Source organism: Passer montanus, unplaced genomic scaffold, assembly GCF_014805655.1.
Source record: "Passer montanus isolate IOZ18808 unplaced genomic scaffold, ASM1480565v1 scaffold183, whole genome shotgun sequence".
Classification (NCBI taxonomy): domain Eukaryota; kingdom Metazoa; phylum Chordata; class Aves; order Passeriformes; family Passeridae; genus Passer; species Passer montanus.
This window is the reverse complement of record NW_024365715.1, coordinates 171,867-310,778: the sequence shown is the minus strand read 5'-3', so window position 1 is coordinate 310,778 and position 138,912 is coordinate 171,867. Positions and strand designations below refer to the sequence as shown.

The 138,912-nt window shown below is 49.9% G+C and overlaps 8 protein-coding genes across 9 annotated transcripts in view; 7 read left to right on the top strand and 1 right to left on the bottom strand.

The window, feature by feature from the left end:
• Positions 1 to 5,546, top strand: part of LOC120500620 (keratin, type II cytoskeletal 8-like) — a 6,560-nt gene extending 1,014 nt beyond the window's left edge. Inside the window, exons 3-8 of the mRNA XM_039705754.1 lie at positions 744 to 961; positions 1,669 to 1,729; positions 2,335 to 2,430; positions 2,744 to 2,908; positions 3,520 to 3,740; positions 4,778 to 5,546. Of these exons, the coding sequence (XP_039561688.1) occupies positions 744 to 961; positions 1,669 to 1,729; positions 2,335 to 2,430; positions 2,744 to 2,908; positions 3,520 to 3,740; positions 4,778 to 5,546 (1,530 nt within the window). The remainder of the gene's footprint in view (positions 1 to 743; positions 962 to 1,668; positions 1,730 to 2,334; positions 2,431 to 2,743; positions 2,909 to 3,519; positions 3,741 to 4,777) is intronic.
• A 20,745-nt stretch (positions 5,547 to 26,291) lies between these two features.
• On the top strand, positions 26,292 to 31,757 carry LOC120500590 (keratin, type II cytoskeletal 4-like). The gene is made up of 9 exons (XM_039705709.1): positions 26,292 to 26,747; positions 27,752 to 27,966; positions 28,335 to 28,395; positions 29,040 to 29,135; positions 29,684 to 29,848; positions 29,928 to 30,053; positions 30,297 to 30,517; positions 30,774 to 30,802; positions 31,282 to 31,757. The coding sequence occupies exons 1-9, from the start codon at positions 26,292 to 26,294 to the stop codon at positions 31,755 to 31,757; spliced, it is 1,845 nt and encodes a 614-aa protein (XP_039561643.1).
• A 15,556-nt stretch (positions 31,758 to 47,313) lies between these two features.
• LOC120500612 (keratin, type II cytoskeletal 7-like) lies at positions 47,314 to 53,818 on the top strand. The gene is made up of 9 exons (XM_039705744.1): positions 47,314 to 47,859; positions 48,997 to 49,211; positions 50,241 to 50,301; positions 50,559 to 50,654; positions 51,381 to 51,545; positions 52,023 to 52,148; positions 52,674 to 52,894; positions 53,254 to 53,282; positions 53,397 to 53,818. Exons 1-9 carry the CDS (start codon positions 47,314 to 47,316, stop codon positions 53,816 to 53,818), a joined length of 1,881 nt encoding a protein of 626 aa, XP_039561678.1.
• A 4,818-nt stretch (positions 53,819 to 58,636) lies between these two features.
• On the top strand, positions 58,637 to 63,980 carry LOC120500619 (keratin, type II cytoskeletal cochleal-like). Its single transcript, XM_039705753.1, has 10 exons — positions 58,637 to 58,919; positions 59,178 to 59,347; positions 60,163 to 60,383; positions 61,189 to 61,249; positions 61,775 to 61,870; positions 61,977 to 62,141; positions 62,263 to 62,388; positions 62,688 to 62,908; positions 63,021 to 63,055; positions 63,502 to 63,980. Exons 1-10 carry the CDS (start codon positions 58,637 to 58,639, stop codon positions 63,978 to 63,980), a joined length of 1,857 nt encoding a protein of 618 aa, XP_039561687.1.
• Positions 63,981 to 69,828: 5,848 nt separating this feature from the next.
• Positions 69,829 to 76,030, top strand: LOC120500615 (keratin, type II cytoskeletal 6A-like). Its single transcript, XM_039705748.1, has 9 exons — positions 69,829 to 70,478; positions 71,034 to 71,248; positions 72,865 to 72,925; positions 73,535 to 73,630; positions 73,880 to 74,044; positions 74,423 to 74,548; positions 74,750 to 74,970; positions 75,241 to 75,275; positions 75,432 to 76,030. The coding sequence occupies exons 1-9, from the start codon at positions 69,909 to 69,911 to the stop codon at positions 75,743 to 75,745; spliced, it is 1,803 nt and encodes a 600-aa protein (XP_039561682.1). The 5' UTR covers positions 69,829 to 69,908; the 3' UTR covers positions 75,746 to 76,030.
• A 7,213-nt stretch (positions 76,031 to 83,243) lies between these two features.
• Positions 83,244 to 87,461, top strand: LOC120500593 (keratin, type II cytoskeletal 75-like). 2 transcript variants are annotated; one of them, XM_039705712.1, is made up of 10 exons: positions 83,244 to 83,511; positions 83,542 to 83,738; positions 84,671 to 84,885; positions 85,394 to 85,454; positions 85,648 to 85,743; positions 85,956 to 86,120; positions 86,293 to 86,418; positions 86,660 to 86,880; positions 87,127 to 87,158; positions 87,265 to 87,461. In XM_039705712.1, exons 1-10 carry the CDS (start codon positions 83,244 to 83,246, stop codon positions 87,459 to 87,461), a joined length of 1,578 nt encoding a protein of 525 aa, XP_039561646.1. The 2 variants fall into 2 exon arrangements, with proteins under 2 accessions (XP_039561646.1, XP_039561645.1); XM_039705711.1 differs by having other exon boundaries at positions 83,244 to 83,738.
• Positions 87,462 to 92,682: 5,221 nt separating this feature from the next.
• On the top strand, positions 92,683 to 104,858 carry LOC120500618 (keratin, type II cytoskeletal 75-like). Its single transcript, XM_039705752.1, is given in 9 exon segments — positions 92,683 to 92,977; positions 99,060 to 99,241; positions 99,624 to 99,832; positions 102,145 to 102,202; positions 103,468 to 103,728; positions 104,100 to 104,136; positions 104,139 to 104,209; positions 104,329 to 104,549; positions 104,819 to 104,858. Coding segments are annotated over 9 exon segments (1,374 nt in total).
• Positions 104,859 to 115,975: 11,117 nt separating this feature from the next.
• LOC120500594 (keratin, type II cytoskeletal cochleal) lies at positions 115,976 to 126,666 on the bottom strand. The gene is made up of 9 exons (XM_039705713.1): positions 125,871 to 126,666; positions 124,910 to 125,118; positions 122,306 to 122,366; positions 121,572 to 121,667; positions 120,746 to 120,910; positions 120,100 to 120,225; positions 118,545 to 118,765; positions 117,997 to 118,031; positions 115,976 to 117,150 (listed from the first exon to the last, which is right to left on the bottom strand). The coding sequence occupies exons 1-9, from the start codon at positions 126,255 to 126,257 to the stop codon at positions 116,963 to 116,965; spliced, it is 1,488 nt and encodes a 495-aa protein (XP_039561647.1). The 5' UTR covers positions 126,258 to 126,666; the 3' UTR covers positions 115,976 to 116,962.
• Between the last annotated feature and the right edge of the window lie 12,246 nt (positions 126,667 to 138,912).

The window sequence follows — 138,912 nt, the reverse complement described above, 5'->3', positions numbered from 1 at the left end:
CTTATTGGTTTGGAACCCCTGCCCTCTACTAGGTGGTCCATCTTCAGCTTTTTCATTACTTTCCATCTCTCCAGTTTTGTCTTCTCTCCTGCTTCTACTCAAACCAGCCATGAAAGCTTTTCCAACTCACTGGTATCTGGAAGGTGTCTCTGTCTCTGCTTCTCTCTTTTGCATGTGGGGACTTCAGGGTTTCCTATTTCACTGGACAGAAGGTGCTGGTTACACTGAGGAGGTTTAGGATTCCATAGTCCTGAAAAATTAGCATGTCTGTGACTCTTCTTTCCCTTCTAAACTTTTGGGTATCCAGCTTATCACCTGGTCAATATTATAAAATCGTGGAATGATTTGGGCTGGAAGGGGCCTTAAAGCTCATCCAGTTCCTGCCATGGGCAGGGACACCTTCCACTGTCCCAGGGAGCTCCAAGCCCTGTCCAACCTGGCCTTGGATACTTCCAGGAAAGGAGCATCCCCTGGGAAATCCATTCCAGGGCCTCACCACCCTGTCTGGGAGGAATTTCTTCCCAATATTGCACCTATCCCTGCCCTCTTGTCTTTTCTCTCCAGGCTCTTGTCCCCAGTCCCTCTCCAGGTCTCCTGGAGCCCCTTTAGGAACTGGAAGGGGCTCCAGGGTCTCTTTTCCCTTCTCCTCTCCAGGTGAGCACCCTCAGCTCTCCCAGCCCATCTCCATGGCAGAGATGCCAACTGGAGACATGCAGCCCCTCTGGATCTGCTTCCCCTTCCAGGTTCAATGTCTGGAGCGGCAGAATCAGGCACTCTTGGCCAAGTGGGAACTTCTGCAGCAGCAAAGCTCTGGCCCTGAGGAGAGAAGAAACATCAACAACTTCTTCCAGTCCTACATCACCAACCTGCAGCGGCAGCTCGAGACACTCCAGAGCCAGAAGGAGCAGCTGGATCCCGAAGCCTACAACATGCTCCAGCTTGTTGAGGATTACAAAAACAGGTGAATAGTCACAAATCTGGGAAAACAGGTGCTGGGATTTTCCCAGGTGATGCTCATATGCCCTTGGATTGCAAAGCTCAGCTTTGCATCTGCAGGAGTTTGAAGTTTCTTAGCTCTGCACTGCTGCAGGTGCATTATGGGGCTTGACTTTGATGCTGGAAGAGTTTGGTAAGGGTTGAAATCCCAAAAATGAGAGGAAAACCAAAGTTTGCAATGATCTCTCCCATCCTTTTTCCTTCCCAGACTCCCCCTTTTCTTTCTCCCCCCTAGCAGTGAGTGACCCAGGATTCCACTCACAGGGCCCTGGTGGGAAGGGACAGAGCTGAACTTGGGGTCAGGTTGGGAAGAGTTGTCACCTTTTCTGGTTTACATAATTTATGTCCACCCACAGCTCTGAAAAATGGAAAGTTTAGTTCAGAATTACTAAATTTTGAAGTGATCTGTATTGACCCGATTTTTTGGGCTGTTTAGTGCATCTTTTTGCAGAGGGTTTGCACTTGCCAGAAATTGCAATTAAAGTAAAATGAAAACTCAACGCATTCAGCCTTTGAGTGATTATGTTGTTTACTTGTCCACCTGACTTAACAACTAATATCAATAATTAAGGGTAATTGATATATTAATTAAATTTATTAATTAATAATAGATAACAGATAGATAATATATTATAGATAATAGATAATAATCTACCTCCTTTTGTCCTGCAGATTCGAGGATGAGATCAACAAACGCACGTCCAAGGAGGAGGAGTTTGTGGAGCTTAAAAAGGTGAATTGACCTGAGATCCCGAGTAAATCAAAGCCTTAGAAATAAAACAATATCTGGGTGGTTGCCAAGGTTCTCAAAAGCTGAAGTTTTTGCTGAGTTTGTCTAATTTTAACCAAACTAACTGAAAGCCACAACAAGACTGAGGAGGGATTATTTCCTCTAGAGAATGAATTGGTCCTTTGTAGGACAAATATCTAAAAAGTGCTGGTTTTCCCGTATTTACTCAATCCCAGTCCAGGTGGAATATTGTTATTAAGTTAAATAATGTCTGTAGATGGTTTAGAAAACTAAAACTATCTGTGAAGATAAAATTTAGGCAACTTTTTACTAGAAGTATGAATAAAAATTGTGTTTTCCCATTTCTCATGTTCTCCAGGAACAGATTTTTTGCTGTAGCTGTGGTACTCATTTCCCAGCCAATTTTTTAATCTTAAATGCTTTCCTTTTGTTCCCCTTGCTTTTCAAATGAAATCTGAGATCTCTAGGCCATTATTTGATTCCAGGAATGAAGGCTTTACGGAAATATCCCAAGAATTGCACTTCAGTGTAGCATTTGGGTCAACAAAATGCAAATATTACAATATTTTGGGGTTTTTTTTTTACAGGAACTGGATAGTGCCTACATGGGAAAAATGGAGTTTGATGTCCGAGTGGATATCCTGAGGCAGGAGCTGGAGTTCCTCCGGTGTTTATATGAAGCTGTGAGTGATTCAAATCTTACCCTCAGGTCTTGAAGGACACACCTTCTGGAGATTCCCAGAAATTTTGCTTGGGTGGGATTTTTTGGCTTTGAGAGTTAATTATCCTTGGCCTTTTGTGAGTGAAAAGGGGACTGGTGTGTCCTGAAGGCTAGAAGACCTTGCAAATTACAAGTGGTGGGGGTACAGTGGTACCTGAGGGCTGCAGGTGGAGAAATTCCAGTGGAAAATTGGCCACAAGGTCCCATTTTTTCCTCATAAAGACCTGGACTGACCACAAGGACTGTTAAAATCCCTAATCTGGTTTTCCCTGCAGGAGCTGTCCCAGCTGCAAACGGTTGCTGGGAACGTTGATGTTATTCTGTCCATGGACAACCACAGGGACCTGAACATGGATGGAATCATTGAGGAGGTCAGGCAGGAATACGAGGGGATAGCCCACAGGAGCACGGCTGAAGTGGATGCCATGTACCGGGGCAGGGTGAGTGCACGCCAGGGAAACAGGAACACAAATTTCCTCATTGGAAAAGAAACCAAAAATGTCTTGTGTCCTCTTCCCATCAGTACCAGGACCTGCAGAACATGTGGGTGAGTCAACGAGAGCAGCTGAGGAACAGTCACCAGGAAATCCAGGAACTTGCCAGGCAAATCCAAAGACTCCAACCAGAAATTGAAATCGCAAGGAAAAGGGTAAAGCTGATATTTTCCACCAGGACTAATGGTTTAAGCCCCTTTTCTGTGGGATCTCAGTGCAGTATATAGCAGCCAGTTGTTTGGAGGCAAACTTAGGGATGGAGTTTTCTCTTCCAATTGAAGCAGATTTATATTTTTTTATCTATATTGGGTTTTAGTTGTGTTAGTTTACCCAGTCCAATGTATTTTTGCTCTTCTGTCACTGAGGAAAGCATTTTGATTTCCAAGGAATGCCAGGAGGGTGTGAAAATTATGGGATTTGGGGGTTTTCCTGTGCTGGGATAGGAGTTGGATTTGATGATTCCTGTGGTTCCCTCCTGCAATGGATATTCCACGATTCTCTTATAAAATCCTCCCCACAGATGGGACATGGTCACATTCCCTTTGTTCCCTCTGCAGAATTCCAGCCTCCAGGACTCCATTAAAGATGCTGAGCACCGTGGGAGCTCGGCCGTCAGGGACGGCCAGGAAAAGCTAGAGGAGCTGGAAAATGCTCTCCAACAGGCCAAGGATGACCTTTCTCAGCTTGTCCACGATTACCAGGAGCTCCTGAATGTGAAGCTGGGCCTGGACATTGAGATTGCCATGTATCGATCACTCCTTGAGGAGGAGGAGAACAGGTGGGGGCAAAATCCACCCTGGGTGAAGCACCCAGACAAAGCAGCATGTCCATGGATCTGTCACTAGAATCTCTGGGATGCACTGGGCCTGGGACGAGTCACCTTTCTGCAGATCATTGATAAAGACCAACCTGAATTTTAATTCTGATTTTATTGGCTGCCTTACTTCAGTGTCACTTTTCCTCCACAGGATCCAGGAAGGATCACCAGCCACGATCTGTGAGTATCCCAATTTTCTCAGGTTTTTTTTACAGGAAACTGTTCCTACTTTGTGGTCTTGACACCATTGGAACAAACTGTCCCAGTTCCCATCCAAATTCAGGAAAGGTTGCAAAGGGGAGTTTGGGAACACACATTAATGTAACAAGTGGCTTTAGAATTATTGGCTAATTCCTAATAAATTTGGAGGAAATGGGAAACACCACATTTAACCCATAGGTCTATTTGATGCAGGGCCCAAGGGAAGGAAATAAAAACTAGTCCTAAAATTTGTGTGAAAGATAAGGAAGCTGAAGGAGAGAGAAACACAGGCTTGGCCTTTGTAAAGGATAGGCTGCACTGAGTGTTCATGGGTGAAATAAGACATAAATGATGTTAAAAAAAAAAAAGCTAAAACACCAGAAAAATGAGAAAATGTTCCATATATTAATGTCTACTAAGGGAGATTCTTGTTGGCCCCTTCAAAGATAAGTCCATGATCACCAGGGTAGGAAGGATGATGTTTAAATCAGCCCTGCTCAGAATTTTCTGAGGTAAAAAGGATAAATTGAATGTAATTTCCATTTCTTCCAGGTGTCATTGACCACAATGCCAGAATTTCTGGAGTTTTTGGAGGCATAAAGAATGTGAAGGGGAGAATGAGTTCTGATGGTACCAGTGGGAGCAGAACAAAGGGGCCAGTCACTGGAGGGGGAAAAGGTGGAAGCTCTGCAGGGGGTGGATCCAGCTTAGGTGGGGGTGGGTCTATCTCTGGCGGTGGAAAAGGCACAGGCTGTGGAGGAGGAGGAAGCTCAGGCAGTGGAGGCTCCATGTCCAAGGGTGGCAGCAGCTCTGGAGGGTGGGGGTCTAGCTCTGGTGGTGGTGGTTCCATTTCTGGAGGTGGAAAAGGCTCAGGATCTGGAGGAGGAGGAAGCTCAGGCAGTGGAGGCTCCATGTCCAAGGGTGGCAGCAGCTCTGGAGGGTGGGGGTCTAGCTCTGGTGGTGGTGGTTCCATTTCTGGAGGTGGGAAAGGCTCAGGATCTGGAGGAGGAGGAAGCTCAGGCAGTGGAGGCTCCATGTCCAAGGGCGGCAGCAGCTCTGGAGGGTGGGGGTCTTGCAGTGGTGGTGGTGGTTCCATTTCTGGAGGTGGGAAAGGCTCAGGATCAGGAGGAGGAGGAAGCTCAGGCAGTGGAGGCTCCATATGTGGAGGAGGAGGAAGCTCAGGTAGTGGAGGCTCCATGTCCAAGGGTGGCAGCAGCTCTGGAGGGTGGGGGTCTAGCTCTGGTGGTGGTAGTGGTTCCATTTCTGGAGGTGGGAAAGGCTCAGGATCTGGAGGAGGAGGAAGCTCAGGCAGTGGAGGCTCCATGTCCAAGGGTGGCAGCAGCTCTGGAGGGTGGGGGTCTAGCTCTGGTGGTGGTGGTTCAATTTCAGGAGGTGGGAAAGGCTCAGGATCTGGAGGAGGAGGAAGTTCAGGCAGTGGAGGTTCCATCTGTGGAGGAGGAGGAAGTTCAGGCAGTGGAGGATCCATGTCCCGAGGTGGCCAGAGCTCCGGTGGTTATGGATCAGGGTCTGGCAGTGGCAGATGCAGCCCCCAAAGTGGGGGCATGAGCTCTGGAGGTGGGAGTAGCTCTGGCAGAAGAGGATCTATATCTGGAGGTGGCCAGAGCTCTGGTGGTTATGGATCTGGCTCCAGTAGTGGAAGATGCAGCCCCCAAAGTGGGGGCATGAGCTCTGGAGGTGGGAGTAGCTCTGGCAGGAGAGGTTCCATGTCCGGAGGTGGTCAGAGTTCTGGTGCTTATGGATCAGGATCTGGGAGTGGCAGATGCAGCTCCCACGGTGGTGGGATGAGCTCTGGAGGTGGGAGTAGCTCTGGCAGGAGAGGTTCCATGTCCGGAGGTGGTCAGAGTTCTGGTGCTTATGGATCAGGATCTGGGAGTGGGAGATGCAGCTCCCACGGTGGTGGGATGAGCTCTGGAGGTGGGAGCAGCTGTGGCAGAAGAGGCTCCATGTCTGGAGGTGGCCAGAGCTCCGGTGGCTATGGATCTGGCTCTGGGAGCGGCAGATGCAGCTCCCACAGTGGGGGCATGAGTTCTGGAGGTGGGAGCAGCTGGAGAGGCTCCATCTCTGGTGGTGGGGAAGGAGGAGGAAGCTCAGTCAGTGGTGGATCCAGTTATGGCAGTGGTGGGTGCATTGGTGGAGGAGAAGGAGGTTCAGGGTACGGAGGGAGCTCAGGATATGGGGGAGTCTCTGGATATGATGGAGGCTCGGGGTATGGAGTAGAAAGCTCAGGCAGGAGAGGCTCAATCTCTGGAGGAGGAGGAAGCTCCACCTCTGGAGTTTGGGGATCGAGCTCTGCTGGCTCCTGCATGTCTGGGAGTGGGGGAGAAGGTGGTTGGGATTGCTCTGGAGGAGACGGTTGTTATGGTGGAGGGACCTGTGGAGATGGGACACCCAGCTGCAGAGATGAGATTGAGGAATGCAGGTCTGGAGGAGAGTGGTCTTCTCCAAGCCCAGGTTACTGGTCTGCCTATGGAAGTGGCTCAGGTTCCCCTGGAGATGCTGCCCACAAGTAAAATTTGGATGGAAATTCTCACCAGTGGAACGGGATGAAGCTGTCTCCCCTCATTGTCAGGGGAAATGGGACTTTCCTGCTGATACCACTGGTCTGGACGGGCTGTGCATCATCCTGAGCTCCCCCTGCACAACTGTCCCTGGACTGTCCAGGGATCTCACTCCTCTGCTGGATGCTGATATTGTGATGGTGTCCCTTCCTTGGGCTTTCTCAGAGCTTTTAATCTCAGTCTGTGTGGAACTTTTATCTTTGGCAACTAAAAGCTTGAAACCCTGTCTGGTGTGTTTGTTTTGGTCTGGGGAAGGGCAGGACTCTGATGTCTCTGATGAGATGTTTGATAGAACTTTCCATATAAATGAAGTCATGGAAATCTGATCCAACCACAGGAAAAAGCTCCTGGAAAAAGTGAAAAAGTGGAAGAAGGTGGCTGGAAAAGAATTACAAATGCAGATACTCTGCTGCAAAAATGGGGTTTAGGGCCAAGTCCTTTATGTCTGTTCTGACTAGTCAGCCAGGACACATGGCTATACCTCAGATCTATTGTTCCCTCCAGGAGTCACTCATTAAATATCTTGGGGGCAGATCCTCTGTATCTCTGTATAGCTTTTTTTTTTTTTTTTTTTTTTTTTTGGTCACTGCAGCTGCAGATAAAGAAAGGAGCAGAAAGTCTGGGAATAACAAAGTCTCATCTCACTTTTGGTTCAGTTTTCCCCTGGAGTCCCAAGTTAAGGTGAGATGGGATGTACCTGAGGAAACATTTCTTGGCCAACATCTGATTTTGGGGTTGTCCTGTACAGAGCCTTGAGTTGGACTTGATGATTGTTGTGTGCCTCTTCCAACTCAGGATATTCCATGATTCTGTGGTCTTATTCAGTGGTGATTTTTATCACAGGAAGCAAGATATTCCCTAAATTTCTCCCAGAATCTCCTTAAAGTTCAATCAAAAGTTCTAACAAAGCACAGACCAGCTGATTTTATGTCAAAAGTCTGTTCAAGAAGCTCAATTTAATAATGCCACCTTTGTTTAGCTACCTCCACTAAGATGACTGGAGTGTCCCAATCCCATTGGGAATATTTAATGTCTTTAGCTGGAGGGAAGGAGGATCCTCTCTTTTGGAAAGAATTCCAAATGTGAAGAGTCCTGGAAGGGGCAGGAGGGTAATGGGGAGAGACCCAGATTTCTGGGAAATCCACTGTAGAGACCTTTTTGAAAGGGCTGTAGAGTCACAAAAACAACCACAGAATATCAATGGAATTATGGAACTATTTTGATAGGAAGTGATCTTTAATGGTAACTTTCCTTCATTGAAAACTCCAAGAGAGCTGGAGAGGGACTTGGAAAGAAGTGATGGGACAAGGGGTGGGTTAGGAGACAGAAGAGGGGAGGGTTAGGCTGGACATTCTGAAGAAGTTCTTCCCTGTGAGGGGGGTGAGGCCTTGGAATGGATTTCCTGAAGGATCCCCCATCCTTGGAAGTGTCCAGAGCCAGGCTGGATGGGACTTGGAGCAGCCCAGGATAGTGGAAGATGTCCTTGCCCATGGCAGGGAGTGGAACAGGATGAGCTTTAAGGTCCCTTCCATCCCAGTTGTCTTGGTTTACAAGAAAGGTATCTACTAGCGAAGATAGAAAAGCCTCCCTTGGAATGGAGAATGTAAACCCCCTCCCTGTAAATTATCGGAATTTTGAAATTAAGGGGCTCTCAGGCAAAGATAAGGGAGTAGGAATAACAGTTCTTTACTGGTGTGTGTAATAAAGCAAAGAAACAGCAGCAAATGACTTCTTTTTCCCCTGGAAAATGGCCTCTCTTTGCGGCCACTCGCCCTGGCTGAGCCTGGCTACCCAAGCTAGAAATTTCCAAATTTTGCTGGATTTCTCCAAAACCAAAGTGGTCAGAAGCTAGATCCCAGCTAGGCCTTATAGCCCCAAACGCCAGCTTTCATCTGATGCCCAGAGCCTGGGCAAATGACTTCTTTTACCCCTGGAAAATGGCCTCTCTTTGTGGCCACTCGCCCTGGCTGAGCCTGGCCACCCAAGCTAGAAATTTCCAAATTTTGTTGGATTTCTCCAAAACTAAAGTGGTCAGAAACTAGGCCAATGCAAGTCCTTAGAGCCCCAAATGCCAGCTTTCATCTGATGCCCAGACCTTGGGGAAATGACTATTTTTGCCCCAGGAAAATGGCTTCTCTTTGCGGCCACTCGCCCTGGCTGAGCCTGGCCACCCAAGCTAGAAATTTGCAAATTTTGCTGGATTTCTCCAAAACTAAAGTGGTCAGAAACTAGGCCAATGCAAGTGCTCCAAACAGAGCCCGAGCCCAGTCCCAGCCCTCCGGCTGCGGCGCGCTCCGCTTGGCGCAGTTCCGGGCGCAGCCAGCAGGGGCACTGCTGGCTCCCGGCGGGCAGGGCAGGTGCGGTGATCTCCCCGTGGCTGCAGGGGGCGCTGCAGGGCAGGCTCGGGGAGCACGCGGCAATGGCGGCTTTGTCCAAAGGCGGGAAGGGATGGAGGAGAGGCTTTGCTTCTCCGGTCCCGGTGCCCCAGCAGGACCCTCAGGAGCAGCAGGACAGAACGGCAGGGATGAGCAGAAATCCTGGGGCAGTGGACAAGAATTTATCAAAACTCCAGGGCAAATAGCTGGAACCTGCGGGATGTCCTGGCAGGGCAGGGGATGTGGGGCCCAGCAGCAGAAGAAAGGTTCCCCGCTGGGTTATGGTGGTGGCAGCAAATTCCTTTCCAAGACGAAGGTCTGACTGTCCTCCCACGAATCCCAGCAGTGAGAGAGCAGCTGCCCCCAACCCCATCTCTTTTTACCTGCCCCTGTTCTCGCGGTGTCTCTGCTCTCTTTCCCCCGTCCCAGACAAAGTCCCAAAAAACCAGTGGGGTTCCTCCTCCCTATCTGAAGCATCCAGCCATTGGTGCTTCTTAGCAGCTTAACGTAAATAAATTCCACAGATAATAAGGAAAGAACAAGAAAAAAACCCAACTTCCAACACCAATGCATTCCATGATTCCATGTGGAGCCACAAAGGGCTAAACCAAACTCGCAGCAAAGTCTGGAGGCACTTTGGAATCTGCATGGAGGGAGCTCCAAATGTTGTAGCTCAAAACTGGGTCTCACCTGGGTTCAGCTTCATGGCTTTCAAGAGGCTTCATGATCCAGGTGAAACCTGGGATCCAAATGAAAGCCACTCTGCATCATCACAATTCTGCTTTTATCCAAGGGATTAGGCTTTAATTCAGGCAAAACCTCATCTTTCAGGATAAAAAGTGGAGTAATTCTGCATATTCTGGATGGTCACAGGACTTTGCTTTTACGGATAAATTAATTGTGCAGCCAGAGTGTTTCTCATCTCTAATCAGGAGAAATAAAATTTCATAGATAATAAAGCAATCAGATTATTAATAAAAAGTATTAATAATACAATAATATAATTAATTAAAAATTATCTGATTAATAACACAATGTTATATTGACAATAAAATAGCCTGGGGACTGCTGGCCCAGAAGAGCAGATTCCTTTAAAAATTATTATTAAAAACATTTTTATTAATAATAAAGATGTATGATAATAATAAAATATTGACTATGAAATATTGGACCAGTATAATTGTATTATCAATAATAAAGTTATCTGATTAATAATGTAAATACTTGATTATGGATTAAATATTTGATTAATATGAGACCAATAATAAATGTATCAGATTAATAATTAGAATATTGGATTACCAACAAAAAATATCTGCTTAGTAAAAAAATTTGGAATTATGATAGAAATATCTGATTAATAGTAAAAATATTTTATTAATAATAAAAATATGAGTGCCGTGATCAGACCTGAGTGTTTTTTACTGATCCTTTTTTAGTGTGAAAGGACAAAAAATGAAGAAAATTGGTAAGAAATGAGCTCTTTTGGAGTCAATTACAGCATCCCATTCATGCCTTTCCCTTGGAGGGGATGAGTCACCTGCTGGGGATCAGACCCAGCCTCTGCTCCAGGTGACGCCAGACTTTTGAGGTTCCAAGGAGAACTGAGAGCAGCAGCTGGGAACCCCCGAGGGGGTTCAGCGCTGTTTACACACTGGGAGTGTCCCAGGTACCGCAGGGGAGGCTTGGAAAGGAATATCCAAGCCTGTTCTGCTCATCAGCGGAGCCATCAAGGGCTGCCTAGTTTCTGGAGACGTGTTCCAGCACCTCCTTCCATATCCAATTATACCGGTTGGAGTAGGAGGGCAAAATCTCATCTGGTGTTTGAGTTGCCTAAAAATACCATATTTTTTAATATTTATAGTGGTTCCTTTCCTCTGTGAGCTTTTGATCATGCTGGTTCTGCAAGGAGAGTGTCTGGCCTAGTTTAAGGCTTTGGACCGCACGGTTTTAAGACCAAGACTGAATTTTAGGTCTTTGGACCACATGAATTTAAGACAAGACCAAATTTCTGGGGTTTAGACACAAGTTTATGTTCAAGATCAAGTTTTAGGTCTTGGCACCACAAAAACTTAAGACCAACACAAATATTCAGGTCTTTGGACCACACAAGTTTGAAATCAAGGTCAAATTTAAGGTGTTTGGACCACAAAAATTTAAGACCAAGGCTAAATCCCAGGGGTTTGGCTCACAGAGATCTAAGAGCAAGCACAAATTCAGGTTTTCAGACCACACAAATTTAAGACCAGCACCAACATTCAGTTCTATGGACCGCAGAAATTTACGATGAAGGCTGAGATTCAGTTCTTTGGACCATTCAGATTTTAGCTGGGGAGATCAAGAGGATAATTTTCTTTCCAGTGCCAAAGCATATTAAAAATATGTGGAAAAATAAAAAAAAAAAGCAATGTTGATGTTTCCATGGCCATGTCCACTGCTGGCTCCTCATTGGCTCATCCCTAAGTTCATAGAACAACAGAATATATCCTGAACTGTGTGGGACCCACAAGGATCAGGCAAGGCCAGCCTCTGTTTCAAATGCCAATTTGAGATCACCCATGAAAATGCCACGAGATTGACTCCATAAGGCTGCAGACATCTCAAGTTTTGGCATTCAGGGGCTGAGCTGAAGCTGTGAGAAGAAGAGGGAGCCCCGGCTGATGTCTTGGTGTGTGTTTTCCATCACCATGGGTGATGCCAAGAGAAGGAGTTTGCTGACACCCTGTGCCCAGGCAGAGCAGGAGCCTCTGGGAGTGCTGGTGGATGAGCAGGATCTCAGGAATGAGGGGAGGACAGGGAGAAGGGAGGAGCTGGAGGAAGGTCAGTTCTCTTGGAAGCTGCTGGTAACTCTGTCTCATTGCTGGTTTTATGCCAGAGGTTCACACATGTTGTACAGAACATGCCAGGCTGAGTCAGCCTCGGAGCATGAGTCCATGGAGAACGTCAGCTTCCATGGATTGAGGACCTCTTTGTCCAAATGCTGTCCTGAATATTATCTCCCACTGCTGTAACAACCCTTTGCTCGTGGCATCCTGGGAGATTCCTGAGTACTTCCAGGTGTGAACTGGCTCATCCCATGGAATCACAGAGCTATGGAATATCCTGAGCTGGAAGGGACTCACAAGGATCTTTGAGTCCAACTCCTGGCCCTGCACTGACACCCCCAAAATCCCATTAATTACAAAATCCCACCTCCTGAGATCATTGTCCAAATGTTCCTGGAGCTCTGGTAGCCTTGGGGCCATGATCATTCCCTGGGGAGCCTGGGCAGAGTTTGACCATTCCCCCAGGGAAGAACCTTTTCCTGATATCCAACCTAAACCTCCCTTGACACAGCTCCAGCCATTCCCTGGGTCCTGTCCCTGGTTCCCAGAGCAAAGATTGGAGCTGTCCCTTGGGATGAAGCTGCAGCCCACAATGAATCTCCCCTCAAACTCCTCCAGCCAGACAAATCAACCCTCAGCTGCTCCTCATGTGGCCCATCCAGACCCTTCCCCATCCTCACAGCGCTGCTTTGGGTGCTTCAGGATTCTCCAGGATGCTCCTGGCACCCCCAGGAACACAGCAGGGGCCCAAATGCACTAGATACCACCATCTAGTGGGAGGAAAAGGTTGTGCTGTGCTAGTGTGGAGCTGGTCTTTGCCCCACTTCTCCCAGTCTGACTAGTGGAGGTTTTTACATCTTTGCTGTGCAGATGTGACGAGAACAAGATGTTCCCTCCTGATTTACTTTGGCAAAAAGCCGTGAAATTAGTCATGGCTGTATTGTAGAACCATCAAAATTATGGGGCTCATTGCTGGGCCTCTTTCCAAAATTCCTGGTGATTAGAAGAGCGCTGGCGAGCTGTGATTACCCTGGTACACAGGCCACATCCAACCCTCCCTGTCCTGGGAGGGAGCTGCAGAAAGGTGACTGCTCTGATACAGATACACTGAGTTCCACCTGATGGGTGGGAGAAGTGGAGAAGGCTTGGTGTGCTTCAAATTTGGGGACCTTCGGCTGTCAAATGAGGCAATATTTGATCTCCTGCAGCAATTTGTGTGGGATGGTGTAGAACTGGGAGAGGGAGGCAGAGCTGATGTTGTGGCCCTGTAAGCTACAGCCTAAAGGTGACATCAGGTGGCCTCAGGTACCTTTTGGGGACCCGGGGTCATTAGGGGTCAAGTGGGCTGGGAGCCAGATAGGGTGATCCAATGGATGAATCTTTTGTGACATCCATGGCTGTGAAAACCCAAATTCAGAAGTTTGGCTTAGAAAAGTAGAAGAAAACTCAATTAAACCATCCACGACCTTTTGCAGTTTATTCTGGGAGGGCAGCCTGGACCCAGCCATGAACCTGTTGTCTCTGGCCACAGGAAGGAAATAAAGACTCACTATGTTCACTATGAAGGAAATAAAGCTCACTAAGTGAACTCTTTCTTTGCTTGAAAACCTCCAAAATTTCAAGGCAGGTGCTGTCAGAACCCTGCTCAGGTCCGTTGGGATACCAGGAGGGGGACTCAGCAGAGCCCAAGAAGAGACAAACTGGAGGCAAAAATGAAGCTGAATCAGAGCAGCTCCAGGCCAAAAGTCCTCCCCTGGGCTCCAATCCTGCTCTTCCAGCTGGGAATGCCATGGACGCTGCCTCTGTTTAAATGAACATCCAGACTTCAATTGCTGCCCTGTGTGGGTGTAATTGATAGCGCTGTCAAGAACCCTTAATTAAGCTGCTTGTCTTTCCAGCTGCCTCATCCTATCAATTATCTCCCTTGCTGGGCTGAGGGCAAAGTGTTCCAGAACAGAACATTTGCAAATAATGAGGTACAGGGAAACCTTCGGCACCAGCTGATTTTGGAAACAGAATCCCAGCAAGGTTCCTTGTAACCAGATCGGTTTTTCATCAGCTTTCTTGTGAAAACCACTTTGACAAGCCCAGGAACTGAAAAAATAATTTAAAAATTTAAAAATTCCTGAAAAACCAAGGAGTGAAATGAGCAGGAGAAATATTATCCTTTTTTTTTTTTTTTTTTTTTTTTTTTGTGATTTGAAATGCTTAAATGCTTAATGGCCACAAAAACACTGAGGTCTGAGCCCATTGAAAAAGTTCAGGATTGATCTGGTGGAGTAGCAGAGGAAAATTGTTTCTTCTAAGTGATCTGAAATGAAACCTTCACCACATTTTGTTTTGAAAGAGACTTTGGCAGGAAGCCACGAGCAGAGAGATGGAATCTTGGCTCCACCTCTCGGGCTCTCAGCAACTCTGTGAAACTTCTCAGCCTTTTCTTCTCCACCTGTCAAGACACACCAATAAATCCTTTTTGTTTTGCCTTGAGCTATCCCAAGGGTTTTAATTACAAGCTCCCATATAAAGGATAGTGACAAGGAGTAGCAGATGGATTAATAAGGAATTTTGCAGGATACAGGTTGCTTTATGCTCTGCCCATCACAGCCAACTTACCACTGCTCTCAATTAAAAGATTAACCAGTGTCCAATTAACAGACTTGGGATAGAGCCTCCTAGTTTCATAGTTTTTATTGTCTTCTCCATGTGAGTTTTGTTTTCCAGGTGTTCTACACAAAGCCAAAGACTTAACAAGAAACACAGAACCATGGATTGGGTTGGAAGGAAACTTAAAATTTGTCCAGTTCCACCTCTGCCATGGGTGGGGAAAACTTTCACTTCCAGGGTGCTCCAAGCCCCATCCAACCTGGCCTGGGACACTTCCAGGGATGGGGCAGCCACAGCTCCTCTGGGAAATCCATTCCAGGGCCTCACCACCCTCACAGCCAGGAATTCCTTCCCAATATCCCATCCAAACGTATCCTCTGGCAGTGGGAGCCATTCGCTTTGTCCTGTCCCTCCATCCCTTCTCCCACATTCTCTCCAGCTCTTCTGGAGCCCCTTTAGGGACTGGAAGAGGCTCCAGGGTTTCCCTGGGGCCTTCTGTTCTCCAGGCTAACCCCCTCAGCTCTCCCACCCTGTCTTCATGGCAGAAGAAACTGTCCTTGGAAGAAAGAAACACTCTCCAAGCCATTTCCTAACCTGTATTTACTGTAAGGAAGGGGAACAAACTAACCCAATAGAAGAATCCAAGCTGACTGCATTTACACCTAGAGAAATTCCATTGGATTTCACAAATGTTCACTTGTATTGTATATTGAAACTTCCTAATTCCTACCCGGTACTGCAAACCCCAGGAAAAGCCCAAATTATTCCTTTTCATCAAGCAAGCTCCACTCCTGATATGTGTATAAAGGAGCACAGACATGTCAGGGCAAAGGGATCCTTCTGGGCTGTGTCCTCTCCTCCATGGTGTCTTCCAGCATGAGCCAGCAGCTGTCAGCTGGGTGCACTTCCCACGGGAGAAGATTCTTCTCACCATCCTCTGCTTCTAGTGGGTTGATCCTTGGCTGAACCAGCACTTCTGCCTGCTGGCATTGTTTGGGAGAGGATATGGAACCTGGAGCCATGGCCAGAGACTCCAAAACACAGAGGGATGGAAATGGGTTTGTTCTGGGCTCTGGGGAGTTCAGGGGTGCTGGGGCACCAGTGGGTTGGTCAGCAAATGTGGAGGTGCTCACCTCATGCAGGTAAACAGGGACCTCCTGCAGCCCCTGGATATGAAGGTCAACCCTGAAATCCAGTGGATCTGAAAGCAGGAGAGGGAGCAGCTGAAGGGCCTCCACAGCCAATGTTGCCTCTTTGATTGACAAAGTGAAAGTTGAGAGAAGACTTTGGCGTCCCAGACTTCGGTTTCTCTTCTTCTCCACTGCAGTTCATGAGCCTTGAGCTGGTTTTGGTATGTGTTACCCCGGTGCCATGAATGCAGGTCAAGCACATTCTGTTTTTTTAATCTGATTTATACTTTTAAATACTTTGATAAACTGCATCGGGTTTTATTATTAATAGTGGGAGGGGGCTGTTCCTCCAAAGTGTTCAGCGGGGCTTTGGCACTGTTGGCTTCTTTCTGCAGCCAGATTTTTTTCCATGGTCTCCTCTCCATGAATGAGGATTTCCACTTTCAGCCCATTGATGCAGATATATTTAAAAGTTTGGTGTTTCATTAGCTGCCACAAAGGCTGTGCTGTCCAGGACTTCCTTGGAGAAGGGATGAGCAGCAGGCTCACCTTGCTCTAGGATTCATGGAATCATGGAACTACAGAATATGCTAAGTTGGAAGGCTCAGCCCACCAGGATCTTTGATTGGCACTGTTGGCTTCTTTCTGCAGCCAGATTTTTTTCCATGGTCTCCTCTCCATGAATGAGGATTTCCACTTTCAGCCCATTGATGCAGATATATTTAAAAGTTTGGTGTTTCATTAGCTGCCACAAAGGCTGTGCTGTCCAGGACTTCCTTGGAGAAGGGATGAGCAGCAGGCTCACCTTGCTCTAGGATTCATGGAATCATGGAACTACAGAATATGCTAAGTTGGAAGGCTCAGCCCACCAGGATCATTGAGTCCAACTCCTGGCCCCACGCAGGACACCCCAACAATCCCACTATGAATAGCTTGGGTTGGGATGGACCCCAAGGATCATCCAGTTCCAACCCCTTTCCATGGCAGAGACTCCTCCCACTTGATTGTAGGTTTGGGAAGGTCATGTTGACCCCCTTTTTCCTCTCATCTGATTCAACGAGCCTGGGGACTGCTGGCCCAGAAGAGCAGATTCCTTGTGTCCCCCCACTCCTGTGGTCCCAGTAGGAGTCATCCCAACACGCACCTGAACAGGTGGCTTTGCTCTCTGGGTGCAGGTGAAGCTTCTGGAGCAGCAGAACAGGGCGTTGGTTGCCTAATGGGATGTCCTCTGGAAGCAGGAGCTGCCAGCCCAGAGGGACATCAAAGATGTCTTGGGCAGCTTTGCCTGCTGCTGGTGGCAGTGGCTGGACTCACTGCAGTGGGAACAGGACCAGGTGGAGCCTGAGCTGAGCCACTCAAAGGAGTTTGTGCAGGAGTTCAGGCGCCAGTGAGTGAGGAGAAACTACCCTCGGGGCAGGGGCTCCAAGAGCTGCACTAAGGGGACTCTTGGCTTGGGCCGTATCAATAGACTTCCAAAAAACTGAGATAATGAAGGCTGCGAGTCAAAGGGCTAAGACTTAAAGAGCTGAGATCCAAAAGGGTGATGTGCAAAAATCTGGGATCCAAAAACCTGAGACCCAAAAAAAGGACACCCGAAATGTTGAGATCCAAGAGCCTGAGATCCAAAAGTTTGATATTCAAAAGCTGACATCCAAAAGGTTGAGATCCAAAAGGATGGGATCTGAAGCACTTGTCTGCCAAATATCCACTCAAACGAGATCTCCACTCTTGGCATGACCCCTTCACTGGTCTCCTCTTTTCCCCACCAGATATGAGCAGGAAGTGAACAGATGTGCCACTGCTGAGACTGACTTGGTGTTGCTGAAGAAGGTAAAAAATTGGGATCAATGGAAGGTTTGGGTGCAGAGACCCAAGGGGTTTCCTCTGATCCACTCCTTGCAAGGCAAGGGGCAGGTCTAGAGAATCTTAGAAGTCCTTGGACAGGTGTGGGGTGTGGAAAAACCTGCCACGGAGAGAATACTTTATTTTAAACTGGTGGTTTTTTTGCTCCTCATGCTTGAATTATGATGGTTTTTCAGCAAGAACTCTTCAATATTGGATATATTCTTGGGAACCCCTTAGCTGTTGCTGATCAGGAGATAACTGAGTTTCTCAAACAAAATTTCTTACTCCAAAAATATAATGGAATTGCCTTAGATCCTTGCGTAGGTATAATTTTGTCTCCTAAATGTCTGGAAGCTCTTTTAGGATGTGCAGTGTGTCCATCTGACCAAGACAGAGTGGAAGCAAAGGTGGAAACCCTAAAGCAGGAGATGGAGTTCTTGAAATGTATTTCTGCTCAGGTAGGGATGTTCCTCTCCCAACCGTTCCTCGTGGCAGCTCTTCCTCCCACCCACTCATTGTCTATATAAATGTGGGCCAGATTAACCAATCAGGCTCTTTTTGAGAATCCCAGTCAGGAAGATTTTGAGATCTGAAAAAAATAAACCAAACCCACTTTCAACTCCTGGGCTGTGGCTCAGGTCAGATTCTCCATGGTGGTGTTACTTCCACTGGGATGTGAGATAAGAAATCCAGACAGGGATGCTCTGGTGACTTATGGCTGCCCAGCACGGCTTCTAGAAAAAAGTGTGAGCTGGAGAGAAGTCCCTGTGATCCCTCTGTCACTGTGAAAATGAACAACAGCTGAGCCCTGGACAGGGGGTATCCTTGGGGGCATGGAGTGCAGGTGTGAGGGTACAGCTTGGAAAAGCAAATCCCAGCTGGAAGCCTTGTGCTGAGCCACGGTGGGTCTGGTGACAGCTTCTTAAGCCTTTCACTGTCAGAAATAACAGTGCAAAAGTGGTGGGATTTGTTTCCTGTCTTCAGTAAGTGATTTCTGGATCTAAATTTCCCTTCTGATAAACTCTGTGAGTCTCAAAGCTGGGAGAACACCCCTGGAACAAAGGTGATGGCATGTGCTGGGAATAGGGAGTTGTAGGTGAATTGACCATTTTCTGCTAGCACTCTCAGGATCCACAAATCTTTTTTTCAAAACTGAGTTTAATTCACTCTGGAAAGAGACACAAGGCTCCTATGTAAGCCACAAATATCAACTCCCAGCTCTCTCCTTCCTTACTAACAGTTCTAAGAGCTTGAGGAGGAAAAGTGGAAGCCCTTCAAGAAACTGAAGTCCCACCAGCAAGAGATGAAAGAGCTGAGTTTTGTGATCCAGAGGAGGCAATATGACCTGGTAAACATGAAGGAACAGGTGGGAAGGATAGGATTTAATATCTGCATCCTATGTGTCATATCCCAAGTTGTGTTTTCTATACCTCTGTGGCATCTATAAAAAAATGGGAACAAATCTTTTAGCAGGGCCTGTGGCAACAGGACAAGGGGTGATAGTTTTAAACTAGAGGCAACAGGACAAGGGGTGATAATTTTAAACTAGAGGTGGATTTAGATTAGATTTGAGGAAGAAATTCTTCCCTGTGAGGGTGATGAGGCCCTGGAATGGATATCCCAGAGCAGCTGTGGCTGCCCCACCCCTGGAAGTGTCTAAGGCCATGTTGGATGGGGCTTGGAGCAGCCTGGGATAGTGGGAGGTGTCCCTGCCCATGGCAGGGGTGGGACTGGATCAGCTTTAGTGCCCTTTCCTGCCCAAACAATTCCATGATGCCACAATTTCTTTCATCTTTATCAAAGTGAGTTGCCTCACACTGGTTCCATCAGTCTACGGAAACTCTTCCCAGAGCTGAGCAGGGAAGAAGGATTATCTCCCTGCCTATTTTCTCTTGGATCCTTTTGATTATTGCAAAGAACTAATTGCACCAAATTAGATCATGGGATTAGCTACAGCTCTCAGAAAATTGCTGAAATTGCTTCAGCAGGAATTCTGCCTTCTGACATAGGTTCAAAGCATCCAACGAATGGGTAGAATTATGACTCACCAGTAATTCAGCACCTGTAGAAACTGGTATAATTTCCAGACCATCTAATTCATTATATAGTTTATAACGGGAAGCAATGGGAAACCTTAATTATTAGTTCCAGTTAGGGCAGAGTATTGGTATCCTCCAAACAAAACTCAAACCCAGTCTGGCAGCACAGGGACATGTTCAGACTTCTTAGAGTATTTTATAATTGATTATTGATTTTGGGAATGTTTGGCTTTCCTAAAAAAAGCCCCAATATCCCCCCCAGTTTAAGACTCTCAAAATAAGCAGGATTTTTTCGTTTAGAGGTGGGAATGATAAGAAAGAAGACACAAAAAGGCAGGATGCCTCATGACCCCCAGAAGGTGTCTTTGCAAACATCACCTGGTGACATTGAGCAGCATAGGAGTCATGCTCTCAGAGATGCTTGGGGGAGGCACAGTGAGCTGCACAATGAGCTCCAGAAGGCCAAGGATGAGCTGACATGGATGCTGCAGGATTCCCAGGAGCTGTGGAATGGCAAGATGGCCCTGGATATTGAGATTACAACCTACAAGACTCTGCTGGAGGGGGAGGAGAGCAGGTAGGATCCACCACAGCCATGTGTGGGCAAAACTCGGTCCTTGGGGCTCCTCCACAGCCCCAGGAGGGTGAAAAGTGCTAGAAATGCTCATTGAATCATGGATAACCTTGTGACCTCGTTCTCCTCTGGGATCTGCCTCAGGAATCCTGTTGGAGTGTGAAAGATAAAGGTTTTTAAATTTCCTTACAAAATTAAACCATCTCACTGTGGCTTGGAGAGGGAGAAGAAGGAGGAGGAAGAGGAGGAGGAGGAAGTCTGCATCCTCTCCATGAGCAACTCCTGTTATGTTTTCCCACAACAGTGATTTCCATCAGCTATGGGACTGACCTGGGATGTGGGTCTGGACAGCCCAGAAGATTCCAGTCCTCCCGCAGTGCTGCATCCCAACCCCACGACATTTGTGCCTCTCATGGACGATTCACCTCCAGAAGTGTAGCTGGCTCCAAAGTGAGGAAATTTATTCTATTCCTGGTTGCATCCCCAGGAGAGAGGAATTTAGGGCTAGAGCTGGGGCTCAGCCTTTCCAGACACTGGGGCACTTGGGAGGTGTGGGAAGAGCTGCAGGGCTGCCAAGAGCATGGGCAGCTCTGCTCAGCCATGGGGGATGTGTGGACCAGGGGTGAGGATTTCAAGTGGACGTCCTTGTCCCAGGAACAGTCAGATCTGAACTTCAGCTGTGACAAGTAGGATTTAAGGGCTAAAGTAGAAAAATAAAAGTCCTGCTCCACTTTTAGTGCTGAAAGTAACCTCAACTCCACCTCAACAAGAGGGAGAGGCAGATTGGGTGTGAGAACACCGGAGCATCAGGAAACCACATCAGAAAAGCTCCTCCACTGGGATCACATCAAAAAGGGACACTTGGAACATTAAAAAACCCCAAATCCTTTTGATTACCACTCTTTCTTTAAAGGGTTGTTGGTTGTGTTAGGGCACTTACCCTCTTATCACTCAAGTCCTGTTTCCCTTTTATTTTTCCTCATTAAACCTTTGCTATCTCTGTGCCAAACAGTGAGATTTAATCCAGAATATTTTCCCTGAAGTGTTCTGGGAAGTGTTTCTGGAAAAGGAATTCATCAAAGTCTCTCTGATGTAGCTTTAGGAGACTTAGTGGAGGTTTGTGATGTGACACAGAGTCAAGGAGAGGAAGGAAGGATTTTAGTGATGTCCTGGGAATGATTGGTCATCCATGTGCAGGCAGGGAAGCCATAAAGAAAATCTTAATTCAGAATTCCACCTGCTGGAGCCAGTGAAAATTAATTACTCCACTGGTGCTCCTTGGACACACATAAATTACACCAACCTCACTTCTCCTGGGTGGCTTTAGACCTGTTGCTCCTTTTCCAGTAAAATTAATGGAGAGCCAACATGTTACTCTTTGCTTTTAGGTGTTTACCAAAAGTACAGAAATGCCCATTCCTTAATTGCACAAGACATATCTAATTATTAGAAGTCTTAATGAAACAGAGGAGGCAGAGCGATCTGGAGAGAGTCATGGAATCATGGAATGGTTTGGGATGGGAGGAACCTTAAAGTCCAGTTCCACACCCTGCCATGGGAAGGGACAACTTCCACTGGACCAGGTGGCACCAAGCCCCTTGCAGCCTGGCCTTGGAGACTTCCAGGGCTGGGGCAATATGGATCCAATAATGTAGATCCAGTCTTTGGTTGGTGCAAATTTAAGGTCTTTTAAGACGATTTGCACCAAATTTGACTCCTACCTGAATTCAATGGGTGTTCTCAAATTCAGCACGAAATCATGTCCGCCTTTGTGTTTTTATGTTGTGTCTGTCGCAGACATAAGATGACAAAACACATTTCTATAGCTCTTCAAAATCTGCTGGAAAAGGTTATTATGGGCAGGGAAAGCCTCGTAATGTGCTTGGTTGGTTTTTCAACATCGTTTTCATGGTCCTATGATTATGATTCAAGCTTTTAAAAAGATCAAATAGGGATCTTTTTGTTTCATTGTACAGTTGAGCAGATTAAAAAACAAACAAGAATTGAGTAACATAAATCAACATAAAATCAATAATAAAAAAGTATTAAAGTGTTTTGTGATTAGACTGATGAAAGAGCACAACAAAGAAGTGAACCTGAGGTTGGGCAGATACATTTTACCAAAGGCAAAATCAAGAATAAAGGTTTTTTCTTGCCGAAATTATTGGGATTCAGAACTGGAAGAGCTTCTTCTCCCCCCCACACTCTCATGTGATAAGAAGTTATTTCCCAATCAAATATGAGAAGCAGAAAATACGTAAGGCTCAATCATTAATGAAGGAAACCACAAGAAAGATTTGACAAGAAAAGAGCAATCAAACAGGTATAAATATTCATTAGGAGGGCTCTGATTGCCAAAGGTTTCCCATTGGAAACAGACCATCCTCTCACTTTTTATGCAAGAGGAGAATAATCAGTGCAATGACATGGAATTAGGGTTATTTCTTTGCCTCCAAACTCCCCTATCACAGTTTCAAGATGTGATAAGTTAATTTGGCAAGTGTTGAACTTAAACCCGGCCTCTCTGAATATCAGACATTCTGCAGCACCTCCCAAAGCTGCACCAATCCAATCCCATCCAATCCCATCCAATCCAATCCAATCCAATCCAATCCTTTATTTGGGCACTGGACTTTTGGCACAGGAAGAGCTTTCCTCCTGGCTGAATATGCTTCCCACTTTCCACAGGCAGTTCCTTCCTTGGGATGGCTCAGGGAATCTCTTCAACTGGAAAACTGCTTCACCTGGAAGGGATCAGCAATCTTGTGGATTTACAGGGACATTTCTGTAACCTTTTAACAACTGAGGTACTTTTCTCACCTTTTCTAACACTTTTGCTGTGCCAGGCATTGGGATACCATCCTGACCCAGGATTGCCATACATCCCACATTCATTTCCACTGCAGGAGGAAGAAAACAACAGGAGGAAGACCCCAACAGGAGGAAGATCAAACCAAGCCTTTGCTTTGTTGGGAGCCTCAGCTCTGGTGCCTCCAGTTGCAGGATCGGGCGATGTGGCACTGAGAGCCGAGTGGATCCAGGAGCGTGGGATGTTGGGGCTCTCATTAGGACTTCAAAGGTGCTGAAGAAATGTAGTGCCCAAAGGGTGGGACTCATTTCACCTCCCTCAACCTCCCCAAGCAGGCGCCGGGGCCGGTGTCTGGTTGTCTAGACGGCCTCTGGTCTCCAGGAAGAACAGAGGGAAGGAGCTGCAGAGGTGGATTCCTCCCACCTGCCTCCACTGCCTATTTTGGGAGGTGATGATTCACTGTCTGGAGATGCCAGATCTCTTTCCATGAGCCAGAGAGGGAGTCTCAAAGAGGAAATTAGAATCCATGGCCAGGTTGATGGTTGAAGGAAGGAGGAACGTGCACCTAGGCCCAGTGTTTGATGAAGTTTATGAGGAATATTCCTTGAAAATCCCAGCTTTGATTTCTCACCTGGATTGTTAATGAGAGACAAAAACATATGACTAAATTGCAAAAGCATATGACCGAACAGCCTGAATTGTCTTGGATAACTTCGGCTTTAGGATACAAGAGGCTGCACTAATCAAATCAATCCTCCAACATGTCATTAATAACTTGGAAAAGAATCTGCCCAGTCCAAGAAACTGTAAAAGTCCATGTTCCAACCCAAACTTACATGGATCAAATGGTTGTGGCACAGGCAGATTCCTGCCATTGTCCAACCTGACTGTGAGGAGCTCTCAATGGCTAAGGATAATAACAGAGCCCTTTGAGACTATCACATAAAACACCTTCTGAGAGCTCATCTGGATTCATTTCCAGAGGCAACAAACAAATTAGTGAACACCACTGTTCCACTAATGAATTCCCTTTTCGGCAGCGCATTCAGGGAGTGAAATGCTGACAAAGGAAGCGGTTGCAAGTTGTCAAAATGACTCATCCAATCCCTCATAAAAATATTTTCCTTTTTGATTTCCTCACTTCTTCCCCTCTTTTTTTTTTTTTTTTCTTTTCTTTTGAGTAAAAAAGCTGCAGGTTTTTCTTCGGAGTGCTCTCCCCTTTCCCACATCCATATTCACAAAAGCAAATTGGCTATTCTTGAGGTCTTATGCACCACTTATTATTCATTGGAAAGACCTAAAAGACATTAAATGAAGCTGCCTTCCCACTGGGATCCAGAAGAAACCACAGGAATTTGGCCAACACACATTGTACCCAATGCTGAGCAACTTTACCCAAAATCTCTTCCCTCTCAGGAACCCAGTGGCTCTCACGAGTTTGGGAACTGGGGCTGCTGCAGCACAGCTGTTTCACAGATGTTTAATTGCAGCCTATGCTGCATTCCAAGTGTCTCCCACACATCTGACTATGGGATAATGGGGTGCAGAGTGGGAATGGGGCACATCTTCATTCTGGTGATGAGGCTGGTTTCCTCCACAGGTTCCAAACAACTGCTCTTCTTTGGAGTCAAATCTGCATTTTGCTTCTGATAAATCTGTTTAGAACTTCAAGGACGGTGGAAGTTCCAAACTGCAGCTTTTGAAGCACCTCATATTTGTTTAATCTGATTTTTCCAACTGTGCTGGCAGTCCAGTTTACACTGTAAGCCTGAACTACTACAAACAAAGGTGTAATCTGAACGTGGTAAATATCTGGAATTATCCCTTTTGGATACAGCAAAAGTAGCAGTTTACACAACTAATTTATACCACCAGACCCTCAAACTCACAGAAGTTGCAATTACAGGTTCAATTAATGGCTTTGAGGATCCTGGAGCTGCAGTCATATCCCGTGGTTTCCATGTGCATCGTCTTTTCAACCAGCAAATATTAGAAAGTTGCATGTTTAGAGGAGGTTTGGCATAATTTTTGTCATCCTGACTCTTGGAAAATGTTTTTGGAGGAGGTTAAAGAGGATGAGGGAACATAGAATCTGGGTGTCTCCAGCTGCCATCCTGTGATATAATATGGAGATTCCTCCAAGCATTGCTCCCTTGGAAAGGAAGGACTGAGGGTGTTCAGTTGTTTCAACTATAATGTCCTTTTTTTCTCACAAACATTTCTTCTGTGAAGGGCTGAAAGGGCCCTTTTGTTTTGACTTTCCAACTGCCAGTTTGGAGAAGGCCTCTCTAGGTTTCCTGCCTCACCTGCTTGGGCTGGTGATTAGGAGAGAGAGGGATTCATCTCCCCAGTGTGAGTCAGAGCCTTCCCTGGTGTCCAGCCTAATCCACTCATTAAGACTTCCTCTGTTGGTGCAGAAAGCCCAACCCCCGCGGAGAGCAAATTGCCCCCATTCCCCTGAGCACAGCCCCGGGGACTCCTTGCCTTGGAGCTGTCTCCCCAAGTCTCAAGGACATGTCTGGCAAAGTCACCCAAATCCAGCCGTCACTTGGTGAATGGGGCGGATCTCACCAAGCTGGAACAGACTATTGTTCCTTTTTTGTTCCCCCTAGAGACTTCCAGGAGGTGAGTCTGAAAGCGCTCTGACACCCAGCCTTGGGAGAAGCTCCAGAGTAGTGAAAGCCAAAGAATTAACTGTCACAAATAAGAACTTCCAGCTTAATTCTAGAAAAAATGGTCACTGATGGCACAGAACACACATCTGTGAGCAAACAGAAATATGTCACAGATCCTGGATGAAACCTGATCTGCTTCACTGGTGTTTCAGGGAAGATCATCATGAAATGCTGCACATTCCCAGGCTTCTGCATATTCCCAGAATTCCCAGAATTCTGTGATTCTGTGGATGTAACTGGGAGATACTTTGAGTCCTTGCATGCAAACCCAGACCTTAAGCTCAGTGAATTTAGTGGCGTTTCAGATACAGAAATGATCCATTATGACACAACTTCCACAGCGTTTGTTGTTCTACAGTTGACTTTCTTCTTTTATTTTTCCTTTGAGTTACTTTTCCGCACCCAAAATTGTGAAATTACCCCCACAAAGTGCAATTCCGCAAAACATCCCATCACAAACAGCCCTATGAGACACAAAACCCCAAACGACACACTGCAAACAAATCACAAAGAGTTCTTCAAAAATGTTCCTAAACTATAATTAGCACTAAGTTAGGGGAGCACTTCAAACTGTAATGTATTCGAAGGCAACTTGCAAACAGAGCACTTTTAGATTCCTTTTTATTTCCTCAGTAGTTAGTATTTGCTGGGCTGGTTTGCATTTTGAGGAGCATTTATTGCTGCCAGGCAAACCAAACCCTTAAGTACTTAAATTACCGTCCTGATCCTATCAAGGCCAGCTTCCCAAAATATATATAAGGGACACCATCTCCGTGTCTCTCCAGTGGGATCCCTGTTCCTATCCTGCACCAGAGCAGCCCCATAACTTTGCTATTCCACCTCTAAATAAGCCACAATGAGCAGGCAGGCACCGACGGTGAGATCCGTGCTGGGACGAAGAGGCTTCAGCTCAGCCTCGGAGATCTGTGGTCGCAGCTACGCCGCGTCCGCCAGCCAGCCGGCGCGCTGCGGCGCCTACAGCAGCAGGAGCGTCTGCAACCTGGGCGGCAGCAGGAGGATCTCCTATGTCAACGGGAGCTGCGGCACCGGCTGCTTTGGGGAGATGGGGTTCGGAGGCATGAGCTATGGGAACGCTGGAGCAGGAAGGGTTGGCCTGTGCGGCCCCCGGGGATACAGCATTGTGCGGGGGTACCCCGAGCGCAAGGCCGACGGCATCCAAGGGATCTGCATCGACGAGCGGCTGCTGAAGCCCCTCTGCGTCGGGGTGGACCCGCTGGAACACGAGATACGCTGCCAGGAGAAGGAGCAGATCAAGACCCTCAACACGCAGTTTGCCTGTTTCATTGACAAGGTGAGTCCAGACCTGGTCCAGAATTGCTCTCCCTCCAGGAAAATAAAACCTAACCAAACCCTTCCCAAACCCATCTTGTGCCATGAGTCCATCAACCTTCTCCAAAGCCTCAGTCCAGCTCTGCCATGAGTCCCTGAGCTGGGTCCATGCAGGGGTCCAACTTTTAAGAGAGAATTTAGAGATAAATCTAACAATTTTTAATAACTAATAATCATTTTAAGATCATGTTGGTCCAGACTGAGATTTTTTAAATGGGGCTCGTTTCACCCCTGTCCCTGCTCTGGCATTCCATGGCCTTTGAATCATGGCCATGGTTTCACGGCTTTCTTGCAGGTGTTTCCTCTTGGACAGTCTCAGTTTAAACTGGATTTCTTGCTGCAGCTTAGGTGGAAGTTAAGCCCTGATAGGTTCATCTTTCTGTCCTGTGTTAAATAATTTCAGTGATTCCCTCCTCTCTTTGACTTTAAATATAGTGACAGTTGCAAAAACTTTCCTGAAGGCAAAGGTGGTTAATCTTGATTAATCTTTCAGACATATGAAAGTTAGAGATAAAATCTCATCTGTCACCCAACGATCCCTTTGTAGAAAAAGCAGAGACAAAGCAATATCACTGTCTGGGGACTCAATTTTCTCCTAAAATATATCAGAGGCACCATCTGGAGTTTTGTTCCTAATACTTGTTAAGAAAATGCAGGTTTAGACACCAGGCTCCTGAATTTCTAAATTATGTAGACATGGGACTCTTTGATTTCTAAATAATGTAGACATGACATTTAGATTTCTAAATAATTTACATGTCTGAATTCTAGATTTTGAAATAATTCAGACTCGTGGCAAAAAGACTCCTTAATAAGGGCAGATAACTTTCAGATCATGGTGCCGTATCATCTCTTACTTCCTGAAAATCCCATTCCTGCACCTGTGGTTAAGAGCAGAGACTTAAACAGGCGCTGAGTCCCTGCCTTCACCTTTTTACTTGAAGAATTGCTATCTTTTGCCTTCAGGTCCGCTTCCTGGAACAGCAGAACAAAGTGCTGGAGACCAAGTGGGGCCTCCTGCAGCAATACGTGCTGCCAAAAAAGGGGAAAAACCTGGAACTGTACTTTGAGAATTACATCTGTGACCTGCGGAAGCGCCTGGACTGTTTGCTGTGTGAAAAGCAGAAACTGGGCAGTGAAGAATGTGCCACAAGCCAGCTGGTGGAGGAGTTCAAGTGCAAGTAAGGACCTTCTGGGCTCCTCTAGCTGGTGATGTTTTGATTTTCTGGTTCATCTTGGGCAACTTCTCCAAGACTTGTGGCATGTCCCCTGTGGGAGTGCCACATTCTTCTGTCTCACTGGCAAGTTCTTTGCATTGGTAATGTTGTTGCTCATGGAGAAGCTTCTGATCTTGGGATGATTTAATGCTGGTCTCCAGACACTGATCTGGCAGTGCCCGGTGGCAGTCCCACCAAGAGAGAGTTGTCATTTTCACCTGGTGGTTATTGTCATTTATGCCTGAAGTTATTATAGTTTATACCTGATGGTTGATATCTGAGTGTCTGAGCATTTTTCGTTCCTCATCCCATTTTTCCTCCTTTTCCAACAGGTATGAAGAAGAAATCAACAGACGCACAACTGTTGAAAATGAATTTGTGGCACTCAAAAAGGTGAGAAACTCAAACACCATTAATTGTTATATATATATATATATATACACCTGTAGTAGGTTTTTTTTTGGAGCAAACCTTGGCTGAAATAGTTAATTATTAACAAAAACCCACAAAAGTGTTATGATGAGTTGGAGGGAAACTTAGAAAGAGGCACAGGGTTGGGAAAAGAGGCAAGTAGAAAGTAAAAATAATGTCTCATCAAAGTTTACATCATCAGCACTACAGCACCAGTTTTGTTGCCTCAAAAACATTCCTGAAGTGTGGGAGGGGGACAGAGAAGGACAGGTCACACCAGAACACCAGGTTATTTCTGTCTGTCTCTCCACATCCTTTATTCTTGGACATCAGAAAAGCAGGAATCATTTGAAGAATATTAAAAAATTTTGTTTAAATACTCATTAGTCAGTTGTGGGTTTGTAGCTGCGTCCTAAGTGATAAATCAACTAATTCCTGTAAGTCATGTTGGAATGGTTTCGTTTTCCTTCAGGAGGCACCAGGATATCCTGACTCACCCTCTCACACCTTTTTTCTCTTGAAATCTTGTTGAGACACATTTCTGTCTTGGTGCTGTTGCCTCTGTGTGTTTCTCCAACATTTACAGCCAGGTTTGGGCTGGAATGTGTGTGTTTCTCCTCTTGCAGGATGCAGACTGCATCTTCTTGAACAAGGAAGAGCTGGAGGTGAAGGTGGATCTGTTAAGGAGGCAGCTGGAGCTGCTGAAATGTGTGTTTGAGGAGGTAAGTTCCTCTGGTACATCCTGGGACTTCAGTGGTCCTGTCCTCTGGGATGTGGCTCATACAAAGCCCTGAATAACTAAAAGTGTGGAAGTACAAGGTTGATAATAAAATTAACATCATTATGCTGGAGATAGGGTGGTTCCCCCTTCCTTCATGCAGCTCCAGGTAGGAATTGGCTGTGTCCTAACTCTACCCTGGAGAAAAGATGAGTCCGTCTCGTTCCTCCGGATTGCAGCTGCCTGATTAGAGCTGAAGCAACTCCCAGCTCAGTCCTGTCATTAAATCACTCAGGCAGCAGGAGATGAGAGGATACTAAGGGTTAAGTCACTCCAATTCCTTGCCCTTGATGTGGACAGAATTGCTGCAGGTCAGCACGTAGGTCAGCAGTCACAGGTGGCAATTCATCTCACCGCAAGATTTTCTGCTGAGCCATCCCAAGGGACATTTCTTGACTTGTTCTATCCCTCAGCCACTCCGTATCCCAGCCCTTCCCTCCCTGCAGAGCCTGAGAGGTGAGAAGAGCTGACAAAGCCCTTCCCACCCCACAGGAAAGGGCCCAGGTCGATCGCCAGCTCTGCGACACCTCGGTCATCGTCAAGATGGACAACAACCGAGACCTGGACATGGAAAGCATCATCAAGAACGTCGAGTGCTGGTACCAGGAGATCGCCCAGAAGAGCAAAGAAGAAGTTGATGCTTTCTACCAGAACAGGGTGAGTAAGAGGCCAGCTGGGTCTGGGCCTGGCAATGTCACAGTCCAAAAGTGACGACTGTTCTATTTCTTGGTTCCAGTTTCAGGAGCTGCAGGATAAGAGAGGGAAATACTGCCATGACCTGCAGAGCAACAAGTGTGAGATTTCAGAGCTGACCCGGATGATCCAGAAGCTGCAGTGTGAGCTGGAGAGCGTCAAGAAGCAGGTAGGAGATGTTTCCAGAGAAGTAGGACAGCTCAAACACAGGGCAAGGTGATGCATTGATCTTTAAAAGATTTGACATCTGCTCTAGGCCCAGCTGGAAAGTGAAAAGTGGGTGCAGAGGGATGGGATGCTGGTGGATTTTCCCTGTTTGCAATAGGAAGAGAAGATTTATCCAAACCCAGAGTGTCCAAGAACTAGGATAAGAAGTTTTATAGACACCTACACTGCTGTCCTCCTCTGACAGGTCTCCTGCCTGCAAACCTCCATTTGTGACGTTGAGCAGCGTGGGGATTGTGCCCTCAAAGATGCTCGGGAAAAGCACGTTGAGCTGCAGAATGCTCTGCAGAAGGCCAAGGACGAGCTGGCCTGCATGCTGCGGGACTATCAGGAGCTGCTCAATGTCAAGCTGGCCCTGGACATCGAGATTGCCACCTACAAGACTCTGCTGGAGGGTGAAGAGAGCAGGTTGGTGACACGTTTCCCTCCTGTGTATCTGTGGCCATGGCAGTTCCTGCTCCCAAGTGAATTCTACCTCCAAGGTCTCCCCAGGTTCACAGAAACTGGACCTGGAGAGGTGCCTGGAGGCCATGAAGGCCACATGGGTGCCAGCAAAAGCAGTTCCTGTCTTAGGGATAGTGAGGCGTATTGCAACAAGGGACTAAGTGGTCTGGATTGTGGCTGGAAGTTGTGAGTAATATGTGTTTCTCTTTTCTCCCCACAGGATATGTGTGGGGAACCCTGTGAGCGTGTGTAAGTAACTGCACCTTTTGCAGCCATGAAGATTTCTTGTTTTAGGACAGATACATTGGGGAGCAGCATTATCTGTCTGCCCCAGGTCCCTCTGCCTCCCTTTTCCAGTTCTGGAAAGTTTAGCCCCAGAAATCTCAAATACCTTTGAATTAAAAAAAGCCCAGCTTTTGGAATGAGGGGAGAAGGTCAAACTCAAGACCCTTTTCCACCCTTGGAGGCAACAGGGAGATGTCCTAGGGACCATGGGATTTGTCCCATGATATACTGAACCTGGGAGGCACCAGCAACATGGGAAGGGGAAAGATCCATGAGGGGATGTGTTGGGACACGGGGGAGGAGTAGGAAGGAGCAGGGGCTCAGACACATTGGACAAATCTGGAGGAAATCAGGTTTGGTTGGTTCTGTCGTTTGTGGAAGTGCCTTGTGGAAGTCATCCAGTTTTCCTCCCTAACTGCTGACTCCCATGGGCTCTGTTGCAGCTGTGGTCAGCAGTGGCTACAACATCCCTGATGACTGCGGGATGATGGCCAACGGGGCCGTGTGTGGCTATGGCTCCCTGGGCAGGCGGGCCGGGCGGCACAGCTCCCAGACCAGCGGATTCAGCTCCCGCAGCGCTGGCATCCACCCCAAGAGAGTCCTCAGCTCCGTGGCTAAGCAGTGCATCCCAGAGGTGTTTTGCCAGGCTGGAGGGGTCAGCTGCAAAGCCGGGGGTTTCAGCTCCCGCAGCGGCGGGTACCCAGCCCGCACCGTGGTCAGCACTGGGAGCGCGGGCCTGAATGCCAGGATGACGCCCTGCCAGGCTGGACAAGTGCTCAGCTTTGGGAACCAGGGCTGCGTGATCCGGCAGCTGGCGGGGCCCCCCGTTGTTGTGTCCAGCAGCCCTGAGGTCGTGGGGTGCAACAATGGCATGGTGGGGAATTTTGGGGTTGTCAGAGACCCCTGTGTGGTCCCATAGGACAGCGGCGCTCAGATGCGCCAGCCCCATGCCAACAGGATGCAGGGTGATTCCTCTGCCCATTAGTACCAACGTTTGTCACCAAACCCATTCCCACATTTATTAGCCCCAGATTTATCCCCCCGAGCTGTGTGTTCAGAATCCCCAAGCCTAAAGACCCCTCTAGAAATTTCTCCTGCAGGTGCTCAGCACAGTGTGATTTCTGAATCCTTACTTTAGGTTATCACAGCTTTAAGGGTTTGTTTGTTTGTTGCGCTGCTTCCCCTTCTGTCTTTTCCCATAACAAGCAGATTAATTAACAATATTCCCTCCTCCACGAGCCCTCTTTTTTCTTCCAGCCCCTCCCAAAGCATTTCAGAAAAGAGAGTGAGGATTTAACTGCTTAACTTTCCCAGGAGATGCTGCAAAGGGCAGACTCCCTCTATTTTTATCCTGGTTTTTTTTGGTCCAAGAAAACCCTGCACTGCAAATTTATGCTTAAATATGAAACAAGGCAATTTTCAAAGCACCTGCTGGTTACTTCACAGCCATCAGCTTTTTATTTGTGTGTGGAATTTGCCCATGGATGAACACATAGTACTTTTGTTTGCTTCTGCATGTTGGGGTGGCTGGGTCAAGGTGTGCTGATTTTTAGAAGAGATCACCCCTTTTCCTTTTCCATCCCCCCAAAATGCCAAGGGAAGTTACTGGTGAATAAATTGTCCATGTTGACATGTGGACAAATGGAGCTGTTCCCATTGACTGCTCAAACTTCCAGCTTCTCACTGTGTCCTCAATAAACTGCTTTGAAAGGACATCTTTTGTCTCTCAATTTTTCCATAGATAATATTTAAAGAAACTACAAAATAGGTGAAAAAATACTCTGGGGAAAATAAGAACCAAAGAGACCTTTGGATTCTCTGTGGGCAGTTTGGGGACATGGTGGGGCTCAGGTGTCACTCAGGGTTACTGTGGTTTGTTTATCTCCTCATATCACATAAGATATTTTACAGACCAATTAACAATTGATGTCAAAGATTTCTAGAAACCTCCAAAATAATCCTGAGCACCACATGGTAGTATTTTCCAGCCTGTTGTGACCTCCAAACAATATATTTGTTTGAGCCTTTCAAGTCAGAACAGTTGAATGAAGATGAATTCAGCATTCTGGGCTCATAGGTCTGGTGGTCAGGGCTGTGGGACCAGAGACATATTTCAGACACGAAAACTTGGCTTTAGTGGCTTTTTTGGTAATGACAAAGTGTTAATAGAACTGTGTGACCTAAAAGGCACTGAGATCTCTTGGCCATAGTGAGGTGGGATTGACTTTGCCCTGGTTTTGGAGTCTCCCATGTTGAGCTCAGCAGGGTTGCTGGGGATTTATTTCCTGGAAGAAACGACATTTCCACAGGGTGATTCATCTGGCCAAACACAGGTGCATAATTTAGCATGAAATGCATGGAGCTTGAGGCTGTCTGCACCAATGGGATCCGTCCTGGCTCTGGAGGCAGCCCCGGGCAGGGGGATTAACCCAAACATGGGTGTCCCATGCCAGGCGCCTGCAAGTTCCCAGGAATCCTCCCTTGCCTCTCCCCGCCGGACTTGCAGACGTTATTATCACAGGGAATTTCTTCCTGTCTCCAACCCAGGAAGAATTACAGGCCACACAGCCCCAGTAATCTCTCAACTCTCACAGGGCAGCATTCTAATTGCAACCTGAAAAAAGGGGACAATTAAAGGGCAAGGAGGGGAAGAAGATCAGCACCTTTGGCAAATGGCAGGGGATGTAATTTCTGTGCTGAGAGTGGAAAATGCTTCATCCAGCTCTGACCAGCTGCACGTCAGACCCTGGTAGGGTGAGGTGGATGGCTGTCCTCCCCCTGTGCCCCCTCTCCAATGAGGAATCCCAGTTCAGCAGTTTCAATTTTAATGGGCTCCAAGTAGACGGGATGGAGCCCACTCAGTGGGGAATTCTGCATCTGAACTTGCTTCATTCACCACTTGCAAATGGAATTTGGAAACAGGAGTCCCTCACATCAGGCAGCTTCCATTAATTGTGTGAACATCATGGATTTGTAGTGTGGTGTCCAGATGTCACTCAGCCTTGGCCAAGTGTTCAGGAAATTCTGCAGCTCCAAATTTGGGCCTTGTGTCTGTGAGGAGGCCTGGGCATCCCTTCACAATCCATACCCAGCATGATTCATCTTGGCTTTGTGCCGAGGTCACTTTCTGCTGGGTTTTGCTAAAAAGATGGCTTCTTGAGGAAGAGGAGGGGGAGGAAGCCCTGCTTTGGAGCCAGGGTTTGGTCCTCACCTGGTTGACCTGACCCATTGCTCTTCCCCTACCTTCTCTGCCTTTATGGCCTGGAAAAACAGGAACTGGCTTTGCAAGGCATTCCCAGCTCAGAGGGGCGGGGGCCCAGCAAGCCCCAGGATTTCCAGAGCTCCCCCCCTGACCATTAAAGTCAGACACTGAGGCAGCCCCAGGTGAGAGAGGACTCGAGCCTGGGCTGTCCCTCTGGGGCCTTGGGCTGAGCTCAGACAGAAGCCTGAAATATTCGGAGCATTACCAAGGGTGACTCTTCCCATTCCTGACTGAGGAAGCAAGAGGTGACTGCCTAATTTCAGAGGAATAATTAACTTTTACTAGCCTGAATAACAGAGAGAAGAAAGGGAGGTGATCCTGCCTCACCCAAAACAAGGGCAGCTCCTTTCCTCCTCCTCCTCCTGGAGCCAACACCCAAATATTCTGAGCTATATTAGCAAACCAAAGAGGGAAATGAAGGCTGCATTTATTTTTCTCTCTCTGGCTACAGCTCTTAAAAATTTTATTTCAGGCGCAAAGGGAAAAGGTTCATCTCAAATGGTTTTTAAACCATTCATTAAAGTTGTAAAACAAGCTCAAAATTCTCTCCTGGCAAGGCATTGCTACCTGTCTTCCCAATATTTATTTTGTGTTTTAATCTTGGGGATTGTTTTGACTTTATTATTTTTATTTCCTTTTTAATCTTAAGGAGTGTTTTGACTATTTTTCCCTTCCTTTTCAATAGCAACAAGTTCAAACACTCTTTATAATTTGGGGAACTGGAATTCCAGTCAATTAAAAATAATCAAAGAAAACATGTTGATACTGGAGCAATGTCTCCATGAAGTTCTTCTAGCAATAATAATAATAATAAATTAGAAATAACATTCCAGGAATTTTATTCTATTAAATGTCTTGGGTTTGGTTGACTAATTTAATAAAATTAACGTCATCCCAACCAAACCCAGGACACTAAATCAAAGCCTACCATGGTTGAGGAGATGAAGAAGAGCATGTGCAGAAGCAAATCCATCCAGGCTGAGTGCACAGTCCAGGTCTTTTCCATCATCCAGGGGACACATGGACCAGTCAGAGGGCTCACCCTCCAAAAAACAAACGTGTGCTGACAGAAGAGCAGAATGAGGAGAGGGGAGACTTTTGTCCTGCATCAGACCCCTCCCCACCCTTTCTAACAAGCATCTTCCACTTCAACCATCCTGAGCAGGGTGGGAAAATTCTGCCATAAATTCATCTTTGAAACAGGAGAGATTCATGGCACCAACCCACCCAACCTGAGCTTAATTTATAGACTAGAAAATGAGGGTTGGGCCTGGCACAGGGTGCCCAGGGAAGCTGTGGCTGCCCCATCCCTGGAAGTTCCAAGACCAGGTTGGACAAGGCTTGGAGCAACCTGCAATGGGATGGGCTTTAAGATCCTTCAATGGGATTCTCCTTCTCCTACATCATCTCTCTGCACTGATTGCACCAAGACTGGAATGTAGGAAGAGGAGGAAGACGTGGGGCTCTGACAGGAACAGAGAGAAAGTAATCTCCCAGAAAACCATCTCCCAGAAAACCATCTCCCAGAAAATCATCTCTCAGAAGTCTGGCCACAGCGTGTCCCTGCAGCACAAGGCAGGAACAGCAGCACAACTGCAGCCACAGCAGGAAGAACACCCATCACAGTAAATAGCTGAGCTGGTAATTAACCCCTGCAGAATGAATGGAACAAGGAAATGTTCTCTGAGCCAAGGTTGTCATTTAAGATTTTCCACTTGCTCATTATTCCCTGTGTGTAAGAGTTGCCAAAATGTGGGGGTTTTTTTACGTCAAAAGCTGACACCAACCATCACAAGCCAAACAAAACCAGGCAGGCTCAAGAGACATTTCTTCAATCCAGCCTGGATAAGGAATCCAAGATAAAGAATTTTCTTAGGTCTGCCACTAGACAGGCTCTTTCCCTGGTCTCTCTGCCCCTTCCTTCTCTCCTGACCTGGAATAAGATAAAGATGCTGAACCTCTGCACTTTAGCATTGAATTAGGAGTTTTTCAAGCCTTTTAGCTCAGGAGCAGCAGAAAAGAGAAAACCAAACTCAACCAACCTTTGAATCAATAGCAACAGAAAAAATTGGATCAGATTTACAGGAACAAGGACCTTCTTTGGCCCCTGTGATGATGGTGGTGGTGGAGCATGTCAGGAGGAGGCAAGAGGCCCATGAGGGGAGGACGTTTCTTAGGACGTGTCTTAGGCTTGACTTTAGCAATCTCAGAATCTGGGGAGTGCAGAGATTTGATGTTCTGGCAGCAGAGAAGTTGGAGGATGAATCCTGGTCATGGTGATCCCAGTTGCTTCCACTCTGCAAAAAAATTAAATAGCTGGAGCATGAGCAGAGATCCTGGGATGAATCACCTGGGACTGTGAGAGAGATATAGAAATCTCAAAAGCAAATCTGCCTCCTTTTCTGACAATGCAGGAGTGGGATTTTTGCTTTACTCCATGGTGGATTCCTTACGGAATCAAACTGGGAAGTTCCCAGTCACACCACAATTATTTGGGTTGGAATATCTCACTTTAAACCTAATCAACTTGTACCATTTCAGCTTTTGATTCTAGGTGTTAACTAAAAGGTTTAAATGTCTCAGAAGTTGTTTCTGGAGGACAGAGGGTGACTGGTGAGTTCCCATCCTTGGAGGTGTCCAAGGAATGACTGGACATGGTATTCATAGTTCTGGTATGGGTGACAAGGTGGGGATCGGTCACAAGTCGGACTTGGTCATCCTGGAAGGCTTTTCCAGCCTCAGTGATTCCAGATTCTGTGGGGTGGATGCAGATTTATGGCTTCTTTTACCCAGAGAATGAATATCAGGAATAATCTGTTCTTCTTTGTTTTCAGCTATCCAATTATCATTCTGTTTCCAGCTCCTGGGAAGTCCAGTGGGTTTTTTTCCCCTTTCTGATCCCAAATGAGGTGTCTCTTCTCCTGAGACATTGCTCTCTATTAATTACCAAACACACAATTTACTACACCCATTACTCCATTGTTGCTAGAGCCAAATGGGGGACTCCTAGCTGCACTGATGGGAAATGCAAGGTTGGATTTTCAGCCCTGCAGCCCCGAGGAGGTGGGAACAAACAAGACCCAAAGAACCTGAAACAGAGCAGATGGTGGATAGATAGGTAAGAAATTAGTCCCTAATTAGTTCCTCCTGACAACACTCATCCCTTGCAGTCAGATGGCTCCACAATCCCCGCTTTATTCCAAAGCAAGTTGTTCCCTGTGATGTGGTCAGTGTTACTAATGGGAGGGAGGGGGAGGGTTTGGTCAGAGATCTGAGTTGTGAAGGGGTGGATCAGGGCAGGACAAAGATATTCCAGGGCTGTGGTCCAGGCTTAGTGCATGGAGAGGATTCTCCACCTCCTTGAATAAAGCAAAGTGGGATCATGCAGGGTTTTTTTCTCCTCTGCCTAACACAGCTTCCCTTTAAGGTGGTTTTAGTAGAAATCCCAATTTTTTTTTTTTTTAAATTCTTCAGCCCTGGAACATGGGGAACACCTATTTCTTTGGTGGCCAAACCAAACATCTGGGTAAATTCTAACCTAATCTTAAGGCGTTCAAGTTTTTTTTCTATAACCATTAAACCTCAGGAAATTTGCTCTTCCCAGAGCACAGACAAGCAAATTTATCTCTGTAAAAGTTAGACTTGGTGATCCTTTTGAGTCCCTTCCAACTGAGAATATTCTGTGATTCTGTGATTCCTCCTCTTCTCTTTTTCCAGGTCTGTGTCATTGAGGCAGCTTGAGGAAGCTCCTGACCACAGACAACACCCTCCACAAATCTGCTCAGAAGAAAGGAAAGGAACCCATGCCCCAGCCAGCCATGCAAAGCAGCCAAGTGTGAACCAGTGTCACCGGTCCTGCACAGGCTCTGGGAGCTGGAGGTGCTGCAAGAGCCCCTGGGGCAGGGTGGGCTGAGGGAGGCAGGAGCTGGGGCTGCTGAGATGGGTTTGAAGAGCAGAAATGCCTCCCTTTCTGTCCATAGGGAAATGCAGGTTGGATTTGCTTTTTTTCCTTGAGACAGCCTTGTGTTCAGCACAGCCTAGTTTGGTGGTGACAGAGCTGGGCTGTGTTACCCACCAAGGTTTATGGGCTGGTTCTATATGGGAACAAAAATACCACCAATATTCTTCAGGGTTCAGGTGGGGAATCCTCTGTCTCCACCCAGCGCTCACTGGCCATGGCCCAGCACAGGGGATTTATTAATTTCTGGGATTAAAGGAGGTTTTGGTGGTTTCTTCTGCACTGAATCATCCCAATCTGGGCTGTAGCTGCAGGAGGGAGACTCCCATTAGATAATTAGTTCTGCTTTTCCCCAAAAGTGATGCAAATGAGGGGGATTCACTCTGGACAGCAGCTTTTCTACAACCTTTAGGCACAAGGTTTGTGACACCTCCATTGCTGTGAAAATGGACAATTTCTGGGATACAGGCCCTGTCAGAAATCACAAGGCATAGCCCAGAGCAGACTTCAAGACTTGAAACTGTAAAGGAAGGAGGAATCAGCTACTGAATATTATTGCACAAGAGCACTTCCAGTTCTGGAGGAGCCCAGACGTTGATCTGGGACAGGAAATTAAACAGGACCTCTGCCTTGAAATGTGTTGTTCTGTACAACAAAAATTAAATTGGCAGTTGCTATGTGAATAAAGTAAGGGGAAAGAAGGGAAAGGATAAAAACCTTTCAGATTTCAAGGTTTTTGTTCAGTTTGGGGGCCAAAGAATGAGAATTCAGGGGAAAGGAGTGAACTGTGCATCCAAGACCTCTGGATTCAGAGTGGTGGCCAACAGGCTGCCCTGCAGACCTCTGTGTGTGACAGTGACGAGGGTTTGGGTGGGAAGGAGGTGCTAAATCCTGCAGGGTGACAGGCATTTATGCCAAACCCAGTAGCTAGTCCCCTTTATCATGAACTCTTGGAATGACTTGAAAGGAGTTGCTCAAAGGGGCAGTGATGTTTTGGGGACAGCCCAGGGTGTTTGTCAGCCCTTAATGAAATGAGGCTGAGGAAGCCACAGTTGTCGTGCTCAGTAATTAAGGGGAAAGTAAAGCCTCCCGTCTGTGCTTTGGGAGCAGCCTGGCTGCAGACAGGATCAGGAAGGCTAAGCTGAGCAGTGACACCATTGCAAAAATGCCCGGGAGGAAAAAAAACAAGGAATGATTTCCAGGTGAAGCCAAGGAGGAGCTTGGAATACCAGGGGTGCAATTTCTGGGATGCCTTGAACACCAAGCTGGCATTGAATCATTGAGATTTCCACATGCAAACCATTCTGTATGGGGAACAAGAGACACAGGTGCTTCACCCTCCCTGGGATCACACGCAGTGCCCAGCAGGTGGATTTCCCCATGGGATATTAAGGGAGAAAAATCAACCACATAATAACAAGAACAAAGGGAATAACAAGGCCAAACACTGATGTGTGTTTTCTGCTCTGAGAAATTGCCCTGGAGTTCCCCCAGTGAATGTCCCCAGTGTGTCTATCCTGCCAAGCCGAGGGGGAAGAGGGAGCCTGAATCACTTGGGATCACCCAGGTGCTGAGCTGGAGATGAGAATGTGAATTTCTAAGATCCCACTCAGCACAGTTTGCCCAGAAAAGTGTAGGTTTACCTAAAGTGCTTTCTTTGATCCTCTAACAGAGCATGGCCAGAGAGTCCTGTTGGCAGGAAATAGAGATTCATGGAATGGTTTGGGTTGGAAGGAACCTGAAAGTTCATCTAATGCCGCCCCTGCCATGGGCCGGGACACCTTCCACTCTCCCAGGCTGCTCCACACTCTGTCCAACCTGCCCTTGGACCCTCACAAGGAGGAATTTCTTCCCAAACCTTGCCCTCTGCCAGTGGGAAGCCATTCCCCCCTGTCCTGGCACTCCAGGCCCCTGTCCAAAGTCCCTCTCCTGCTCTCTTGGAGTCCATTTAGATACTGGAAGGGGCTCCAAGATCTCCCTGGATTCTTTTTTTCTCCAGTCTGACCTACACATGCATCCAGTGCCACCCCTACATGGACAAGGACACCTTGCACAGCCCCAGGCTGCTCCAAGCCTTGTCCAAACTGGCGTTGGACACTTCCAGGGATGGGGTAGCCACAATTTCTCTGGGGAACCTGTGCCAGGGCCTCCCCACCCTCACAGGGAAAATTTTTTTCCTGATACCTAATCTCCACTTTCTTTCAGTGGGAAGCCATTCCCCCTTGTCCTGGCACTCCAAATAGTCTCTCTATATGATCCTTGTTGTCTCCTTTGGGCCCTGGAAGGCCACAATTAGGTCACCCCAGAGCCTTCACTTCTCCGGGCTGAACAAACACAATTCTCTCAGCCTTTCCTCATAGCAGCTGCTCCATCCCTTTAATCATCTCCATTGCCTCCTCTGGACTCTCTCCAGCAGCTCCATGTCCTGCCTGTGCTGGCTCCCAGGGCTGGGGTAGCCCTGCAGGAGGGGTCTCACCTGAGCAGGGCACAGTGGCAGAACCACCCTCCTTGCCTGCTGCCCACGATGGGGTCTCAGCACAGGACAGGATTCGCAGGAGGATTTTCCATTCCCATTTCTCTGTGCTGTTTCTTGGCTTTCTCTTCCAGTCACTCAGTGATGGATGTTCCTGCAGCCCAAGTTCCCAAGCCTGCTGCCAACAGAGAGGGCCCTGCTGGATTTAAAAGCTAGCATGGGCACATCTCTAGCCATGAAAGGAAGAGTTTCCCAAAACAGGAGATTTAGGTCAAGCAGTGAAGGAATCTCCATACGAAGCAATGAAATCAAAGTGTGACTTTGCACCTTCAAAAGAAGCTGTGGCTGTCCCTTCCCTGGAAGTGTCCAAGGCCAGGCTGGGTGAGGCTTGGAAGAAGCTGGGATAGTGAAACTGGAATTGTGTCCCAGCCCATGGCAGTGGGGCAGAATGAGATGAGCTTTAAGGTCTCTTCCACCAAACCATCCCGTGGTTCTGATTCCATGACCTTGCTCAGTGGAGGGAGGGATCATCACTCCAGAGGTGCCGTGACTGTTGCTTTGCTGCATTTCCAGGAACGTGTGGTTTTGTGGCAATTCAGGGTGTTAATCTCGGGAAATGGAGGTTCCAACCCTGCAGGCTTTGCTGAGCCAGGGAAATAAAGAGTGCAGAGCCCAAAGCTCCATCTGGCTGCTCCAGGGCACTGGGGCTTTAGGGAACGTTGGAGCAGGTGTTCCTGAGTATTAGGGCTGCAATGGAGGTGGTTGCCAACTCCTCCAGGACAAATCCTGCCTTTATCTCCACTTATTTCAGTGGAGAAACCACCACACACAGCACACACACTGAGCTGCCACCGCTGGGGTGACACACTGAGGTGTTCTGCATGTTGGTGACAAAATGAATCACAAAAGTGACTCCAACCTTTCATTAAGGTAATAGGTACATCCTCCAGAAGCTCAGCTTTCTGTCATCTCCTTAATCTGAGTGTCCATCTGGGAAGTTTAATGAATAGGTGCTCACCACACCATTGTTATTTCTTCTGCTTCAAATTTGTTCCTTTATTTTGCTGAGGCAGCTGTGGAAGATAAGAACAACTGCTCTGGGACCCTCCATGGACCCTGCTGATTCCTGTCTCCAGGTTCTCCCGCAATGGTGGCTTTAGAAAACAATCTTTTCCTTGATGATCCCAAGCTCTCTCATTGGCTGTTCACGGTCTCTCTCTTCAACTTGGTGCCTGGTTTTTAGGCATCTGAATTTAGGTAAAGGACTCCCACACTGGAGTATTTTTATTTACTGGTGATCTCACTTGCAGAGTTGTTTTTACATGACCTGTGAAGAGGCTTTGTTCTCTAACCAGTGCCTCTCCTTGTCCTTCTTCACTTTTAAATTCACACAGAGATTGTTTTGCTGATAAAATCTCAGCGTTCTCTGCTCTGCTGCCAGCAAACAGCATGAAATATTTGTGCATTGTCTCCATTTCATTTTTGCTTTAAAGAAAACTCTAAAACAAAAGTTTGCAAAATTAACTCTGTTACATCAAGCACCGAGCAGCTCCTCCCTGTGGTACTGCAGATACTGATGTGACACACGGACAGATTTACAGATTTATTGATGGGAATGAGTTGAAATTCTGAGGCTGAATTTCCCTCCTCCCACACTCTCCCCTTTCACTCAGCTGCTAGAAGGCACCTCTGGAGTCCCCAGTTGGGTCTGTGCATGAAGGAACACATTTTCTGATTAAAACCATCTATACCACAGAAGAGACGAGACAACTATCCTGTAGAACAGCACAGCCCTATTTCCCACCTCCACATCTGATGCACTCCCCATGGGAGATTTTCTGCCAACTTTTCCCCAAAACTCTTCCAGTGGACACCTTGTGCCTTTGGGGGGCTCTTTCTCAACAGGGTGAATCTCTCCAGTGCTCCTTTCTGGCTGTTTTGCTTTCATCCTGACACCACCACTCTGATACCAGCCCATTACTCAGAGCCCTTGTGGTCCCTCAGCCCCGAGCACTGGCACAAAGTTGTCTGAATGATGTCAAAATGCCTCACAAATTCCTATGCAAAGGAGGAACATTACAAAGGAAGGGGTGGACACTTGTGGTGGTTGGTATGACACCTCTGTCTCTTGCAAAAGGTTGTTCCTCACGTGAGACTTTCTGCCGGATAGGTCCGCGTCTCACAAATGGGATGGGACCCTGACTGGTTGCAGACTTAGGATTTATTATCTGTGTGTATCACACAAGCAAAAAGCAAAACACACAGGAAAATAACAACTTTCTAAAGTCTTTTACCTTTTTATATTCCTACAAGACATCACCGTGAGGGGGACATTTTATAGAACCATGGAATATCCTCAGTTGGAAAGGACACACCCAAATCATCAGTCCAGCTCCTGACCTTCCACAAGACATGCCAAAAATCCCAAAAATTGTGTGCCTGAGAGCACTGTCCAAAGGCTCCTGGAGCTCTGGCAGACTTGGGCACATGACCATTCCCTAGAGAACTTGTTCAGTGCCTGACCACCCTCTGCAGGCAGAACCTTTTCCCAATATCCAACCTGACCCTCCTGACACAGCTCCTGTTCCCTGGGGCCTGTCCCTGCTCAGAGAGAGCAGAGATTAGAGTTGCCCCTTGAGATGAAGATGCAGGCCCCCGAGGGATCTTCCCTCAGTCTCCTCCAGGCTGACTTCATGTGGCCCCTTCAGACCCTTCCCCATCCCCATCCCCATCCCCATCCCCATCCCCATCCCCATCCCCATCCCCATCCCCTTCCCCATCCCCATGCCCATCCCCATCCCCCTTCTTTGGTCCCTTTCCAACACCTTTAGCTCTTCCTTATATTGTGGCACCCAAATCTGTGCCCCAAATGGAGTGAGGCTGCCTCAGCCCAGAGCAAAGCAGGACAATCCTCCTCCCTGGCCTGGCCAGGCTGGACCTGGTGCCCCCAGAAGGTGATGTCCCTCCTGGCTGCCAGGTTACACAGGTGGATCCTATTCTCTCACTTTGTTCTCTGAGCAGACTGTCAAACACCCCAACCCTGGTGATGGGACCACAAGGGTCACCCACAGTCCAGCAGAAGGAAGGGTGAAGTTTTGGGAAGGTTGTGCCTGGGAACACCTCAAATGCAAGCGGTACATATGGGCAGGAATCATGGAACAGCCTGGAAGAAACCTCAGGAATTCTTTTCCATCTCTTTGCCCCAAAGCAGCATAAATGGATGGGGACGACCCAGGCTGAGGGTGAGGAGTGGCTGTGGAGCAAGGTTACTGGTTCCCAGTTTCAGACCATCATCTCTACCCCTGTCCCCACTAATCCCTGTCTGCTTTGATGTGGGAGCCGAATCAAGCTGCACTTAAGAGATGGGGAACAGCCACCTTTGGAGAGCAGGACCAGCAAAACCAGTGGGAGGTGTCCTGGGGGCCTCATTAACCCTTTTAATGGTGACTTTGTGTCCCTTCCATGGGGAGCCACAAAAACTGCTGAGCCTGCAGGGAGGAAGGGAGCACACCACCAGCACCAGCCCTGACAGCCCTGTTTTTCAAGGAAAGGGTCTCAAAAATTGCTCTTCTCACTGGGACAAAGCAGACTCAGGAGGCTGTTGGATGCTTTTTTCATCCAGAATCCCAACAATAGGTTGGAAATGCCCCCAGGCTTTCACTGTCTGCAGGGGTGGCTTAGCAGGTCCCAGTTTAGTAGGTGCTTAAGTAGAATGAATTTATCTGGGCACATGCAAATCTCAAAGGTTCTAAAGTCTCATGAAAGCCACCACAGCTCAAGGAATGTTTAGAGCCAAGCAACTCGGGGGTTTTCCCTGCAAACCTGGATGGAAGCTGTAGGTTTCAATCAAAGATGAATCCCTGAGAGAAGCGGTTTCATAACCTCCTTGGAAAGAAGGTTGGGTCTCTCTCTGCCAACACCATCTCACCCACAACCAGCCAGGACAAAGTGTGGACACATGAAAAGATCTCAAGAAAGACAACCTGTGCATGAAATCCATTGCAAACCTTCTCTTGGGAAGCCCAAATCCCCTGGGAGTCCTTCCTGCTTTGAAGTTGGTTGAACCTCCACCATGTGACTCTGAACTGGCTTTGTGAAAGCTCAGCAGCTGCAAACCACAGGTGCTGCCCTGGACTGACTTCCTCTGATGTGCAAGGCTGGGCACCTGGAAAAGCCACCTCTTAGGGACAGGAGCAGGAGCCAGGGGTTGAAGATCAGGTTTGTTGCGGAGGAACAGCCCAACAACTCTTCATACACAAGAAGGGATCTCAGGGTTTGCAGCTGGTGGAGGGTGATTGTCCCATGAGCAGCATTTTCCCTGTTTTCCAACAAAACCCGGGGTTTGGAATGTCTACAGCCCTAAATGTGTGTCACCCACGTGGTGCAAGGCACTCCATGGTGGCTGAGCAGAGATATGGGGGATCACTGGGACCTGACCCCAGCCAGATGCAGATTTCTCACAGCTGGAAAAACTGGAAAGTTGTCCTCAAGGGAAAAGGGCCGTGTCTTTCTTGCCATGAAGAGGACATGCAGTGTCTCTGTGGTTCTGCTGGGCAGCAGAGCTCGGAGCAGAAGCTGCTCCCGATCCCGCAGCTGTGCAGGGCTGAGCCACATGGAAAGCAGGACAAGAGCCTGGCTTCTCCCTCTTTTAGGCTTGCCCGTCGTTGTGCCAGCCTAAAAAAGTTCATGAAGGTCATGTCTGGACCTCCCTAAGGGCTCAGTGATGCTTTGTCCTATCCGTGAACACCCTGTCCCCAGGCAGTGCTCCATGTTTGGCTTCACACACCCAGAGTCTTTTCCAGGGATTGCACCAATGCTTTGGCTCAAAATAAAACTCATCTCCAAAATATTTCTTCTCTTTTCACTTACATGCAAGAGGTCCCAGTGCCTGGGTTACCTCGAAGTGACATGAAGGGTGTGGTGCCCAAAAGCTCCTTTGATTTCTCCAGCTATCTGCGGATGAGAATAGTCTGGGACAGTGAAGGGTGTCTCTGGCCACAACAGGGAGTTGGAATGAGATGAATTTTATGGTCCCTTCCAACCCAAACCATTCCACGACTCCACAATTCTATGAAAGTACATCTCATTGCAAAATGTGCCTCTGTGTATACTCAGACCAACGTAGCTATAATGGAACCACTACATGATTATAATTAAATATAGCATTTTTTTTCATTTAAACCAATTATGAATGTGCCTCTGTGTATACTCAGACCAACGTAGCTATAATGGAACCACTACATGATTATAATTAAATATAGCATTTTTTTTCATTTAAACCAATTATGAGATCTGTTAAAAAAAAAAAAAAAAAAAAAAGATCCTTCCAGGAAATACTCCACAAATATTCTAAATATCCCGATTCTTCTTCCTGCCTTCCTGTGCAGTTCACATTGACAATAGCACTGAGTCCTCCCAGAACCAGTTAATTTTGCCCCAGCAAAGATGTAAAGATTTCTCAGAGCAAGCTCTGCAATCCCTTTTGTTTCTGTGATTAGACCTCTTTTTTAAGACAAAAAAGGAACTTTGTTTCCAAGCAAATTCAAAAATCTTTTTAAGGATTTTTATTAAGATGGGACAATGCCTTCTTATTACCAGATACTACTGGACAGATTTAATGTCAAAAAGGTGTGTCAAGAGGTGACCAGAGAAAACCTTCACTCCACCTGACATTTCTCAACCTGCTTGTAACACTTCCCTTCTTTGTTACTTCTCCTGTTCCAGTGAATCTGCTGTGTGTCCTGGTCCCATCATGTCCATGTTCAAAATTTAGCACTTTCCCTGAGTACATAATTCAGTAATAAATCACTCTCATTTCCGAGAAATGCCTTATCTTCAATTTCAGGTATGCTAAGGGGCAGTGGAAGCCCCGTTGGGCTGTGGCACAGGTCGTCCAGAGAAGCTGTGGCTGCCCCCTCCCTGAAAGTGACCAAGGCCAAGCTGGATGAGGCTTGGAACAAGCTGGGACAGTGGAAGGTGTCCCTGCTCACAGCAGAGGGTGGAATGAGATGAGCTTTAAGGTCCCTTTTGAGCCAAATCCATGATTCTGTGAACCCTCAGTTTCCCAGAGCAACCTCCCCATGACCAAACTCATCCTCAGCACCACCTCACGCGGTTCCTGCTCCATCCATACGGAAACCACCAACCCCATCCTGACGGTCAGCACCCGAATTGCCTCCAAGAGCCACAGCCATCCCCACAAGAGGAAGGAATAAATGCTTACGAGAGCGCTCCCAACAACGTCAGTGCTGAGCCGGGATGGATCCGCCTTCCCTCTCCCTGTCAGCAGCGGTCATTGCTCAAGAGCCTGCCCGGAGCTGGCCATGGATCCTGAAAGGGGCGGCATCCCCACGACATTTTGCAGGAGGTCCTGAAATGTAATTAAACGCTGTGGTGAAACCAAACCGTAAACAAGCCATGAATAAAAACCCCTTGAATTATTTTGCTAAACTATAATTACACAATAAGGAAGCAGATTAATTAAGTAAAATATAAGTCCTGAAACTGAAGCTTGCAAGCAAAGCAGTTTATTTTAATTTCCACATTATTTCATATGAGATAGAAGTGTTTGCTGTGGGTTTAAAATGTTGGAAGCCATTCCTTGCTGCCAGGCAGACCAAACCCAGTGGATAAATTAAATTTTTGCATCTGAGGCACCTCCTGAAATGTATATAAGGAGAAGGGTTCTGCCTCAGAGGAGCTAAAGGAGATCTCCTTCTTCCAGTCCCTGCTCCTCTCTTGCTCCTCCACGTCGCCGTCACTGCCCACCCACCCCAGCCACCATGAGCCGACAGTGCTACACCTCTGGCTCCATCCTGGGAAGACGAGGCTTTTCCTCGGCATCCGCTGTCTGTGGCCTGGGCAGGGCCAACAGCAGCTCGGCCTCCGTCTGCCAGCCCGTGGGACGGAGGTGTGGGATCGGTGGCTTCAGCAGCCGCAGTGTCTGTGACCTGGGCAGAGGGCAAAGGATTTCCTTCGGTGGGAGCTGCCGCAGCGGCGTCTACGGTGGTGCCGGCGTCGGGCGCTGCGGCGTCGCTTACGGCGGGGGCCGCTTTGGCACCGTCATGGGCTTTGGGAACTGTGCCAGCTTCGGGGGCCTGGGCAGCTATAGAGGCCTGGGGGATGGCGTGGCCATGGGGGGCTACGGCAGTGGCATTGGCATTGGCCTCAGCGGAGGGAGGTCCGAGGGGATTCGCGGCGTCAGCATCCACCCAGAGCTCCTCAAGCCCCTGTGCGTGGGCGTGGACCCCGAGGAGTGCCAAGTGCGGACCCACGAGAAGGAGCAGATCAAGAACCTCAACAACCAGTTTGCCTGTTTCATCGACAAGGTGAGACCCTGCTTTCCCCACCCTGTGTCCCTCGGCTCTGAAGGGTACGTGTCCCACAGACAACATGAGGAGCTATTTCTCCTGGTGCCCTGGTGCTGAAATGTTTCTTATGAGGCATGGTGGTCCTGGCCTGGAGACCCTCTGGATTTTAGCTTTTCACCAAGGCAACACCACCACTGTTGTACCCTTGGATGGTTACCAACCTGCTAAAGGGGTCAGGACCAGCTCCAGGGATATAGTAAACCCAAACCTGTGAGTGATGAGATGAAGACACTGAAGGATAGGAAATTTTATTTCAAGTGTATAATCTGATGTTGCTCTCACAAATCTATAAACTCCAAAGGACTTCTGCATTCTTAAAATAGTTTGTGTTTCATGAAGGTGATGTGGAAGGATGAATTTAACTAAAATGGGAGGAACTATTTTAATTTCTCTGTCCCTCCACTCTGTGTACAAAATGATTTGGTGATTTCCTAAAAATATGTAATTTTTCATTGTTTTCTTTGCTACATTTAAAGGTTTTCATAATTCTTTAGAGAGCTGTTATGGGAAAGAATTTTTCAAACAGCAAAGAAAATCTGCTCTGTCTGATCTGATCTTGATTTTCCTGGAGAGTTGTTCTGCAACTGGAAAAACTGAATCCACCCAGGAGCAGCAACTCCTGCTTCTTCCCATTTGTAAAATGACTTATTCATGACCCATCAAGCTCCTAGAGAGCCCTTTAATCTAGAAGTGGAAAGGCATGATAAGTATTCACGATTGGAGTTTAAATCAGATGCATCCAAATGAGGTTCTGGATGGAGCTTTTAGTGCTGAGAAAGACTTGTTACTGCCCTGGGCCCATAGGGAGGCCGAGGATCCAGTTCTGGGGGAGGAGTGGAGGTGTCTGGCTGAGCAAGCGTTGGCTGAACCCAGGCTTGGTCTCCATGCAGAGTGAAGGCACTGATGTTGCTCAGCCTGAGATTCGAGTCCTGGGTGGGACCAGTTTAGCTCAGAGAAGATGCTGGTCCCACTCAACCCCTTGAGACAGCAGCACCTGACCATTTGCAATTCAGATCTGATTTTCCCTTTTCCCTTTGGGAAGTACAGAAGCCCTGGGACAGGAAAACCTGAGTCTCCCATCTCTTCCCTGCCCAGGTGCGGCTGCTGGAGCAGCAGAACAAGGTGCTGACCACCAAGTGGGAGCTGCTGCAGCAGTATGTGCTCCCAGCATCCCGGAGAAACTTGGAGCCCGTGTTTGAGAATTTCATCTGTAACCTGAGGAAGCAGCTGGAGTGTGTGATGGGGGAGCGTGAGCGGCTGGAGAACGAGGAGCGGTGCCTGCGGGACCTGGTTCAGGAGTTCAAGTGCAAGTAAGTCACAGACAGGGAAGCTGCAGACGCGGATGTTGCTGGGCTGGGTGGTGTCCCTGAGTGTGAATCTAAGGAAATTGCACTGGATGGGTCAACAAACTGGGACACAGGGCAAGGCACCGCAGTACTGGGCAAGTTTCCTGCACTGGGCATCCAGTGCTGCACTGGAGATGGACTGGGAGATGTTTTCAAGCCCAGTTTTCTTCGGGAGCAGGATAGGAAACCACTCTTCCTCTGCCTCCTGCACACCCCTGAGGTTTGCCATATCAGATCTCCCCACCACCTGTGCTTATGTTTTCCCCAGTGCCATCCATTCCCACAAAACAAACAAAACCCTCAGCCAATTTTCTCCACTCCACTCTTTACCCACATCATGTTGGGATTCATTCTTTTCCCAGAGGGAATGTGGGAATTTCTTTTCTTTAATCTAAGCTGTAGATACTCCTTAATATCTCCCTGTGTGCTCTGCTAAGCCACAAAGGTCACTAGATCAACTTTCCCCAGAGTTCATAATTTCAGGTCTTATTTTCTTGCTGAGCCACCATCGAGCAGGTCAACTCACAGAATCAGCATCTTGTGAAAGTTCTTGCAGGTCCCAATTACTGATTCATTATGCCCTGACTGTGCTCCCCCTGCACCCTGGAGTTTCACAGGTTGCTCAAGCTCCTGAACTTCCCCTAGGGCATTTTGGCCAGTCTCCCCATAAACACTCTGAGCACAGTCCTGGATGCTTTGGAAAAACATCTCACAAAGCAGAAGGGCTGGAAGCAGCAACCCAAGCCTCCAGCTTTGCATTTCTGGTGGTTTGGCTGGATTTTCTGTCCTCTGACTCCAGCCACCCAAAGCACTGGCATGGCTAAAACTGCTGAGTAAAACCCAGTGAGGGGGAAAGAAACAGCAATAAAGCAAAAACAATGATAAAAAATGAGGTGCAAAGTGAAATCTCATTTCCCACGGTCTGCACTGGACGGCTGGGTGATGGAGATGGGACCCCCAGGGCTCAGCATCCCCCGCTCTGCTTTCCTGCAGGTATGAAGATGAGATCAACAAGCGCACGGCAGCAGAGAATGAGTTTGTGGTGCTCAAGAAGGTGAGTCAGGGCCAGATAAGGGTGGGCAAGCCCTGGGCCTGGGGTCACTGGGAGAAGTGGGGGGTCCTGGCACCATGGCACAGCGTGATGCCCCAAAATGGAGGCAACTCAAGGAATCTGGAGGGCCCCTCTGAGGTTTTCAGCACATAGCGCTAAGGGCTGGAAATAGTGGGGTTTTCTCCTAATCTAAAGAAAACCTGGGATTTGCCATAGTCGTTCCTTCATCTCTTTTCACCAAATGCCTGGTATCTCTCCAGGATGTGGATTGTCTCTACCTGACCAAGGAGGAGCTGGAGGTGAGGGTGGGTCTCCTGCGGCAGCAGCTGGAGTTCCTGAAGTGCATCTACGCTGAGGTAAGAGCACCTGGCCCAATCTGCTCCCTGGGGTGAGGCATCATCTCCTGCCCTCCCCACCCAAGTCTTAGACCAAGAGTGAAGGGAAAGGTGTCTTTTCTGAAAATCCTGGAACTGCAGCCCAAAACTATGTCTTGTAGATGTATTTGATAGCAATGCTGTCACACCTACTTTGGGAAGGCAAAGAGTGTCTTGGTTGCTACTTTGCTGCCCACAAGGGGAGGGATATTTTGCCTGAAAACCTCTCAAATTCTAGTTCAAACCATCCCTGGGTTGGCCAAATGTTTCTAGCACTTTTTTTTTTTCAGTAGTCAAAATATTTTTATGAAAATAACACTTCTGTTTAAAATTCCATAAGTTTTTAACAAAACACACAGGGGACACTTTGCATTGACACCTTTTTGAGGTAAACCCCCTCAGTAGGGGTCAGTGGGGCTCAAAGAACATGAGGATTCCCCATCCAGGAGAGCCCTGGCACAGCCAGGAATGGCTTGCTTCATCAGGATTCCCCACTCTTCCTTAGGGAACTGCATGCAGCCATCCCATGTTGTGCCACTGAAACAGGTCCCAGCTGCCACCTCTTGCTGGACACAAGTTGGCCAACTGGAAAACCCAATGTGGGGAGTTCAGGGGAGAACCTCCTCCAATCAGACCCCCCTGGCTGGGGTTGCTGCTGGCCTGGCTGGGGCTGGTTGAGGGAATGGAACTGATGCTCTGGTCCTGCAGGAGAGGGCTCAGCTGGACTGTCAGCTGTGTGACACCTCTGTCATCGTGCAAATGGACAACAGCCGGGACCTGGACATGGAGGGCATCATCAAAAGCGTGGAGTGCTGCTACGAGGAGATTGCCCAGAAGAGCAAGGCTGAGGTGGAGGCTTTCTACCAAACCAGGGTGAGTATTCCATTAACTTCTGTGACAGACCATTTCTGAGACCATTCCCAAGACCATTCCCATCCTCCATGATGCAACTTTAACCTGTCTCACACTGTGTATTGGCTTCAGTTTGCTTAAGAAAGTTGTACCAAAAAACCCCAAACACAAACCAACCTTAAAAGTGTGGTTTGAGACATTTCAGTACAAGCAGAGCAGATCAGAGTGTTCAGAGATGTCCCCTTTGTGCTCTCTGAGGAGCATCATTGCTTCCCAAAGGGCAAATCATAGAACCTTGAGTCTGGAAAAGACCTCCAAGATCAGCAAGTCCAGAACTCTCCTGAGAATTTGCCTTATCCAGACTGAGGCCATGTCTGGGTGGTGCCCTGGGGACACCAACCCTGGTGCAGCTGCAGAGATTTCCATCTCCCTGGGAAGGTGGGAGCCCTGGGAAGGAGGATTTGGGTGCACTGACATAATCCCCTTCCTGTGCAACAGCTGGAGGAACTCCACAGCAGCCGGGGCAAGTTCTGTGATGACCTGAGGAACAACCAGAGTGAGATTGCTGAGCTCAACAGGATGATCCAGAAGCTGCAGTGTGAGTCGGACAACGTGAAGAAACAGGTAGGACGAAGGGATGGATCCACTTGGGAGTGCAGCTCCTCTGTCAAGGGGCATTGTCCTACCAGCTCCCACCCTGTGGAGCTGCAAAGAACCCTCTGCCCCAGATTAGGTCTATTTTAACTTCTCATCTGCTGCTTGTGAACACAAGAAAGATTTATCTCTCACTTTGCAAATAAGAAGTGTGTTGATTTGGCAGTAGCAGAATAAGTGTTTGCTGTGGGCTCCCACCAGGCTGCAGCCACCAGATCCCGTCCCCTTCATCCCAAATAGTTTGGCCACCACAAGTCCAGCCTAAATCTTGGCTCTCTGGCACTTCCTGGCTGAGGAATAGATGAGCAACACTGTGGAGATACCCCTTAATATCACGCTTGGCTGCCCTCTTGCCCAGAGGAATTGTGCCTGGAAGTGTCCAAGGCCAGGTTGGATGTAGTTTAGAGCAGTCCAGGCTACAGGAAGGTATCCCTGCCCTTGGGCTTTACTCTACTTGACTGAAACTTTGGAATGTCCTCCTGTGGCTGTCCCCAGATCTCAGCCCTGCAGACAGCCATCTGTGATGCCGAGCAACGAGGAGACTGCGCCCTCAAGGATGCCCGGCAGAAGCTGGTTGACCTGCAGACAGCTCTGCAGCAGGCCAAGGACAAGATGGCCTGTCTGCTCAGGGACTACCAGGAGCTGCTCAATGTGAAGCTGGCCCTGGACATTGAGATTGCCACATACAGGACGCTGCTGGAGGGAGAAGAGAGCAGGTAGGAGCAGCCCTGGACGCACCTTGTAAGGATGATCAGCAAAAGACAAGGGGAGGAGAAAGAAATGCTGCACCCAGGGCTGCAGAGGGGAGCAGGGTCCCTTTTCCCTTCCACTGGGTACAGAGGGGATCACACTGTCATCCAAAAAGAGAATAGGCTATTAGCGTGACCGTGGAATTAGGGACCCAACCCTGCAGTGCTTTGGCGAGCAATTTGAACAAGCACCTCTCAGCAGGGTGCACCTAAAGAGCCGTAGGACATGTCAGGTTTCTAAGGAGGCAGTGGCTGGGCTCTATTTGACTGTGAATTTGAGAAATATGTCCCTAAATACATCTCTGAGACATTTCTCTCCTTGACAGGATATGCACCGGCAACCCTGTGAGCGTTGGTGAGTTAATGAAACCCGTCTTGACTTCCTTACAAGCTTTTTAAGCTTGTAGCACTCATTTTAAGCCGTGTTTTCGCTGCTCTGGGCGTGACCGAGCCTGTTCTTCTCCCGCAGCCGTGGTCAGCGGCGGGGGCACGGTCGGGGAGTGCCGATCCCTGTCTGGAATCGGAGGCAAATGCACCGTGAAGACCGGAGCGGCCGGCGCGGGGCTGGGCATGGTCTCGTCCTTCGGCAATGCTGGGTTCAGCACCCGGAGCGTGGATTGTGTCCCCAAGGTCGGGGCAGGGTTCGGGGCCAGGAGCGCGGTGGGCTGCGTGGGGAGGGAAGTGATCACCGGGGTGGACGGAGTCCAGTGCGCCACCGGGATGGGCAACCTAGGGAACCTGGGCAACCTGGGCAACCTGGGCAACCTGGGCAACGTGGTGTGCGCGGGCGTGGAGCAGTGCGGCCCCGGGGCTGTGCTCATCCCCGGGGCCCCGGGGGTCTGCGGCAACCGGTTCAGCACAGCCGTGCGCGTGGTCAGGACGACCCGGTAGAGACCGGTGGGGCCCGGCACGCCAGATTTTATAATAATCAGCATTTCTGCAATAAAACAGTATTCCCCCTCCCTCTGACAGCCACAGGGATCACACAACCATGCGCTAGGACATCGCTCTGCCTAAACCCTTAGCCTGACAAAACCCACCCCTCTCCCTGATGTTTTCTCAGGGGAAACTCCCCCCTGCCCCCCTCAGCCAGGTGAGATTTTAATTCCAGAGAACATCCCTGTCTCTGCTCATCATCTTGGCTTTTCAGTCACCCTTCACTGCTTGACCCCTTTCCAGTAGATACATCTAATGCAGCTATTGCAAAAGGATGAAAAATTTGGTCATCCTAACTTCAGAGAGAGAAGCCACAATTTAATTGTCCAAGACAAAGCTGCAGCTGTAATTTACTTCTTTAATGACAGAAGAAAATCCAATTTTTCCTGTTTACAAGAGGGTTGGGAATGCTTATGCAAATTGGTCCAGGTTGCTACATTGCGTTTGGTAGAGCAGATTTTAATTACACCCCAATGAGCACCTTATATTTCTGTAGTTAAATGCATGTGTTGTTTTTCCTGTGTGCAATAGACGGAGTTAAAGCTTTTCATGTGTAAGTGAACAGAGTTATTACCCTTCGCTTACTCCAGACTTTCAGCTGTACCTTCAATAAACTCCATGCATAATTCATGCTGCACTGCCTGGGCTTTATTTCCCTCCCTCATATTGCAAATCAAAGAAATTTCCTCAAACCTGAGTCTCCAAATAGGTGGAGTTTGGAGCTTCAAGAAGGTTTTGTCTGGTCTCCTTCCTGAAGCACTTTTGCATACCTTTATTCCATCCACTGATTAGTGTGGCCACAAGGAAGTCTGGAAAAGAGGTTATTTAACCATCTGTGGGTATGCAGTTTGCTTGGGATCTCTCACAGTGTCTGGGATCTCTGGAGATGGAACAAAAAGGCAGCCAGGCCCTTGTTTAAGGAAATCAGTGAGAACCAGCTCAGGGAGGAACAGGAAAATAATCCCACATCATACCTGTGAAACCCTCTCACGAGAGCGGGTTGATTTTAGAAGTAAGAGCAAAGTGCAGTTTCCCAAAATGCAGCACCAGCGGCTTCTTCCTCAACCACCACCTTCCTTAAAATATGTGAACTCACACAAAAATCAGAGTCTGGAGATGTGGCTAGACATGGCCCTCCATCATCCCTTCCAGGGAGGGAAAACCCTGTCTCACAATTTTAGGAAACTGGGATTTAGGAGAAATCACACAGTCCTCTCCTTTTCTCTATGAGGTTCATAGAATTATGGAGTACTCTGGGTGGGAAGGGACCCACAAGGATCATTGAATCCCAGTCCTGGCCCTGCACAGAACACCACAAAAGTCCCACCAAAAGTTTGAGTGTTGTCCCAGCACTCCTGGTCTTCTGCAGGGCTCCCAGTTCCCCTGGACCATGACCCCTGATGGGTCTCTGTAACTTGGCTGGGAGGATCTTGCCATGGTGACAGCTCAGCCCAGCTGGAATCGCAGGAAAACAAGCCAGCCCTGCAGCTCCTCCCTTCCCGCAGCTCCCCGTGGTGCCAACAGGCCCTGAACCAGCTCTGCATCACCCTTGGAGAAATCCCTGTGTCCAGCCTGGAGCAGCACAGGGTGTGGGCAGGATCACGTGCCCATGAAAGGCTCAACAAGAACCAGGGGCTGGAATTTGTTCCCCCATGGCCTACTCTGCTTCCAAGACTTCCCTGCTGACTCACGGCTTCTTTCCCTTGACCTCTGCAGGCTGGAGGATGAGCTCAGCCCCCATCCCAGACTCAGTCTGTCTTCGCTGGTGGGCTGGGGATGAACCCAGTATGGGATGAGCTCTGGCCTCTGCTGCTCTCCCAGCATTGGGCGTTCTGGCTCCCCTCGTGGTATATTGGATGTGATCAGCAGGGAGCAGAGCACTAATTCTGTTTTAATAAATGTCACAGTTCACTGGGGGGTAGTGGAAGCCAAGTGGGTCAGCCCTTGGTGAGAAAGCAAAACTTACTCTGCTAAAGATGTTTTTGGAAACATCTTCATCTTTTCTGCTCCATGAACACGACACAGGCTCCATCTCATTTCTATGTAAATACCAAGCAGAAACACCCAAAACAAGAAGCTTGCAGTGCCCCAACAGCTCATAATTTATGTTGATCATCTCCCAGCAAAGCAATACCTGAACACCAAACACCAGCCAGCTCCCCAGGGGGCAAAAGCTGTCTGGCAGCTCTTGCATTTCTGGGAAAAAACCTTTAATCATCCCTGTCCTCAAATCCCAGCTATTGCAAAAGCCATGTTTGCTGATGCCTGCTTGAAGATGTTCATGTAGATCAGGGTATTTTGGAGAGAAAAAAGCCGGGAATGTGGGTTTGGGGTGGATGGGGGTAAAATCCTGCACAGTGTAAATCTGGACAGACCCTTTTGTAAATTGATAGAGTCCAAAACTATGGATTCATGGAATGGTTGGGTTAGAAGGATCTTATAAACCATCTCATTCCACCCCCTGCCATGGCCAGGGACAACTTCCACTGTCCCAGGTTGCTCCAAGTCCCATTCAGCCTGGCCTTGGACCCTTTGAAGGATGGGGCAGCCACAGCTTCTCTGGGAAATCCATTGAGGGCGGGTGACCCCACCCTCACAGGGAGGAATTTCTTCCATATATTCAACTTTGACTTTCCCTCTTTCAGCTTGAGCCCAGAGCCTGGCAGAGTTGATCCAAACAGACATTAAAAAGGTCACATCTGCCTCTGGGTTTGGAGGCTCAGCCCTCAGCTCCTCCACACCACCAACCGCCCCAGGAAGGAAAGGGAGCGTTTTTCAGGTGGTCTTTGCCTCGGTCACATACCCTGTGGATAACGAGCCGAGGGGAGAAGAGTGTGGGAGCCTGAAGTGACAATTCCCTCTTTCTTCTTGGCAGCCCCACCTTTAATCCCATTACATTCATTCAGCTCTAACATCTGATCTGAACCTGTTCTTCAGCTTCAGGACAGGCTGCCTTTACTGGGGTCAAGGAACCATGAAGACAAAATCTCATTTTCCCATCGCACCCTGGCTTTGAATTTTATGCAAATCATTGAGGCAATGGATGCTCATGAATTTCAAGTGACATTCCAGGTTCAGACCCACATTTCCCCAAAAGAAACAAGCTGACTTGCACCATCCTGGAATAATTTCTCACTGCAAAGGGAAATTCTCTTTCAGTCCCCCAGCCCTCCCATTCGAGCCTGTCCAGCAGCATTTCTGCAGCGATAATCAGATATTTGGTCTTCTGTATTCAGTAGCACCTGTTTAAACCTTCTTCCAGAGAAGCCAGTGGGATTTTAGCTCCTCAATGGTTTTGTAGCTCTGGGGCACAGAGATGTGTTTTGAAAGACAAGTAGAGTCCTGTCCTGTAAATATATTTAAGCCCCAGACCTGCAGAATTCAGGCAAAGCCACCAGGGCAGCCCCATGCTGAAAAACAGCTGAGCTCTGGCATGCAAGGGATAAAATACTCTCAACACTGCAGTTCCACAAAGTCTGAGATGCCAGAAAATGTCACCACACCCTGTTGAATTTATCTTTTTTCCCAAGGACTCCAGAAAGCAAAATAAGGAGAATTTGTGGGAATATTTTTAATGCTGGTTAAATCCGCTTTTGGCAGCATTTTAGATGGAAGGTTCAAAGGTCTTTAAAAGAAATCAGAGCTAGAGAGAGCCAGAAACTCAGGACTGACTACATCCTAAAGTGGGAAAATGACATCATTCCACAGAGCTGGGCAGAGAGTTTTTGAGAAAATCTGCCTCTTTTTTTGAAATGTTTTTTAGGTCAGGATGAAAATGCATCAATCTCTTCATCAGCTAGCTGGAGAAATTACAACACAGCCTCTGCGTGGAATGGAGTTGTCCTCTGGAAATGCAAATATCCAGAAGAAAAGCCTACAAAGCCTGCCATAGGCTAAATACTGAATACAAATGGGCAAAATTTGAAGTAGTATTTACATCTGGAAAAGAGAAAGGAAAACTTGACAGTACCTCTTTGTCAAGTCATCTGAAAGAGATGGTCCCTGCCCAGGGAGTAGGAACCGCAAACTGGATAAGTTAGAGCCCCAGAAGTGATGTCAGGTTTCATGAACATCAAGCTGCTTTCTGCCTCCAGGTGAAGAAACCCCATGAATTATTTTTGTTTAGATTTAACCATTTTGTTCTCACTGTCTTTCACTTGAGATAGTCCAGAGGACTCTCCACTGATCTCTGTGTTGATATGCTGCATTTTTTAAGTTGAATTGGGATTCCAAGACATTATTTCTGGCTTTATAACATTTAAAATTTATTTTCTTTCACAGTAAGGAAATTATAGAATCATGGAATCCCAGAATGGTTTGGGTTGGAAGGAATCTCAAAGCCCATCTCATTCCATCCTCCCTAAGGGCAGGGACACCTTGCATTTACCCAGGTTGCTCCAAGCCCTTTGCAACCTGGCCTCGGACACTTCCAGGGCTAGGCAAAATAATACAAAATAAAATAACTCATCTCTGCAAGGTGACAGAGGTTTTGCATCAGGCTGAGCTCTCCCTGTGAGAGATCTGGGTGTTAGATAACTCTTCCAGCTGAGCAGATCCAGCCCCAGGAGGTGTGTTTGGGTGCAATCAGGGTTTAACATGTCTCAGGGAGACAGCTGCCTCCTGGCACGTCAAAACCATGAAGGCACTAAATTGATCACTGGACTTCCATGCAGCCAAGCCCAGATCCCTGGGGGATAAAAGGGGCAGCCGAATGCTTTCCTCAGAGAGCTGCAGAGTCTCTCTGGCTGTGCGGGCCCCTTCTCTGCTGCCACAATGAACCGGACACTCAGCATGAGGGCAGGAGGTGGAGGCCGATCCTACAGCGCTGCCTCGGCCATAATTCCCAGCAGCAACAGGGCTGGCTTTAGCTCTGTGTCTGTGGCACGATCAGGAGGAGGAGGTGGCTTTGGGAGGCTCATTGGAGGAGGTGGTGGTGGCAGTTCTGGCGCTGGTGGAGGTTTTGGCAGCAGGAGCCTCTACAACCTTGGTGGTAGCAAGAGAATTTCCATCGGGGTCGGAAGCAGCTTCCGAGCTGCTTTTGGAAGTGGAGCTGCTGGTGGCTCTGGCCTGGGGGGTGGCGGCGGAGGGGGTGGCTGTGGGCTTGGCACTGGTGGAGCTGGTGGATTTGGTGGTGGAGCTGGTGGTGGCCTTGGGCTGGGGCTTGGTGGTGGAGGTGGTGGATTTGGCTTTGGTGGAGGTGCTGGTGGGCTTGGTTATGGTGGTGGTCATGGAGGTGGTGGAGGGTTTGGCTTTGGTGGACTGGGGGGTCTGGGAGGATTCCCTGTGGGTCTGGGTGGTGGCAGGAACCCCCCAGGATTTTCTGGTGGGCCATCTGGAGTGGGTACAATCCAAGAAGTGACTGTAAACCAGAGTCTACTGGCACCGCTGAACCTGGAGATAGATCCAAACATCCAACAGGTTCGGAAAGATGAGAAGGAGCAAATCAAGACCCTCAATAACAAATTTGCTTCTTTCATCGACAAGGTGAGACTTCATTGGGTGCTGTGTATCTGTGGTAGAGGAGGAGTGAGGATCTAGTAGGTACCAAAATACAGCTTCAGAGATCTCCAGTCTTTCCTCCCTGCATGTCTTTGTTAACTCCCTTAGACAATAATGTCCTTCTGAACATTGACAGAGGAGAAAACAAGACAAGAAAATTTAAGTAATGGGATTAGATCCAGGTTTTGTGCCTGGGAAATAACAGAGATTAGTTGAAATGGAGTAAGTCACTTTCGGGTCCAGGTCTAGTGGCTCAACCCAGCTCTCTCTGGGTGATGACAGCAGATGTCTTGGTCTTTGTTGTTTATTGCCTGCAAGATAAAATCCTTTTTATATTGACTCAATTGACTCAACCACTCAAGTCCTTCCTCAGCTTTTAATTGAATAAATATGTTTTATGTGTGAGCAAAAGGAAAGGCAATTAAGCCTTTTAGCATTAGTACTCAGACCTTGGCTTTAATGAAGAAAGATATGCATCTTACAAAGAAAGAAACCCCAGAGGGTGTGAAAGAAGAACTTCACTGTCTGGTGAAGAAAGAGCTGAACCCAAATTTTCTTATCATTGCTCGTTTGCTTCCTCAATCAAATTGCCTCTGAAGAGAACTGTACACTGAGGGTGGATTTGCTCAGCTACAGGTTGGGCTAACATAGCCCTGGATAATCCAGAGGATATTCCCAGCTTGGAAACTCTTAGTTCAGGAATCCTTTGGCTCCTACCATGCATCACTGCCAGTGTTGAATATTGGCTGTCAGCTCACAGGTATCTTCTGCCTAAGCCTCTTCTGCTTCCCAACGCTCAGGTTCGCTTCCTGGAACAGCAGAACAAGGTGCTGGAGACCAAATGGACCCTTCTGCAGGAGCAGGGCCAAAAAAACAATTCCAGCAAGAGCAACCTGGACCCGTTGTTTGAGGCCTACATCAACAACCTGCGGCGGCAGTTGGCCAACCTGCTCAATGAGCGGGGACGCATGGATGGGGAGCTGAAGAACATGCAGGACCTCGTGGAGGACTTCAAAAACAAGTGAGTGTGAAATGGGGTGTAAACAGTTCAGCTGAACATTGAGCAGCAGGAGTTTTCACCCAGGCTCCCCAGGGAATGGTCCCATGGCTGCCAGAGCTCCAGGAGTGTTTGGACAATGCTCTCAGGCACAGGGTGGGATTGGTGGGGTGTCCTGTGCAGGGACAGGAGTTGGACTCAAGGATCCTCATGGGTCCTTTCCAACTCAGCTGAATCTGTGATTCTATAATTCGGTAATTCTAGGATTCTGTGATTCTATAATTCTATGATTCTGTGGTTCTATGATTCTGAAATTCCATGGTTCTATGATTCATGTCAAAAAATTCAGTTTCTGAAAGGCAAACATCCAGACTGAAGGATTAATGGAAATTTCTCTAGGAAAGGGGAAAAAGTGTCTCCAGTTTGTGCTCCAACCCGTAACACAGAACATCACTAATCACCTCCAATACTCCCTGCTCAGAGGTATCTCTCCCTGCAGGACCCATTTTCCTCAACAGCACCAAAAAGGGTACATCAACATTTTTCCCATCAAAAAATGGAGATTCAGCCACCACACAGCACCTTGTGATAGCTGTGGCAAAGGAAAATCCTCTAAACCAGCTTTACCTACCTTGTTCCATCTGCATTAAGTCAAAAATGTCCTTTCAGTCTTTTGAGAAAGGGCAATCTCACACATTGGAGCTGGACAGTTCCCAGGAGGCTGATTTGGAGATTCCATCCCCAGTTCAGATCACTTTTCAGTCCTACCTGGACACTTGTTCTTCTTCCTGAGGTCTGATCCAGCACCTCTTTCCCTTTATCCCTGTAGGTATGAAGAGGAAATCAACCGGCGCACAGCAGCAGAGAACGAATTTGTGGTGCTCAAGAAGGTGGGTGAGACAGGAGGCACTGCAGATGCTGAGCCAACCCCAACCATTGCACAAACTGGGAATATCCTGAGGGGTGGGAGATCTCGTGGAGCTGCATCCTCATCCTTTAGAAGGATTTTAAATCACCATTTGTTCATAGTATTGTGGGAAAGGAATGGAGTGGCTTGTAGGAAGGAAGCAAAATCTCCTCCCACTCTGGTCCCACAACACACATAGGTGCAAAACAGACCATGTAGAGACAAAGGGGATCAGTCATGCTTGGGAATCCCAGGTACCAAGGCCAAAGAGCCAGGACCTCCCTCCTTATCCACTTCCAAATTACACACAGAACTTTTCTGGGGCAAGAGATGCCGTCTTGGTGCTCTTCCAGTGGGATGTGCCAAGCACAGCTTCTCTACCAGGAAGCAGGGAAAGGGGCAGCCTTGTCTCCAGGCTTGGCCATTTCTTGGCTGTGGCTAGGAAATTCTTCCTGGCTGAGAAGAGGATCCAAGTGCCACAGGTGTCCCTACAGCTGCTCTTTTCCAGGATGTGGATGCTGCTTACATGAACAAGGTGGAGCTGGAGGCCAAGGTGGATGCCCTGAGTGATGAACTCAACTTCCTTCGAGCTCTCTATGAGGCGGTAGGGACAAATCCATGATTCCTGTCCTGCTGTTGTCCTTGGCTGGAGAATGCCACCACTCTGAGTGTTGGGAGAGGTAAATGCAGTGCCCGTGTGCTTCCCACAGGAGCTGGCCCAGCTCAGTGCCCAAGTGTCCGACACTGCTGTCATCCTGTCCATGGACAACAACCGGGACCTGGACCTGAGCAGCATCATTGCCGAAGTCAAAGCTCAGTACGAGGACATCGCCACCCGGAGCCGCGCCGAGGCCGAGGCTTGGTACCAAACCAAGGTGAGCTGACCCATCAATGCCACACAAAATCCCTGCTGCCCCTAAGAGGGGCTGTTTGAGCCATGTCTTGTCCAGCCAGACACCTCAGATGGTTCAGGTTACATCTTCCTTCTCACGTCAGTTTGAGGAGCTGCAGGCCACGGCTGGGAAACACGGTGATGACCTGCGCAACACCAAGGGTGAAATCTCAGAGCTCAACCGGCTCATCCAGAGGATCCGCTCCGAGATAGAGAACACAAGGAACCAGGTAGGAATGGCAAAAGGAGCCAACAGAGCCCCATTCTGTTATCCCTCAACACCACAGCTCTGCTGTGCTGATCAGGGACTTTTCCAGCCTGGTTAAAGGTGTTGAATTCCCTCCTGGAACAGGCTTCACACTATAAAATTTAACTATTAAGTCATTCTTGCCAGCCTGGCATTTCAACTCCAGCCATGTTAGCTCAGCTGGAACATTTTCCATGAATGACCCAGCCAGAATAGGTTTCTTCCTTGGGTGACTCTCACCCAAAGGGAAGAGCAGCTTTCCAAGCCCCCTATCCCTTGCAGTGTGCCACCCTGCAGACGGCCATCGGAGACTCTGAGGAGCGCGGGGAGATGGCCCTCAAGGACGCCAAGGCAAAGATGATTGACCTGGAAGACGCCCTGCAGAAAGCCAAGGCTGACATGGCCCGGCAGCTCCGGGAGTACCAGGAGCTCATGAATGTCAAGTTGGCCCTGGACATTGAGATTGCGACCTACAGGAAGCTGCTGGAGGGCGAGGAGAGCAGGTGGGAGCAAAATCCTTGTGGGGATAATAGTGACTATCCCTTTTCCCATCAGAGATTGGTTCTTCTGCCTGTATCCATAATTTTGCTCTAATCTTCTCTAATCCCCCAACAGGCTCAGTGGGGAGGGACTGAACCCCATCAGCTACTGTAAGTATGACAGTTCTGGATCCCAAAGTTTGGCTTTGGGAACAAGGTTTAGGAGAAACCATGGGAAAAGGGAAGTTTTGCCCCACATAAGACTTTTGGGACCCTCTCCTGTCATTATGGGCTTTTGCAGGGGATGAAAGTTGGGTCTGAGTCCTGTGGGTCAAGGTCCTGATGACGGTGCTTCCTGGAACTGGGTGACTCCCCAGAGAAGCTGTAGCTGCCCCTTCCCTGGAAGTGTCCAAGGCCAGGTTGGACGGGGAGGGGAGCAACCTGGGATAATGGAAGAAGTCTTTGCCTATGGCAGGGATGGGATAACTTTTATGGCCCCTTCCATCCCATCCCATCCCATCCCATCCCATCCCATCCCATCCCATCCCATCCCATCCCATTCCAGATTCCATGGCTGACAAGCAGATGTCCAACCCTCTGGTTGCTTTTCATTGCAGCAGTCATCAGCTCCAGCTCCGGCATTTCTGGTGGAGCTGGCTTAGGAGGAGGATTTGGTGGACTGAGCCTGAGTGGAGGAGGTGGCGGAAGTGGTTTTGGCCTTGGAGGAGGTGGTGGAAGCAGCTTTGGTCTTGGAGGAGGTGTTGGAAATGGTTTTGGCCTTGGAGGAGGCGGCGGGAGCAGTTTCGGTCTTGGAGCTGGCAGTGGAGGAGGAGGAGGAGGAAGCTACAGTTTTGGAAGCGGAGGAGGACTTGGACTTGGGGCTGGAGGTGGATTTGGAGGAGGGAGTGGTCTGGGCACTGCTGGCAGCTACAGCCATGCCGGGGGTGGCAGCAGCACCCTGAGCACCAGTGGAGGGAATTTCAGCTCTGGAAGTGCAAAAGGCACCAACCCAGGTGTGAAAATCGTCTCCAAAACCTCCTCCAGCAAAAAGAGCATAAAAAGCCAAAGCCTGAAGAATGCCACAGAGCCCGAGTAAAGCCAAGTCCAGACCCTCCTATGGTTCCTCTGTTCCTCCTGCCCACTGTTGTCCCTCACCTCCACCCTTCCAGCTGCCCCTGCCCTGCTCCTGCTCTGTAATTCTCACACATTTGGATCTCAAGTCAAGAAAAGCAGTGGAACACACAGAAACCAGAGCTCTCCAAGTCCCTGGAACGGGAGCTAAAGGAAAACACAGGCCTAAGTGATTGTTCTGAATGGGTAATTGTTTTGGTTTTCCATTTGTTTTTAATAAGGCCAAGCAGTTTGTGATTGTGGCCACCCACAGCCATCAGCTAAAACACAGCAAAAGGCAGGGAAAGTTTTAGCTCAGTTCTGGCTTCTTCATCCCAGAAGCCCAGGGGTGGGCTGGGAATGTGTGTTTAGCTCACCCTACTTTGCCTTCACTGCTGGAATGAGCCCAACTCGCTCCTTCACAAGAGAAGCTCATCTGCATCAGAGGTCTGGGTTATTTTTCTGCTGTCTAGAAATAGTCCTGGAGGCTACTCAAAGATCCCAGGCAGTGGCTTGTAATGTCCCTCTTAAAATTTTCTTCACTCTGAGTCACTCTGGTGAGATGGAAAATCCCTTTTTCCTCCATTCACAGCCAAGTTTTGAAAGATATGATTATTCCAGATATTGCCAAGTTTTGCTGCTGAGTCAGCTCAGGCACTTGAGCCTGACCAGGGATTCAGAGCACTAATGTTGGAGCAGCAACCTGAGATCCCTCTACCCACAGATGAGAATTCAGTGTGCCACAAACTTATCAAAAATCTTTTCCCAAATCACTCTCCCATTCCTGTCCTTTCTCTTCTTAAATGAGTTTTCCACAGTGGTCCTTACATGTAAGTTTGGGGATAGTTTTTGTTAGAGGATTCACCAGCGATTGATCCAGAACCTATAAAAAAGGACTTGTTTTCTAAAGTATAGGATTTTAAAATTCTAAATAATGTCTGACACAACAAGTTCTTCAAAAGCAAGATCAGTGCTTGCTGTTAAATGGGGTTTCTGTCCTGTCCCATGCAAGGTGTTGCTGGAAGGTCTTAAAAAATTCCAAAATCCTCCAGCAATCCAAGTCCTGCTCTCTTTCCCAACGGTCTTGGTTGCAGCAAGTGGGAAAAGTCAGAGACTGCAAAAATCACACTGGAAAAGCTGCCTGAAGGGCCATGTCCACAGCTTCTGGGGGAATTCCATCATCTCTTCTCTGTGTGGATTCTTCTGCCACAAGAAAGACCTTTGGGAATCTGGGAAGTGCAGCAGGTTCCAGCCCAGTGTGTGGGAAACAAGGCAGTCGAGAGCAGGATCCCAAAGGAACTCCAGCATCCCAAATCTATTTTCCCCTTTTCCGGTGGAATTTACTCCTCCAGACTTCCACTGTGTCTTCTTATTTTTGGAAAGTACCATTATAAAAGAAAATTGCAGCTTTTTATACTTCCGTAATAGTGATGCGACTCCATGTTTCCCTTCCTCTCTCTGTTTAGAACGTGTCCAATAAAACCACATTGTAATTTATTTGTTCTTTGTATTTATCTTTTTATTCTAAACCAGAACCAGCAATAGAAAATATTTCCAACCTTCATCAGAATGAGTTGGAGGCATATTTTTTTTTTACTTCCAGGGAAAATCTTTGAAATTCTGATTAAATTATAATGAAAATCTTGAAATTGGTTGTCCCAAAATAAATTGAAGAATTGGAGAAAACTGGGGGAGAAAGAGGAGGAAGAGAAGGAGGGTGGAGGTTTATCCATAAGTGACAAGATAATTAGTCACCATTCATTTCTTAACTTATTTGGGTTAATCCAAAATATTTTCTTCCATGCAAGGGAGGGTTTGGGGCATCCAGGCAAAACCTCAGGATTCAATTTTTGCTTTCTTAAAAAGCCAGAGCAAACCCAACTGTCTGCAGGGCTCTTGGGGAGGCTTTATCTGGAAGATCTGCGTTGGGGATGGGTGCTGAAGCACAACAGCACTGATGCAGATATTTCAGTCAGTCAGTGCAAAAGGAGAATAAAACAAAGAAAAAGTGGAGAAAAAATCCTCAGCCCAATGTTATTGCAAAGCCCTTATTGAATTTCTAAGGTCCAGATGCTTTGTCTGCCCTGACCTTGCAACATCCTGGCCCTGCATAACTCTGGGCAGAAGCTGGGAAGAAGCAGGAACAGGGGAAGGAGCAGGAACACGGGAAGGAGCAGGAGCAGACATGCCAGCATGTCCTGGCAAGTTCAAAGGAGACATTTCAGCAAAACCTTTCTCAAACCCAGGTGTACCAAAACACAGCAACATCTCATCCCCTTTGCCCAGGAAATCAAAGGAGCCTCAGTGAAAGACTAAATTCAGGGATGAAACCAGATTCAGAGTCCCAGAACCCCAGAATAGTTGGGGTTGGAAGGACCATCTGGAGCTCATACAGTCCAACCCCATGCCAAGGCACAGACACATGGAGCAGGTGACACTGGAGGGTGTCCAGGTGGGCTTGGAATGTCTCCAGAGAGGGACAATCCCTGCCCTCCCAGGGCAGCTCTTCCAGGACTCTGCTACCTCCATGGAAAGAAGTTCCTCCTCATGTTGGGGTAGAATTTCTTGTGTTCCGGTTTATGGCCATGATTTCTCCCTGCCCGGGGAGGTGGTAGAATCACCATCCCTAAAGGTGTTCAGGGGTACCTGGATGAGCCTCGCAGTGCTCTGGGCTGGTGATGAGGTGGGGATCGGGCACAGATGGGACTCCATGATCCTAGAGGTCTTTTCCCACCTCAGGGATTCTGGGATCCCTGTCCTGTCACTGGGCACAACTGAACAGTCTGACACCATCTTCTTTCCACCCCTTAGATGTTCACATGGATTGATGAGAGACTCTCTCAAATGAGATATTTCAATGGACACTTGGATATTCTTATGATTGCTGGGATCCTCTCTCAGTCCCCTCTTCTCCGGACTGACCATGCCCAGCTCCTGCTATTTCTCTTCATCAAACAGGTGGTCCAGACCTCTCATCACCTTTGTGGCTTCCACTGGACTCTCTCCAGGGGCTCCTTGTCCTTCTGGAACTGTAGAGTTCAGAGCAGAACACATCACTCCAGACGTGGTCCCACCAGGGCCAAGTAGAGGGGCAGGATCCCCTCCCTGACCTGCCAGCCATGTTTTTCCCGAGGCATTCCAGGATTCCATTGAGAATTCCATTCCTTCTGATCATGAACACTGCTGGCTCATGTCATCCTTGCCTGTCATCCACCAAGACTCCTCAGTCTCTGTTGTCCAAAGGATGTTGCAGACAGGTCAAAAAAACAGTGAAGGTTAAAAATAAACTCTGAGTAGCCTCGATTTCTGACCTCACCAAATTGCACAGGCTGGGTGTGAGGATTTAACACAGCTCATGACAACCCAGCCTTAACCAACCTGGAGAGTTTTTAACATCTTTTTTCCAGTCCCTTCTGAAAAAATAGCAAATCAGAGCCCAGAGGCAGCTGAGCTCCTGCAGATAGGAGCCCTGTTCCTCCTCCCATTTCTCTGCAGTGCTCTCACCCCCCAGACAATCCCCCATGACATGTCCTGCCTCTTCACAGGGAACTGTCCCACCTGAGGGGCCAGCACAGCCCTCCTGCAGCCCTCAGCACCTGCAGTGGGACGCTACATGTGAGTGACACAAACTGAGAAAAGAAAGTGTGAGTGACTCTGAGATTCCACAAGAATTTTCCTTGTTTTGTGCCTAAACTATCCTTTGCTTTGCTTTTCCAAATCCTTTGTAATAGTCAACTTAATTGCCATTGTCTGCAGTAACAGGCTTTCCTAGAAGAGCTGGGGAAGTAATGATTCCCTTCCACATGAATCCTTTCCCTCTACTTTAATTAAAACCTGTGCTCCTGTTCCCAGGTGTGACTTTGCATAAGCAATTTGGGAGTCAAAGGCAAGTTCCCTGCCTGGCCCCTGTCCGCAGGCTCCTGGCACAGTTGTGCCAGTTCACATGGGCAGGCATAGGAAAGCAAATCTCCATGGATCTGCCATGCTTGGAGCAGAGTTTATTTATTTTCAGTAACACTGTGTTATTTTCAGCACCCAGAGGTCTCATGGCTGAGGTTGCTGCTGCTGTGAAATCGGGAGCCACTGGGTTTGGACGGAGCCAGGGGTGAAGTTTTCCCAGCAAAATGCTGCATTTCCAGCAGGATATTCCCACATCTCCACTCCCAGGGTGAGAGCACCCCCTTGCTACAGCCCAGCCGCCTCCCGGTTGCGGGAGGGATTTTGGATCAGCCTGTTTGGGGATCAGCTCCGATCGCGCCCGCAGTGACTCACTATCAGAATCGGGAGCGTCCTAAGGAGATGGGAGTTGGGAGCGCTGCTGATTGCAAGGAGACAAAACCCAATCAAACCAAACCCGACCAAACCAAACGAAACCAAACCAAACCCCTCCTGCTCAGGCTCTTTCAAGTTCCCAGACAGAAAAAAAGCAGTGGTTGGAAACACATCAACACAAACAAGCTCTGAGACGCAGCCGATCCACTTAAACTCCTCCTTTTGGATGGAGCTCCTGCACTTTTTGCTCACGTAGATGAATTTGGGAATTTTTTTGGTTGAGCTGCTCAGGGTCTCATCTCTCTGTCTTTCACTATTACTTCACCTGGCCAAGGTGGGCAGCCTTGGCCAGTGGGCAGAATCCAGTTCACAAAAGTGAGGGGGAGGCATTTTGAGTGGGAATGAGGGGATTTCTTCTCCTGTATCTCGTGTCCAGCTCTTCATGGACACAAGTGAAGGAACCCCAGCTCTCAGGCCTTTATAAGACCCAGATTCATTGTGGTGGTTGAAACTCCTGCACAAGGGTTCATCCAGTAACAACATCAAGAGGCAAAAGCTGTTTTAGAAAGTTTTTCCAACTGTGTGATCTCAGTGGAGTGAAGGAGGGGCTGGGAAGGAAAGTGTGTGAATTCCCCTCCACAGAACATCTTTTAGAGCCAACAATGACGTGGAAACTGTTGGATAAATATAAGGGGGGGGCGGAGGGAGGCAGAAAAAGTGATAAAAATACCACTTCAGATGCAGCTTTTGAACCCTGAGCCTAACAAGGAGGTACTATAGAGCCACAATAATTTCAAGCAGTTTTTTAGTAGTATTTTATAAATCTCTATTAAGGAAAGTACTATTTAATCTATTTTGATGTGATTTTGGAAAAAGCATTTACTTGCTGTCTTTCAAAATTGTGTTAACTAATTCCCCACATGCCCCTGGAATGAGGGTAGATGCTTTTTGGTAAGACCCCAGAAAATACTGCCATGACACAACTTCCACTCAGTTCATCTCCTCAAGCCCATGACATCCAAAAAAAAAAAAAAATCAAACTTGAATGTTAAAAAAAAAGCACAATATCAGCAGTGATCATTAAAATCACCTTCAGACCCAACTTTCCCGAGCCAACAACAGGACACGCATTGCCAGTCACAGAGCTGGAAACCTTGGAAAAGTCCCTATTTTTCTTGCCTATGCAACGTGTTAAACCTGAAAATGCGACTTGCAAAATCTTCGCTTTGCTCAAGCGAGCAAGTCCTTGTCTCGCCTGAGGGAAAGCAGCTCCCAGGGTCTTGGGAATCATGTTGCATCCTGCCCTGAGTGCAGACCTCGTCCCATTCAATGCTAATTCCATGACTCAGAGCGGCGGCTTTGGTGGAGGGGGGAGCTCCCTCTCGCCGTTACTTTCCTGCCTGCAAACAATGCATTTTTCAGCGCCTTGCCATAGCTGAGGTGTGTTTGACAAGGCAAGTTGCTGCAAGGCACGTCAAGTTCTGAATTCCCGTGCCAAGTTTTCCAAGCAGATAAAAGAGGAGGCTCCCAAGCTCTCCCATTACAGGGGTTTCTGTCTCCATTGCCCTCTGCTCTTTTCCTGCTGCGCAGCCTTTTTCAGTTTTCCTCTCTCCTACTCTTTGTCTTCCCAACTGAACCAGCCATGAGCCGTATCTCTTTCAGATCATCTACTGGAGGGGGCATGAGGGGCTTTAGCTCAGGCTCTGCTATTGTAGGAGGTAGTGGTGGTGGGACCAGAAGCAGCTTTAGCTCCGTCTCTGTCTCCAGAGTTGGAGGAGGAAGAGCTGGAGGTGGAGGAGGCTTTGGAGCTGGCGGTGGCTTCGGCAGCAGAAGTCTCTATAACTTGGGTGGAAGCAAGAGAATTTCCTACAGCTCGGTCGGTGGAGGTCTACGGAGTGGAGCCGGGGGCGGATATAGCTTCGGTCTTGGCTATGGTGGCGGAGCAGGCGCTGGCTTTGGCTTAGGAGGAGCCGGTGGTGGTGGTGGCTACGGGCTGGGAAGTGGATTTGGGCTGGGAGGGCCCGGATTTGGTGGCCGAGGTGGCCCCGGGTTCCCTGTTTGCCCACCTGGTGGCATCCATGAAGTGACTGTCAACCAGAGCCTCCTGGCACCCCTTAAGCTGGATATCGATCCGGAAATCCAGAAAGTGCGAACACAGGAGAGGGAGCAGATCAAGACCCTCAACAACAAATTTGCCTCCTTCATTGACAAGGTGAGAGTTTGGTCTGAACCATCGAGCCACGCATGCTATCAGTTGCCTCGGGAAAAAACTTCAGGAAGAAACTTCATTTGGATTTAGGGACTTGCCTGAACTGATCCCAGCCGACAAACAACATGGGCTTGGCTGAAAACTAAAAACTGTTTTATGTTTCCTCTTAGCAAGGATGAGTTTTTCAGCATCTTTATATTATAGATAAAGTACTTCTCTCTCTTCCTCGTAAAAACAATCCTGGGGTGGATGAATCTTCTACTCTACAATGGGATACAACCAGTTTAAACCAGTAAGGTGGGCTGAACGTCTACTGGGGGGAGAAAATTAAGTTGGAAGAACGGGTGTTTGGCCTGATTAAAACTCCTGAAAAAAATCTTGCTAAACATCTCCAGAAGCTTCCAACACTTTTAAGAATCCAACGCCCTAAACTGGTACACTCCTAATAATTTCCTTCTGATTGTCCCAACACCTCTGGACCTTTTCTGTTGATGATTCCACCTTTTCCTGGCAGTTGTGAGGTTTTTCGCATATGTCCCTGGTTTTGTTTCTCCCCAGGTGCGCTTTTTGGAGCAGCAGAACAAGGTGCTGGAGACCAAGTGGACCCTCCTCCAAGAGCAGGGTCACACTGTCACCAGGAAGTCCCTGGAGCCCATTTTCGAAGCCTACATCAACAACCTCCGGCGGCAGCTCGACAGCCTGATGGGAGAGAGGGGCCGGCTGGACTCCGAGCTCCGGAGCATGCAGGACATGGTGGAAGACTTCAAGAACAAGTAAGGGATCCCGCTCTGCAGCGTGAGTCATTCCAGCCAGGAAAATCTGGGCTGGTGCTCGTTCCTGCTGGTGCACACTTGATGTTTGATCCGGGTTCCTCTTCCCAGCATAAAATATGTTCCCAGAATTACCCCTTGTTATTTTACACTTATCACAGGCAAGGTCAGTGTTTAGCACAGAATTCCTGGGGAACTGCTCCAGCACAACAGAGGTCACAGTCTGATCCCTGGACTTTCCTGAAATAATATACCAGGAGACAGAAAAAATAGTAAATTGTGAGGATAATAGACAGGCAAAACCAGAAATGTAGCAAATAAACTTCCAGCTCCAAAAATCCCCCATTTCCCATTCTGTGAAGGAAATTTCCAGAGGGTCCAGGTGACTGGGATTGCTCGGGCTCGCTCAGCTCCCATCACTTGGAAGATGATCAGCCCTTTGTCAAAAATTTCCCTGGGGAGGGCATTAACCTCCTGCTGGGATCCAGTGGAGGGGGGATGGATCATTCTCAGGACATGCCAATCAGCACCTGCTGCCTGGAGGGGATTTTTTTGGGGGGATTTTTAGGTGAGGCCATTGACTTTTATTTGGCTGAGAACAAACAATATGTCCCTTCTTCAACCAGTCCTGGCTGAAAATTTGAGAATCACCCTGCAGGGCTGGAATATGTTAATATTAGGTAGTTAAGCATGGGAAGAGACAGATTTTTAGGAGTGGGACTGGGAAGACAACACTTAGATCCAACAGGAGGGACTGGCAGAACTTCTGGTGTGGTTTTGGGTGCTTTTGAGGTCTTGAAATGTGTTCTGGGCTTTTAGAAATACTGGTTAGGCCCCAAATTATGAATTCTACAGTCTGGATTTCAGAATTACCTCCTGGGAAAGAGAACACATTTTGTTTTAAGTCTAGAGTTTGTTCCCAGTCCACTGGCTTATTCCCACCTCTTCCTTTGTCCAGTAAGAGATCCAGCTGCGGGGAAAACTCTGCCAATATTGGTGAGAGGACTGGCATGAATCTGCCTTTGAAAGCCAGGTTTTGTCTCAATAGCCTGCATGTTTTGTCTACTTTCTAGCTAAGCCCTGCCCTGATTATCTGATGAGAGAATGTTGCTCAGAGCCATAGAAAGTTCCACAGAACCACTGTCAGAGCAGTAATGATCCTCTCTTGCACAACCATGGAGTTTTTTGTTTTAATTAAATGCTGCAGTGGGTTCTTCAGAGTCATTAGCATTATTATAATATCAAATACCCAATGATTGCTTTATTATACATTTGTAGGCATTGCAGTGCAGCTTTGTTGAAAGTCTTTTGCATAACTTTGCTTGGAGCGAAGGTCACCAGGAATGGCTGCTCCTGCTTCCTGCCAAAACGGGCTCTGAATCTGCACATTTATGTATGAGCTTGACTTTATGGGCAGTGATTAAAATATATTAATTTAACTGGGACTACTCACACCACGGAGTCCCACAGTTCAAAGACACTAATATTTGCTCTGCGTCTGCTCTGGATAAACAAGTGGGAGTTGGGAACATATCCATGAGCCACAACTGATGATTTGGGAATGAGGCACTCCCACCTCTTCATTCCATCCAATCCCCCTCACTCTTTTATCCTGGCAGATATGAAGATGAGATCAACCGGCGCACAGGTGCTGAGAACGAGTTCGTGGTCCTCAAGAAGGTGACTGGGTTGGGAATTATGGGCCAGGAAATGGAATTAACTCACCTTGCAGAGTTCAAGCAAGACTTGGTGGGAGTTGGGGTCCTTCACCCTCACGACTGGGTCAAGCTGGGAGATCAGCACATGCTGGGCTGGGTCCTCCTGAGGCCAGGAATGGGCACAACCTTCTCTGTGCCAACAGGGCTGCCCTGTTTTCTGGTCTCTTGCGGCTCAGCTCAATTCAGTCTCTGGTCACGTCCTTGTGAGTCAGAGCTTTGCCTTCTGCCCATGAACCTGGTTCTGGCTCACAGTCAATGTCCAGCTTTACATTAAAAAATACCTTGATCACAGGGACTTAAAAATGAACCAAAGGAACTGCTGGCAGTGGCACAGGTTGCCTAGGGGAGCTGTGGCTGCCCCATCCTTGGAAGAGTCCAAGTCAGTATGGTCTGTGGAAGATGTCTCTGCCCATGGCAGGGGTGGGAATTGAATGAGCTTTCATGTCCCTTTCAACCCAAATAATTCCATGATTCTATGAATAACAGACCTGAAGCAGACATGGTCCCATTGGTGTCCTGAAGCCCCTTTGTGTTCTGGTTTCTTTAGAAACCATTGGTATCCTCTCTTTAGGACGTGGATGGTGCCTACATGAACAAGGTTGAGCTCCAGGGCAAGGCCGATGCGCTGGCAGAGGAAATCAACTTCCTGAGAGCTCTGTATGAAGCGGTGAGTGGTTCCTGGAGAGCATCCCCCAGCTCCTGCCCCATGGATCCCACACCCAGGGCTCTATGGGACCAGAGGAGAAGGTGGTCCCAACCTTTTGGGAATGATAATGCAGAAATAAGTTACAAAATGGAGATGGAGCAAGGAAATACAAAAAACCATCTTGGCGGGGAGGACTCCCAAATCACCTCATCTCTGTGGTTTCCACCATGGACACCAGATCATTAACTCCATTTTTTGCATCTTCTGCAGGAGTTGTCTCAGATGCAGCAGCAAGTGTCTGACACCTCCGTGGTGCTGTCCATGGATAACAACCGGAACCTGGACCTCAACAGCATCATTGCCGAGGTCAAGGCGCAGTACGAGGACATCGCCAACCGGAGCCGTGCCGAGGCCGAGGCTTGGTACCAGAACAAGGTGGGTAACCGGGGTGACAGACTGATTTCTGTGGTCAGAAATGATCAGAAATTATTTCCCATCAGTTGAGGGGAGACAGGGATGAGATGTTCAAAAGTTTTGACTTTGGGCTCACAGAGTCACTGGCAGAACTGGCCTTAAACACTTCCCCTTCCAGGTTCTTGTAGGTGATAATGCCCAGGTCCTCTGTGCCATCAGGCACTGCCTTCCCAGCAGATATTGAGAGTAAAGAGAAAGTGCCGTTATTGCATGGGCAGATTTCAGAGAAATCTTGTCCCTTTAATCCTCATCCAGACCTGCACTTTGTCCCCTGAAGTCCCCTCAGCTTTCCCTGAACTCCAAGTGCTCACCAGTGCTTTCCTCCTTTCCCTGCACCAGTATGAGGAGCTCCAGGTCTCTGCTGGGAGACACGGGGATGACCTGAGGAACACCAAGATTGAGATTTCAGAGATCAACCGGATGGTCCAGAGGCTGCGGAATGAGATCGACAGCGTGAAGAAACAGGTAGGAGAGGGATGGTCCTGCAGAGCAGGAGGAGGTGGGTGGGAGGTGATGGTGGTCAGACACAGCAGGAAGAGCCAGGTCCCATCAGGAGCCCTCAGTGACATCCTGGGGGCCATCAGGCACTGTCCACAACCCCCCAGCAACAGAGAGAGTGGTTTGGGGAGCCCAAATTAAACAACTGCCTGTTCTGCCCACCCCCAGTGTGCCAACCTCCAAGCAGCCATCGCTGAGGCCGAGGAGCGCGGGGAGATGGCCCTCAAGGATGCCAAGGCCAAGCTGACCGAGCTGGAGGATGCCCTGCAGAAAGCCAAGGCTGACCTGGCCCGGCAGCTCCGGGAATACCAGGAGCTCATGAACGTCAAGCTGGCCCTGGACATCGAGATCGCGACCTACAGGAAGCTGCTGGAGGGCGAGGAGAGCAGGTGAGGACATGTGGACCTTCTTGGGGTCAACCAGCTCTTCCTGAGGGGCTGGAGCACCAGGGCAGACAGACAGGTGGTTGAAGTGGTGAACTTTGTAGGCAAAGTTTTGTTTCTCCAGCTCTTGGCACCTGATACTGATAGAAATGAGCACTGTCACCTTTCACCTGTAACACAGACACACCCCACCCTACTGAAGGCCATGCAGGCCTAATTAGATGGTCTCATGGACAAGGTTTTGGCATTATTGTTCACTTTCCCCTTTCCCAACAGGCTTGCTGGAGAAGGAGTCGGATCTGTCAGTGTCTGTGAGTATGATCTCCCTTCCACCTCTTCATATCCCCCTCCTCCCACCTCTTTGTACCTGCCTCCCACCCACCCCTCACCAAGGGGGTGACGCTGCAGATCTCCCTACCTCGGGAGTCCAGCTGTCCCCTGACACGGGTGCTCCTGGTTCGTTCCAGCCGTGGTCAGCAGCTCCAGCGGGATGGGCTACGGCGGCGGGAGCTGCCTGGGCCTGGGCGGGGGGCTCGGCATGGGCGGTGGCGGCGGCAGCAGCAGCTACACCATGAGCAGCAGCGGCTTTGGAGGCGGCAGCGGAGGCTTCGGCGGCGGCAGCGGAGGCTTCGGCGGGGGCAGCGGAGGCTTCTCCGGGGGGCTCAGCTATGGTGGAGGCAGCTCCTTCAGCTCTGGGAGCAGCCGGGGCGTCAACACCAGCACGGGAGGCAGTGTCAGGATCGTTTCCAAGACCACCACCAGCAAAAAGACCATCAGATAAGGCTGGCAAGCACATGGCCGTCAGCAATTCCGGCCTCTGCCCTGCAGATCATGGTGTAAATAGCTGCGCTAGAGCCTCTCCTTCCTCCGTCCTTCACCTCTGGGGCAGCAGGGGGGACCAGGACCCCTCTGTGAGAATCTGGAGCACCTTTGGCTGAAGCACAGGTTGTAACAGGTCACTGGCCAGGCATGGACCCCGTGGTGCCCCTCTGTCAGCAAGCCCTTGCTCTCTCCTCCAAGTCAGGCATTCAAAGGGAAATGGAAGCACTATGGAACAGGGACAACCATTTCGTTCATCCCATTCCAAGGGTGAATCACAGCCTTGTGGAACCACAGTCCCAGGTCCTTAGCAGTGAAAACACCTCCATGAGGCTCTAAAAGCCTCTGCCCCCCAGCACATGTTACAACCTCCAAAGGTTTTGTCTGCAATTCAAGGTTGCTTCCAGCCCCTTCTGTTTTCTCCAGCACTTATGGGAAAGGTTTTTGCTTTGTGTGTATAAGATTTTTAGCTACTCATCCTCGTGGCTGCAGCCTCCTCACTTCCCTGCCTAACCAACTGTAAGGTCCAATAAAAGAGCATTTGTAATTTTTAAACTCTGCTGGGTTTTGGCTTTTCTTCCCTTGTCCTGTTGTGGGTGTTGGTCTGTGCTGCGTCCCTGCTGCACTGGGGACACCCTGAGGGCAGTTCCTGAGACGGGATTGGCTCCTTGAGGAAACAAAATTCAGTTTTAGGACTTGGGCTCTAGGACAAACTGGGGCAAATGGAAAGGAGGGTGAGATGAGCAACCTGGTCTATGGAAGGTGCCCCTGCCCGTGGCATGTGGGTGGAACTGGATGGGCTTTAAGGTCCCTTCCAACCCAAACTATTCCATGATTGTCTGGATGGAAAACTGAGGCACACGAAGGAAAAGCTGCCTCAGAACAGAGCCAAAAGCTGGATGAAGCCCACTGCAGTGGTTAACTGCAAAGTTGCCATTTCTGCCTGTCACTGCAGGAGGAAGGAAGGGCACGGAATTGGGGAAAGGGAAGGTGATTCCCAAGGGTTTATTTGGGATTCATGGGCTGGCTCATGCAGGGCATGGCTCAGCCATTAGCTTGTACAAACAGGAGTAAATTGTACATCAGAGGAGCCCACCTCTGGCATCAGCACCATGGCAAGGACACAAGAGAGATTGGCACACAGCAGGGAGGGCTTGGAGCAGGTGGGTATTACCCTGGTTGGGAAGAGCAGCTGCAAGGGCAGGCACAGGGCGAGGCACCCAAAATCTGCACACACACAGTTTGCGCAGTGAGGTTTCTCTGGGATGTGCAAATATCCCATGAAAGATCCTGGCTGCTCATCTGCGGGGGCAGTTTCAGGGCCTCAGGTTCATTTGGAGTGGACCCAAGGTCTGCCAAGGTGCCCACAGCACTTCAGTCTCCCAGTTCCCACCCAGCTGCCCGGGAGATTTCCATGACCTGCCTGGGTGGGGGGTCTCAGCCGAGATGTCATACCAGCCCCGGGCTCCCTCCTGTGGCTCCACAGGCATCTCCTGGTCCCTGCCAGTGCCAGGTGTGGATCCCGGCAGGAATGGGAAGCACCAGGCAAGGTGGGAATCCAGCCCCCATGGCAGGACAAGAGACATGGGCAAAGAAAGAGCCAGGGCAGAAGGGGGGCAGATGAGGAATGTCCCACAGCCCTTTGAGAATGCTGGTCCCAAAAGGAAATGGTCAGCGCCCATCAACCCATCCCTCAATCCCTGCAACCTCCAGCCAGGGGTGGAGAGGAGAGGGGCTGTAAGCCACGTCTGCCAGAAAAAGCCCCTTGTGCAACATTCCAGAGCTGCTTTCCAGGGAAAAGCCTCCAAGCTCCCACACCAAGGGGACCCCCTCATCCATCACCTGGTGCAGGTGTGAGAATCCCAGCCAAGCCAGCCGAGCATCTCCAGCAGGTGGGGACCCAGAGCAGGGAAAGGGATGGTCCCGCCCAATGGTCCTGTGGTGGGGTGAACATCCTGAGACTCCACTCCGGCACCTGTAAAGGGCCATGGAATGATGTCTTGGGAGAGCTGGGACAGCCCATTTGCACCAGAGGAGGTTTTATGGTGGGTGGATGGTTGGGCTCCATTAATTGAAGAGTTTCACCCACTTTTCAAGCATCTGGCCTTGTTTCTTAGAATGATTTGAGGGAATGGGGACAAGCTGCCAGAGCTGAGGTGGTGGTTGGAGGCAGAGCAGCCCAATTTGTTGGGTTTTATTACTGAAAATGTCAAATCTGATGGTTTTAATCCAAGTTGCACAACACGTTGGACCATTTGCCACATCAACACATGGGTCCACCACCAATGAACCGTCCATGAAACATCTTTGCCAAATTCTTACCCATCCCCATGGCACCAGAACAGCTCCTAAGCCTCCGTGAGCCAGTGCTGGGTCTGTCTCCTGCACTCTGAGGGTGAGGATGCAGCCAAAAAAGCCCTGAGCAGCTCTGTGTGTTTTCTGTTTCCAGTGAAGTGTTCTAAGAGCCCATCCTGGCACGTCTTCCTTGTGAATTTGCAGAGCAGATGCAAAAAACTGTATTCAACTTCCACCCTCCTGATTTGCAGAGACCTGAAAAATTTGACATATTCAAGTCAAATGTGACATGTGATATTAGCAGCCACCAAAACACCAGGTGAAACATTTTCTAAAACCCAGCATTTAATTTCAACATTTCCTACAGGAATGATCTTGTCCCAAAACACTGAACCAACTCCCCTTAACAATTCCAAAATGAAACTTTGCAGCTTTTTTTGACTCAAAAGCAGAATTTCCATCAAAGAAAATTATTTTAATTTGCAAATTGTTTATTTGCACAGGCTGTAAATGAAACAAGACACGAAATGCCTGCAGGGAAGGCAACACAGGATGCAGCAAATCCAGAGTGGAACAATATTCCCAGCTGCCATCTGCTCAGCTGGAGCAACATTTGGCTGCCCAAAGCAGTTGGAGGTCAGGAATGGAACCAATCCCTTGGGACAGCTGAGTGGTAAATAAACACGAGGCCCCCTGGAATCGCTGCCCTATGACTGGATCCACTTTACAGGACATATGGATAATCCTTGTTTGTCTTCCCAGCTCCTTGTGCTGATCCAGGTTTGTTTTAAGAGGGAGAATTTAAGCTCCACACCTGCACTGTGGGTCTTCAGAAGGAAAACCAAGCCAGGAGCAGGATGGAGCTGAGGGATGTGGAATGTGCACAGAGCTTGCTAAAACTGTGGGACTCCCCAGCCACACCATTTCCAGGGCTCTGTGTTTTTTACTGAGAGAATAGATGTGCCCCAGGGCCAGGAGAAAGGATGGGATAGGACAAATACCCTGTGACCACCATCAGCCTTTGGAGTTCATGTTTTCATGTGGGGTCACAGCCCCAGCAGCCCAGCCCAGGGCAGGGGATTCTCCAAAGGCATTACAAGGAGATGTGGAGGATCCAGGTTCCTTCAGGGGCCATCAGCCAGGCACCAGAACAGGCTAAAGGAGGTACCAGACCCCTCTAAAATCTGAGGGTCTTTCATGATACAGCAGACCCCAGGGAGAACAAACCCTCCCAGGCGTGTGTCAGGCAGCAGGGATGGAGCTTTGTAAAGCCTGGAGTGCACCAAGAGTCTCCATGCTGGCACAGAAAACAATTATCTGGGGAAAGCAGGTCACACCTACACTTCAAAGTCGCCCAGGAGCTGGAGCTGACTGGCCTCCAGATACTGCTGGGAACAGGCTCAAAGGACCCAGCACAGGGCAACACCTATGGGAAAACTTCAGAGGAGCTTGTCCTAATTCATCCCTTCAGGAAATGGGATTCATGGACACTCGCCTCCCACCCAGAAGGTCTCAGAGGGGCCTGGCCCCACGGCACAGGGATGCTGTGAGTTCAGTGGTCTCCTGTGGAAAAACCTCAGTCTTGCTGGCCTTCATTAACGTGAGATGAAATAGTAAATTACGCCCAAAATGAGTCGGGTTTGAATTTAGCTTGGAAGCCCAAGTTTAACCCAAAGGCTTTAATTTAAGAAATTAACCTAAATTACAGCCTTGACTTTGCTGATAATTAAACTGAGATTAGGTAGCACAGGTGAACCAATGCAAGGTACTTTGACATGCTCTTGTTTTACAAATATGGTTATTTTTTGCAAACAAAACACAGAGAGGAACATCCAAAAATTTCAGCCTGAGAAGTTGCATCAGATGTAGGATTCTGAGATGGATCCTGGACAGGAGCAGTGGAGTAGAGGGATGGAGAGGAGGTGATGAAAAGCTGTTAGAGACATCCCTGTTCACTAAACCACAGTAAAATGGCTCAGATTTCTCACTAAAGGGGCTGGAATAGCATTTATTGCCCTGACAGAGGCAGAACTCCCTAATCTCAAAGGAGAAGTTTTTACCTTGACAGCAGCATGGTGACAGATGCAAATTCAGCCAAGACTTTACTCCCAGGTTTACAGCGTTTGTAAAGTGTTCTCCTGCCTCTCGCTCTGGGCTTGCAGCGACTGCTCATCCTGGTGGAAGGAAATGAGGAGGGGGAGGGAAGGGAGCTCCAGAGCCTCCCCAGCCTCTCTCACAGCAGAGGAACTCTGGCCCAGAGGGACCTGCCCAGACACAGCTCCTGAGGTGGGATCAGGAGGAAAAGCTCCCAAGCAGTGGGTGAGCTCCAGCACCATCCTCTGGAGCCTCCGTATCAGGAGGTCCCTGTACCAGAGCAGCAAATCCATTCCATGTCTGGAGCTGCAGGAGCATGGGAGACACTCCCCCAGGAGCTACCTAGAAACTCTGTGTTTCATCAACAGAGCAGGGTGGGGACCCCCCTTTCCATCAGCCCATACCCCAAACCTGTAGCTACAGCTCCTTGTGCTCCCAGTTCTGCCTTTTGTAATTACCTCTGAAATTCCTTCCGGATGAGTGACGACCACATCACCTCCACCCTGGCAGAACACGGAATGGAAAGAAATTAATTCCTTCTCAGTTGCTTGGAGGAGCTGCATTATTACTACTGTTATTAACCATGGGCTCCAACGCACTCAGTGGATTCCTTAGCCAAAAAAAGACAAGTTTCAGATGCAAAGGGAGCCTGAGGGGAAAAAGGAAAGCACTGACACATCCCACTGGGAGAACTGGGGGAGCTCTGCCCTGCACACCCAGACTCCCCACGTTGTGTATCTCCCTGGGGAGGATCTGCCCTTTGGTGCTGATCTCCACTGGAAAAATTGGAATAAAACTCATTTCAGGTACTCAGAGCTAGGGGAGATGGAGAGAGCTGAGAGAGTATTCCCAAAGGAACCATGGGCTGGCAACGTCCAGCTGCTTTTGGTTGTCTTATGGTCATGGAGTGGTTTGGGTGGGAAGGGACTTTAGAGCTCACCCCATCCCTGCCATGGGCAGGGACGCCTTCCACTGTCCCAGCCTGGTCCAGCCTGGCCTTGGACAATTCCAGCCACAGCTTCTCTGGGCACCCTGTGCCAGGGACTCATGACGCTCACAGGGAGGAATTTCTTCCCAATACCAACCTAATTTTCCCTTATTTTTCAGTTGGAAATCTTTCTGCCTGGGACTGGAATCCAGCATGTGGGAATGAATCGCATGACCTCAAGTCCTGATATGTGTCTGTTGGTGGGCAAAGCCCCCAGACTGATCAATAATCCTTTCAAAAGTGCCCTTTGGACACAGACTTTGCTTCCAATCTGTTTGCATCCAGCTCCCAGGGGTTCAGAGTCAGACTCAGTGACACGGCTTCACTGTGCAAACCTGCAGGATTCAGCCCTTCCTTGCAATAAAATCTCAGTCTGGCAATAAACATAAAACCAACCTGACAAACCCTGCCTAAGAATAACATTCAATTTAAAACCTCCATTGCAAACATCTCCTTTCAGACAGTTGGAAAACAAGGCCGTCACAAGAAATTTCTGGGAGTTTCCTGCATTTGGATACGTCACCATGCAGGGGCAGATGGAAGCACAACTGCCCCCACCAGGGTGATTCCTCATTATTCTGTTGATTTCTCATTATTCCATTCTTCCTGTCCTCTGCTCTGCAGCCAGCACAAGGGGAAGCTGCTCAGGGGTATACATTTACAATTTCAGCCTTTTGTATAAATAAATTAAATACAAATCCTGTTTTCCTGAACAACACAAAACACCACAAGCACTTTTTGTCCCTCAAAATTAATTATTTTTTACATTTTTTTTCTTTTATTTTTACTCAAACCACCTGTTAAATGCAAAGGGCTGTGCTGGTACCTGTGGTGGGAAAGACCCAGGATGTCCTAGAGTGGTCCTGGGCAGAAGGAATCCTGTGCTTTCCAGTGGATTTCAGCAGGCAGGATCACACTTCCAGATGTGCTGAAAGAGCTGATTAAATCCTTGGGAAATGACACTGTGTTCATTAAGTGTGCATTGGGAACAGCCCCGGAGCGCTCCATTTCCACAGAGCCAGTGGAGTCAAAGCAGTTCCCATTCCCACAATCTTTCCTCCTATGTCTATATTTCTGAGTTGTTTGCTTGTTTGTTTTCATCCTGCTAAAATAAAGTCCAAACCCTCAAACCTGAGGCGGCAGCACATATTTGTGACAGAGCTCAGTGGCAGCTGTCAAAATCCACACAGGAACAAAAAGATCTTGTCAGAATATTCCATTTTTATTCATGTAATTATATTTTTTAAGACAGTGCAATAAGCCTGGAGAAGCAGGATTTCCAGAGGGACCTGAGCTTTTTAGAGATGGGAACAAAACTGTATCTGCCAATTTCTGTGGTGGCTCCATGTGGTCCATGGAATCACAGGATGGTTTGGATGGGAAGGGACCTTAAGGAGCATCTAGTCCCATGGACAGTGACACCTTCCATAGACCCAGCCTTGGACACTTCCAGGGATGGGGAGTCCACAACCTTTCTGGGCAAATTTCACAAGAATCTTATCACAAAATTATCCCAAAACCCCAGGATAAAACAGCTGGCTGCAGGGCTGGCTGTGGAACTGGCACCGGTCCCACTCCTAAGGCACAAGGATTTAAACTTTCCCAAGCCCTGCTTGTGAACAAAAGGGGCGAAAGCAATCCCGAGGGATGAAGTTTTCCAATGACAGAGGTGTTGAGTGACAGGCACTTGAGCAGTGTTTTGCTGCCAGTGCCCAGCATGACTCATCGGCACTTTCCAGCTTTGAAATGGGGACGAGTCTGGCTGTCTACAAAGACCGGCGACAGTTATTCCCAAACAATTCCCTGTTGCTGAGAACCTGGGCTGTATTATTTCAGCAGGGCGTGTATGCAGAGTGAGTTCACTCTCCAGAATGCTGTTGGACATGCCAAGCCTAATTCATCAGAAAGATGATCCACCTCATCCAACCCATCCCAGGCTCATACATGCATAAAAGGGCTCTCCCCAGCCCTTGCAGAGCACAGGTTCACCTCTCTCCTTTCCCTCCTACTCCTTGCTCCAGGCCAGCACCTTTGCTCCTTTATTCTAGCTGCAGCATCCACCCCAATCCAAAAAGCCCCAGCAATGTCTCGCCAGTCCACCGTGAGGATTCAGAGGGGGAGAAGTGGCTTCAGCGCTGCTTCGGCCATGGTCCCCAACACGTGCCGGACCAGCTTCAGCTCCTGCTCCGTCACCCGCCTGGGCAGCTGCAATGCTGGCAGTGGCTTTGCCAGGGTCGGGGGGGGCTTTGGAAGCAAAAGCCTCTACAATGTTGGTGGCTGCAAGAAGATCTCCATGGCTGGAAGGGGTGGCAGCTTCTATGGCTCGGCAGGGTTTGGTGGTGGCGCCGGGAGTGTGTACGGGGGCGGCTTTGGTGTTCCAGCCAACCTTGGCTATGGATATGGGGCCTTTGGGGGTGGCCCTGGATTCCCAGCTGGGGGCATCCACGAAGTCTCCATCAATCAGAGCCTTCTGAAACCGCTCAACTTGGAGATTGACCCTAACATCCAAAGGATCCGAAAAGAGGAGAAGGAACAAATCAAAACCCTCAACAACAAATTTGCCTCCTTCATTGACAAGGTGAGCTTTCCTAAATATCTGATTTTTTTGACAGGGACACTCTTCTTTTCTGCTTGATGAGGACAAAAGCCAATCAAGGAGGAATAAAAGTGAGGACTAAGACTGGAAGATGCCCTGGAAGCTCCAGGGAATGGCACCTGTTTCATAGCGGTTGCCATGAATTAATCATCCAGTGTTTGAGTTCCTCCTCATTTGCTGCTCCCACATCTCACAGGCAGTAGGGAAAGAAATCTCCAGAGGAGAATCCCACCCTTCTGGAGACTTTAGGCTAAGCATTTCAGGAGCCTTGGGAACAGCTTTGTAGATGATCAAATGAATTGCAGATACCTACCTAAAATGACCAAGAAATTGGCACAAGGGAGAAGCAGCTTCTCAATGCTTGAATTCTCTCAAAGGCATTTAAATCTGTCACCAAAGTGTTTGGATTTTTAGCTTAAAATACCAAAATCTGATCCAAATCTGTCTGTCCACCACATTTCACTGATGCATAAGAACATCTGCTCAGCTCCTGCTCTGGTCAAGCTGCTCCTCTGTAGTTTGAAGGAAAATGCTGCAATATTTTGGACATTAGTAGGGTAGGGGAGCTCTACAGAAGGGAAGGAGAAGCAGCACCTTAACAATGTTATTTTAATTAAAGAGCAAACTCTGCTTTGCTCCTTATGTGATTTTGCTCACATTTTTCACACAAAATCCCTGTGCTTGGTTTCAATTTAAACAATGAATGGGAAGCCAAAATATCAAGGGTTTTCCAGAGTTTCTAACACTGCACAGTCCCTGCAGTCAAACCTCCCAACAGATGAGAATCTGCCTCTGAAAACCAGCTGAAAGGAGCATTTTACCCTCTCAGCCAGTTCTGAGACCCTCCCATTTGCAGGGATATTCTCCCCAGTCTCTATTCTTTCAAAGCCCCTTCAGGATATTTCTCCTTCCAGGTCCGATTCCTTGAGCAACAAAACAAAGTGCTGGAAACCAAGTGGAGTTTGCTGCAGGAACAGGGAATGAAAACAGTGAGGAACAACCTGGAGCCGCTTTTCGAGACCTACATCAACAACCTGCGGGTGCAGCTGAACTCCTTGCTGAGTGACAAGGGGAGGCTGGAGGGAGAACTCGTCAACACCCAGTACCTGGTCGAGGACTTCAAAAAGAAGTAAGTCTTGAGCTAATGCTCTACTCACCTGGGCAGGTGCAGCCTTCCTCCTCTCAAAATCCTTAAACCAACTGGGGCATCCAGGAGAGTCTGGGATCCTGGAATTCCCGGCGATGACATTTTCTCAAAGAGAAATTTTCTCAGTAACGGAGTAACAGATCCGAGTACGCCAACATTTAGGGAATAATTTGGAGCATGATCAAAGACTTATTAATTAAATTACCTACTGAGAGGGAAAAATTACACAGTAGGTCTGAAAGTTTCAGAGCAGCACATTTCATTTGCTTAAAACAGCAGAAGGAGGATGACTAATGGCCAGAAATAAGTAAAAAATAATGGATTTGTTCGAATTGTTTTGATGTACTTGTTTTAACTGGTTCAGCTCCTGGTCTCTCATTGAGGGAAAAGAGCATTGTATGCAAAATGCTCTGAAGGAAATTAATTCCAGCAAACTCAAATCTTTCTGTTACCTGCCCAAACAAAAACTCCCTGTGTCGTCCTCTTTTAGGTATGAAGATGAGATCAACAGAAGGACCATCGCAGAGAATGAATTTGTGACACTCAAGAAGGTGAGAGCAAATTCCAGGGCACTGTGGGATGGCTCATTATAGAGCTCTGATCACCCACTCAGTCACAAATCCACCCATTACAATTGCAACCCCTTCAGTTTCATTATGGTTTCTTCCCTGGACTGTTATCACAATGCATGTTCCTGATTTACTGATAGGGGTGTAAACCACCCAAGAATCTCTCATCCCCCAGGATGTAGATGCTTCCTACATGAACAAGGTGGAACTCCAAGCCAGGGCAGATGCGCTGACTGAAGAAATTAATTTCCTGAGAGCACTTTACGAAGCAGTGAGTACAACCAGCCCCAAAACATCCCGGCCCCCAGTGAAGAGCTTCTCTCCCTCCAGGAGATGCTAAATGCTTCCCCTCTCTTGAGTTGCACCAACACATGAGCTGTTCAGATAACGATCTGTAACAGCCTCTCCCAGGTCTGCAGCTCACCTGGAAGGGTGAAAAGGCATCTCCCAAGGGGATTACCTCATTCCTTGTGCTCTTTGCAGGAGCTGTCCCAGATGCAGACCCAGATCTCCGACACCTCTGTGGTTCTCACCATGGACAACAATCGGAACCTGGACCTGGACAGCATCATCTCTGAGGTCAAGGCTCAGTACGAAGACATCGCCAACCGGAGCCGCGCCGAGGCTGAGTCCTGGTACCAGACCAAGGTGAAGGATCTGGGGTTTCCATGCTCTTCATATCTTGTCTGGATCAGATAAAGACCGACTCTTCCAAGAAAATACTCCCACCTGTTGATCTGGGTGGGAGGAGGGATTCAGGCTCCTGGTAACTCCAAAAATAGTGGATTTTCCTTTGACTGGTTGTTTCTCTCTGTGACAGTACGAGGAGCTGCAGGCCACAGCTGGCAGGCATGGGGACGACCTCCGGAACACCAAGCAGGAGATCTCGGAGCTCAACCGCCATGTCCAGAGGCTCCGATCCGAGATTGACAGTGTGAAAAAACAGGTAAAGGGCAGCAAACCCCACTTTTAACCAATTTACCCCAAGACTTGCAAGGGAGAGGAAGGAAAAGGTTGGCGCAACCTGAGCAGTTCAGCTCAGTTTGACTCTTTTTCATTCAAAAAGAAAACTGTCACTAAATCTGGTGGAGCTGATGGTGCTGGGATAAAATCTTGTGATTGCAGCAGGTGTAAAGAACAACCTGGGTCTGGGGTGGGGACTTTGAGCAGAGCTTTGTGTTCCATAGTGCGCCAACCTGAAAGCTGCCATCGCCGACGCCGAGGAGCGCGGGGAGCTGACCCTCAAGGACGCCAGGGCCAAACTGGCCGAGCTGGAGGATGCTCTGCAACAGGCCAAGGCTGACCTGGCCCGGCAGCTCCGGGAGTACCAGGAGCTCATGAACGTCAAGCTGGCCCTGGACATCGAGATTGCGACCTACAGGAAGCTGCTGGAGGGAGAGGAGTGCAGGTGGGTGGGAAGCATCCAGCCGTGGCGCTGGGGATGGCACAGGAGAAGCTCAGCATTTCTGGAATGCTAAGCAAAATCTCAAGAATGGGGAGATTATCCCAGATAATAGCAATAACAAAAATCCATGAATTATGCTGTGATTTTACTTTTCTCCCCAAAGGCCTCTGGGAAATGTATTTTATTGTTTGTTCCCCCCCAATATCAACAGACTTCTAATCCTCTTCCTTGTGTTCTATCCCTGAACAGGCTGGCTGGAGATGGGGTCCCAGTGAATATCTGTAAGTGTCTAAAATATAAGAATTACCCTATTTAAACACTCCTGTGTCTCTACACCAAGAAGCCAATGCCCAGAGATACTGAAACATTTCCTTCTCCTCCTTGCAGCTGTCACCAGAACAACAGTGGGAACGGGATACGGAGGAGGGAGCAACCTCAGCATGGGAGGGGGGATCTGCAATTTGGGGAACAGCTTCAACTGTGGCAGCGTTCCCGGGGTGAGCAGCACCACCCTAGGAGCTGGCAGCAGCTCCAGCATGAAGTTCGTCTCCAGCTCCTCCACCAGAAGAAGTTACAGGAGCTAAAATTCTCCTTCCAGTCACCGCCACGCACTGTAAAATACCAAAACTGGTCCTTTACTGGAGTGTGGCGGGGTGAGCACAACCAGGGCCACCTGCACCCCAAGTCCTGTCCCACAGGAGCCTTACTTTAGGAACTCTCTCTCAACTGTGTTGTCTTGCACACATCCTGCTGGGGCTCAGCCCTGGAACCTGAGTCTCACTGGGTTAAATTTGCAGCTCGCTTGCTCCAGCTCAGCAATTTTTTGGCCGGATTTTGTATATAAAATGTGTCCCGTGACTGTTCGTCTCTCTTCACTTTCTGGAGTTTGTCTAATAAAAATGCACATGTAATTTATTCTATTTTGTAGTCCTTTTAATTAAAGAGGTGCAAGAGCAAATGCAAACACAGGTAACAAGAACTTTCCCTCAGGCCCTGACCAGTTAAAGGCTCAGATTTTTGCTCCTCACTCAGATTTACTGAATTTCACTGTCAGCAGCCAGAACACCCCAGCCCAGCAGAACCTCAGAGGGAGGTTTGGTGTTGATTTCGACATTCCCTCCCCACTGTGCAGGGAAAACACCTGGAAGCCAAACACCAGGACACGCCAAGGCAGGAGTCAGGCATAGGGGAAAAGGTCTGAGCTTCATTTACTTTCAGCTCCCAGCCCATCGAGCATCCAAGGGCCTGGATCCTGGGGGTGGGATCCCAGTGCCAGGTGTGTGATGTACTTGCACAAACCTCAAACAAGAGGGAATTAACTCCCAGCGGAGCCAGAGCAACCCCCTGGCCTGTTCAGGTGATTCATCCATCCCAAACCCCTGGTGTCACCCACGCCTTGGAGCCAGCAGTGCAAACATGTGCCTGAGCAGGCTGAGAGCCCTCCCTGGTGCTCATGTTCCCTCCCCTCTAACTACACAGAGGGGCAGGATCAGGTCCATACTCTGGTCAGTAAGAATTATGAACCAGATTTGGCCCTACACTGAATTAAATGTCACAAATCCAGTAGCTATTAAAAAACCCAAGAAAGGGGTTTGTTTCACTGTTGAAAAGTGAAAGTCTTCAAGATCCAGTGTTTCTTCATGTTCTTAGGATATGTTGGAGACAAGGTCTTGTTTGGAGAAGGTGGAAGAAAAACCAAAGGAGGTGTAGGGCTTTCAGATGTGGTTCTGACTAATTGGGAGAAATTAATGGAGAAGTAAAAGCAGAGAAACATCTGCAGTGACAGATCTCACTTATGGAAGGCCACTTGAATGAACAAGTGACTGGAAAAAACAGGCCAGCCCTCACTCCCCGGATTTCAATAGGTTCAAGTAATGAGTAGAGGGGCCCTCTTAAGAAAATCCTCATGGATTTGGGGAGATAGAAGGGAACTGGGAGTGCTGGGAAGACAGACTGAATTCAGGGTTTCCTTCAGGACCAGTAGTTTCCCACAGTTTTTTCTAGGATGCCTTGAGCATCCCTGAGGAAATTTCCTTCCTGAAATCTTGCAGGCTTGGTTGTGGATCTGCTGTGGGTCCCCACTCCTGCTCCACCACCTCTCTCAGCAGCCTCCAGGGAAGGAACAATATCCTCTCTCCCTCAGAACAGCAGCCTGGGCCAGGTCACCCAATGGCCTTCCTTCTGCTGCTCAAACACACCCTCCCTAACCACAAGGATATGGGACTGTATAATCCCAGAATCCCTGAGGTTGGAAAAACCCTCCCACATCATGGAATCCAACCTGTGCAATCCCCACCTTGTAACCCAGCCCACAGCACCAAGTGCCAGATCCAGTCCTTCCTTGGACACCTCCAGGATGGGGACTCCAAACCTCCCTGGGCAGCCCCTGCCAATGGCCACGGAGAAATTCCCCTGATGTCCAACTTCAACCTCCCCTGGCACAGTCTGAGGCTGCTTCCTCTTCTCCTGTTGTTCCCTTGGAGCAGAGCCTGACTGTCCTCTGGCTGCCCCCTCCTGTCAGGGAATTCCCCTGAGCCTCTTTTCTCCAGGCTGAGCTCCCCAGGTCTCTCAGGAGTTCTCCAGACCCTTCCCTGGTGCTCCAGCCCCAGTTCCATTCCCATCCTGGACACACTCCAACCCCTCATATTGTGAGGGGTCACTACATGGGGCATTGACAGGAGTCTTGGAGCACCCGCCACCAAAAATATCTGGGGAGTGGGAAGGATGTGGAGGGAATTTTATGAACAGTGTTCTCAGACCTTTTCTTTCTGTGAAAACTGTCCACATTCCACAGAATCATCAGGGTTGGAAGAGACCTTCAGGATGACCCAGTCCAGCCGCCAGCCTAGCACTACCATGATCAACCTACACCCAAATGTGCCAAATCACCCTGATCAAGAAACATCAGAATCTGTCCCAGGAGGGAGTTTCCATCGCTTGTGACACCAACACTTCTCCCATGTCCAACAGGGACATCAGGAGGTGTTGCCCACTGCATCCACACCTGGGTCACAGCACAGACAGTTCAAAGCCTGTCATCCAGCCCAGGAAATACCAGGGCCAGATATTTGTTCTTCCAGGGCATCACACTTCTGGATACTCAACCAACCTACAGTTGCCCTTGCTGAAGAGCAGGGCCCTGATCTCCAGGCTGTCACCTCCTGCATCCCAAAAGATTGCAGCCATCACCTGGGGCTGGTATTCCAGCAGGAAAAGATGATCCCCATTAATTCCAGCCCAGCCCAGATTAAAGACTTAGTCATAATGACATGGATGGTGCTGGCACTCAGGGGCCTGGATTTGCAGTGTGTGGAGGGAGCTGATTGCAGGTTGGTGCCCATAAGGATTTTACAGAGTTCTTTAGGACAGCCTGAGGCTCAGTCACAGGAGCTCCTCTCTCTTAAAAACAGCTGCTTGTTGTAACACAAAGGAGCTGAAACACTCCCAAGACAGTTATTGTCATTCCAGGGTGTGTAATGCAAATGTTACAAGAACAGAGAGAAAAATAGAATTAAAAATAAAAAAAAACTTGGCTGAAAGGCAAAAAGAGATTGTGGGAAACTGCCCATTTCTCTCCTGAGTCCTTCTGGTCCCACTCACTTTTTTGTTCAGCTGCCACGTGTGCCAGGACAAGCTCCTGAAAGATGCACCTGCAAAGACTTGTGGCATGTCCCAGTGCCTGAACATGGCTAGAGAAAGCTATGGATTGTTGCTGTTGAGTGAGAAATGACACAGGCTCACCAGAAAGCTGATTGGTATAACATGTTGTTTATTTTGGACTGCTTTTTTTTTATAAGTTCTTTTGATTTATATGAACTTGATTGGTTATCACTCACTTTTTTGTTCAGCTGCCACGTGTGCCAGGACAAGCTCTTGAAAGATGCACCTGCAAAGACTTGTGGCATGTCCCAGTGCCTGAACATGGCTAGAGAAAGCTATGGATTGTTGCTGTTGAGTGAGAAATGACACAGGCTCACCAGAAAGCTGATTGGTACAACATGTTGTTTATTTTGGACTGCTTTTTTTTTTTTTATAAATTCTTTTGATTTATATGAACTTGATTGGTTATTTAATTAATATATTTCACTTGGTTGGTTAATTAACAAGATATCCTTAAAAATAATCTTTGAGAAAAACAAGAAAACAGAGAGTAGGAAAACAACTTATTTATAATAATAAGTTATTTATAATAATAAGTTATCATTGCTTATCTGATTTATATGAACTTGATTGGTTATTTAATTAATATATTTCACTTGGTTGGTTAATTAACAAGATATCCTTAAAAATAATCTTTGAGAAAAACAAGAAAACAGAGTGTAGGAAAACAACACGTGCAGGTTATTTATAATAATAAGTTATCATTGCTTATCTTCAACTTTCTGAAGTCTTGCAGGCTGATTCTGGAAAAACTAAGTTAGTTTTCTCACTCCCTAACCAGGTTGTCACATCCACAATGGATTCCCAGAAATGCTCTATGGGAGGGCTGCCATCTCCTCCAAGGAGTGGGTGCTCAGCTTGGGCTGACAAACCCCAGGGGCTGCAGGGGCTGGGAAAAGCATGCCCACTCCTGGGCACCCAGCCAAGGCACCAGGAGATTCTTGGGAGCATCTTGCCTGCTCTAGGACAATCCTGTGTGTACTGGAGCTGAGACGCCGTGTCCTTCACCAGGGAAATGTCCTGTTTGGCTTTTCCTGGAAGCCACAGGGGGTAGGAGTGAAGAGAGGTGTCTGCGAGCAATGTTGTAAGCACTGAATTTCCTGGTGAGTAAGACGGCAAAAACAACAGGTGTGGGGAGGGCAGCCTGGTAGCTCCATGTAGAGACAAAGTCATCCCATGAGTCAGGAAACAGATCAAAAGTCTTCACAGGTGAAGCCCTGAGAAATTGCAGAGTCAGGGTTTGTGGCATCACAGATGACAGAAACTCCCTTCTGGAGCAGGTTCTGATATGTCACCATCTGTTATAAGTCCAAATCAGGGTGACTTGGCACATTTGGGGACATGGTTTAGGGTGCCCATGGTAGTGCTGAGCTGGCAGCTGGACTGGGTCATCCTGAAGGTCGCTTCTAACCCTGATGATTCTATAGAACATGGGCAGTTTCCACAGAAAGAAAAGGTCTGAGAACACTGTTCATAAAATTCCCTCCACACCCTTCCCAATCCCCAGCTGTTTTTGGTGGCGGGTGCTCCAAGACTTGCCCATTACCACCCTGGCCCTCCCTCCATCACCTCTTTCCGTCTCCTGTACCAGTTGTGCTTTAAAGAATTCTAGTTTAAGCACAAGAAGAAGAGTTCCCATCAGGTTGAGACCTGAGGTGCTGTTGCCCCTCTGGAGTTTGCTCAGAACCACAACACATGATCAGAGACTTCAGATCTCAGACCCTCCACCAGGAATCAATGTTCCAAAACCAACCATATTAACCTTACACAACCTGGATTGATTCATCCATGGACTGGAGATGAGCAAGCCCTTACCCAACAAAGAACCATCTCCTTCAACAGTGGAAGGAGGGAGTGGGAAAGGGGTGGCTGCAAACAAGAGCTGAGAACCCACTATCGAGGTTTTCTCAGCTATTTCAACACAAAAAAAAATGCAACCTCTGCCCTTTTTTGAAAGCCCCATGGGTGCTCATGGTGAACTCACTGTGGGTGTGCCAGGCCCAGTTAATCAGTGGGATAAACCCCACACTGGATCCATCCCCACCTCAGGAGGATATAAAGGGCCAGTCCCAGGCTGGGGGAGCACTTCACCTCCAGCCACTTCCTCTCATTCCTTTATTCCTTGGATCACCCCTGGCAGCTGCCATGTCCCGCCAGTGCACCGTGAGGAGTCAGGCCAGAAGGAACTTCAGTGCTGCTTCTGCCTTCTTCCCAAATGCCAGCAGCTCCAGCCTCTGCCTGCGCCCTGCAGCACAAGCTGGCAGCTGCGGGGCCACCACTGGTTATGGAAGGTTCACTGGAGGGTTTGGAAGCAGGAGCCTCTACAGCCTTGGCGAATGCCAGAGGATCTCCGGAGCTGGAAGAGGTGGTGTCTCCTACGGACCTGCAGGTTTTGGTGCTGGAAATGGGATCTCCTATGGGTTTGGTGGGGCAGGTGCTGGTCCGTTTGGGATTGGTGGTGGCCCTGGATTCCCTGCTGTCCCACTTGGGGGCATCCATGAAGTCACAGTTAACCAGAGCCTTCTGAAGCCACTCAACCTCAAGTTTGACCCCAATATCCAGAATATCCGTAAGGATGAGAAGAACCAGATTCGTGACAGTACGAGGAGCTGCAGGCCACGGCTGGCAGGCATGGAGACGACCTCCGGAACACCAAGCAGGAGATCTCAGAGCTCAACCGCCACATGCAGCGGCTCCGATCCGAGATTGACAGTGTGAAAAAACAGGTAAAGGGCACAACCAGTGCATCAAATGTAACCCTTCCTGTGACCTGACCTCTCAGTTGCCCAGGGAATAAAAATAAATTCAACCAAATTCTGCTGGATCAGGAATGAACATGACTGGATTTGTATCAGAGCAGTGACATCACCAAGAGTTACTCAGTGTAGTATCAATCACCGCAAGGAGATTCTGAGAGTTGTGGAGGTAAATCCAGACTGTGACCTGGCTCAGAACATGGAGCAGTTAAATGAATTGAATTCAATTCATGGATCAGTGATGGTTAAGATCACGCCTATTCATGTTAACCCAACATCAGATCTGGGATTGGGACCTCAGGATACAAAGAGCTGGGTTATGCTCTCAATAAGGAATGAAAATCTGGATTTTCCCCTGCAGGTCACTGGGTTGCAGACATCCATTGCTGATGCAGAACAGCGTGGGGAGTCGGCCCTCAAGGACGCCAGGACCAAACTGGAGGGACTGGAGACAGCCCTGCAGAAAGCCAAGGCTGACCTGGCCCGGCAGCTCCGGGAATACCAGGAGCTCATGAATGTCAAGCTGGCCCTGGACATCGAGATCGTGACTTATAGGAAGCTGCTGGAGGGCGAGGAGTGCAGGTGGGTGAGATTTTATATCCCAGTTTTCAGAGGTGCAATGGAGTTGCTGACCCTGGTAAGGCCCACATTCAGATCTGAAAGCTGTTTAAAGACCAGTGAGTGCCTGTGAAGAGGAGCTGCTTGGCAACAGCAGCCTTTCATACAAACATCCCACCTTTCAAAAATATTCAAAGGAAATTTTCCTGCCTTTGTGAGCAGGTCCTGCTCATGGGTTCCTTTTGAAGTCTCATTGGCTCTCTTTTGCTCCCTGACAGGCTCTCTGGAGAAGGTGCTGGCTCAGTGAACATCTGTAAGTAACTTTTAGAGACATTTAGCACTTTCGAGATCTACCTCCCACCCCTGCTCAGAGCCTGTCCTACTCATCCACTGCTTGTGGATTCCTCTCATGAGGGTGTTTTCCTCTGGCAGCTGTGACCGGTTCAGGAATGGGATATGGAAGCAACAACTGCCTGAGCTCCAGTGGTGGGGCTGTAGGTGGGGTCTGCGCTGGAATGGGAATAGGCTCCATCTCTGGAAGTGGATACGGCACAGGTGGCTCATGCATGCTTGGAGGCAGCAGCTCCAGCTTCAAGTCCATCTCCACCAGGAGATGTTATTGAGGAACTGACTCCAGGCCCTGGTGCCATCAGCACTGAGGCTTCTCTTGGATCCAGTCCTCATCCAGCTCCTTCAAAAGATTTGGAAATCAAACCCATGTGTCATTATGTATGTAAAAGGTGCTGTGCTCCTGTTTGTCCTTTCACCCTCAACATCCCTAATTTCCCAGTGTTTGTCTAATAAAAGGCATGTGGAATTAATTATGTCGCATCCTCTTTTAAATTCCAATTCTTTTATCTTACCTTGTGGCAAAGGGTCGTTGGTGCAGCACAGTAACTTTGCTGCTTTGAAGGTAAAAAAGGCACATGCAAGTTGAGACATCTCCTTCCTCTCCAACTCCATGGACCTCATAGCCAACAGGAAGAAAGCATTTGGATGTTCTATTTCCATGAGAATGGGAAGATATGTACCCTTCCTACTTGGCACAAGAGAAAGTTCTTCTGTCTTAAGTCCTAATTATGACATCTCAGCATTTTATGCCACAGTACTTGTGCCCAAACCTCTGTAATCAAATGGGATGAGTCATGGAGGCATATAAATCTGATTTTCCCAAGAAAATGAGTGCTGCAGCTCATCTGATCTGCACACACATCTCCAGGGACTGATAAAACACCTCCGCTGCCATTACCATAATTAGAAATGGGAAACACCCATTAAACCCCCAAAGTAACCCTCTTTGGGAGGAATAATGTCCCCAGGGGAGGTTGTGAGACAGTGAAAGACCCTCGGGGAACTGAAAAGGAAGTGTCTTGTTGTCTTCAGCACCAGCCCATCTTTCTCCAGCCTCTTGAGTCCACATCCCACTGGCAGCAGCAGAGTTGGAGTTTGGTTTGTTATTTAAGCACTGTCCAGCATCAAAGCTCCATCCAGAGCTACATGGATGGGGAAGGGTTTGCAGGGGCCACACAAGGAGCAGCTGAGGGTTGGTTTGTCCACCTTGGAAAAGAGGAGACTGGGGTGAGACTCCTCGGGGGCTGCGGCTTCGTCCTGAGGCACAGCTCCGATCTCTGCTCTGGGGACCAGGGACAGGACTCAGGGAATGGCTGGAGCTGTGCCAGGGAAGTTTAGGTTGGATATCAGAAAAGGTTCTTCCCCAGAGGGTGCCAGGACACTGAAGAGACTCCCCAGGGAATGGTGTGCTGGTTTTATCATTGGAGCCACCACGGAAGTGAGTTTTTCTGAGAGGAGCTGCTGAGAGCTTCCTCTGTGCCCAGTAAAATGAATCAGTGAGTCATTCTAAATATTGACACTTTGTTAAACCACTAGAAAGCTGAACACAGCTCTGTAAACACACATGTTGAAAACGAAAAATCCTGGAAATTCTCTTTTCAGGCCTGAAAGCAGGTCGACAAGCCCAGCCCAGCTCCCATCTTGGCCAGGCTGGGCTGGGCAGGCTCTGCCATGGGGCTGAGACCCTTCCCAGGGAGCCCCCCAGGCCCCATCGGCTGCTGGGCAGGGGAGGGGAGGCTGTGGGCCCAAGGCTGGGCCGTGGCTGCAGTTGCCAACACCTGGCTGCTACTAATCCCAGCCCCGCCACCAGCCCAGGCCGAGCCGGGTTTGCTGGGCCCCAGGAGCAGCCCTGGGCCGGGCCGGCTCGGCCAAGATTCTGCTGCCATTGAGGTTCACCTGCAACCACCGGGCAGGGGAGGGGAGGCCACAGGGCCAAGGCCGGGCCATGGCTGCAGTTGTCAACATGTGGGCACTACTAAGCTCTGCCCTGCTGCCAGCCCTGGCCGAGCCAGGATCCACCAGGCCCCAGGAGCAGCCCCGGGCCGGGCCGGCTCGGCCAAGATTCTGCCACCCTTGGGGTTCACCCGCAAGCCCCGGGCAGGGGCAGGAGAAGCCATCGGCCCACAACTGTGCTTCTGTTGTGTTCTGGCCTGGCTGCTGAGATCTTGGCCCTCCCCCAGCATGGCCGCCAAATAAATCCTCTACTGTAAACAGTTCCAGCACTGCCCTGCAGAAATCACATAGCCATCTGCAGGCCTGAGTGAGATAGTGACTCTTTCAGTACACAGATGAGACCTACAGACATCAATCCTCCCTCAGGTGAGAGAAAAGAAGAGTGGGAACACGTAGAGAAACAACATGAAGACACCAAGGTCAGTGAAGAAAGAGTCAAGTCCCAGGTGGGAAGGATGAGGAGATGCCTTGATTTTGGGGCTGAAATCCTTTTGTAAAGCTATGGAGAAAGATGTAATTGATACATCAGACTCTTTTTCCCTGTAACTCATTGAAAAAGTATGAGGAGATTAAGTGTTCATATTGTAGATATGAACAAAGGCCTCCATGCTAAAGTAAGCACATGTTAAAGTAGCTGTGATTCCATGAGAAATTTGAGTAGAGAGGGAAGAGTGATCAAGACCCTCTGCCCCATGGAAAGAAGAAGACCTCTGTTCTCAGAGATTAAGATAATCTCAAAGATCGATAAAGAAAATCTTTGCTTTTCATCAACTCATCCTTAAAATAGTACTCCATAAGTTGACATGACCCATAAACACAGCTGTGGGAAAGCTGTGAAAGATGGGAGGGACTTCATGATTGCAGATTCCTGGAGGGCTGCTATTTGTGGAAATTAAAAGCCATGAGAGAACTGTTTCCTTGTGGAAAAGTCTCCACAACATTAACAAGAGGAACTTCTCTCCCTAAGTGAACTGAAGAAAGACTGTTCTAGAAGTGATAAACAGACTGAATTGTTAGTAGGACAGAAAAAGTTCTAGGGGGGAAAAGTGTTTTAAAGATTTTCTTCTGAATCTTGTTTTCTTTCTTTTAGTTACTGTTAATAAAGCTTTCTTTATACCCTTTTAAAGTTTTGAGCCTGCTTTGCCTTTCTCCTAATCCTCTCTCACAGCAGGAAATGAGTGAGGATATTCTAGTGGGTGCACTGGAGTGTGGCCAGCACTAGACCCATCACATTAATTGGTGCATAGGCCAGGAAATCTCAAATTGGTGAAGCAAAACCACTAGAAATGGCCATAGCCCCAAGGCTGCCAGAGCTCCAGAAGCATTTAGACAATGCCCTACGGCACAGGGTGGGATTTTTGGGTGTCTGTGCAGGGCCAGGGGTTGGATTCGGTAGTCCCTGTGGGTGCCTTCCAGCCCAGGACATTCTGTGACTCATAAGCAGGACTTTCACATCTCAGTTTGTTTTCTCTCAGGGACCCTGGACTTTCAGAATTCTTATTTCAGAATTCTGGGCTCCCAGAAGGGCACTGGTGTCTCCCAAATCCCTACCTTTACCAGCAGCACCTCAGTGCAATGAAGTTCTGCCTGGAAAGCTCAGGAGTGCAGACCAAGACAGGAACTTCTTCCCTAGATCAGCACAGGTTGTAATACCCTACAATGGCTGGAAATCTGGGGGCAGAGTCAGGATTTTTCTTTAACAAAGCACATCAAATTGTCATTTTCCCAATCTCTGGATTCCCTCTTGCAGCAACTTCAGTCTCATCAGCTTTAAATTAACAGGAACTACTTTAACCAAGCTAAAACCAAGCCCAAAGGCAACTTGTGGATGGAAATGGATTTTTTTTTTTTGCCCCACCAGTAATCTCCTCTTTGAAAAGCAGCTTAGAAAATACGGGTTGGAAAGTTTTACGAGCTGTCTCTGCCAGCCTGTGGCATTAGAGCTGGTGGGGGTGACTGAGTGCTAGATACCAAACCCATGAGCTCACTCCTTGACCTGTGGTCAAGCCCAGCTCTCCAAAAGCATAAAAGGCTGAGAAGACTCCTGATCCCAACTCCCAAAGATTCCTGTGTGGGAGGTGGCCATGGGGAGGACAGAGACAGAATGCCATGGGAAGACACCATGGCAGAGATCAGGATGAGAGTCTCCCCATGATCCCTTGTTTGCCCATGCAAATGTGCTTCTGTCAATCGGTTGCTGTTCCTCCCCTGGTTCCAGAAAGTTCTACCCCTCCTGTTCTCCCATTGGTCCTCCCTGAGAAACCACTTCCCTCTCCTTCCTCACTGGTTGACATTGAGTCACCCCATCCCAGCTCCTCCCTTCTTCCCCCAATCCCATTGGCTCGTTTGTACCCTAACTCCTCCTACCTTCCCCCAGTTATATGCCCTGGCCTCTCCCTTGTTCTTGGGTCTTTGCCTTGGTGCTCCTCTCTGTTCCCCTCACCCTTACCCCACCTGGACCTTCAGACCTTCCTTCAATAAACCCTGCTGGATCTACCAAGCGAGGAGTCCTCCTGTCTGTCTGGTCAGGCTTTTATTACCGCATCTGGCTCGAGTGCTGCATGGGCTGAGGGAGCTGGTCGTCGGGACTCGGAGAGGATCGCTCTCGGGAAGGTGGTCACCCTGACAGCACCTGCCCAGGGGTTTCCGCATTCCTGCTCCTCTGCTACCTCACCTCATTGTCCTCTTTCAGTGTTGGGTCTCTTGGAGTTGGTGCTGCTCCTCCATGATGCCCATCCTGCACAGCAGCCGCAGCTCCGTGTCCGTGTCCCATGGCCCTGCTGGAGGCACAGGAAGGGCTGAGGAGCCTTCAGCAGGAGGAGCCCTCACAGCCTCGGGCTGAGCTCAAGGATGGCCATGAGTGGAGGGCCCAGGGCTGCCAGACCAGGATACAGCCCAGGGCAGGAGGCACAGCTGGAGGAGCAGGGCTTGGATGTGGCCCTGGAGGGATACAAAAGGTCATGGTCAACCAGTGCCTCTTGGTGCCCCTGAATCTGGAGATTGACCTCAACGTGCAGCAGGTGCAGCAGGAGGACAAGGACCAAATGAAATCCTTCAACAACTAATTTGCCTCCTTCATCAACAAGGTGAGGCATGTTCTCCAGCTCTGGCATTACCTGGAGATGGAGTCAGAAAGTTCTCAACATTAGAAATATAATTCTAAATCATTAAAGCAGAGTTAAAGATTTTGTGCAGGACTTTGTTCCATATCCAGACTGTCCATATAGATACTTTTGACAACCCGGATGCAGAGCAAATGATTTCTCCAGGTTTCCTTGCAGCTGAATATTTCTCCTGGCTCCCAGATCTTCCCAGCAATGATCTTTGGGTGATATGCCCATCAAATCATGCTTTAAATTACAGAAAACATTTACAACCCCTGCCATATTAAACTTCCATTTCATGAAAAGCATGGCAAGTTTTGAGTTGAGGATCCTGAATTATTTATATTGTTGTGGTGGCTTTCAGGTACAGTTCCTGGAGCAACAAAACCAAGTTCTGGAGACCAAATGGAGCCTCTTGAAAGGTCAGAAAATTGTGCAGAATAACCTGGAGCCCATGTTTGAGCTGTACATCAGCAACACGAGGTGGCAGCTGGAGGCTCTAGGACAGGAGAGGCTGCAGCTCAGCTCTGAGCTCAAGGCCATGCAGGATGTGGTGGAGGACTTCCAGGTCAGGTAGGCAACACCCACACAAAGACCTGTCCAGTTTTACTTCACTCTGTTCTTCCTGCATCAGTGAAAAGGCCCAAGACAGCCCAAAAAGCATGACCTCAGAATCATGGAAAGTTTTGGATGGGAAGGGACGTTAGAGATCATCTCATCCCACCCCCTGCCACAGGCAGGGACACCTCCCACTATCCCAGGCTGCTCCAAGCCCCATCCAACCTGGCCTTGGACACTTAGAGGGATGGGGCAGCAACAGCTTCCAGCGAAATCCATTCCAGGACCTCCCCACCCTCACAGGGAGGAATTTCTTCCCAGTATCCCATCTATCCCTCCCTCTGGCTATGGGAAGACATTCCCTGTGTCCTGTCCCCCTATCCCTTGTCCCAAGTCCCTCTCCAGCTCTCCTGGAGCCCCTTTAGATCCTGGAAGGGGCTCCAAGGTCTCCCTGGAGCTCTGTGTTTTGCTTGAATTGCTTGGAGCTGTATCTCGGTGTTTGTCAGCTGAGAAGCCTGCTGTGGAGCCACCCCAGCCATAAGTACCCATGGGATCACAAGATCCCAGAATGGTTTGGATTGAAGGGACCTCAAAGCTCATCCCATCCCACCCGTGCCACGTGCAGGGACACCTTCCACTGTCCCAGGCTGCTCCAAGCCCCATCCAACCTGGCCTTGGGCACTTCCAGGGGTCCAGGGGCAGATACAGCTGCTACAGGAATTCCATTCCAGGGCCTCCCCACCCTCAAAGAGAGGAATTTCTTCCCAATATCCCATCTAAATCTCTCCTCTTTTATTTTAAAACTAAATCAGAATTAGTTCAATGTATTGGATAGTTTGAGCACTTTAGAAAGTGAGGAGTTACCTCCCACCCCATGGAAAGTCACCAGGATCCTGGGCCCGAGTTTCAGCTCAGCAGCTCTTTGGGCTGTTGGGAGCAGGAGTACCCTCTCTCCTCCACTCTTTGCACTTCAGGAAAACATCCATCCAGTATTTGTGCCTGCTCCCATGGCCACGAGGGATCTCCTGGGAATGGATGTGAATAAATGAGGAGCTTAAATTGTCAGTGTGGAACCAAAAAAATGAGACGTGGGAGTGAGGTGCTCATCCCAATTCCCAACAAGGGCATATGCATCCTGCCTGAATTCTCTGCTCTGCTTTCCCAGGAGATCACGTGCCTGCCACTCTGTGCCGCCTTTCCCAAAAGGAAAAGTTCCTTCCAGCATTGAAACATCCTTGACTGCCCTGGGGAAAGAAATCAGCACGCACATGAAATCCTTGGACAGTCAATGGTCACATCAGAGAAGCACTTTAGACTTTAGAGCTCTGCTTGTGTCTGACAAAGTGGCAAATATTCCTTTGGCATCAGTGGATTCTGGGGTGAAGCTCAATGGCACCACACACATTGCTGGGCATGGACCATCCTCTTGCACCTACATCACAACATCAGGCTCCCGCCCTGCTTCCTAGGAATTTGTTCTTCCCACCTTTAACTATTTTAAACTTTTGAATCCCAAATTTTCTTCCTAATATGGGAATTGGAATGACATGATCTTTAAGGTCCCTTCCAACCCAGACCTCTGATTCCTCTGGGCCAAACATTAATCCAAAGCTGGAAAACAGACATTAAATTTTCTCTTCTATGTTGCCAAGAGCTTCAATACCCACAAATGGATGCAAAGCTGGGGCTCTGCTTAATGGAAATTATTTTCAGGGATGGATATTCCTGATGGGAATAAATCTTCCCCCATGAAAGGGCCAGGAGAGACCAGTGGTTTATTACCTGCATGGACTCCTTCCTTTGAACTCCTCTCTTTCTTTCTTTCATCTCCCCGATTTTAACATTCCATGGGAGCTGGGCATGGGTCCAGGCTCCCGCTGGGTTTTGACCTTTCCCAAGAGCGTGGCCTTAACTCTCCCTGCCCCGGCCACCCCCCGCCCTCCTCCCCGGCCATCCCGCAGATCCCGGCTCTCCTGACTAACCAGGCGTGCCGATGAGCTCACCCCCGGCTCCACCCAGAACATTTCGGGACCACAAGGCTCCCATTCAGGGGATAAAAGGTGCCTTTGATGAGAGCCTTCAGCTTTTCTAGACGGCCCCTCCCACCCTCCAGCCTAGGGTGCTGCCTTTTCCATCATAATCAGTGACACAGAAGTAAAAACAATAAAGCTCCATCAAGGACTCTGTTCCAGCACTGCTCCCTCCAAAAATCTGTGGATTGTTGGTAAACGCCTGCAGGAAGAGACCCTTTGGTCTCTCCTGGTGTGGAGAGCGGGTTTGCATGGGGTGGAGGCTCTGAAGGGATTCTGAGCTCTCCCTCCCCAGAGGTACCAGGAGGAGATCAACAAGTGCACAACAGCAGAGAACAACTTTGTCGTGTTCAAGGTGAGGAGGCACCACCACCACCAAAGCAGGGACAGCTTTGGAAAAACCACATTCAAATCACCCTTTGTATCCAGCAATGCCAGGCCCAGAGCATGGGGCACAGGTGGAGTCATCCCCAGAAGCAGAAACACCTGGTTGTGCCAGTGGAGCAGTGCTGGGCTGTAATTCCTCCTTGTTTCAGGTCCCTCATCCCAAACTCAGGGGTGTCCCACAGATCCCACTGATTTCGTCCCCCAGATCAGCTCTGGGTCATGCAGACCTTGTGCCTCCACCAGATGCTCTGCTAGTCCTCAGCTTTTCTGTGTCCAATCCCAGCATCCACAGCCCCCTGGTCTCCCCTGCAGGAGACGCAATAAGAAGCTTCTGCTGTTTCAAGTATTGTACAAAATATCTGCCTGGCAGAAAAAGAGAAATTCAGTGGTGTGACATCATTTGGATTCATGGACATCTTCCCTCCTCCCCTCCCAAAAAAAAAAAGGTGGAGGTGAGAAATCGCTTTACTCTTGGCTCTGCTTAAAGGTGCAGAGAAATCCTCCATTAAGAAATTCTCCATTTCTGGTTTAATAAAATTTCAGTTCTCAATTTCATCTGAAACTCCAAAGGTTTGTGTTAGATACAAAGACTTCACCCAATGACCCAGAGAAGGTCTGGTCCAAGCTCCGTTGTCACCATTCCAGGTGGATGCCTGGATGTGTGAACAAGGCATCATCAGGGGACCAAGGCGAGATGAGATAAACTGGCAGATGAGATAAACTTCCTGCAAGCCCTCTACAAAGCAGTAAGAGTATCCCAAATTTCCCAGTCTGCTGTTCCCCCATCTTCCCAGTCTCTAGAGGCTCAAAGAGCCCAAGAGCTGGTCAGTGTGATAGGTGAGTAATGCAATTGTTGACTCTCACAATTAAAAGGCAAATATCATGTATATATGTTAAGAGAAGTTTTATAGATTTATAGATATGTTTTACCCCTTGTCTTGTTATCCGGAGGCAGCCTGGGCTTGGGACATTTGGGAGGGTCGGCTCATTACTATGGCAACAGCTGATCTCCAATCAAGATGTAAGGAAATTAACTCCCCCACTGGACAGCAAAGAAGGAGTCGATGGACAGAACTTTGGGAGGGACTAAAGGGTTAAAAGGTGAAACCTCCATTTTGTGGATGAGCACATGGTGGGAAAAATCTTCTGCTGCTCCTGACGCCATAATATTTTCTCTATTCAGTCTTCTGTTGCATTTTTGATAAAGTTTAATAAACCTTTCTAAATTTTTGGAAACGAGTAGCATCTCTCACATCAGCGCTGCAGCTCCTCCCCAGCACTCTTCTACAAAATAACAACGAAACATTTGGAACAGAAAATGAGTTTGACTTACAGCAGCTGTGCCAGATGCAGACCCAGATCTCTGACACCTCGTTGGTGCTGTCCATGGACAACAGCCAAAACCTGGACAGCATCATCGCCGAGGTCAAGGCACACTATGAGGACATCACCAACTGGAGCCGTGCCGAGGCCAAGTCCTGGTACCAGTGCAAGGTGAGGGGGTGGAAACAAACAGGGAGATTTTTGTTTAACATTTCCAAAAGGCTAATTTATACTGGAGAGAACAAGCAGTGAGGACAGGGGGAAAAGGTGTAAAATGAAGTGGATTTGGAGAGGAGTTCAAGTAGTTCCTTGGAGATGTTTGGCAGTTGGACTTGATGATCTTAAAGGTGTTTTCCAACCTTCCATGATTCTTCACAACTCTATGGGAAAATGCTGCCTTGATAATGAGAGCTGGAGGAGCAGAAGGACACAAAAGGAGGAAGCTCAAGGGGATGAGTGTGGGAAGTCCTGGTGAAGAGAGGATCAGAGCAGGGTCAGTCTCTGCCTGTCCCCCACATCACCTCCCAGCCCACCCAGTACAGGAGGAGCTGCAGCTCTTGGCTGGCTGGCACAGGGATGACTCCAGAACACCAGGGTGGGGATCTCAGAGATGAACCACCTGGTCCAGCAGCTCCACTCAGACATGGACAGCGTGAAGTTGCAGACACAGGACCTCCCCAAACGTGGGGCACTCATCTCCACCCCTGGCTGGAAGGGACCTGGAAATTGAGATCCACACCCACCACATGACCACTGGAATTGTTCCTGCAGGTGGCCAAGCTGCAGACGGCCATCACTGACATGGAGCAGCATGGGGACATCACCCTCAAGGACATCAGGGCCAGGCTGGAGAAACTGGAGACCGGTCTGCACAAAGCCAAGGCTGACCTGGCCCGGCAGCTCCGGGAATACCAGGTGCTCATGAACATCAAGCTGGCCCTGGACATCGAGATCGCGACTTACAGGAAGCTGCTGGAGGGTGAGGAGAGCAGGTGGGAACTCCCCCCTGCAAACCAAATCACGTCCAAATCCAGAAACGTTCTCACCTTTGCCTTGCAAGGAGGTGCAAGTGTCACAAAGTTTTGCAGAGGGAATTCACTCCCATCCTACACAGTAACAGGTGCCATTCCAAATCCTCTTGGATACTCCCCATCACACCCAGCCCCCACTGGGTCTGTTTTCCAAGGTCCTTGGTGGGAAAATATTGCTTGAGATTATCCTTATTAGGAACCCTGACTTCTCCATCCTCTCTTTCTTCCAGGCTGTCTGGAGGTGTTGGTGCCATGAATATTTGTAAGTAATCCACCTCACAAACAATGTATTAAATGATTCCTTGATTGTACCTGGAATTGAGGATAAGACAAGGAAGATGCAGCTTGTAATTATCTGCACAAAAATTAATATAATTTTTCCAGCCCTTTAGGTGGGACTAGGGAGGCCGAAGAGCCTGAGACATTTTCCAAATTTGAACTTGAAGGGATTTGTACATTGAGATTGTCCCTTGGGAGACTCAGATGCCTCAGGCCGGAAGAAAAGCCAGAGAATAAGATGTGTGAAATCCAGTCAGTGATAGACAGTCCAAGAAATAACTGGAATGTGTGAAACTAAAGCTTGAAATTCCTTTGTACTCTTCCAAACAAACCCTGTGCTCCTGCTTTCCCATGGCAGTCGTGGTCTTATCTGGGAGCAGCTACAGAGGTGGGAACATACTGGGGCTGGGAGCAGGTTTCAACAGCAGGCTTGGAATGGGGGGATTCGGCTGCGGAGCAGGAAGCAGCTCCAGTGTGAGGTTTGTGTCTAAAAGCACCACCCAGGAAAGCCACAGGAGCTGAGCCGCTCACCTGGAGCACGGAAAGGCAAGCAGCACCTTCCCCTGCCAGCACAAAGCCTTGGAATCATCTCGGAATCCCTGCTTGTCACTTCACCATGGAGGGAAAACCTTCCCAGCGCCATTTCTCGGCTTGGGAGCACTCCCTCTCCCCATCCAAACCACTCTCCTGCATATCCCTCCCCCAGCTGGCAGTGCAGCTTGTCAGTGAACAATCAGCTGTCTCATTAACGAGTCTCATTAATGTTGGAGCTCAGCGAGCACCTTCCCAGTGTCCCGGTGCCAATCCAGAGGAGGGGCAAGAATTGTGTTTACCTCTGGAAGCAGAGCCTGTTCTTTCACCTGCCCAGGAATCCAAGAGAACTGAGCCCATGGTGCTCCCTCCCACCTACTCCTCCCACACTCCCCAAATTCTTAAGAAATTGAAAACAAAACGTCTTCCCACAGGCAGTTTCTCCATTCCCCAATTCCTCTGGCATTGCTGGCTCACTCCAGGACTCTCCTGCTCTACCTACATCCCAAAATTCAGCTTTAATTTTCCATAGTTGAAAGGGCTCTCTCTAATGTCCAGTTAATTCCTCACCCACCCAGAAGGGATCATTTTAAGTCCAAAGCCCAAATAATGCACAGGTGTCGCAGCAGAAAATCATTCCCTTTCTCAGAAGCTGGAGACAGGTTAAAAACAGGGCAAAAAAGAGTGTTAGAAGCTGGGGGGGGGAAAGAAGGAACAACAATTGTTGAACACAAACAATAAATTTTACATAACTTGGAAAAACATCTCTGGTTTAACACCTTTAGGTGCAGCTTTTTTTCTTTTTTTTTCTTTTTTTTCCTTTCTCTCTCTCTCTCTTTTTTTTTTTTTTTTTTTTTCTTTCCCTCCCCCTCCTTTTTTTTTTTTTTTTTTTTTCCTTTCCTCCCCCTCCCTTTTTTTTTTTTTTTTTTTTTCCTGGGGAGGGGAGATAGGCAAAGAAAAGAGTTGGGAGATTCTGTGCCAAAATGTAACCAGCTCGTTCCCCCCATTTTCTGCTCCTGCTGAACTTTTTATATTAATTTTATGAAATTTCTTCGATAAACTTCAATCAAACAATGAGCAGTGCAGGGTTTCTGTGCCACCACAAAATCCCCCTGCAAGAGTCATTTTAGAGTAATTTTAGAAGATTTGGCCTCGGCACCAGCTGCTGCTCAGAACCTTCCCATCTCCCACTCCTCCCTGTCTCTGTTCTGAGGAGAGAGGGAGCACTGGAGCATTGGGAGAGATCCCAAAGCAGCACCTGGGAGGTGTCCACGATTAACAGCCAGCAGAGACCAGAAGGTGGGGCTGGTTTCACCTGGCCATAAACACCACCATGTCAACCAGCCAAAGAGCAGAAAGTCAATTTGGGGTCAAAAGTTGTTCCCCAGGAGCATCTCTCCCCCTTCATGGACTGAGAGCACTTTGGGCAGTCCCTGGAAATGCCAGAAGAGCAGGAATGCTCCAAGAAGTTTTTACAGGCAAGGAAGATGGATCCCAAGGATCAGAACTAAGCTTTCCAGATGAGGGAAAGCAGTCAGGCTTTTTCTCAATCCCCTGCCTGGAGCAGCTGGCAGAGCCACCAGGCCAGGAGTTACCAAGGATGTGATTCTACAGCAGGGAGAAGCTTCCAAGCCAAGGTTTGGGCCGGATCAGCCAGGCCAGATCAGCCCAGCTGTGCAATTAAACACCTGGAGACAACGAGCCAACTTCAGTCCTTCCACTTCCCAGGAGATGCCAACTCACCCAGGGACCAGCCAGGAAAATGCTAAACTCTCTGAGCTCCTTTTGGGCTGGATCCCAAAGAAAGTGCTCAGCTCCAGAGCTCCCACACAGCTTTACCCTGAAACACTGAGTGGCTTTCGGGGTTACATGCAGGAACTTCTCCATGGAGCAGAACATGTTCCCAGGCCATGGGAATGCCAAGAAAATCACATAAAAGCACTTCTGGAAGAGGGATTTCCAGGCCTAAGCCTTATCCCATTGCAGCCAAAGGAATTAAGTGTTCCCACCCATGGCACAGAGCCCTGTTGATATTCCAGCAAGGATGGGACTGAAAATCACCTATTTCATGTCTCTAGGAAAGATTTACCCACCTTCCCTACAGTTTTGTCACTCTGAACCCACATCTTTCACTGAAAAATAAATACATGTACAGTCCAAATTCACAGGGATTTGCCCAACAATTCCAGCAGAAAGGAATGCCCAGGTCTGGTTTTCCTGGCAGCAATTCCCCCTGGAAGACACTCCTGCAAGTGATGAGAGGTGACACTCCATGGATCTTTGGGATGGCAAAGGCTGCACAAGGATCAGGATCTGCTCCAGGTGCTTGTGGGTGACTTCCATCAGCAGCTGCTCGGGTTGGGCATTTGGAGGTGGAAGAAGAGGATTAGATTAATGTTCCTGTTTAATCACGGAATATCCTCAGCTGGAAGGGACCCGAAGGATCATCAAGTCCAACTCCTGTCCCTGCTCAGGACAATCCCAAGGATCCCACCATGTGTTTAAGCTGAATAATGAGGAGCAAAGTGATGTTTCTTCCTCCCCTTGCAGGTATGAGGAGCAAACCCCCCCCACCTGTGCAGAGGAGGAGTTTGTTGGGCTCACAGCTCTTTCAACCAAATACAACGTTTATTCCAGGCTTTTAGGGAGAACAGCAGCCAGTGTTGTCAGTAGGTAGGTGAGGCCTCCCCCTCTCCGGAGACTCTAGAGCAACCGAAAGGCCAACTTTTGGGGAGATTTTTATTAAAAAGAGTAGAATTCCACCTTAAGTAGATCATCTTTAGCTGAGTGTGTTTATTTGGGGTATTTGGAAACCCCAACTGGCCCCAACTTTCCTTCTCCTCTCTGTATCCAGTGACATTCATTGTCATCCTGAGAGGATAAGGGAGTAAAAAGCTTTAACAGCACAGGGAAATGTGTGTCCTTGAAGAGACCAGCCCTGGGACTTGGTCACCTCATTATCTGCTGGCATTAAACATTTTTCTTTTTCATTCCCCAAACCCTTTAAGTGCTCCAGGACACATAGACTGTGCCTCTGTGAGCAAAGCCGAGCTGAAAGCCAAGGTGGAGTGTCCCATCCAAGGGCAGTTAAAAGCCTCTGTAAAGTGGTAACAGCTTTTCCTTTGCTCTTCCTCTCTGCCATGTCCTTTCAGGGACCCTGTGGAACTGGGCTCCCACAACCCATCACTAAATCCCAGAGATTTTTGGTGTTCCAAGAGTATGTCAGTTGATTGCTCTGCATTTCAAAGGTGTTACTCCTGCACTATTTGGGCAATATACCAAGGAATCTGTTCCAACCTGATGGGGAAGAGAGATGCCAAGGGCTTAATTATTCAGATTTCCAAATTTATATTAAAAAGGCTTTTAAAAGGTTGATATCCCCAGCCCCTGCTGGGTTTCCCTGTGTGTGACACATCCTCTGTCTACTTCTTGCTGCTGCTGAGTCACTCACGTCCCCAGAAAAAAGGGTTTGGCCTTTGAGCTCCGGATCTGGGACTGAAGCCCCAAAACCCCACCAAGGGTTTGATCAGTGACTCATCTCCTCACTCAGTATTTCTCATGTTCCTGCTCTCCTCAACGTGAGGAATTGAGAGGAACCACTGGAATGACAGCAGCTCCTTGGACACAAAGACTGCAGTTGTGGAGGTGGTCCAGAGACTATGTGAAACATGGACCCACCAAAGCCCAGGGAAGGATGACTCAGGACACTGAGGTGTCCATTGCAATCCCAAGCTGTGGTTTTCCAAACCTCTTACAGAGCATGGGAACAATAAAGGCAGTTCTGATGGGGTTTGGATGAGCTGCACCTCTCAGGCTCGTCAGTAACCTGAGCACTGAGTGAGGGGTCTGGTACAGCCAGTGACTGTACCACCAGCTGTGATATCAGTGGGGACACAGCAAAGACATCACCTCTGGAACTGCAGCAAATCCCATTGAGACCCCACCTCCCACAGTGTGACACTTTCCAAAGCATTTGCTAAGCACTTCCCAATATTTAATTCCAGGCATTTGAGGACACAAATGCCTCTCCAATCAAAGAAAGGAGCTGCAGCCAGAGAGCCCCAAAACACAACCAAAGTCTGGGGCAACATGAGGATTGAGGACAACCATGAGGTTAACTCAGGCTCTTCTCCTGCCCAGATCCCCTCAGAATGTCCAAGAGCCCTGGAGCCGGAGCATCCAGGAGGTCCCAAATACCTCCAACAAAGCTGGCGATTGTGGCTCTATTCCCAACCAACCACGGGACAAGGAAGAGGAAAGAAACACAAGGAACAAACCCAAACCCTTCATCTGAAACTTCCATCTTTTCCCTACAAAACACAGGGACATGGCTCCAACCATCTGGTCCTTCCAGGGATCCAACACACGCAGGAACAGCAGGAAGAGCCCAATCCTGACACCACAAGGGCACAATGTAAGAGGGGAAAGCCCTGCCCCAAACCAGGTGGGACCAACCTTCAAGTGAGGGACGAGGAGATGATGCTTTTCCAAGGATTTGGACAATGAGTGTCTAGAAAAAGCCACCACATTCCAGGCATTGGCTTCAGTTTAATCAAAAATTTCCTCAAATTAATGAGTGTGCTGGAAAACACCCAGATCAGCACCCTGCAGGAAAATCACTTTAAGAAATAGATTTGGCCCTGCAGATGTTTCCTGGCATTAAAATGCAGCATTCTAACTTTTTCTAGTAGAACCAACAACAAAACGGTAATTTACCTTTAACCTGCCAGCCAGACTTTATTAATTCCCAGTAAATTCCCATTTATTGCTGAGAGTTTTATTAACCAGCAGGTTGAGTCACTCTTTCCTTCAAATCTCTATCTTGAAATCAGAGGGACCAGCAAAAAATTAGGAACTCCTTGGATAAAAAGCATTTTACACCTTTGAAGTCTCAATTTCAGTTTACCCAATCAGTAAAAAAGGGGAATTTTAATCTGAAAAGAATTCACCTGACCCAAATTCCCTAACATTTTTTGTCCTTACACAAACCAACTATGGCCCTGTGACTTTAAATCATTCCTCAAATCTCAATAGGACAGATCAGGTGCCGCTCTGTCTGCCAAGCATGTTAACAAGAAATATTAATTAGTCCCCATTCTTCACATCACAAACATTTTGTGGAAGTTTTGTGCAGCCTCACCCCATTTGCCACACAAATAAAAGGAGAAGGTGCTCTGCAGAGGGAACTGCACCCAGGAACCTGCTTCCAGCACCAGCCCCTGTCCCACCACTTGCCATGTGATGCTGCTCCTACTGCATCAGCTGCGGCCGTGCTGAAGGAAATTTTGTCTCTTCCTCCATAGCTCTTCCCAGGAACTGGTGTAGTTTCAGCACTGCCCTGTGTCCCTGGGGTGTTCTGAGCTGCTCCAGCAGCAAAACTGTGATGGTTCATGGCCGGGGCCCAGAAGGGCTGGTGGAAGTTGTCCTGCAAGACATGGATACGGTTTTGGTGCAGCCAAAGCAGGGTTTGGCTACAGCAGCACCAACTTTGGTTCCAGGCTGGGCAGAGCCTCCTAGCCCTGCACCATCACCCCCTGTACCATTGTCCCCTGCACCATTGTCCCCATCACCATCACCCCCTGAACCATCACCCCCTGCACCATTGCCCCCTGCACCACCACCCCCTGCACCATCACCCCTTGCACCACTGCCCCCTGCACCATCACCCCCTGAACCATCACCCCCTGAACCATCACCCCCTGCACCCTCCCTGCACCATCACACCCTGCACCATCGCCCCTAGCGTCCCCATCTCCATCCATTGTCCCCATCTCCATCCCCCCCTGACCCATCACGCCTGCACCATCACCCCCTGCACCATCACCCCCTGCACCATCGCCCCCTGCACCATCACCCCCTGCACCATTGCCCCCTGAACCTTCACCCCCTGCACCCCCATCACCATCGCCGCCATCACCATCACCCCCTGAGCTGTGGAGGCAGATGGGCATGCCAGACCTCTACTTTGGAGAGATGTCTCTTAAATGGGCTGTAACAAGCTCATCTCAACCCTCCTGGACTGAGGAATCCTCTTGGTCATGGTGAGTTCCCACCATGCTTTGGAGCCTATGTAGATTCTTTGTAACCCATTGTTTTTTCCCCCTTTGTATCAAACCCACTTTTCCCCAAAAAAACTGCTTCTGTGCTGTTCAGGAGGGAGCTGTCAGCCCTGGCTTCATTTGCAGGGTGATGGAATAAAGGAACTCTGGAATAACCACATGGTGCTCGTGTCTCTTTGACCCTGTGTTGGCCTGGGGACACCTTGCAAGGCAGAGCTGAAATCACCAAGAGCTGAAATCACTGCTAAGAGCTGACCTGCCTGCCCCTTGCTGAGGTTACTGGTGGCTGAAGGACTGCCTGAGATCCCTAGAAAGCTGTCTCCTGTGGGACCTCTCTCTGGGAAGGCTGCAGTGTCTGGGTCGAGCAATCAGACCCCCCCACTGGCCATCACAATGCTGAACCACCACCCCCACCACCACCACCACCACCACCACACCCTGAACCATCTCACCCTGGGCCATCACCCCCCCACCACCACCATCACACCCTGAACCATCAATATTCCTCATTCTTTATCAGCCCCATTTGTGGTAATTGAGCTGTGTGCAAGACTTTGATAGAAAGCAAAGGTGGTGCCTGCTGGGCAGGGAGGGGCAGCAGAGCTGGTGCGTGTGCCACACACAGCCCCCAGTCATCCCTCAGGCAGGGCTGGATCGGGAACTTCCCCTCAAACACCACCATCACCATCACCATCACCACCCCCATCACCACCACCATCACCATCACACTCTGAACCATCTCACCCTGGGCCATCACCCCCATCACCACCACCATCACACCCTGAACCATCACACCCTGAGCCATCACCCCCATCACCACCACCATCACCATCACACTCTGAACCATCACACCCTGGGCCATCACCCCCATCACCACCACCATCACACCCTGAACCATCACACCCTGAGCCATCACCCCCATCACCACCACCATCACCATCACACTCTGAACCATCACACTCTGAGCCATCACCCCCATCACCATTGCCCCATCACCATCACCACCCCAGAGCTGCTGCTCTGCCCAGAGCTCCATCCCAGTGTGCAGATGGTGAAGTACCAAGAGAAGGAGCAGCTCAAGACCCTCAACAATGGATTTGCTTCACTCACTGACCAGGTGAGCTGAGAACCTCCCCCAGCTCCAGGTCCCAGGGTCTGGAGCCCAAGGGAGGTGTTGGGCATGGACAGGGCATGGAAAGGGCACGGACAGGGCACGGACAGGGCATGGAAAGGTCACGGACAGGGCACAGAATCCTGGCAGGACAGCTCATTAGAGACATCAAGGGAACTTGCACAAGCTGTCAGGGGAGAACTTTGTGATTTACGAGGCCTCAGTGTCCAGGCACTGCTGCTCTGACCTCTGGGCTTGACTGGGGCAGGGAACAAGCTAAAACCAGTTCCAGCTGCCCTCCAGTCCCCTCTCAGGCCTCTCTGCACAGCCCAAATTTGTTGCAGAGCTGGTTTTGAGAATGTCTTTGCTTTTTTGTGCATTTCCACACGGATGCCCCCAAACAAAAGCTGTTGGATTGGGAAACTCTGCCGGGTGTGCCAAGAGCAGGAACACATCCCACTGCCAGGGCATCAGCACTTTGCCATGGGTTACCTGGGCAAAGACCCACAGGGATCATCCAGTCCAACCCCTGGCACTGCACATGCTCCTCAAAATCCCACCCCGTGCCCAAGGGCATTGTCCAAACATTCCTGGAGCTCTGGCAGCCCTGGGGTTGTGACCATTCCCTGGGGAGCCTGTTCAGAGCCCGACCCCCTCTGGGGAAGAGCTTTTTCCTGATATCCAACTTGACCCTCCCCTGCCCATTCCAGCCATTCCCTGGGTCCTGTCCCTGGTCCCCAGAGCAGAGATTGGAGCTGTTCCTCAGTCTGAAGCTGCAGCCCCCGAGGAGTCTCACCTCAGTTTTGTCTTCCCCAGTCAGACAAACCAAATTACCTCAGCTGCTCCTCATGGGGGCCCTCCAGACCCTTCACCACCATTGTCACAATCCTCACCCCATTTCTCATTTTCCTTTCTGGGATTCAGGTTTGGATCCTGGAGCAGCAGAAGAAGGTGCTGAAGACCAAGTGCAGCTTCCTGCAGAGTCACAGCGCAGCATCAAGACCGTGCTCAGGGAGTTTTTCTGGAATTTGAAGGAGAACCTGGGAGCCCTCAGGAGCAGCAGAGCCCAGTTACAAACAGGCCTGAGACCAGCAAAGCAGGTTTGGGAAACCAACAGGAAAATGTGAGTCAAAACTAGAGAAATGCAACTTCAGAGCTAAAAATGTTGCTTGAAATATATGAACAGGAAGAAACACTGGACTTTTTGGGGTAGCAAATGGTTCCCAGAGAACTTGTAGATGAAGATTAAATAGATTCCCCTCCAGTAGATCCCCATGGTGCCATGGTGGGGGTGAAGAAGATAGAAAGATCTCCCAGGATCTCAGTAGAGAAAGTGACATCCACATTTACAGACACATGGAGGAAGAAGAATATCCCTCTTCCACATTTGCTTTCCCTCCTTCCTGACTCAGAAATTCAGATTTCCAAGTGTTCAGCAGCTATTTGAGGTCACACAAAAGCAGTTCTGCAGCAGAAACCTCTCTGAAAACACATTTGTTTTCCCACAGGCTACAAAACAAGAGTAAGGTATCCCAAAACACTGTCTGGGGAGAGGGAAAAGAAAAATCAGAGTTTCATTTGTGGCCTGAAGGAACTCAAAGAATGAGGGAATTGTGCTGAACTCCAGAAAAACCTCCCATTTTCCCACACAGGTCCAGGGATGAGCAGAGCCTGCAGACACATGCCCAGGAGGAGCTGCTTGTCCTGAGGAAGGTGAGCAAGGGACTCACCAGCTGAACTTTTCCCATCTGGTTCAGGTTTTTGGGTGATTGTGGTGGCTTCTTTCCCCAAGGCAGCACAGGAAACAAGTACAAGCAGAAGCTGGGTTTGCTCAAACTCCAATGCGACCCCAGATCCCAGGAGGCACCGACCCTGAGGGCAGCCCTGAGTCTGCTCTCCCTCCTCAAATTCTTCTTTCCATCCCCAAAGCATCTCCAGAACACAGAGAGAGTTTGGCCGAGCTGGAAGCCAAGGGAGAAAGGCTGAAAGAAGAGGATTAATTCCTGAGAACATGAGAAATGAGAGGCTTCCCCAGGGCTCCAGCAGTAATTCCCATTTCCCAGCTGGATTTGGAAGCTGGTTATCCTGGGGGAGCAGGGCGTGGCCCCAGGCTCAGGGTGTTTCTTTGTGAAATGGTCACTGCAAAGGGGGACCCAGCTGGACATGGGGGGTGGCACCAGTGTGGGGCTGGACTGGGCACAGAGCAGGGACAGCCACATCCCCAGAGGGACAGCCACGTCCCCAAGAGGGACAGCCATGTCCCCACCAGGGACAGCCCGTGTCCCCACCAGGAGCTTCACTGGCTGCAGCTCAGGTCCCAGACACTTCTGTGAGGGGCAGCAGCCGAGATCCACACCTGGATGGAGCCATCGAGGGCGTCAGGGCCTGGCACAGGGATGTGTCTGCAGGAGCTGGGCACGAGCCCAGGCCTGGCAGGAAAACAAAGTGAGGGCACCTGGAAAGGATAGGGTGGGGCTCCCCTCTCTTCAGGCCAACTTTAACCCCACAGAAACACCCCCTGCTCTCTGATCTGCTCTGGTTTAACTCAAGATGTGTTTAGGGATATGCAACGACACCTTTTGAGCTATGGGACAAGGAGCAGCCTTAAGCAGAGGGAGGGAAGATTTAGATGGGATATTGGGAAGAAATTCCTTCCTGTGAGGGTGGGGTGGCCCTGAACTGGATTTCCCAGAGCAGCTGTGGCTTGATCCCTGGCAGTGCCCAAGGCCAGGCTGGACAGGGCTTGGAGCAGCCTGGGACAGTGGAAGGTGTCCCTGCCCACGGCAGGGGTGGGGTGGGATGGGATGAGCTTCCAAACCAAACCATTCCATGGCTGTGATTTTAGCTGGAGGGGATGAGAGTCACTGCGGGCAGCAACCCCGGACAGCTGAGCTGGCACAGATGGTCCAGAGACCGGAGGAGGAAATCAGGATCACAGTGCCAGGTGGGAAATTGCGAGCACCAAGGACCAAGTGAGAAGCTGGGAGCACAATGGGCCAGGTGAGCACAGCCACGCATGGGAATTACTGCAGGGAGGGCAGATTGGCTGCTCCTGAGGATTCCACAGCCACCTTTCCTGATACTGGAGCAACTTGTAATCCAGGAGGAAGAAGGCCTAAAATCTGACTCGTCCCTCCCATTAAAACCAGATTCCATTTTGGTCCTGAGCTCAAACCATGACTCTGAACAAACTCCCCCCATCCCTCTGCCCAGACTCCAGGCAGGCAAAATCCAGCCAGGACTGAGCTGTGCAGGCAGCAAACCCCAAAGCCTGCCCCTGCCCACAGCCCTGCTTCAGGTGACAGAGCCAGGGCAGGCTCCAGACCTGGCAGGAAGGCGATTCCTGCATGTTTTCCAGAGCTCCTGAGCACCCAGAGCAGCACAAAGAACTTGGCTGAGACTGGACATGCAGCTAAAAGGGAAACTTTAATAAACGACTCATGAAAGACATAAAAAGCATAAAAATCCAACCCAAACGCCAATGCCAGGACATGGCTGAACATCAACACAAAAACTGGGAGCAGGTCCTTGGAGTTAGTTCCCTAAAAACTCTTCCTACTGTAGTAACAACAATTTCCCTGGTATGTTGAAGACCCATTTTGGCAGGAACAAGGGGTTTTTGGAATGGGGCATCAACTGAACCATCACTGCAGGAGACTCCAGATATCACTAAATACCCTTAAATAGGGAGTGGTAAACAGAGACACTCAAAAATAGGGAATTAATCTCCCAATTCAGTGGGACACATGGAATTTGAAGCAGTTTTAGATCCCTTGAGCTTTGGGCTTCATTTAAAGAAAGGGAAAGGGTTTAGGAGGTTCTTGTGGAGTTATTTTGCTACAAGGAGTCTGAAATCAATCTGTCAGTGCTGCCTTTGTCAGAAACAGCTTCAGTGACAAGAGAATGTTGAACCCCAACCCTGAGCCCATTTCCAAAGAAAATAAGGGGAGAGCCAAGCTTGTTTTCTTCCTGGTATATTTAAAAAAACCCAACCCAGGGTGAGCCCTTGGCAGGGGCTGAGGAGCCTGAGGGATTGGAGTCTTCCAGCTCCTGTTAAGAGGGAGAGAATCTTCTGGTCTTTTGCAGAAGCACAGCAGAAATGTGGGATTTGCCTTTCCAAGGGTGAAATCCAGCCCAGAGCAGGGGGTACCAAGCACAAGGGTAACAGCAGGGATACCCCACCCGCATCCTGGGATAAACTTCACCCCACAGGCTTGATCCTGCTCCCAGAGGAATGGTTGAACTCCAAGAGTGCAGGATCAAGCCCGGCAGGGCAGGGGCACGGCCTCAGCACTGCAGGCATTTTGCAGCCAATTCATCCTGCAAAAGGCTCCAAGACTTTTCTTTCCACGGTTTCCCTCAGGTGCTGGGAATGCCAAGCTCCACTCTGGGAGTTACTTCCTGACGCTTCTCCGGCTGGACGAGGTGGTGGTGATGGTGTAGGACTTGGTGGAGCCTCCAGAGGAGAACCCGAGTGCTCCGCTGCCCATTCCCGAGCCCAGGCTGAGGCCTCCTCCGATCCCAGCTCCCAGGAATCCTCCGGAGCTGGAATATCCGCCCCCGCCGCTGGAGCTGACCACGGCTGCGGAGGGAGAGGAGCAAAGGGAACATGAGCACCCGGAACCCCCACCCAGCACCCTCAGGAAAGGCTCCCATGGGATCACGGAACGGGTTGGGTGGGAAGAACATTAAAGCCCATCCAGTGCCACCCCTGCCATGGCAGGGACACCCCCACTGTCCCAGGCTGCTCCAAGCCCCGTCCAACCTGGCCTGGGCACTGCCAAGGATGGGGCATCTTCCTGGAAATCCACTCCAGGGCTTCCCACCCTCACAGGGAAGAATTTCTTCCTAATATCCCATCTAAATGTTCCCTTTTTCAGGTTAAAGTCCTTCCTTCTTTTGTCACTCCCTCACCCAGCCTGGCTCAGGATCCCCTGAGCTTGGAGCCCTCATGGAGAATCCCTGGAAAACCCATGGAGCATCCCATTTCACAAACACACTCAGCTCATCTCCTGGTGGTTCCCCAATTCCCAGTAGGAATTAAGTGGCTGAAAATCAGAGCCACTGTTTTGGAGCACCCCTGAGAAAGCAGCTCCTGCCCAAGATCCGGGCCAGGTGAGGATCCAACACTTCCCAAACCTGAAAAGCACCCTCTGCCATCACTAATTCCCAACCCAAGGAATACATTTCCCATTAGTCCTTTTCTATCCATACAAAAATGGGAGGAAAGGAAGATGAGTGCTGCCCCAAGTCCAATTTCATCTGGGTGAGTTGGAGCTGAGCTTGGGATGGAGCCCCAGCACCACCCCCAGGCTCAGGGTGCTCCCCCTAAGGAGGGGCTGAACTGGGTGAACTGGGACACTCTGAGCCACCTTTCCCGTGGGTTTAGAACGAGGTGGAACTGCTACAAACAACAAAATCCACTCACAGATGTTGACGTTGCCAACTCCATCCCCAGCCAACCTGAAAAGACAAAGGTGAGGGGAGGGATTAAACTCAGCTTTCCTTGGTCCTGGGGCTCGAGGAGGAGGACAGAGGCAGGGAGTTACTACTCCAACTGCACCTGATCCAGGGAGGATCCCTGGGCCCTCCAGGGCTTTGTTCCAGCCCTGACTTTCCCAGCTCTGTTATTACCATTGTGGGGAGGACAGAGCACAGAGGTTCTGTCCTAATCCCACAGGGATTTCCACTTGGAAATGTTCTGCTACAGCATCAAACATGATGGAAACCAATTTTTTCCTTCTTTGCTTATTTTCCCCAGGTGGTTTTTTGCCCAGAACCTGCCAGTTTGGCTCTTCTGCCAAAGCATTTCCAGGACCAGAACTCAGTTTTTCAGAAGTTTCCTTGTCTGCATTTCCTTGTGGAAATCAGAATTGGGCTTTCACAGCATCCCCAGGCAAAAGGAGCAAAGGGCTGGATCCTTCCCAGAGGGAGCACAGGGAATCTTTGCTCACCAATCCCCCCAGGTGTCCTCACCTGCTCTCCTCGCCCTCCAGCAGCTTCCTGTAGGTCGCGATCTCGATGTCCAGGGCCAGCTTGACATTCATGAGCTCCTGGTACTCCCGGAGCTGCCGGGCCATGTCAGCCTTGGCTTTCTGCAGGGCGGCCTCCAGCTCCTCCAGCTTGGCCCTGGCGTCCTTGAGGGCCATCTCCCCGCGCTCCTCGGCCTCGGCCACGGCCGCCTCCAGCTTCGCTCGCTGCAGGGACAGAGCGGCCACATCAGGGGGCTCCTGATCCCCAGAGGAGGATCCTGGGCTCCAAACCTCTGGCTCTGCTGCCCAGACCCCCTTTGTGGATCTGGAGCTCAAGTGGATCCCTGGGAGTTTATCCCTACATGGTTTCTTGGGCACTGGATGGAGATGGAAACTCGTCTCCTTCCAAGGTCTCCCAGAAGGAAGACCAAGTTTTTCCCCATTGACTGCACTATTTTCAGATGATTCTAAGCTTCCCAATCCCCCACAGACCCCTTGGGGTTCAGGAAAGCTCAGGTTTTCTCTGCTGATTTCCCCCAGTTTTTTCAGAGCTGGGCAGGCTCTGGCTGAGATGTGGGCAGGTGTGGGCTGGAGCACACCTGGAGCTACCAAACACCCAGCCCCACCCCAAGACCAGCCCTGTGGGGCCCCAGGGAACCCCCAGCTGTGCCCCCACAGCTCCCAAACCCCCATGTCTGGCACCCAAGAGGCATTTTGCTCCCATCCATTGTCCAAGGGAGCCCCAACAGGACAGCTCTTGGCTGGTGCCAGAGCCTCCCTGCCCTGAAACCAAATAATCCGGGATGAATCACCAGGTTTATCTGGAGCTTTTGGAGCTCCAGGCCAGGCCTGAGCCACGGCCCTGATAAGGCGATAAAACCCCAGTGAAAGCAAACAGAGCTCCCCAAATCTCCGTGTGTGTGCCCAAACATGGTGTTCCCTCCTGGGAAAGGGAGTGGACAATGATCCCAGGAACAGGAGGGCATTGTGTGGGGGCCCCTCTGTGTCCCAGGGGTGATTTCCACTCGTCCTCTCCCAAATCCACCTTCCTGGCAGGATCGCCCTGCTCCCAACCCTCCCCCAGCAGAACTAAAATCCTTCAGGATGAGCAGTGCAGCCCCCCCAGAATGGCTCTTACAGACCATGGAATTGTGAAAATTGGAAAAAATCTCTGAAATCACCAAGTTCAAGGGGTTGTTTGACACCCAGACCCCTGAAACATCCCTAACATCACAGAATGTCCAGAGCTGGAAGGGACCCACAAGGACCATCATGGCTCAGCACATGACAACCCTAAAAATCCCACTAACCCTGAAATTCAACACTTGAGTGTTGTCTGAAGGTTCCTGGAGCTCTGGCACCCTTGGAGCTGTAACCATTCCCTGGGGAGCCCCTGTTCAGTGCCAGACATCCTCTGGGGGAAGAAGCTTTTCCCAATATCCAAACTGCTCAGACACAGCTCCAGCCTCTCCCTCAGATGCTGTCCCCAGTCCCCAGAGGGACCAGTGCCAGATCCCAGCTCCGAGACCAGAGAAGACAGGAGAGGGGCAGCTCCTCACCTGGGCCTTGGCATTCTCGATCTCCCCCTGGATCCTCTGGATGGCCCTGTTGATCTCCGTGATCTCATTCTTGGTGTTCCTCAGGTCATCGCCGTGTTTCCCGGCTGTCACCTGCAGCGCCTCGTACTGGGACAGAGCAGTGGGACACAGAGTGATGGGGTGAGGATGGCAGGGAATGAGCGGGATAGAGCCCCCCCACTCATGGCACAAGGGATACAGGTGCTGACAGAGCTGGAGATCATGGAATCATGGAATGGTTTGGCTTGGAAGGGACATTAAAGCCCATTCAGTGTCACCCCTGCCATGGGCAGGGACACCTTCCACTGTCCCAGGGTACTCCAAGCCCCATCCAATCTGGCTTTGGACATTTCCAGGCATGGGGCAGCAACAGCTTCCCTGGGAAATCCATTCCAGAGCCTCCTCACCCTCACAGCCAGGAATTCCTTCCCAATATCCCATCCATCCCTGCCCCACCCTCACAGGGAGGAATTCCTTCCCAATATCCCATCCATCCCTGCCCTTTTGCACAGCTTAGAGATTCCCTTTGTCTCACACTTCAGGCCCTCTCCAGCTCTCCTGGAGCCCCCTCAGGCACAGGAAGGGGCTCCAAGGTGTCCCTGGGTGCTTCTCCCCTCCCGGAGCTCACCTTGCTCTGGTACCAGGACTCGGCCTCGGCGCGGCTCCGGTTGGCGATCTCCTCGTACTGCGCCTTCACCTCGGCGATGATGCTGTCCAGGTCCAGGTTCCGGCTGTTGTCCATGGACAGCACCACCGAGGTGTCGGAGATCTGGGCCTGCAGCTCGTTCAGCTCCTGCAGGAAAAGCAAGCCCGTTCATCAGTGAGGTTTTGGGGCCCCTCTTCTGGAAGCCAATTAAAAACAGAATCCAAGGAGAGAAGGGAAAGGGAGGCAGGTAAGAATTCCACAAAAATAATTATTAATTAGGAGGGAAGCAACCTTGCAAAGCACAGAGCAACAACCAACAGCAGAGCTGGAGCTGTTTATCCCTAATTTGGCAGCAGGGCTGCTTATCCCACTGTTATCCCATTCCTTAGACAACACCCAGCTAGCTGCAGAACCTGGAGGGGCCAAATTCCAGCACCTCTCTCAAGGATGTGTGTCCAGCTCAGGTAATCGCTGCTCTTGCAAACAGTGGCAAGGAGGAAAGAGCCTGGAACAAGCAGTTTTCTTTCATTCCTGTCACACAGCATCACCTCCCCCAGCCACTCGTTTTCATACAAACAGCATCCCAAATACCATGTCTGTCCCCTTATGTCTGCAATCCATCCATCCCACATCCCACACAGGGAGAAATCCGTGTGACAATCCACAGAATTCAGAGGAATCACTTGACTTGCAGGCGTAGTTTTGCTTACGGAAGGAAAGACTCCATGAATCCATCACCTTCCCCAAGTTCACTTTCCCAGCCAGCATTCCCTGTTCTCCCCCTCTGAAGGAGCAGAAGGGTCCTCACCGCCTCATGGAAAGCCCTCAGGAAGTTGATCTCATCTGTCAGAGCATCCACCTTGGCCTCCAGCTCCACTTTGTTCATGTAGGCAGCATCCACATCCTGGAAAAATGAGGAATAACTCATTGAGATTGTGGAGCTTTGCTGTCTGAACCCACCCAGCCTCTGGTGGCTTCCAAAGAAGAGTTCCCCAAACCAGCTCCAAGTGTCCCAGTAGCACCCCAGGGCCTACAAATGACTTCCCAGAGCACTGAACACTGCTGGAGTGCAGATCCTGAGAGTCCTGGGGATCCCTGGGATCCTTGTTTGCAAGTTCAGTGTCAGGTTGGACATGGAGACCTCAGGAAAGATCCCAAAGGAAGACCTGGCATCAACTCAAATAACCCCTGGGACCCAACAGCTCTTCCCTGAATGTGTGGAGACCTCAAGGCCTCCCCTGAGCTGCTTTTGGATGGAATTCTGCCCTGCAGAGCTTCATCAGAGCTGGAGCAAACTGTGAGTAGGGCAAAGAGTAAACTGTGAGTAGGGGCAAACAGGGGGAAGGGCTGCACACACTGATGATCAATCCCAGGGAAGAGCCTTGGCTGCCCCATGCCTGGAAGGGTCCAAAGCTGGACGGGGCTTGGAGCACCCTGGGCCCATGGAAGGTGTCCCTGCCCATGGCAGGGGTGGGAATGGGATGGAATTTAAGGTCCCTTCCCACCTAATGTGAGGATTCCCTGACCCACGATGATATTCACCTTCTTGAGCACCACAAACTCATTCTCGGCCGCCGTGCGCTTGTTGATCTCATCTTCGTACCTGCCAAAGAAAAGGGATTTCTGTGAAGCTAGAGCCTGGATAAAATGAAAAACATCCCAGTGAAAGGTTATCCCAGGTTTCTTCTCTATCCCTCCATTTCTTGGGAGTCAGCCCAGCAATTCCCCAGGGCTGGTGCACCAGCGGTGCCACAGGTCTGCTCTGGATGAGCTGCTCCACACCACCACCACCTGAAAAGCATCCCCTCCCTGCTCCCCCACAATCCTTAAAATTCCCTGTGCTTCAGAAGATTCCTGCTCCTCTTTTGAAAGGGCCCAGGCTGTGCCCTCACATTGTCACCAACCCTTCAGGGAGCAAATTCAAAGCAGGAGAGACAAAAACAGATCCCACAAACTCCTCTGGGCTAATCCTAGTACCTGCTGGAGCTGCTTCCACTCTGCACTTCCCTACTCCTGACTGCTGGCAACATTTTGCAGGTGTTGAACACACGGCACTGTCCTGGGAAGGGCCAAAGGTAATTAACTACCCTCATTCTCCTCCAACGCCTCACCAAATTCCAGTCTTGGTGAGTCCCGTTCTTTAGGTGTTCACCCTCAGATGAGGGGCTCACCTGGAAATCTCCAGGGGTTCACCTAAAGGTCTCCAGCAGATAAAAATCCCTCTCCATAGATTTTACAGGCCCACCACTGATTTGCAAACCTGGATCTTGGAGCCCACCTAGACCTGTCTGTGCTCTCCCAGCCTGCCCAAACATCCAACACCAACCTGCTCTGGGGATCTGGGAATTCTGAAAGCCATCCAAGGAGCAGAGCAGGAGGCACTTTGGCTGTTTGGGAATTGTTGCCAGGTGAAAGCAACAATTTACATGGGCCCTGCATGGCCAGAGCTGGAATTTGCCTTCCAAAGCAGCAGCTGCTTCACCTGCCCAGCCTCCTGCCCCTCCCTCCTGCTCCGACCTGGAATCGTGCCCATCCACACCAGGATCAATGGACGTTGCCCGTCTGGAGGTCACTGAGCTGCCAGTGCAATTCCAGAGGAATAAATCCCGGGAAGTGACGCAGAGGCGCCACCTCCGCACACAAGGGATCAGCAGAGAGAGGTAAAAACACTGAATTCCTCCAAAATGGATCATCAAATTCCTCATTTCCTTGGAGGCAGCTCTGCTAAGCTGGTCGATGAGCTGGTAAAGCATGGAATCTTGGAATGATTTGGGTTTGTAGAGACCATAAAGCCCATCCCATTCCCACCCCTGCTATGGGCAGGGACACCTTCTGCTATCCCAGGCTGCTCCAAGCCCTGTCCAGCCTGGCCTTGGACACTGCCAGGGATCCACAGGTAGCCACAGCTGCTCTGGGAAATCCATTCCAGGGCTTCCCCACCCCTACAGGGAGGAATTTCTTCCTAAATTGTTCAATATTGTCCCAACACCCCTCTGAAAGCCCAGGGCACTCACTCCTTGGAACTGAGCCCCACGGGCAGCATGACCCCAGCTGGCTCCACACCCTCTCCCACTGCAATTCCCGAGTTAGGGGCTGGTGTCAACCCTGGAGCCTTTCCTCCCCTAAATATCACCTGGGAATTCCTGTGGAAACCAAACCTATGGGAAAGAGGCCACAGGCACTCCCAGAGCACATCGTGGTTTCGGTTTTCCATCAATAATTGAGATTTTCTACATAAAGGTGAGCAGCAGGTGCTGCATTCTAGTTACTGCATCCTCACTCCCTCGTCTCCTAATTCCTGCTTCCCTTCCATTAACACACAGAGGGTTTGGCTTTCCATGGATCTGTAGGCTAAAGGAATAAATCCATGAGTCCATGGACTGAATCCATGGGAAATCCAACTAAACTTTGGGGCTTAATTCCTCTGGCTGCAAACCAGCTCCTTGCAGAGATTCCAAGGCAAACTGTGGATGGAATAACCAGGCAGGGCTGGGGGCAGCATGATTCCCAAGCAGCTCTTTGGGAATCTCGGGGTATTGACTCTCCCTAAACACACCCTGGGGATTATCAGCTCTGTTTGTTTGCAGTTCCTGCCTGATCCAGTTTGCCAGCTCCGTGCTATTCTTCCCTTCCCTTTTCAGAGGCATTTCCCGGCTGGGCTGGGCTGGGACAAAGGCCACCTTTCTTCTGGGGCTCCTCCCAGGTGACACTGAAAAGTCACTGAAGAATTGCAGGGCAGCTGCTCCGTTCCCTGCCCAAGGAATCAGCTGGGAGCTCCCGTGGAGCTCTCGGGGCTGCAGCCACCCCAAAGAGCCACTTCTGACCCTGAGGAGGCCCCAAAGCACCACCTCCAACCCAGGGAGGCCCCAGAATGTCACCTTCAACCCCGAGGAGGCCCCAAAATGCCACTTCCAAGCCTGAGGAGGCCCCAAAGCAAAGCCAAGAGGATGGAGGCACCTGCCCATGTAGGAACAAGGTGCCAGAAACAACAAGCAAGAAGAATCCAGGCAGCTTCCCTGGACTAAACACCTCACTCCAGGCCTGAAAACATCTCCCTCCCTGGCATGAGAGCCAGGGACATCCATGCCCAGCCACCGGCCCAGCCAGCAGCTCCACCACCCCGTTAGGGGGACTCTGATACTTTACTTGGTCTTGAAGTCCTCCACGAGGTCCTGCATGTTCTTGAGCTCTCCCTCGAGGCGCCCCTTGTCCGCCAGGAGCCCGTCCAGCTGCCGCCGCAGGTTGCTGATGTAGGTCTCGAACATGGGAGCGATGTTGCTTCGCGTGGTCTTCTGCTCCTGGAGCAGGCTCCACTTGGTCTCCAGCATCTTGTTCTGCTGCTCCAGGAACCGCACCTGGGAGGGAGCACAGGGGTCATTTGGGATGGTGGGAGAGAGGGGAGCTTACAGGGGATGGAAGGACTGGGCTGCAGGTGGGAATCCCAGCCCAGGAATTTGGGTGTTCGTGGGAAGCACCAGAGGAGGGTCATGGAGACCATGCTATAGAGCTTGGCTTCCATGCTAAAGAGCTCGCTCTGTGACTTTGAGGCTTTGGAGGAATTAAAGGAAAGCAGATTCTGCTGGGCTGACACTTGACAGAAGCCTGCCCCAGACATCAAACCCTCCAACTGCTCCAACTCCAGGGCTGGATTCCTCACATTTCGGGGATTCCAAAGCAGGATTTACACAAGGTTAGTTAGTGCAAGAGAGCCAAGTTGTGCAGGGCAGCATAAACACCCAGGGCAGGCTCTGGTTCCATCTGCTCTCCTGGGACAGTCTCTGGTTCCATCTGCTCTCCTGGGACAACTCCCTCCAGGAGCCTCTCCCTCCCCAGATTTGGTGCTGGGGTGGGAGTGCAAAGCCTGCACCCCCATTTGGGCAATCCCAGGTAAATCAGGGCTGCAAAGGAAGCCCGAGCAAGGCGACCTGTTCTGTTGGCAATGCCAGCAGGGCTTTAATACACCGAATAATAAAAATTATTTGATTGCAGTGGGCAAATCCCACCGCATTCTCCAGGACTGATCCTCACCACATTTGTGATTAAACCCATTTTGGGTCTCACCTACTGTTCAGCACCCCCAGAGCTCCGAGCCACTCCAAGCCCTCACCTTGTCGATGAAGGAGGCGAATTTGTTGTTCAGGGTCTTGATCTGCTCCTTCTCCTCCTTGCGGACCCTCTGGATGCTGGGGTCGATCTCCAGGTTGAGGGGCGTCAGGAGGCTCTGGTTGACGGTGACCTCCTGGATGCCGCCGGGGCTGAGGCTGCCCCCGAAGCCCGCTCCCCCATAGCCGTAGCCCGAGCGGACGCTGAAGGAGCTGCCCCCTCCCAGGCTGATCCTCTTGCTGGCCGAGCCCAGGTTGTAGAGGCTGGCGCTGCCGAAGCCGCCGGCGCGGCCGAGCCCGGAGCTGCGGCTGGAGGACACGGAGCTGACCCGCACCTGGCTCAGCGCTGGCCCGGCGGCCGAGCGGGAGCTGAAGGTCACCGAGCGGGACATGCTGTGCTGCTCCGGGGGACGGTGCTGTGCCTCGCTCTGCAAAGCTCGGAGAGGCTGAGCTGGAGCCCAGGGGAGTGAGAGCGCTCCCGCTGCCTCCCCTTTTATCCGTTAGAAAAGCTGGGCTTGGCCCAAGGGCACCGCAGGGATCATTTTACTGCTCCGAGCTGGGTGTGCCTGGCTGCATTCCCACCCTCCAGCGGCGAAGGGAAGGGCCGCAGGGAAGGGACAGGACACACCTGGCGCCGTGTCCCCGCTGCTCTGCCACCTGTGCCCCGGTCCCCCCGGATTCCCCGTGCCCGGACGGGTGCTGCAATGGGCAGGGGGGCACAGGGAATACACACGGATTTGGAAGCGCTGCAGGCAGGTTCTCCCCTGGGCACAGCCCAGAGCTGATAAAGGGGCCCCAGCGCCAGGTCCTGGCTGTTTAATATAAACCTGGCATTGCCAGCACTACCCAGAGCCTGCCTACCCAGGGGGATATGTTTGCCCTTCCCTCTCCTGCTAATCCCTCAAATAAATCCTTAAAACCGAGGTGGGTTAGGAGGGTTGCATCCCACCCAGCTTTTAGTCCACACTCAAAATCAGCCAGGATTAAAATCATGGCTGAATGTTAGGAGGGTTGCATCCCACCCAGCTTTTAGTCCACACTCAAATGAGACAGGATTAAAATCCTGGCTGAATATTCTGGGTCCCTGCGTGAATTTTTGGAGTTCTATGAAGAAAAAGCAGAGAAAAAATTTGGGTTTCAGGGTTTTCATAATTTCCAAATAGTTCCAGAGGGCCTCAACCCTTTACTATCAGGTCGTAAATTCCCCAGGAGATTTCAAAGTCTGGCCTGAAAGTGTCACCCTTCAGCTTTTCTGTCCCCAGGACAGGGAGATAAGGCTGGCTGCAAACTCAGCCTGCTCAAAATCCACCAGTCCTGCTCTGGAGGGAGAGGAGAAGCCTGCCTGCTGCAGGGAAATTCTCTTTTTGAAGAGGGAAAAGGGGGAATTCGATCTAGGAAGAGAGAGATGGGGCAGGATTCCTGCAGGATTCCTGCCAGCCCTGCACCTGGCTCAGCTCCCACCATCACAGGTTGCACTCGATGATCTCAGAGGTCTTTTCCAGCCTAATTGATCCTGGGGTTATAAAAACAAAATCCAGTGAGTGTAAACGAAGTGGAGTGTTACAGACATGCCCTGCACCTCCCCTGGGGCTGGAGGACAGGACAGGGACCTCTCCATCCATCCATCCATCCATGCACAGCTGGGAACAGGGCAGTGTCCAGCCTCACAGCTCCTGGAACAGCCCCAGGATGCCCCAAGAAAGCAGGGCTGGAAGCTGAGTGTGGGACTGACGCTCAGGCAACAATTCCCACCCGGCTCTAGCTGTTGCCAGGCTGGATTCCAGCCTGGATCACCATACAGGGACTTCCACACAACACGAGAGGCTGGAGGAGGAGCAATCCAGGCAGGTGAACCCCAACCTTTTGCCACAAAGGCAAAACTTATCCCAGCAGCCTCCAGGAACTCCAGTTTGGCTCTGGGGAGCTGGACTTCACCCTGGATTTGGGTGAGGCTGAGCCCATCTTCAACCCAGGTCCAGCCCTCCTTCCTGCACCACGAGCAATCCAGGTGGGAGCAGGAAGCCTCATCCCCTGCTTGCTGTTCCCAGGTTTGCTCCCTTCCCCCCTGCCAGGTGGATATTCCCCGTTTGAGCCCAGGCTGAGGCCACGTGGCCACCAGAGGTATCCCAGGTTTGTTGTGTTGTCGTTCCATGGCAACCCGGGGTTGTTCCACAACTGCTCCGACCGGTAAATTCCTCCCAGCCCTAGTGAGTGACCCCAGGGGTTGGGGTTTGGTGACACCGAGCTCACTTTTGACTTTTTAGGGAAGTGATTTCCCTGCCTGCCGTGCTGGGAGTCCCATCCTCCCTGGCCCTGCACACCAAGGACTGGCTCTGACGCTCCCAGAGCAGCCAAACCCCCACAAACGACCAATCCCTCACGAATCCTTGGGAAAACAAGCCAGGCTCACAATTCCAGCTGGAAAGTGCCAAAAAAATTTAACAAACTCAAATATTGTAACGGAAGAAGAAAACCTTTGCAGGTGAGTGAAACTATGTGTTGGGAATGGGCAAATATTGTAACGGAAGAGGAAAACTCAAATATTGTAATGGAAGAGGAAAACCTTTGCAGGTGAGTGAAACTGTGTTGGGGATGGGCAAATATTGTAACGGAAGAGGAAAACTCAAATATTGTAATGGAAGAGGAAAACCTTTGCAGGTGAGTAAAACTGTGTTGGGAATGTGTTCTTGTGGGGTTTCCACACTTCCTGTGTTATCCCAGAGGATCCCTCCTGCTGCGTGCCTGGATTTCCGTGTGTGGATTAAGAGCTTTTGGGAGCAGGAGCATCCGTAGGTTCTGCTTGCACAGGCCCTGCTGGTGGCTCCTGATCCAAAGGGCTCTGGCCCTGGATCCCACATCTATTGTTCCAGCACCTCCCAGTGCCTGCATGGGGGATGGATATGGGATATTGGGATCAATCTCCAGGCCCAGGGAGGCAGGAGGCTCTGGGGGATGGCAACCTCCCAGATGGGGCACTCAGGGCAGTCAGAATCCCAGGATCACTGAGGCTGGAAATGCCCTCCCGGATCATGGAGTCCAAGCTGTGACCTATCCCCACCAGAGCCCTGAGTGCTGCATTCTTTGGATACCTTGAGGGATGGGGACTCCACCACTGGAGTGCCTGACCAGCCTCTCCCTGGAGAAATTCCTCATCACATCCCAAGAAATTCTCCTGATGTCCAATGGCACTGCCAAGCTCTTATTCCTGCTAAACCCACCCAAAATCAAAGGGAACACAACAGCACCTTTCCCAAGACCCTGAAGATCTCCCCACACTGCGAACCCAGATCCACTTTCAGGATCAAAGCAGCCTCATTAATCAAAATTTCCAGCTCATCATAATTCCTGCGAGTAGAGACTGGTCAGAGGGAACTTGTTCTCCTGCATCCCAAAGGCAGGTGTTGGATATCACCAGGCAGGAGCTGGCCTCGATGACCCTCAGGATCCAGCTCAGGGTATTCCACAACTGGAGGATTATCAGGATGAGGTTTATCAGGTTTATCAGGATTTTATGGATTCCCGGCCCATTTCCTGTGTCACCAGGCCACAAAGTCAATGGAATGACGCAGCTCCAGCCCAGAGCCCGGTGACAGGGAGTGCCCTTTCCAGCCTGGCAACAGCTGCTGATCCGCAGGGATCGTCTGTTCCAAAGGTTGGTGCCTCCCTCCCGGCAGCGCTCGGGGCCCTCTGTCCCACTGGATGTCCTGTCAGTGGTGCCTGGTTTCATTTTCTGCCCCTGCCCAAGCAGTGCCGTGATTCCTGTGAGCCTGATGGGATTCCCCCATTGATGGGAATCATGGAAAGGTTTGGGTTGGAAGGGACCTTAGGGTTTATCCAGTGCAATCCCCTGGCCTGGACAGGGACACCTTCCACCATCCCAGTCACACCCTCTGAGCTTTATCCTACACAAACAGAATGGGCCAAAATCCTCACATTCCATGAAGTGGCTTTTCTGAGGACCTGAATTCCCTGCCATGGCCTCTCCCTGCTCCAGAGCCTTTGGCAAAGGCCAGTGGATTGTTCAGGCAGCAACTTCACATGGATTTACACATGGAAACCTCATTTTCTTCCCCACTTCTCCAGCCCAGCACCGGAACAGGAATCAGGGCTCTGCCAGAGGCAGCCAGTTCCAGGCTCACCCAAACAGCTCCAAGGCTTCCAGGAACTCCTCATTCAGGCATTCCTCATTCAGGCATTCCTCACCCAGGAATTCCTCATCCAGGCATTCCTCATCCAGGCATTCCTCCTGCTGCAACACAGCAAAACCCAAATATGAATTATCACAGGGACCCGTAGGAACAGAATCATGGGATCATGGAATCATAGAATGGTTCGGGTGGGAAGGGTCCTTAAAGCTCATCCAGTGACACCCCTGCCATGGGCAGGGACACCTCCCACCTTCCTGGGCTGCTCCAAGCCCCATCCAACCTGGCCTTGGGCACTTCCAGGGATGGGACAGCCACAGCTCCTCTGGGAAATCCATTCCAAGGCCTCCCCACTCTCACAGAGAGGAAATTTTCCTAAATCATTCTTCATTCTCCATGAGCCCCAAGGTCCCTCGGGGTGCCCAGAGCACTGTCTCAGCTTGCCCGGGGTGACACAGCCAGCTCTGTGTTCCCAAAGCTTTCCACAAGCTCCTAATTCCCTCCAGGAGCTGCTCTCCTCTGGCTCTGCCCACCCTGCTGATCCGGAACAGGAATCAGGGCTCTGCCAGAGGCAGCCAGTTCCAGGCTCACCCAAACAGCTCCAAGGCTTCCAGGAACTCCTCATTCAGGCATTCCTCATTCAGGCATTCCTCACCCAGGAATTCCTCATCCAGGCATTCCTCATCCAGGCATTCCTCCTGCTGCAACACAGCAAAACCCAAATATGAATTATCACAGGGACCCGTAGGAACAGAATCATGGGATCATGGAATCATAGAATGGTTCGGGTGGGAAGGGTCCTTAAAGCTCATCCAGTGACACCCCTGCCATGGGCAGGGACACCTCCCACCTTCCTGGGCTGCTCCAAGCCCCATCCAACCTGGCCTTGGACACTTCCAGGGATGGGACAGCCACAGCTCCTCTGGGAAATCCATTCCAAGGCCTCCCCACTCTCACAGGGAGGAAATTTTCCTAAATCATTCTTCATTCTCCATGAGCCCCAAGGTCCCTCGGGGTGCCCAGGGCACTGTCTCAGCTTGCCCAGGGTGACACAGCCAGCTCTGCGTTCCCAAGGCTTTCCACAAGCTCCTAATTCACTCCAGGAGCTGCATTTCACCTCTCCTCTGGCTCTGCCCACCCTGCTGAGGCTGGCAAGTTCTCAGCTCAGCTCTTGGCCACTCCTGGAAGCTGCTGGCCACGAAATCCATCCCTGGGAAACAGCTCTTGGAGCTCAGAGTTGCCCACACTTGTCCTGTTTGCTGCCACCCAAAAGGGCTATCAGCCAAAATCCTAAATGTTTGGATACAGCACAAACCAGTCACCAGCACCGCCAGGAACTGGGACCAGGGACAGGACTCAGGGAGCAGCTGGACCATGCCAGGGAGGGTCAGATTGGATACTGGGAAAAGGTTCCTCACCAGAGGTGCTGGGCACTGCCCAGGCTCCCTAGGAAGGGTCACAGCCCCGAGGCTGCCAGAGCTCCAGGAGCATTTGAACAGCACGCTCAGGATTGGGATTTTGGGACTGGGGGGATTTTGGGGTGTCCTGTGCAGAGCCAGGACTTAGAATCTATGATCCTCATGGGTCCCTTTTATCTCAGGTTTTTCCATGATTCTATGAACAACTTGGACCCCCAAGGAGCTCCTCCTGCTGGAATCTCTCCTTCCAGCCCCTTCTGGGTGCTCAGTGCAGCGATGAGGCTGCCCTTCCTCCATGGATGGAGCCCCACATTCCTCCTGCCCTCTTTGCAGCTTTTCCACCCCCACTGCTCTGCCCACTGCCAGGAGCTCCTGGACACACCAGGAAACCCAGCCCAGCCCAGATCCTTCCCAGGGATCCTTCCTGGGGACATGGAACGTGGCCTGACACACGGGGAAGGTGTAAAATCTGAGGGAAAGCTGCAAAAGACAGGCCTCAGCAACAGCAGAACTGCAGTTAGAGCCAAGCAGTAGCCACAAGATTTGTCCACAGAAATGTTATGTGAGATACAGAATGTAAGGACAAATAGAACAACGATCTGTGTATTAATGCTTGGCTAGAATAACTCCCAAAGCTACAGAAAAGAGTATCTAGCAAGATATTGGGAAGTTCTAAGCTTAATAATGGAGCTCTGTGTATTGTATTTTAATGCTTACAAGCAGGTATTGTACTTGAAACAAGCAAGCATTGTTTTAACCGAAGGTATGTGTGCTTATAGTGGTTGGGTAGAAGTACTGACAATATGCTTTTGCTTTGTGTGATTGGTGAAAAAACTTTTAAGTGAGTTGTAACATTGAGTTCTTTGGCTGCTGCTGAGGACGTGAGCTGCTGGCATCTTCCCACTGTCATAACCATGTAATGAGAGGGATGCTGGAAAATAAACAGCTTGAGATGTGTTTCTCTGCAATCCCATCCTGTTTGTGATTTGTACACAGACCCCTGGCCAGCAACACCAGTATCCCATCTATGCACTTTCCCCCTCTCCAGCTCATTGGACAAGGGCCTAAAGCTGTTTTTTCCCCTTTCCCCCAAATTACAAGACCTTGTGATTACAAGAAAACCAGAAGGAATATGGATAAATATAGTTATAATTATGGATAATCACCATCACCTGGATAATTTTGACATGAAAGTTGAGAGTCCCTCCCACAGACAAAGCCTTAAGGAAAAACAAACAAACAAATTAAAACTTCAATTCTCAGTGCTGGGTGAAACTGCCAGCGCTGGGAATGCTGGGCTCAGTTTTTCTGGAAAAGACACATCTCAGGAGAGGAGGAAAAACTCCTGTTCTGTCCTCACAAAATTCCATCTGGCTTTGGTCTGCTCCAGTTCCAGGGGCTGATCTGGTAGAAACTGAATCCTCTCAGGAGCAGAGCAGATTCCAGACACCCTGAGCTCAAACAGAGAATCCCAGGACTGCTGAGGTGGGAAGAGCCCTCCCAGACCATCAAGTCCAAGCTGTGCCCAATCCCCACCGTGTCACCAGCCCAGAGCCCTGAGTGCCACATCCAGTCCTGCCTTGGACACCTCCAGGGATGGGCACTCCAAACCTGCCTGGGCAGCCCCTGCCAATGGCCAACCACTCTTCCCATGGGAAATCCCTCCTGGTGTCCACCCTGAGCCTCCCCTGGCCCAGCCTGAGGCCATTCCCTCTCCTGTCCCTGTTCCCTGAGAGCAGAGCCTGACACTGTCCACTCCTGTCAGGAGTTGTGCAGAGCCACAAGGTCCTCCCCAAGCCTCCTTTTTGGCAGGCTGAATCCCCCAGGTCCCTCAGGTGTTCTCCAGACCCTTCCCCAGCCCTGTTCCCCTCTCTGAATTCATCCCAGCCCCTCAGGGTCTTTCCTGAAGTGACACAATCCAGGCTGATCTGCCCCCCTTTTTGGCAGGCTGAATCCCCCAGGTCCCTCAGGTGTTCTCCAGACCCTTCCCCAAGCCCTGTTCCCCTCTCTGAATTCACCCCAGCCCCTCAGTGTCTTTCCTGAAATGACACAATCCAGGCTGATCTGCCCTAAAACACAGAATCATTAGGAAAATCCTCCTTTCTCCACCCATATTTCTCCAGGTAACCTTCCCAAGGTGAGGATGCTCTGGATCACCCCTGATGGTCCCGTGTCCCCACCACTCCCTGGCCAGACTTGTCCCCCTGGGATCCCACATGGCCTCAGCAGCTCCTCCCATGTCCCTGCTCCCGTTAGCTCCAAGCTCAGGTGGCCTTTCCCGAGCAGATGGGAACCGTAAGGTCATTCTGAGGGAACACCAGTTTATGGGAGCTGGAATAGACCCAGGATGACAGAGCTCAGCGTTATTGCAGGTGTCTGGGGCCTGGCTCCTGCCCAGGCTGGAGGGAACGGTGCAAGAAACAGAGCCAGGAGGGAGATGATCCAGCAGAGTCATCCCAAAAATGCTCTTATCAGAGCCCTCGTTCCTCTCCGTGGGCAGAGTCACTGACACAAAGCCACTTCCCACCAGTGGATCCCATTCCTGAATCCAGGAGGGATCTTGGAAGGGTTCCACTGCCCCCAGAACGCTCAGTCCCCATCAGCAGCCATCCCAACTCCGTTTGTGCAGCCCTTGGCAAAGGGGATGGTGGGCCAGGACCTGGGGTCTCAACATCTCCCACAGAACCCAGTGCCATCCTCACCCCAAGGAGGACAGGGCATGGAGCTGCTCCTCACTGCAAGGACAGGGCATGGAGCTGCTCCTCATCCCAGGGAGGACAGGGCATGGAGCTGCTCCTCACTCCAAGAAGGACATGGCATGGAGCTGCTCCTCACCCCAAGGAGGACAGGGCATGGAGCTGCTCCTCACCCCAGGGAGGACAGGGCATGGAGCTGCTCCTCACCCCAAGGAGGACATGGCATGGAGCTGCTCCTCACTCCAAGGACAGGGCATGGAGCTGCTCCTCACTCCAAGGACAGGGCATGGAGCTGCTCCTCACTCCAAGGAGGACAGGGCATGGAGCTGCTCCTCACCCCAGGGAGAACACGGGATGGAGCTGCTCCTCACCCGAGGGAGGACAGGGCATGGAGCTGCTCCTCACGCTCCATCACCAGAAGGGAATTCCAGCATCTTCGGCAAAATCAAAGATTTGTTGCCCGTGGAAAAGGAACTCAGAGACAAACTGTCCTGCAGGAAGGACGTGGGAAAGGCAGGAGTAGAACCAGTGTCGTCTCCATCGCTCCCCAAACATGGAGTCACCAACGTGTGGCTCCAAAAATTCCTTGAATCTTGGAAAAACTCCATCATTTTCAGGGCAAACTGTCCTCCTGCTCCAGAGGGTGGACAGGACCAGCCAGAATTCCAGAGGTGGCACCTCCATATCCAGGAGGATGAGGGATGACCAAGGGTTTGTTCACCTCAGATGTTTTCTATGTATTTCTTGTATTTCTATACATTTCTTAAATATCTCAGGAATTTAAGAGATTTGACTGGTCACAACAGGAGAGTGAAGGACCTTCCCAAACCAGGTCCAAGCTGAGAACCCAGAGCCCACTTTGGGGCAGGAGAAGGAGCAGGAGAGCAGAGGGGCTGGGGGAAGGAGCGACGCCTCTGCCCCGTGAGTCACTGGCTGCACTGGAGGGATGGGAGCAGAGCAAACAAAGAACATTTTACAAGGATTTTACAGCTGCTGTAACCCCTGACGCCGAGAGGCCAACCCAGCTCGCAGAGGGTTCTCCCAGCTAGGGAGAACCAGCTCCAAAATCTGGGATTTCAGCCTTCCCACCTGTCACCCCAGTCAGGGATTTTATCTCAGCAGCAGGAGCTGCTCCAGGGCCAGACTGAATCCAAAGATGACAGTCAGAAGCTTCCAGAAGGAAGGTGCCATTCCCTCCCTTGCTCTGGTCTTCTCCAGGGTGGAGACCTGGAACCAGGAAGGACAGTGGGAGCAAAGGGCAGGATTTCAGCCTTGGAGCTGCTGCAGCCCAGCCCTGGTGCTGATGGAGCAGAGGGTGGGGCCCGTCTGTCTGTCTGTCTGAGGCCCCTCCTAATCAATGCACTCAGCGCTGACAACAATAATTACAATTATAATTGTAACGATAATTGTCTTGGACCCGCCCACACTGCCGAGGACATGGATGCCGCCCTGGGAGGGGAGGGATGAGCAGGTGCAGCATTCCATGGAGCAGGGGCCACACCTGGAACCCTCCCCAGCCCCAGCTGCCATCGGCCTCACACCCACACCCACCTGCATCCCAAATCCAGCTCCAGCCTCCAGCCCCACCTGCGGCACTTCCCACCTCCCATGGGAGGACAGAGGCTCAGCAGGAAAAGGAGGCAGGGATAAACAGTGCCAGCAAAAAGAACATTTCTCCATGATGCCCTGGCCAGGCTGGACAGGGCTTGGAGCAGCCTGGGACAGTGGCAGGTGTCCCTGCCATGGCAGGGGTGGCACTGGGTGGGCTTTAGTGTTCTTCACACCTGAACCACTCCACAATTCCATGTTGAGAATGTTTCCTTCCTGCACTCCGTGAGCTCCAGAGGTCCTCAGTGCAGGGAAGAGCTTCTGCCACCCAAAAAACGGGGCAAAACAGCCCCTCCAAGGCAGGATGAGCTCCCTGAGTGCTCTGGGTGTGACTCAGCACCTCAGAATCTGAGCCCAGGAGTTAAAATTCGGGGTGACTCAGCCCTGGTCTCTGACTTTGCAGGGATTACAGGGTGGCCCTGGCACACGTCACGCACGTGGGGACAGCCACAGGCCTGGGGCCACGTCAGCCCAGCCTCCCGGGGCAGGGACAGCAGGAGCTTCCTGCCTCTGCCTCTGGGTGCTGGCTCGAGCCTGAGCCTGCATCCCGGGCTCCAAACCCACCGAGGGCACAGGCTCGGTGCCAGATTCCCCCCGAGATGCATCGGGATGGGTGGCAGCTCCAGGAATCCACCCGCCCCAAGAGTGCCCCTCTGCAGGGATTCCAGAGCACCACAGCACTGGGACTTGGGAAAATGTCTCCATGGAAAAGGCTCTCCAGCCCTGGCACAGCTCCCCATGGCAGTGGGGCAGGCCCCACCCCGGGAAGTGTTCAAAGAGAGAGAGGATGTGGCACTTGGGGACACGGGTTTGGGGGCCCTGGGTCCAAGGCTGATCTTGGAGGTCTTTCCAACCACAACAATTCCACGATTCCATGATTTAGGAAGCAGGACAAGGCACCCCAGGGATGCTGTGGTGAAGTTTGGCCATGGCCAAACACCTGCTTTACACAACCAGAAAGGTTCTGGTAGCACAAAGAGAAAGGTGGGAGATGGGTCCAATTCCCATAAGTGGCCAGGAAAAAAAATAGACTTTTTTCCTGGTGATTTGGGCATTGTGGCCTGGAAACTGTGGGACAAGGCCCTGGTTCTGTAGCTGAGGTGCTGCCACCCTGAGCCCACCAGAAACTGTCCCTCAGTTTGTCCCCACACAGCTCCTGCCTCCAGGAGCACCATCCCCTCTCCCACTCCCACCATCCCCTGCTCCCAGCTTGTGGATGAGCCCAAATCCTCACAGGAAAAAAAAAAAAAAAAACCATACCCAGAGATAACCCACCCCTAAAGCTCCTGCTGCTACACAGATTTTGGGAGAGGAGCTGCTGCAGGCTGGGATTTCTCTGACCACAAATCCCCAAACTGGGGCAAAAGGATGTTCCTGCGATCCCAGCTGCAAACATCCCCCTCTAACTGTCACTGGGATGTCACAGACCCTTTTTTATCCCCCAAAAAAATCCTGATCACGGTGTATTTAACACACAGAACCTGTTGCAAAACAGGGAGCTGGCTCCTAAACCTCCCACAGCTTCAGAGGAGCCAGAGGCTCCCAGGAGCCACAGCAGCAGCTCCTGATTTGTGCTCCAGCCTGGGAGTGACACCCAGAGCAAACAAAAGGCTCATTAAAGTGACACAAGAGCCGTCGGGAGCGGGGGCTGGGTCTGGGTGCTGTTGAAGGGAATGAAGTCATTTACTCCGGTGGGGATTGGGAAACAGCAGGCTGTAAATGCTCCCTGTGCCTCTCATTCCTGCTTTTTTATTAGCGGGATCTTGGGAAAGGAGAAGCCATTTGCCAAAGTAACAGGACTGGTTGTTGCACAGGGAACTGGGAACCTCCAGCCTCCCAGTACAGCCCAGAGTGAAGAGCGTGGACACCAGAACGAGCTGGAGATTCATGGAATGGTTTGGGTTGGAAGGGACAGTCATGCAGTGTCACCCCTGCCATGGGCAGGGACCCCTCCCACTGTCCCAGGCTGCTCCAAGCCCCGTCCAGCCTGGCTTTGGACACTGCCAGGGACCCAGGGGCAGCCCCAGCTTCCCTGGGAAGACCATTCCTGGACTTTGGGGTCATTTCAGGTGAGAAAAGAGGGTTTGGAGGTCAAGCAGAGCCCCTCAGCTCCTCAGCACCCCCGGAGTGGGCAGATGGAGGGGGGTCCTGCCCCTGTGAGCCCCCACCTGCAGAGCTGTCCCCACGGAGGGGTGGCACTGGATGGGCTTTAATGTCCCTTCCCACGCCAGGACTCCAGGGTTTGATCCCATCAGGGAGACGCTGCTGGAGCGCTCCCAGCACCCAGAGCTGGATCCACTCCCCACCCCACGGCACAGCCACGACCACCCAACCCCTTGGCAGAGCCAGGAGCATCCCAGCCGCCGGAATGGGTGACATCACACCCCGCTTTAGTCCTGTTTAGGGTTGTTGTTTTTTTTTTTTCAATACCTGAAATTTCCTGGAAACTCCGTGAGCCAAAGCTCAGCTGAGTGGGAAACAAACGCTGCTGGGAGCGCGGCTGCCCTGGGCAGGTCCCGGCCGGCCGGCCCAGCCCCGCGGGACATTCCTGCGCTCTGACGCCTGCTTGGGGCCGAGTTTCAGCTTCTCCGTGTTTCACCCAGAAAGCAGAAAGCGCCTGGTTTGGGATTCCAGGAGAAAGCAGGGAAGAGATGTGCACGGCTCTAGGCAGGGCCAGAAAGCAAGGAAAAGAGGAGGTGGGAGTGGGAATGGGACACGAGAAGGGAGGAGTGGAGGGCAGAAGGAATAAGTGAAGGTAAGGGAAGGAATAATGAAGTGAGAGAAGGAGCAGGGATGGAAAGGAGCCAGGGAAGGTGGCAGAGCTCCCCCCAGCCACCCCCCAAACCAGGGTACACAGATACCCCCAGCCTGGCATCCAATTCTTCCCTTCCCAGCCCCCACAGCCTGATCCCAGCACGGGGCAGGGGAGAAGGGGAGGAAGGGCTGCAGTGTCCCCTCCGTGCCCACCTCCTGTCCCGGCAGTGTCCCCCACCCTTGTGGCTGCAGTGTTCCCCCTCTGTGCCCACCTGGGGCTGGGCACTGTCCTTGGAGGGCCATGGACCTCCCTCAGCCCCTCTGTCCCACCCTGGCATGGCCTGGACTTGTGCCCAGCCTGGCCCCTTCCCTTCCCAGAGGGACCTGCACAGAGGGAACAGAGCAGAGCTGATGGAAGGGGCTCTC

Excerpts from the sequence above, each read along its gene's own strand:
- LOC120500594 (XM_039705713.1), bottom strand. The coding sequence starts at position 126,257 with ATGTCCCGCTCGGTGACCTTCAGCTCCCGCTCGGCCGCCGGGCCAGCG. Across the intron at positions 125,119-125,870 it reads TCGCCTCCTTCATCGACAAG|GTGCGGTTCCTGGAGCAGCA; the intron begins GTGAGGGCTTGG and ends GCTCCCTCCCAG. Across the intron at positions 120,226-120,745 it reads AGTCCTGGTACCAGAGCAAG|TACGAGGCGCTGCAGGTGAC; the intron begins GTGAGCTCCGGG and ends GCTCTGTCCCAG.
- LOC120500593 (XM_039705711.1), top strand. The coding sequence starts at position 83,244 with ATGTCTCGCCAGTCCACCGTGAGGATTCAGAGGGGGAGAAGTGGCTTC. Across the intron at positions 86,121-86,292 it reads AGTCCTGGTACCAGACCAAG|TACGAGGAGCTGCAGGCCAC; the intron begins GTGAAGGATCTG and ends TCTCTGTGACAG. Across the intron at positions 86,881-87,126 it reads CTGGAGGGAGAGGAGTGCAG|GCTGGCTGGAGATGGGGTCC; the intron begins GTGGGTGGGAAG and ends ATCCCTGAACAG.
- LOC120500619 (XM_039705753.1), top strand. The coding sequence starts at position 58,637 with ATGAACCGGACACTCAGCATGAGGGCAGGAGGTGGAGGCCGATCCTAC. Across the intron at positions 59,348-60,162 it reads TTGCTTCTTTCATCGACAAG|GTTCGCTTCCTGGAACAGCA; the intron begins GTGAGACTTCAT and ends CCCAACGCTCAG. Across the intron at positions 60,384-61,188 it reads GTGGAGGACTTCAAAAACAA|GTATGAAGAGGAAATCAACC; the intron begins GTGAGTGTGAAA and ends TTATCCCTGTAG.
- LOC120500590 (XM_039705709.1), top strand. The coding sequence starts at position 26,292 with ATGAGCAGGCAGGCACCGACGGTGAGATCCGTGCTGGGACGAAGAGGC. Across the intron at positions 26,748-27,751 it reads TTGCCTGTTTCATTGACAAG|GTCCGCTTCCTGGAACAGCA; the intron begins GTGAGTCCAGAC and ends TTTTGCCTTCAG. Across the intron at positions 29,849-29,927 it reads ATGCTTTCTACCAGAACAGG|TTTCAGGAGCTGCAGGATAA; the intron begins GTGAGTAAGAGG and ends TCTTGGTTCCAG.
- LOC120500615 (XM_039705748.1), top strand. The coding sequence starts at position 69,909 with ATGAGCCGTATCTCTTTCAGATCATCTACTGGAGGGGGCATGAGGGGC. Across the intron at positions 73,631-73,879 it reads TGAGAGCTCTGTATGAAGCG|GAGTTGTCTCAGATGCAGCA; the intron begins GTGAGTGGTTCC and ends CATCTTCTGCAG. Across the intron at positions 74,045-74,422 it reads AGGCTTGGTACCAGAACAAG|TATGAGGAGCTCCAGGTCTC; the intron begins GTGGGTAACCGG and ends TCCCTGCACCAG.
- LOC120500612 (XM_039705744.1), top strand. The coding sequence starts at position 47,314 with ATGAGCCGACAGTGCTACACCTCTGGCTCCATCCTGGGAAGACGAGGC. Across the intron at positions 47,860-48,996 it reads TTGCCTGTTTCATCGACAAG|GTGCGGCTGCTGGAGCAGCA; the intron begins GTGAGACCCTGC and ends TTCCCTGCCCAG. Across the intron at positions 53,283-53,396 it reads CGGCAACCCTGTGAGCGTTG|CCGTGGTCAGCGGCGGGGGC; the intron begins GTGAGTTAATGA and ends CTTCTCCCGCAG.